The sequence below is a fragment of the Taurulus bubalis genome, assembly GCF_910589615.1.
Source record: "Taurulus bubalis genome assembly, chromosome: 10".
In the NCBI taxonomy this organism is placed as follows: Eukaryota; Metazoa; Chordata; class Actinopteri; order Perciformes; family Cottidae; genus Taurulus; species Taurulus bubalis.
The window spans coordinates 3,511,777-3,655,955 of NC_136598.1; positions in this window are offsets into that span (position 1 = coordinate 3,511,777).

A 144,179-nucleotide genomic window follows, 5' to 3' on the forward strand; every position below is an offset into this window, starting at 1 on the left:
ACACAAAATGTATTCAATTTCATGAAAATACACATTTCACACTGGGAGATAGACTGTAAACGTAGTAAGCTATGTTTACATTCTATCTCCTCTAGTGTGAAATGTGTATTTTCAGTTGAAAAATCAAAGTTTAAAATAGTAGAAGAAAAAAAAAACACACACATATATACATACACATATATACAAGAAACAGATATATTATAGAAGAAAATGGCAGGTGTGGGCTAAGGAGAGGACCCAAAGGCACGAGCAACAGTTCAAAGTAAATTTAATCCACAAAACAAAATTCAGGTCAGGCTTCAAAACAGGACGAGAGACGAAAAACAAACAAAAACAGGAATCCAAAAACAGTGACAACACGGGACTACTCACAGGACATGTAACAGACAGGGGGGGAAAAACAGTAGAATCCGACAAGGGGACAGGAGACAAACAGGGTTTAAATACAAGAGGTAGGTAACGAGGAACAGGTGGAAAACAATGAGGGCAGCACAGGTGAAAGGAATACACAATCAGGGAACAGGGCAGACAGACAATCACGGACAATTACAGGGGAGGAAGTGCAGAAACACAGAGGACACAAGACAAGGGCCGTTTCTCAATCAGCGTTCTTCTCTGTACTTGTGTTCTCGTGGACTCGTGAAACGTCATCAGTCGCGGCCCAAGTACTGTTCCAATTCAAAAGTCCGCTTCTCGCCAAGAACGGTGAAAATGCCCGGATGTGACTTGATCCGCCCATTTTACCGGGGATGCATCAGAGCAGACTTGAGCGTACTTGAGAGAAACAATAATATCCCAGAATGCATTTCAAACCAGCAAACGGGGAACAATGGCGGATGAGAAAACTCATAACTGAAAGTTGACATTCTATGAATACTACCGTTGTTGAGTCACAAAATGTAATTTTAGGATGTTTTCAGGCAAGAAGTTAGTTGTTAAAGCATCAAATCTGTGGTCGCTTTCTCAAGAATCGGCCGACTTAAAAAGATACGCCGACGGGTTGAGGTCCTGCTCGCGGGACCGTGAGCCCCGCAGCACCGGGCCGTCAGCGCTCTGCTGCCCGCCGAGAGCAGCCTGATCTCGGCTGGACTTTTTGAAATGATCCGCTGGCTCCGATGTCTCCGTATCGATTAAACATGAGTTATTAATTCGGTTTCGAGGATCTATCGAGCAATATTTATTATTTTATTATTTATTCACAGTCACATTAAATCAGTTTGACGGAGGGAAAGGTTAAGATTTCTAACTTAAGATTTTTATTTAACTTTTACTTTAACTTTAACTACAGCGGTGTCTTATTACTTTTGACCGAATTCTTTGCAATTATATGTGTATCTATATAAATATATAACTGTATATATATATATATATATATATATATATATATATATAAACACAATATATATATACACACATACAATGATATGTGTATATGTATATATATATAATATATATATTTATAAACACAATATATACACAATGATCTGTATATATATATATATATATATATATATATATAATATATATTTATAAACACAATATATACACAATGATATGTGTATCTGTATATATATATATATATAATATTTATAAACACAATAATATATATATAATATATATTTATAAACAAAATATATACACAATGATATGTGTATCTGTATATATAAAACATATATTTATAAACACAATAATATATATATAGATTTATAAACACAATATATACACAATGATATGTGCATCTGTGTATATACATATAACATATATTTATAAACACAATAATATATATATATATATATATATATATATTTATAAACACAATATATATATATATATATATATATATATATATATATATATATATATATATATATATATATATATATATATACAATGATATGTGTATGTCTGTGAAACCAGTGCAAAAAGCAGGGCTGTCATATTTTGTTTGACTGTACAAATACTTTACAGTGAAGAATCAGAGTGACTCATGACAACAACAGCTGAGGTGGTGACGTCATTAAGTCAGTTGCTGTTCCAATTGCAGAAAGACCGTCCTGCGTCCTCCCGTCCTTGAGAGTCTGGACTCCCAAGTCCAGACTCCGAGTCCAGACTCCAAAAGTTCACAAGTCCGTACTTGTGTACTTGGGTATTGAGAAACGGCCAAGGACTTCACAACAAAACACGACACCAAACAAACCAACATCATGACAGAAAAAGTATAATGAAACAATTAACACATGCTCACATGAAATGTGTACCTCCCTCGACCACGGAAGCCGACGCAGTCGAAAACGTCAAAGGGATTCGGACAAAAAATTAAGTTAATCAACGTTGTGGTTCTGGAGATCCTTTAGGTAACGTCACTTGACTTATTCTTCTCTTTTCTTGTCCGATTATGGGCACCGCGGGGCTTGGGGTGCAGAAGATGTTAAAGAATGTTAACGTGGGAGCACATGTGATGCAGTCTGGTAAAGTATCCCAGCAGAGAAGACCTTGGACCAGCCTTGAGCCAGGTTGTAGTCAACAGTAAATTACTCCAAACACGTCAATACCAAATGTTTGGTCAGTGGACCTATGCTTCTAACTGTGACCCTCTACATAACCCTGTCAGATTTGCTCACAGCCAATCACCACAAGTGTTCCTTGAATTAATGTATTGTGTGATTGGGCCACTAACGCAGAAGCTACAGCCCATACAGCAGCACTTGCCCACTTGAAAACAGCTCTCAACGTGGCGAAGGAACATATTTATATTTTTTCAATGTTTGTATTGGCTGCAGTGTTATTTGAAACATTATTGCTATTTGGGCACAGCTGTCCCCACCAGGCAGAGCCTTTGAGTAAGTAGCAAGATAAACAACACCGCTACAAGTGATACAAACGCCCAGCGTCCGCCGGACACCTGGGCCTGGGACACTCTTGGGCCTTGGAAAATCCTGGACCTGGTACACACTTTGGTCTGAGACACATCTGGGCCTGGGACACAACTGGGCCTGGGACACTCCTACACCTGTGAGACACCTGTGCCTGGGACAAACCTGGGCCTGGGACACACCTGGGCCTGGGACACTCCTACACCTGTGAGACACCTGTGCCTGGGACAAACCTGGGCCTGGGACACTCCTGGGCCTGGGACAAACCTGGGCCTGGGACACTCCTGGACCTGGGACACACCTGGGCCTGGGACACACCTGAGCCTGGGACACTCCTGGACCACAGAGTGAAAGTACGCTATCGAATAGCACAGTTCCGTGTTCCTTCCACACCTGGGCCTGGGATGTATTTTGACACATGCACCGTGCACCGCTGCAGTAGGCGATATGGTCTGGACCTGACTCTCCTGGACCTGGTACACTCCTTGGCCTTAGAAACACCTGGGCTTGGGACATACTCTGGCCTGGGAGACACCTGGGCCTGGGACATACTTTGGTCTGAGAGACATCTGGGCATGGGACACAACTGTTCCCAAACATCAGTTTTTCCTGATCCGATGTGAGGTCTTGGGACAGGGATGTCGTATGCATACAGAATGTAAAGCCCTCCAAGGCTAATTTGTGATTTTTGGCTATACAAAATAAACTGAATTAAACTGGACCTGGGACACACCTGAGCCTTATAAACACCTGGGCCTGGGACACTCCTGGACCTGGGACACACCTGGGCCTTAGAAACACCTGGACCTGGGACACACCTGGGCCTTAGAAACACCTGGGCCTGGGACACACCTGGGCCTGGGAGACACCTGGGCCTGGGACACAGAGCGAAAGAACGCTATTGGATAGCACACTTTTGTGTTCCGTGTTCCGTTATCAGTCTTTCGTTATCGTTAGCATGGGACAGTGTCATCTACTTGAGCCTACGTTTTGATCCAACAATCCTGTAAGAAGAGTGAAAATTGTGGGACTGAAGGCAAAAAAAAATTAAAAAAATCACAAAATGCCCCCTTCACTCTGCAAAGACATCACATGCTCTGAGCTGCGCAATACACACACATTATGAAGTCAAAAACTGTCCCAGAATGTTTCTAAACTTGATCAATGATTATATGAAAACTGTGCTAGCTATCAAATTGCCCATTTGGCCAAATAAAGTCCAGAGTTGCGTTAACCTTTGCAACTTTAAATCATTGTTCCACTTTAAAGTATGGCAAGTCATGATGGGCCCAAAGATACGTTTTTTTATTTCTCTCTTCACACACACGACTGGGTGAAAGGAATGGGCGAACCTCTTCGATGCGAAATAGCACACTATTCCCGATCAGGTCTCACGTTTTGATGTATTTTAACATATTTGCCTGCAATGCTGTGGGAGGGCATACGGTCCAAACTTGTGTACCAGATTATGAATATTAAACAGTGCAGTCAGTGTGCTTGCTGCACAAAGCTTTAGCACCTTGTTGCGCATCGCCACACCGAATAATAGAGGAGCAAAATATGAAAAATTATTGAATACGTAGTTTGGTTTTCCTCCTGTCCACATTCTAAAGTTAGTAAATTAACTAAAGTTATAATACTGAATAATCAAAAAATGTACCAGATGTAATCTGATCGAATCCTTTTTTTAAAGGAATACAGTTACCTTTTTAATATCCTAATTGCTCACCAAGGATGCCTGGACGTGAGGATTTCTAACAGAAGATTCATTTTGAGAACGAATAATTGTGAAATCATACATTTACCAGCAAATGAAGAACAAAATGAAGATGCCGCATCTCAGCTCTTGAAATGTTCTTGAATGTAAGATGTATTGAGATGAAATCAGGAATTGAGTTTCATTTTCACAGTGGTAAAGCATTGAAACCAATGTTTGGAGAGAGAAAGTCATTTTGACGTGTGTGAAACAGTCACAGTTGAAAATTTAAAGAATTAGCAGATGATCTTTTCTGGAGATTTGATTAGTGATGTAATGGCTATTAGGCTGAAATGGTCTTTGTCAAGTCAAGGACTGGTGGCTGTGTGATAGTGAGTCTCAGCAGTAATCCCCACTGGGAGTGACATCCAGAGGAATGGCTACAAAATGCTGGAAGCCCCTGTGACCTTAGCTGACACCTTCTGTTGACCTTGGTTTGACTTTTGAGTGAAGTCCCTGAGCTTCCTAACAGAAGCCCAGCTCCATAACACACATTCATCTCACTCTGCTTTCCCCATTAAATAGCCTCCGCCGCTTCATATTTACAGAGGCTTACGAACAAGGCCAGGGCACATGGCTTCTCCTCCTTGGATATCCAATCTGCCTGCCACTTATCTGAGGGATTACTGCAGTAACGGGGCCAGCTACCGCAGATTAGAGACAAAGGCCAAATTAAAACAGGGCCTATCAACAAACACCGGGACAAGATGACAGGGAGGTGATCCAATTACACTGATAACCCTCCGATCTCTGGCGTGCTGCAAGAGACACTGGAACAAACAGAGGTAAACAGACACACTCACACACAGCAGCACATGTCGATAGAGATACATACACATGCATGTGGACACATCGACAAGTGCCAGTCGGTTGACAAACACGGCAACGTTGCAATGCAGCTTTGGAAGATTACAGATGTCTTGTTATCCATTGAAACAAAGTACTCGTTATTGCCACAGAAACCAGCATCCGTGAACCACTGGTTTCTGAGAGGGGATCTATGGGTTTGGTATGATTCAACCAAAGGGGAAGAGGTGATGGTGGCTGAGACACCTGTCAATCAAACAAATAAAATCTTCTTAGACGGACACTGATACTTAAGACTTCCATTAGCGACACATTGTCACTTGATCTTAGCATTTGTATCACCCTTCCCATCCAATCTTATCTATGCATCTAATTATTTGTGACATTTGGATAAATACTAGAAATGATAGACATATACATATTGGATATGATATGATATATACTTTATTCATCCCCAAGGAGACATTTGGTTATGGCAGCAGCAAGCTAAGTTGCATTTAAGACAATTAAATAATAAAAGTGCAAAAATGCAAAGTAGTTATGGTTATTGATGTTGATGTTGATGATTCAATTGATGGAGGACATTGCTCTCACAAGTAGCTCCAAACAGTTCACTGCAGCCCACTCAAAAACCTTTTATTTGTCTGCAAAAGTTATTGTCTCAGGAATGTTGCTTCATGTAATACAATGCAAACTTTAAAACTTTTTCTTCTGAAATATGAGTTGGACCCTGGAGCCCTTGACATTGAAAAAACCTCAACAAAACAAAACCGAGGTAGGCTTGAGTTCTGCTTTCATGGAACTTCCGCACAATGTCTCTGGAGAATGCTCTTTGCATTAACCCCCGCCTCCTCTGAAACTTTATTTCTAACATGTTTTTATGTTAGAAATGGAGCGTTAGAAATGGAGCGTTAGAAATGGCGCGTTAGAAATGGCGCTTATAGTTAGGGCTGTTTCAGGCTTATAGTTAGGGCTGTTTCAGGCTTATAGTTAGGGCTGGCTCAGGCTTATAGTTAGGGCTGGCTCAGGCTTATAGTTAGGGCTGTTTCAGGCTTATAGTTAGGGCTGGCTCAGGTTTGCCCTGGTCCAGCCCTTAGATATGCTGCTATAGGCCTAGACTGCTGGGGGACATCTTAGGATACACTGAGCTCCTTCTCTCCTTCTCTCCTTCTCTTCCTCTTTTGCTCCTCCTCTCCTCTTCACCTCTTCTTTCTCTCCTTCTGGATAAATGATTGTCTCTTCAATGCACATTACTAACTCTACTTTCTTTTTCCATGGATTCGTGGCTGCCTGGAACCAGGGGGGAGGACTCAGGTCCTGCCCCCTGCCATGGATCGTGGCTGACTGGAACCGGTCCTGCCTGCTGCCATGGCCCTGCTGATGCCCCTCCGCTCTACCTCCTTCTGCTTAATGGATCGTGGCTATCTGGATCATGGACCATGCATACTACTCATTATATGAATCATTTCTGTCACATTCATTGAATGTGCTGTAACTCCGTTACGTTATTCATTCTCGCCACATGACATATATTGCTTCTGTCCATCCGGGGAGAGGGATCCTCCTCTGTTGCTCTCCCTCAGGTTTCTTCCCCTTTTTTCCCTGTGAAAGGGTTTTACTATCTTTATTGGGGGAGTTTTTTCTGATCCGATGTGAGGTCCCGGGACAGGGATGTCATGTGTACAGATTGTAAAGCCCTCCGAGGCAAACTTGTATTTGTCATGTTGGGCTATATAAAATAAACTGAATTGAATTGAATTGAATTAACAAGATAATTAAACTCTGCCACACCTAGTAGCTGCTACAGAGGACACAGAAAGTGTGCACGGGCCTAAAAGGCAAACGTGAGGAGATGAGGGAAAGAGACAAGATCAGCAATGATGACAGATAGAAGGGAAACTAAAAATAGAAAAAAGATGAGATAATAGATAATACTGTGTCAAATAAGCAAATGACAGTAATTTATAACAAGGAGCTTCTTAAAAATGAAATAAATTGTCTTTGCGGTTTTTTCATCACCGCACTGTAATGACGGTGTCATATCTTTGACTCCAGCTCTAATGGAAAAGCCACAATCCAGAAACTAACTATGAAGTGAGTGACAAGGAAGTATGAGCTCACCGTGGCCCCAACACTGCCCTCAGCGCCGACAGCAGACAGCCGCCAACCTCCAACTCTCCTCTCGGCCAATCGTGGGCTAGCTCATTACCGCCGCAGCCCCATTGTGTTAATTGAAGCCACGCTAACTACACCGCTCCTCTCGCTCTATAAAAGCAGAAGACTCGTCACCCTCTCTGGCCGCTTCTCCCTCCAGCTACACAGGTAATTGAATTGTGGCAGGTCTCTCAGTAAGCTGGCTTGTTTTAATAACTTCACCAGATTATGTTTAATAAGTGAGCCTTAAACGGTCTTTTCGCCAGGCCAGGGAGGATGAGGAAGGTCAAATGTGATAATAGAAATGAGGAAAAGGCCCATTCTCCTGTCCCTGCTCTAGGGACAGATGTAATCACCTTGTCTGTACAGTGTGAGGTTCAACTGAGGGCCACAATGCCAGCGACTGTAGAGTTAAGGTAGATCAGCTCCACAAGCTGTCCTTGTCTGAACGTCTGAATCATCATACCAGCTGTCACGCCTGCCGAGTGCTGGGTAAATATTCAGGTCTGACACTCTGAACAGGCTGTTGCAGGAGACATCCAACAGTAAATACCATGAGAATGTTCTGAAATTAAAGTTACAATGAAACGAAACTTCCCTTTCACCTTGTTTTTTTATTTATCTTATTTACCAACACATACCTATGCATTCAGAAAAAAATAAAGGAATATGTCATACAAAAGAAGTCAGGTGTGAAGTCAGTGCATTTTAGGTGCACTGGAGATAGAGCTCTGTAGGAACGCTGTTATCTGTTGGTCAGACCTTGGGTCCGTTTGTCAGTGAAACTAAATGTGACCTGGTGATGATACCAGAGGAAATGTTTTCCAAACCAAAACGGCAAGAGGAGATCAGAGGAGATAGTGAGGAAAAGTCAGATCAAAGTGGTGGTCCGACCAACTCGTTCCAAGAGAGGCTAAAATGAATAATAACCATAGCTCCTTACTCTAATTTAATTCTACAACGTTTAACATACTGCACATGGCAGTTGGTTGGAATATAATAATTTCTTCTTTTCATGTTGCATCAGAGTTCTCATATCGATGTAGAAATATAATTTTGATATTAATGAAAGAATGAAGTTGAGACAATTTTATACTGCACATGCTAAAATGTGGATATCACTACTTGGCTGACAGGTACTTTGGACACAGCTATGCTAAGATATCCTCATGTCATACAGAAGGTAAGAGGCCACATAAATATCTGACACCATAAAGCGGAGTATATAAAATATGGGAATATTGACATATTTCATTTTCATTATGTTTTATTTGCCATCAAAAGCCTTTCTTGTCTCTGTAGTTTCCCAAAACGTTGCTCCAGTTGTGATTGTTTTGACTGGCTCTGTTCGATTGAAGGTCGTCTGAAAGTTTAAAGGTTCAAAGTTCAGACTGGGGTCGAGTCTTATCCGTCTGGGCTGATGGTTTGGTTTCACTGATCGCTTCGGCAGCCTTTCCAGACACAGCTCCACTGGAGGGCGGGACCAGGAGAGGCAGCACCAAAAGGTCAAAGGTCACACTGCTGAACAAATAAGAAATATGGGTGCCCTGTTTCAAGTTGGCTCTCACTTTGATTTTTAGGAAATGAGAGATGCACAGAGAGATTAAAACAATTAATGGATTTTGAAAAAGAAAGCAGTGTGATGTAGAGGGGGAGAAATGAAGAAACTATTCAGACGAGTGGGGGAGACAAATCTGCATTGTGGAGGCCAGATGTTGGGAAAACGGGGGAGAACAGCTGCAGACAGATGCATAGTAAATGTAAGTAAGCTGATCTGCAGTCAGCGGGGCCGGCTGGCCAACAGCACCACTGTCACACATACGTCTATTTGCATAATATTGTGTTCTCAGAGGAGTGACGGCAAGTGCAGGTAGTTATCGGTATGAGCAGGACATACATGTTCCCGTGTGTGTGTGTGTGTGTCTGTGTGTGTGTGTGTCTTTCTTTCAGGCCATCTCTCTCCGTCACCTCGCTGGACAGGTGGCATCCCCTAGCCCTGTGATTAGCGTGTCAACGTCTTAACATGTCGATGGGAGCACCGCTGCAGGCATCTACATTCATATATAAATGTAAATTCAAACCCTCCCACCATCACACACCTGCACCGCGGCACCTGACAGCTCAGGATTGATTTGGCTGCTTCCCATCCATCGAGACAGCTGCAAAACGGGAGCCGGGATCGCCTCGGACACCGACAAACAATCACAGGCGCTTCAAATCATACACAGGGACGGGGAGCAGGGGGAGGAAATGACAGTCACAAATGTCCCAATCAAGAAAACTTTGTGTGAAAGCCATCCAGGAAACTTTTGACCCTTTATTTCTTCTTTCATATTCTAATGGCGCGTCTGTGTGGATGAGTCCTCATCAGGGCTCAGAGGGAAATGACAGGCCTCATCAGATTCTAGGAGTGACCACTTTGTCAATCCACACACACTGATTTGGGAATGGGTTGGGATTGTGGGGATACACACTTCTTGTTGACAAAGCCATCGCTGATTTTCTTTTTGTTTTGTCTGAGGGGTAAAACGGTCTTTTTTTTTTTTTGCATAAGTTCTCAACTCAACCGTTCAGCTTTGAATTTGTATTGCCAAGAAAATGATGTCAGTCGGGTGAACATTTTTCAGTTTCTTTTTAACATAACTTGACAAATATCAGTCCTGTTTTTAAATGTTGCTTAGATTTAAACAAGATTTCCAATGCAAACTATAAAAAAGATACTTTGGTGTCTCTAACCTAGACCTTACTAAATGCTTAACATGCAGAACCCTCTAAGATGAGAATCTGGTCACTGTTGTTGGAGAAGTGTAACAATTGGTCTTCCATAATATAATAATGTCAAAACGATTGTTATCATGTCTTTAGAATGGAAGTGCTAGTAGCTTGGCAGTTATACAATGTGTGTATGTACTGTAGGTTTTACCAGCATAAAGAAATATCTGATGTTTTTTCATCAGTGAGCAGAATGCACAATCAACCAAAACACATGTGTTGGCAGGATTAAGAATAGGATACAGATACCGTGAGTTTACAAAGACACGTCAATAAAAAAATGGCAAAAGGACCAAATATCTGCAGACCAGCATGCACAAGGTGGATGCACCTGTATAGTCTTGAATTACACTTAAAAATACAATGTTTTTCAGCTGGAACCAAAGTGGTGGGCATGCTGGCACGGTAGCACAGTAGCATGTTGAACGGATGGCAGGAGTGAGTTTGTATGTGCACTTCCACTCTTGTTAGCTGAGATAGAAGATGGTCTGAGTGGAGGGAGGCGGTCAGAGGGTCAGTACAGAGTGATTATGGATGACCTCTTGGTGGGGCGGTTGTTAGCAGTTTTGGAGTGGAGGTTGGGGTTGCTTCAAGTGTCAGAGAGGTGCAGACAGGAGATGAACCAAGCTTGGCCTCTACCTGCCACCGACCTGGACGCACATGTTAGTTTAGATGTGATTGCCTCTGGAATTGCAGGCACTTACCGGGTGAACCCTCCACTGCTCGGTAAGCCCAGGGTGTATTACATGCCTCCTGGAGATAAAAATACATCGAAAGTCACTGAATGCTGACCTCTTGGGATCAGTATCTGTCTAACTGCATCCAATCTATCAGCACTGTGGTGGCCTTAAGGAATGCTTCTGGGACAACTCTTTACAGTTTTTACTGTATCACAGTCATATCAGTCAGATTTGCTTTGTCTGGAGCTCGTCTCCCCAAATGGCATATTACATATATGACACTTGCAATAGCAACGTCATTCTTGTTTTTTCTACGCCGTGTTGTCTTTTGTGTTGTTTAAGTTTTACTGTGTACTATAAACTCAATCATGTTGTTTTTTCTAAACCTGAGTGGCTTTGTTGCCTAAACATAACTGCGGACGCTTCTCAGTAGCGGCGAGGCCTAGGAAAGCCTAAAGAGCGTTATCTTGACATGTGGAAGGCCCTTCAAATGTTGGGCTGCATGTTTATAATCCTTCCCATGAAATCAGGTTGAATATTCATAAATTTCCATCTCTGTGGGTCTTTACCAAAGGGAGATCAACCATCATTGCCATCCTGCCCCTTGTTAGCAGTCAGCTGCTCTTGTGAATTACTCTTTAGTTGTGTCCAGATTACAAACTGTGGACAAAACTAAACGTAGGGAATGGAACAACTCAAAATATAACAACTACCATAGTATCAGCATGCCTGGTCTCAGACTTCAAATTATGAATTTTCCTGAAATTAAACTTAGACTATGCTAACCAGTCATTGTCAGATGTCCAGATTGAACAACATGGACATGTATTGTTAGGATGCAGTTAAAGGATCCCTGACATTGGTCTGCAATAAATTCAGAAACTTGTATTTTGGAGATGTGAAACATGATGGGAGCATATTGCTCCTTATAATGTGAAGTCAATTGTTCCTCCTTCCACCCCTTGTTGCATCTCTAAAATATATCTACTTTATTTTAAACAATTGATCATTTAATGTCTAGTGCTAAATAAATAAATAACTAATTCAAATGGTTGTCAGTTTATGGTAAATATACACCCTCCATACACAAACACATTTACCAAGCTGTGTGTGTGTGTGTGTGTGTGTGTGTGTGTGTGTGTGTGTGTGTGTGTGTGTGTGTGTGTGAGAGAGAGAGAGAGAGAGAAAGAGAGAGAGAGAGAGAGAGAGAGAGAGAGAAAAAAAAAAAGCCACTACAGCCACTCCAATTAAAAAACATGGGCAGGGAAGAGGAATGTGCAGGTTTTTCCTTCGAGACCAGAGTCAATACAAACACTGAATGACACGCTGATGCAGGCTAGGAGCTCACTGCACTGATGCACATGCACACACACACAGACACACACACACAAATCAACCAGTCAGCAAAACAAGTTAAAAACACAGACAGTCTTTCAGTCGAGAGAGTACCCAAAAGATGTGTTTTGTTTCGTCTCTTTTTTCTATCTTTTCTTCTGCATCTTGTGACCAGCCTAATTGAGTTGTAAATCATCAAAATAACAAGTTGATTTCATACTGAGACGTCAGATTTTTTTTGACAAAGCTGGGGAAAGGCATAATTACAGAGGAAATTAAAAAGTGTGCCCAAATGCGCTGTTGCAGACAGAAACAACAAACATATTACATTCCCCCTGCAGGCTACATCAACACTCACTGTACAGTACGCTGCATTCAATAATAATGCATTTAATTAGCTATTCCATTCTTCAGTAGCTTCTTTGAATGGCTTATGAAATGGTATAATTAGAGAAGAATATAAAAAAAATACATTTCAATTGTTATTTTTTGTGTGTGCTTTCTAGAGTCAGTATTGATGGGAGCAGATGGTATCGGCAAGCTGCATCAGCGGCAGGCGGGGTGTGTGTGTGTGTGTGTGTGTGTGTGTGTGTGTGTGTGTGCGTGTGACAGGGCTAGTTTCAATTCATACTCTTCCAGCACCTTTGATAGTCAAGTGGATTACACCTTGTGTTCAAACAGAAAGGGAGGAAAGAAAAGCGGCAGAACACAAAATGGAATTAGGAGGCTGCTTATAGGCCCTGATTCATTTATTGTTAACTCCTTCCAGTTCATTAAGTCTAATCCCTGTTAGGATGGTGAGTAACAGAGGACCTGAATGGGCCCAGGCCGGCTGAGGGGGGGACATGTGGGCCTATTGTGGTCCTCTTGGGTTAATCCTAGTCCCTGTGGTGTGTTTGTGTGCTTGTGTGTGTGAGATGGGGGAGAAAGAGGGAGTCAGCTGGACAAGGGGGTGAGCACTTTTCCCTGTTGTGGCGTGGTCTGTGTGGGGGGGTGTTGAATCCCACCCTCCACCCTGAGCTTTTTTTTATACCCCCCTGAGTTCCTGTGACAAGCGTGAAGCAGCCCTTTCCTTTTGTGAATCAATCTGGCGGGGCTCTTCGCGCCTCGGCTGGCCAGACACACACAGACACACACCGCGGAGGGTCACCGATGGCCGTGTTAATACAGATGTACATGCCAATAAGGCCTCTTAATCAGTATACAAGAGGGAGAGATTGACTTTTAAAGAAGACATACGGCCACGCTTTCTTTCAACCCCAGTGGAGCCATTCTCTCTGCGCCGTGCTGACTCCTTTAATTTTCCCTGTATGGCGACTGGAGGGCCACACTCTGAACACACAGGAAGAGCAAACTGAACAGAGGAGATCTGTAAACACACAATGCTATTTATGTTGGTAGTCCATTCACAGTGCCAGCTCCAAATGCTTTAACACGTCCCATTAAAGATTTAGAACAGGATGAGACAAAAAAGTAGATACATTTAAAAAAAACATTGAAAGTAATCCAAAATTTAAAAATAAATATTTGGTAACAAAATTGTAAATTGTTAACCAAAGTGGAAATTGTAGGCAATATTGAATGAGCAGGTTTTATATGTACAGTAGACTTAAATGTGTGGATTTGCTGTAGGAAATGTAACTACAGTATGACCAGTCAGCAAACTTAATATATAATAATAGGTCCCGGCCTTGTAAGTGATGTGTAAACAAAACGCGTTTTAAAACGCAATTGTCTGGTTAAAGGCACTTTTGCATCACAAATGAAAATCCCCCCCAAAAAAAATCAAAAACATTGGAGACTTAGTTGTCATTATAAAAGCAATTTAATCTCCTGTGATGTAGGTGTAATGACGGAAACATTGACTCAGAGCAGACAAGCTTTTCCAGTGCGATGGCTTAAAGAGACAGGCACAAAGTGTTTCAGACGGAGGGGGACAGAGTATATGTAGATAATGGGCTCTTAAAATTAAAATATCTATGTTTTTTTAGAAACCCAAAATACAAGTATGAACCTGAAACTGATTGTTTAGGTTTAGGCAATGAAACAACTTGGTTAGGTTTCGGAAAAAGGTTGTGGTTTGAGTAAAAAAACACTAAGTGGAATTTTTAACTGGTTACAAAACTGTCTCAGTTTAATACTGATGTCTCTAGATCACAGACACAAGTGAAGGAGGCCATCAGCGAGAACATTCTCTATTTCTACATAGTTATTCTCAATGCTTGACATCAGGTCTGGTATCGCGTGAAACAATACAAAATCCTGAAGGTTTACCAGAAACTCCTCCAGCAGGGACCTGCCCGCCATGGCTAGACCAGATCTGGCTCCACTGCAGCCTCGGACCTGCTGTCAGAGCTTCGCTGGCGCCCATTATGGCACGTGTGGTAACTTGTGTCAGTAAACAGGAATGAGAGCCCTCAGGCCGTCTGCAGAAGCTGATTTAGCTTTGGCCTGTTTGGACAACTATTGTGTGCAGTTATGAATTTTTAAATAATCTGACTAGTGTAGTGTTTATAGGCAATATAGGCAATTTTGTTGACTTGTAAACATTTATTTATTTAAACAAGTCCTCATTTGAGTGGATTTTAAGTGGATCTGAAGCTTTGATATGCGATTGTGTTTTTAAGGTCTATGTTAGGCCTTAACTGGTCACAGATACAGATTTGGGAAAACATATAACATGTTCATATATATATATATATATATATATATATATATATATATATATTAGTTTTTTTTGTTGGCTTTGGATGTTGCCTTTTTCTGGCCTCAAGATAAAGAGGGAAGGTGCGTTACCATTTTCTGTCACCGTGGGCACAAAAGACAATCATGTTTTTGTTATTATTTAGGACAAAATAATTCTGGCACATCCAGTCACTAATATGTTTGGTGCATTGATATATCAATGGGACCAGGGTGGAATAGAAATGTGGCCTTGGGTACAATTAGAGCTCATTTTCCTTTTTCAATGCATTTTCTTGACAATCAAATGTTGGATTCATCTTGAATACATCCCTCGTTAGTTGCAATCCTACTCTTTTTAGAAAAACAACAACAAAAATTACAAACACCAACAAAACTGTATTTTAAAAACATATATCTAAAGCCAAACATTGACAGCCAGTGAACCAATAGTACATGTTTTGAATAATTTTGTTCACGACCACCGAGAATGATTACATAGAGCAAGAATCACCACACATAACAGCCGTGTATTTTCTTCTTCAAAATATATAATTATAAATGAGTGTAGAAATCTAAGACATAGAATTTATGAAGACAAAAAGGTTACATTTCTAATTGTGTAGTGATGTGGCCTCTTCTTCAAATGCATTGTTGCTATGTTTTATTGATATTAGCTTTACATCCTGACTGTTCTATGAATCAAATGCTCTGATTAAAAAAAGAAAAACACCTGGTATCTGTGGCTGTCGCAGTCCTATCATTACATTCGGACTGAATGAAATGACCTGTCTGTCTACCTGTCTGTGCTCATTCTGCCCATGCTCTCATTGCTCGTCCCCATGAGTGAGTACTGACAGCAGCCATGTCTGTGCTTTACGTTCATCATGAGTTTTTCAGTTGGCTCATTTTTTTTAAATCCAGTTTACTCTGCTCGTCTTTCTAGATTACCAAACCCTAGTTTTAATCTCTGGTATTAGTAAAGGTCAGTCCAATGGAAGCATGTTCCACAACCGTCACGGTGTAATTGGCTTATTATTATGTCGCCTGCACTGTTCATTTCTACACTTCATAAACAAGGCTGTGTTATTGGAAACGTCATTTGAAGCTCGGATGAGTGAAAGGAGGTTTTCTTTATATTCAGGTTTGTGACCAAAATGATTTGATGATCATTTGATTCATATCCTCAACAGCCACGAATATGCCTCTGAGCAGAACCTGAACCTCGGTGTCCTCTGTTAATGGCCAACAGACAAGTATGTGTGTGTTGCGACAACCCACGGTGAGGAAGTGAGCTGCTGGAAAATGTGGGGATGATCAGTCTGGGGAAATTAATAGAAAGTAAAAAAGATCAGAATTAAAGATAACGGCAGGTGGAAGGAATTAACCTATAGGTGCCGATTTGTCTTTGTAAATGTATTTTATTGAAGGGCAAATGCAAGTTTTCTTTTCTTTACTAAAAATCTCTCCAGATCTCCCCGCCATCATCTCTCTCCCTGGTCTTGGAGGTCCACGAGGAACAAGTTTACCACAAAAGGACATTGATTCCGAAGATGAGAGACGATCATAATAAACTACGTCAGGTCTACACCACCTTCTGTTCATTCTTTTCAAGAATGGATGTACACTTACATGTGACATAACAGTGTTAATAATAGGACTAGGAAATAAGGATAAGGATAATAATAAAGAAAAACTGAAAAAATTATAATATTGAAGATTTAAAAAAAAAATAAACAAAATAAACAAAGACAAGTGCTGTTGTGTCAGGTCAGGTACATCTGGCTGGCCACCACCTGATCAGTCCTAATGTTCAATATTTATTTAGATGCTCTCTTTAAGCTTGGTATGTATTTCTAAAATGACTTATCAGTGATCAAATTGGTCAGATGGCAAGACATTTTAATTGTGCTTCAAGAAACTAACAGGAAATGGTTTGATTTTTGATATTTTTGACAAAGAGGAAGCATAATGTGTTTTTGTGAAAGGCCTCCACACCCAAGCTCCAGCCAGCTGTTTTCTTCTCCTCAAGACTGGGCTTATTCATATCTCGACACCGATATTACTCCGCTCCTGTGTCAGTGTTCACAACCCAATTATTTTAACAGACAAAAGTACAAATTATTGTACAGTAAGAATTATTGTAATGGTGGATTTCCACTCTAAATAAGAATAATTGAAATACTTTATTATAATGTTGTTGTTCTGTACATTCCAGTGGACTGAAAATTGGAAAGAGAAAAACACACCTAATTAAAAAATAACAATACATAGTTTGAGCTGACTAATCTTTTAACAAAAACTGTTTATTTATCTTGAATAAATAAGCAATAAAGTGATGCCTTAAAACACAGTGCATATATACTTTGTGTCAGTCTCGTCATCACTACTCAGAATATCCTCAATTTCTTAAGTATCTGTGTACAAAATCAATAAGACGCATTTTTAGCTGATTGTATCATCAGAAAATCAAACCACAACAGACAGAATGAATAAAAGCAGTGTTTCCCTGATTAATTTCCTTGTTTCTCTTTCTGGGATATTTGGACCCCCGAACCTTTCCAATGGACGAATAAAAGTCTATCATGAAAGTTTTATATATTTATTATAAGACATCACGTTTACTTCAAACACAGTTTAAATAATCTGTAATTCATATCAATTAAGTCAGAAGTCTAACCGGGTTATTACATGTTGTCTTCCTTCCTTTTTTGTGTTGTCTCACCACTGCAATCCACTTCAATGTGTTTCTCTTCTGAGTGAATGATGTATTGTATACAGTTTTTTGTCTGCCTTTGTAATTGTAAGTGAAAACTCTGACACACAGCTGCTAAGGACCAGATCAGTATCATTACTGCCATTGTTAGTAAAACACAGTTTACTAAATCTGATAAATTGGTCACAACTATAAAGGAGAACTCAGAGGTGTATTTGTCTGCAGACATTAAACAGCACAGTGAATGAACCGGTGCATTCAGCAGGTTGATGATGTATCATACGCCGAGTTCTTGAGATATGTACCCTCTTGTGTGCTTCTGCCTCGGGGTGTCCTGATCTTGCAAAGCCACACATTCCTCCGTTTTTAAACCTCTATTGCAAGCTGGTTGACAAAATGTCATCTCATGCAAAAGCATTGCATGGAGTTGCAGGCAAAAGAAACAAACATCTAGGTGACATATAGAAGGCATATCCATGAAAAGTTGAATGCAAAAGACTTCAGAATAATACAACAAGAGCGTTTTAGTTCTTAGCTTCAGACAGACAAAGATCATAAGCTGCAGTGTCCTGGAGCAGTTTGCAGACAGCTCAGGAAAAGGGAACACAAGTTCTGTAATCAAAAGTCTTAATTCACTACTTTGTCAGAGAAAACGCAATTGCTTTAGACACTGAGAAAAAAGTGTCCTGAGGCAAACCAATCAAGAAAAAACTATTGTACCACGTTGACACAAATGCCTCTGAATCACCATGAATCAAGTTGGACAATAGGGCCACAATGGTCCCTAGATTAGCGCCTATTACTTGGATGCATTAGTGCCTCACACCCGTATTAAGAGTCCTCGTTTAATACCGTTCAAGGGGCGGTCCAGAAATCCCCAAGTTTCTAAATTGGAATTTCATTCCCCCAGGTACTTCTGCTCATATGAGAAAAGTTGGAATGCATTTGATCTGTCCTAATTTCAATTAATTAGCAACAATGGTTGCTCGGGGAGTCCCACAGGGCAGAGGGAAAAATGGGCTGAAGGGAAGCGAGCGTCAGAAAAGTGATGGGAGAAGTGGCATCAATAAACTGTTAGAGACTCATTAGCAGGCTAAATGGCTCTCCCAAAGTCACGACACTTTAACACGGGACCTGGTGCCTAATTACTGGCCCCAGTATCCATTACAGGCCCCTCCTTTGCTCCCCTCCCTACATTCCTCCTTTTTATTCCACCCATCTCAGCCACAGTGGAATGGGCCTGTTAATGATTGCTCTACAGAGCGAGATTAAAGGGCCATTGTAGTGGGGGTGTGAGTGTGGGCAGCCATCACCAGGAAGTGAATGTGTAAGTTGGTGTCCATGTTGATTAAACCTTTCAGGGATGGAAAAAGTGCCTGCTTGAGTCAACCTCTCCAACTCTGCCAGAGCCACCTGTGGTCCATCATCACAAACACATGCATTGCTTACCATTGATCAAAATGACAAAAGATACATTGTATGATTTGGATGTTAGCCGAAAATGATGCACAAGACTCATAGTATGTTTCCATTTGCTATAATGGTGGAGCCAAATCTTTAAAATGTAAAGTGAAGTCAAGCTCTCACTGACTGAGTCTGAAAACTGTAGGGATCTGCTCCTGTTTGGTGCTTGTGTTCAATTGGCGTCCTATAATGTAATTGTGAAGGTGATGATGACATCAGCAGTTTGAGAGGTTGACTACAATGGCATGGCCATCCTAATGGGGCAATGGCTATTTTAATTAGAGTTTGTTAGAACTATGTGCACCACTGAAACACACTGTTTTTGTGTGCGTTATCATATTTTGAGGCCATGTCTTGTTGATGGGTAGATAGTTAAGTATAAGGTCTTTATTACTGACATTTATATTGTGCTTACTTGGTGCATTTTACTGAATAAAACTGTCGAAAATTAGATCACAAATAAAAACACTCGACGACTCCAGTTAAAACCCATTGCTATCAACATCAGATGTCAACCATTCTCAATAAAACTCATAGAAATGAAGCGCATACAAGAAAATGCTGACAACAGGAGATAAAAAGAGGAAAATGGAGGTGAGCCGAGGAAGAAGAGGCTTCAATATCAGACCATATCTACAGTAAGGGTGGGGGGCAGGGAGGTGATGGCGGGGGTAACCGATCTCATCTCATGTCCTCTCTCTTGCTCTCTGAATGGGGTCCTAATTGGAAGGACTGTGTGAATAGGCAGCTGGCCGAGGAGTGCCTGTACAAAAGAACACACAGTGAGACGGCGTTGGAGATGAGGCCTTCTGCATTCACCACCCTTAACCCCCCATCTAAAAAAAAAAAGAGCTGAAGAGAGAATGGGAGAAAGAAATGGGGAGGGGGGGGGGGGGGGGGTTTGGAGTCGGGGGGTGCAGGGGGCTAGGTCATGGAACAACAGAGTGGAGTGGAGTGGAAATCAACGAAACAGAGAGAGAGAGAGACAGAGAGAGAGAGAGAGAGAGAGAGAGAGAGAGAGAGAGAGAGTAAAAGAGACAGAGCGAGCAGATGAGAAATAGAAGGTAATCACAGGAGATTATCTTCTTGTGATGGAGGCAGAGCTTCAAGGATAAGTAGGCTATCCTGAGGAGGACGATCCCAAACCAGTCAATAAAGCCCAATGTCTGGAGCTCTAATATGGGCGGGTGGGGTGGTGTTGGCGGCGGTGCTTGAGGGGCAGTTAGGGCAGTAAGGGGCCAAAAGTGCTTCTCATGATGTCGGGGCAGTAACACTTTGGCTGGCCTGTGGGCAAAATATTGCCCTGCATGTGTTCCAGTTCCCACAGAAATACACCAGTTGAATAAAACCTGCAGGATCCAAGCAGTGTGTGTGTGTGTGTGTGTGTGTGTGTGTGTGTGTGTGTGTGTGTGTGTGTGTGTGCGTGTGTGTGTGTGTGTGTGTGTGTGTGTGTCTCTATAGGTTCCAGACTGCCGTCACCAGAACCACGCCGCCGGCCTCGGATGTTTCCTCGAACACTGAGAAGGCTCGGGCAGTAACGGATTACATGAAACGGTGTTACATAATTAGGTTGCAAAAAAGGTAACTGGAATCGGTTATAATATTCTGCTTAAATTCATATTCGTTGTATTTTAGCCTTTTAAAAAACTACATTTAACAAAACACACACCTTTTTTACTGCTGCTGATAGATCTTTATTTGAGTCCTTGGGTGGTGACAGAAGTATATAGCAAATTAGCAACAACACAAATTAGCAAACTTTCAGCATATTTCTCTTCTCTTGTCTTTAATTGCATATTTGGTATTCAAGTAACCCAAAAGTAATAGAAAGTAATCATATTACGTTTCTTCCATATTGTGATATTTGGACTAGGGTTAGTGATTACATTTTTCAACAGGTAGCTTGTAATTGTATGGGATTACATTTTCAAAGTAACCCTCCCAGCCCTGCACTTGGAACAACACTGGTTCACGACCTCAAAGAGACCTGTCTGTGGTTGTCTGTGGTTGTGCAGATAATCACTGTTATCTGTCCATGTAACATGACATTGTCATAAAAAACACGGCACAACAGACTGTCCTCTCTCCTCGTGTAATTTATAACTGAATGCAGCCTCACTTGTAAAAACTGGGAGACTAAAACTCATCACTTACTGTGCACTGCAGGATTTAGCCCAAAAAACACTTCCCAGACACCATATGTTTAGTACATGCTTCCATAAACTGGGCATATGGTGTATGGTTACATTCATCAGTACAAGGAAGTAAAATAAATGGTGATTTCAACAAAAAGTTCTCTGAAATTTAAAATTATAATTTTCACAAACCCCTGTCAGCATAACTCATTCAGTTAACATTGTTAGCTGGCTTATGTTTATCCCAGTACGCTGTTGATAGTCAATCAGCAGTGGCTTCAATGGTTCATCAGAATTATATTATTGTATGTACTGTAAGTGAACTGCAAGCAGTTGTTTTCTATGGTTTGTCTATTCATTGTTCTTTAAACTATGCAAAAGTGGTAACGCTGTATTCCAGCAGGGCTTCTGCTGCTGAAACATCACGCGTGTGTCATTTGAGAGAAAATGGTGCATTTAGGATGAGGCAGGTTGGAGGAAATGGCACCCAAGATGACCTCCATTTTATAGAATGGTCACAGGCATAATGGAAACTCCAGGAGGTAAGGAGATTGACGGATACAACCATGTCAAACAAGTACATTTACACACACACACACACACACACACACACACACACACACACACACACACACACACACACACACACACACACACACACACACACACACACAGGTCTACAGGTGCTTGGAGATGCATACATTCTCTGATGCAGATGTTTAGAAACTGGATCCCAGTGAGCGATATGTAGGGAAATGCAAAATATAAACGCTGAGATCAGACAAGGTTTTATTCATGCTTGAAACAAATGACTCATACAATCTTTATAAATAACATTCTTGAGTGTTTTCTGATCAGAAAAAAACTCAATGTTCCAGTGCTGGTGGTGGGTGCACATACAGTTGGGTATGTGGAATCCCTACCAACCCACACACCGTGTAATAAGACGACCCAGTCAGTTTAGATCAGAAAACATGGGATTCAACAAGCCAGTCAGATTTGTCTCCTCTTCCTACATCCCTGCGGGCTCATTAGAATATATCGTTTTAGACCGAGGATGAATACAGGGATATTCAGACAGACAGTATGAGAACAATAATGTGTTTTTGGAACTATGAAGCATGTAAACATGCTCTACTAGAGACCCAAAAACAATGAGATAGTTGCTATGTTAAAAACAAATATAAGTTGACAACAATAATACTAAATATGATAATCATTAACCATATTTATTCTTTCACCCTGTTTCAATTCAATTCTGTATAGTCCAAAATCACAAATTACAAATTTGCCTCAGAGGGCTTTACACTCTGTACACATACGACATCCGTGTCCAGCACCTCACATCGGATCAGGAAAAAGTGCCCAAAAAAACTGAAAAAACACTTTCATGGAAACTGGAGGCACAGAGGCTCTGGGGAATAAGTAGAGTTAGAAATGTGCATTGAAGAGACATGCATTCCTCCAGAAGGAGAGAGAAAAGAGGAGAGAGGAGCTCAGTGTATCCTAAGATGTCCACCAGCAGTCTAGGCCTATAGCAGCATATCAAAATATGGGCTGGACCAGGGCCCTGTTTCTCGTACAAAGTCAAGCAAATGTCCTAATCTCCAGTTTAAATTAGAGAGATGATTGACATCAGGCTATCTCGGTTTCTTCACGGCTGATCCGCGCTGAAACATCTCGTTAATTCTAGCCAGACGTCAGTCATCTGGATAAATGCGCCGCTCCTCTTCAGAAGGGATAATAATGGAGCACTGACACCACCATGTTCTAACAGTCTACAACTCAAAGAAACCTCTTTTTATTCCTCTGCTGAGAAGCAGGAGATGATCATGAACGCATATGAGGAAGTCAATACCGTAGTCATTCACAGCAAACGCGTTGCGAATATTCCAACGTTTTTGCCGTGAACGCAACTTTAACAGCGCCCGCTGCGAGACATAAGCGTCACAAACATATCAGACAAGTTAAATGCGTCAGTGTTGAGAAAATGTATCGGCAAATTTGAAGTGCTTCATCACCCAAATCAATCAGATTATATTTACGAATAAATATATACATGAGGATTTATGTACTGTATGCACGTATAAATCATGTACTATGTGTATATACATATATGTGTATGTGTAGATTACTATATGACTAGGAGTTTGAATGTGTATGGGCGGATCAGTATGTATATATTATTCATAATCAGAAATTCAATCAATTGAAGCAGTGAAAATACATTGTGTGTGATTCTCTGTATTCTTATCATGAGTCCACCTTAATCATGTTCTACAATAATGATATGTATGGTGTACTATTAACACCGTCATATAATTATGATGCTTTCAACACATCCATAAGTTTCTGAAGCGCTAAATAAACTTAAGAACAGCGGCATGCAGCGGCTGATAGTCTGTGTCTGAGACGGCGATCAGCTGCGCCTGTAGTGTTCAATGTCCGCGGCTCGAGAAGCTCTCTAAATAAAATATTTCTTGTCGGCAAAATCTATATCGCCGCGTACAGGAAGTCATGATGATGTAAAGGATGGATCCTGGAGATCTGAAAGAACTCTCTCCCTATAAAACTAATATAACTAATATCGCTCCTTCATCAATGAGGAAGGGAGCTGCCTTCTTTGTCCGGTGGGAGTGTCCAGCTTATCCAGTGAATGTCAGTAAGCCTGCCCGGGAGCAGGTTTACATTTTTGGATGTGTTGCTATGGTGATTTATCTAAGCTTGCTTCGAGAAACCGAGAAAGCCAGACCTACGTCATCTTATCCTGACAATTAGCCCGCTAACTCAGTAAGCCAGGTACGAGAAAAGTCAGCGCTAACTATAAACCTGAGCCACTTCAGTGAGGGTAACATGGCACTATAAGCTCCTTAACCCTAGAACACTAACGTCGGGTGATTTTCATCCGAGCCATTGTGGTTTTGTTATTTTCATTGTGTTGTTTGTCTGAGTTGTGTGGGTCCTTGTGTAGCTTCATGCTGCTAACAGACGTTTCTGAAAGGAGGCGTGTCTTCCTGCTCATATCCCTGTTTTTTTCAACAGGCACGTGTTTGGGTGATTTTCACATGACGTTAGTGATAGAGGGTGAAAACATTCCGGATGTGTTTTAACATTGAAGGGAGACTTTTCCTTCAATGAAGAAAAGTTCATATTTCCATTATATATATTTGTAATCGTGTTTTATTGACGATTCCCTAATTTTTCCCCCGATTTTAAGGTCCCCCAATGATACCTGTTTTTCATTTTATGAGAAGTTCTATAGGGTAAAATGAAAGAAGAGTACTTCAACTTGCCTTGTATTGTTGTATTTTAATATATTTTGATGAGAAGTATATTTGATCAGGTACATTATATTGGGTGAAATTAGTGATGGTGTTACTATTTGTAACGTTAGTGTTCTAGGGTGCATCGCCGATTAAGGCTTTGTAGGTTTCAATTGATCACATAGGCTTTTGTCTTTCACTGTCCAAGGAAATAGATTGTAAACCCTCATCTGGATCTGTGCAGTGTACACTATGAAACGTGTCTCTCCTCCTCTGTGACGCTATCTTCTGTTGGTCATAAAGACGTGATGAATGCCAGCAAATAAACCATCTGTTTCCCCACAAACTGTCAATTAGAAGAATCCCACCTTATCCATCACAGCGGTGCGATACCCTCACTGGGATCCGTGGAGCAGCTGTAGGGCTCATCTGTGCACTTGCTGCTGCTATGGGCCGCATGGCGGGATACCTTTGCGTACCACACAACAGATGTTTATGGCTGTGTGCGTCTGAACTGCTGTGCGTGCGTCAGAGGGTGTGATTTCTGCTTTTGAATTTATATCTGTGTGTGTCTCTCTAAATGTGTAAATATGTGTGTGCATGTTTGTGTGCGCGACGCCAGCCGCCCCTCCACATCTCTTGCCATCTGGATAATTGATCATTTGCTATCGTAAAAAAATAAAAGGAGAGGGAATGTGTCATAATGGGCCACTTCTTAAACGCCCCTGTTTTTATCTGTTTTCCACGTCTGTTTTATTTGTGTGGGGAGCTGCCAGTTGTCATGATGATTATGAAGAGGATATTATGGGGAGGGATTATGCATCATCGTGCAATGTTTGAAGATGATCAATGACCTGAGGCTTTCAGTTGCCGTTTAAGGGCTCAGCACACAACTACCTACTGCTCTACAATATGTCACCGTGTCACACCTCATGTGTTAAACAGCAAAACACCTGGAACTTCTTCCACCGTCAGACCACCGTCCTACATATTCTCTCTGGGGAAGAAGCCACACATTCTTTGTAAAATCTTTGTGTTTGATGCAGGGCTCCATAATTACGAATCATCCCGTTTCTTTGTGTGGTAAATGCAACCCACACTCAGATTTTTCATTACATTTGGGTCTCAGGAGAAAAAAACGTTTGTTTACTTCCCTAAAGTCGTCTATTGTCACCAACCAATGAGCGGTCGTGGTGATTATTATTATTGCAGCAGTCACACGTTGTGTCCGACTGGCCGCAAAGCCATTCCTTCTTAGTTTAACACCACTATAGGAAACACAATCCACGGTCCACATTCTGGGACAAACTGCACTCTGGAGCTGCTCGGTCACTAGACCATACGTTAATGATGTTTTTGCATTACAGGTTTTCTGAACTGTTATCTCTTAACACGTTTAGCACCATAGACCCCCATGGGGGTCGTTTTTCCTTCTGTACCTCTTGTTCCGCGTGTTCAAGTAGTCGTATGAACCCCAAATGAGTTCTAATACTTGTGTTATTTTTTTTTTTTTTCAGATTTTGTTTGCAAAAAAATATATATTTAAAAAAGAAAAACTTGTATAATATATGTTGATCATAACTATGAACATCCAGCATGATATGAGCAAGATTTGCCAGAAATCCCTCCTCAAGCGGTCCCCGAGTTTTTCCAACTCCATGGTTCAGGGCCTTAACCACATCCCACATACTATTAAAGCACCTTTTTGGAAAGCGTAGGAGCTAAAGAATCAGAATCTGCAACACAAATCGAAGCAATCCCGGCATGCTGGGAACTCAAATGCTCAGGAGCTTCCGCTTGTGCTGTGTGACGCGGTTAAAGAAACAAGAAGAAAAAAAAAACTCCGGCCGTTTTGTGACTTTTCAGGTACAAATAGGGGGTTCATTAGGATTTTTTAAGAAACGTTACGGTCGCCGCAGCAAGATCACGGAGTTACGTAAGGACTTAAACTTAACAGTTGCTTTGTTTTTTTTTAAACCATAGGTATCTTCTCACAATGGTTACAGTATTGTAGCAATTTAAATGAAGTTAATAAACGTTGTGGTTGGAGTTTAAGTTTTTTTTAAAGAGCCTTTTTTTTTCTTCGAAAATGAGGCGAAACTGGGGGCTGAACTTAAAAACTATGCAAACTAGGCATTATCTTATTAAAGCTGTGCTTATTTGCAGACATTTCAAGAAAATAAATCTGAATAATGGAATTCTGTGAACATATTAAAGTCCAAGTTTTTACAGAGGGAAGTTTAGATATCTCTTTATATCAAGACATCAATCATAAAATACTTTGTTTCCATGTATTAAGAGTAATGTGTATCAATGAAATAATATATAACAAACCCTTATGTAAATAATTCAGAATTATAGAATGGAACTAGTGTCAGATGGTTCATCCACTCGCACTAGTTACATCAAAATAATGTTTTTTTATGTCATTGTAATGATTAGGTGCAGTAATATGTTGTACTAATGTAACACTGCGACAGGGACCAGTGCACTTCATCCATCATCACCAATCATATGAAATGAATCAATTATGTAGATATTAAGGAAAGTATTCCGCTGATTGAAGTCAGACATACTATATTATGAATGTAGGTCATCATCAGGCTCTCTGCCAAACACAAGGTGTGTCGCCTGAGTGGAGGCAGAGTTTCCCTCTGCAGTTCATTCCCACACCAGCAGCAGACTCAAAGTTTGGATAGAAATGAACTCATTCTGGCGTTGCTCTGGCGTGACTGCATGTGCTTCCCCATGGGGAGCGTTTATTGTGTGCAGGCTGTCAGTGGCAGACCGACTCATTCAAACAGCCTGCACCCACTGCTGAGAAAAGTCCCCTCACTGTGTGTGTGTGTGTGTGTGTGTGTGTGTGTGTGTGTGTGTGTGTGTGTGTGTGTGTTTATTATGTGAAATATAGACTTATGGGCCTGCATTTACAAGTTACATAAATACATGTATTATATGATACCATGATTAGGCTGATGCATGACTAAATTATCATACAATTATTGTTAATACAAGCTACATAATATGATACTAATAATAATCATATTTTAAACAGCATATTATAGTGTCACAGTATACTTCAAGATTTTTGCATGTTACATTATTACACAGAACCAGGTTTGTCTTTCAGGGGCTCTTTGATCTTAATTGTATAAACATTCTGATCAAAATATGATGAATTAACAATTAAAACAAACACAAACAATATTTGACTTATTATTTTCTTTTACTAAAGAGAGTATTATACTTTGCCCTTGTTATTCCTTGCGCTGGCAGAGCTATAGCATAGAGTGTAATTACAGTGTATACGACAACACTCATGCACAATGCACACACACTAAAGAGATGTGTTCATGCAATTGCCAATATAGTCTAGATGTAACAACAATTTCTGTCTTTAAAACTCTATAACACACACACACACACACACACACACACACACACACACACACACACACACACACACACACACCTCTTCCAATAAACAGCAACATTTGCCCCGTCATTTAGCCAACATTATTGTCTTTCTAATCCGACTCTGTTCTCAGCAATATCTTTTCATCCAGCCTTCTCTCCCTCGCTGACCTCTCCTCGCCCTCCTCTCTTGTTCTCAGATAGCTTCCTCCACCTCTCTCCCTGTGCATTATGTAGATAACCCGAGGACGCCATATATCCCCAGCAGGTCAAACGGAGGTTGCAATCACACACTGTGACAGTGGGAGCCAATCCCAGTCCATCATGAAGAAGGGGAGGAGACATGTGGCTCTGACTAAATGTGAGCGTTTGTGTGTGTGTGTGTGTGTGTGTGTGTGTGTGTGTGTGTGTGTGTGTGTGTGTGTGTGTGTGTGTGTGTGTGTGTGTGTGTGTGTGTGTGTGTGCAGCTGGGTTTAGCTGAGGTCTCTGTGGTGAGCCTGCAAGACAGTAAGGGGCCGTTCACACCAGACACGACTTTTAAAAGCGCAGCCGCTTCAAAAACGCCTTGGCAAAAACGCGCCGGCCAAAAAACAAAAAACAGCCCGGTGCGCCTGTGGAGCCAGTCTGCGTGCGCAACTGGGCGAAAATCAACTACCGGGCGGTAGCCGGGCGATTTTGGGTTGAGAACATTTCAACTTTTAAGCGCGCCGAAAAAACGCTAGAAAAACGCGACGCGCAGCATTTAAAAAGCGCAAATGAAAGACGCGCCGTACCATAGGAAAACAATGATTTTTCTAGCGACGCCTTTTTGAGAGTCGCGTCTGGTGTGAACGGCCCCTAAGTTGAGTGGGGGTGTCGGACATGGGAGGAGGACGGGGGGACAGAGAAAGGGAAGGGAAACTTTGATCACTGGTGGAGGGAATGAAGGAGAAAAAGAGGATGGACAGAGTGTGAGCTGGAGGAGTGACGGGAAAATAGAAGTAATACGGAGTCGGAATAAGGCGGGAGAGGAGATGCCATCAAACGCAGTCGCTGCAACGTCTTATCAAAGTTATTCAACAAATGTTTGCGGTTGAAAAAAGATTGCCTGGATGTTGAACGGAAATCAAGTCAGAGTGAGACGAAAGAGAAAACTCTGTTATAATGTATTTAAGTAGAGAGAAAAAACGCAGAATCTGAATTGTCTTTTACTTTTTAAATAACTAACCATACAACATTGATCTCCCCGTTGAAATTGCCTAGAAGTGCTCAGAAAAATGTAATGTTTGAATTCCACAACAACTCCAGTGCGCTGTTGAAGTCAGTGCAGCTTGAGATCTATTGGTTTCGAGGTGGTTGCTGGTTAATAACTTCATTAACTTAATAAACTTAGTACATCTAAACAGATAAGAAGTTTCAATGATAATCGAAACAATTCATCCAGTCGATCACCTTCATATGAACATTGGAACAGTTTTTACGAGATGTCATCATTCCTCCTGTCCATACAGACAACTAAGAGATCCCTTTCAGTGTTAGTGATGGGAACCACTCTCACTGTGTAGACTTTACATGAAGGTAGCGTGAGTGGATCGACTACAGCTCAGCAAGGAAATGATGTGACAACAAACTCCTGGAGCTTCAAAATCAGAAAAATCAAAATCAAAATCATTTAAAATCAGAAAAAGTTTGGATTCTCTTTTTTTGCGAGGGCTGTGGATTTGGTTCTCAACACTTTGGAAGCACATTAGCAATGTCTCTCTTCACAGGCAGTAACAACAGTCATGGAAAATTGTCAACCATTCTTTAGATGCAAAATAATGAATGAAACATAAAGTGATGTTGTGATGTTTTTTAATCTAAACATGTGCATTGCTTTCCTTGTTATTGGTCCAGCAGCTGCAGTCAGCTCAACTCAAGATAGCTACATGATGATACATGACCAAAGTATTAGCTCTAATAATCAGATCAATTAATGAACGCTTATGGATTCATTAGAGTTAGGTAAATATAAGACTTGACCGTATGCTACGATGCCTGCAGTTTGCCTCCGTGATTCATAGTCGTCATCGCGCCCGTACTATTAGCTATTAGTCATGACGACAGAAGCTGTAACATTTGCCATCACTCTCCAACACTGCAGCTCCCTGTCTGTTTTTTTAACTCCTCACAGGGAGTATTTCTGGCTAACGTTTACATTAGCTCAGCACAGTATAATTGCTAACTTCGTTATTTGACAAACAAAGTCAGAACGACCTTCTTTCCTGGATGGTTTCATGGTTCCTGGTGCAGGTCATGAGCACTTCTGGTGTAAATCCTAAGGCAGATATTTCTGTGAAATGAACAGATAGAGATACAGATATATATAGCACCTGAGGTAGATAGTAATGGTGAGTGTAAAACATGGCTCATAAACTTTCTATCAAGCCATTCTCTTGAGAACGCCAGCAACGACCTGAAGGCCATTCAGAAGTCACTGTGGATGCTGTTTGGATAACCACTGCCCTTCATTTGCTAATCCTACCTTTCATTCAGGGGCTTCAGAGGCTGAGATCAAGGCTGTGTAATCATACTGTTCGTCATAACGCAGGGACGGAACCAATAACGGATTAGTCTCTGTGTGACTTCTGTCACTTGTCTGTCTATCGCATAAAGGATCTCCAACGCATCCTGTTTGGCCAGTGAGCGCTCGGCCTTTCATGTCTGGCACTTTAGAGATGGACAGGACTCGAGAGACTGGACCGAGTGCGTGGAGACATTGTGAACCTGGAAGTGAGTCAACATTAATTAAATCATACATCCTTCATATTCATTGACAACAAAGAGCAAGACAAGCTTGGAAATGTAACGGAGAAAAACCATATAAAATACTATCAGATGACCAGATATTATGTTACATATTACAAACAGGAGGCATATGGCTTCAGAGGTTTTATTTTAGATTACTGTAACATACGCATAAAAAACAAATATAGTTCACAGCCAAGACCGGCCTCCATAGCAGCAGATAACCATACATTTATCAGCATAATACAGTATTTTCTGTGAAGTGGTGGAAATATGCTTCGCTAACTTCAGAGAGTCACTTTTCATTAACATCGTACTGTTGATTATAGGCTTATGCTTATGTATTAATCAAACTGCTCACAGCACACAAATCATTTTTGAGTGACAAGACGTGATCATCTGTTTCTGAACGTGACTTTGGTCCACAGCCAATCCTCCTGAGCGCAGCCATGTGTCCGGTTTCGTTACGTGTTCATGATTATTGAACTGTTAACATCTCAGATGATGTTTCATTTGGTCTGTTTCATCACATCCGGGTGGTAAAAGAGCTCCGTAAAATTAGCATTTACATGTATAAAATGTGTATTTTTGTATTTTACTTCTAAGCATGCAGTACCTCTTCAGTTTTGGAAAACCAATGTTCCTAATATCATTTGTCTTACAAAGTCAGCATTTAAATGATTGAGGAAAAGTAATAAACTTCAGCAGTATTGTACTGTATGTGAATTATTGTGTTTTAAATGTTTTCTTTAGTTGTGGGGAATTACATAGCATATTGTATTACCCTTTGTAAATAAACGGTAACATGCTGATAAATTCACTATAATAAAAACAACAGTTATTACAAAATCACATACTCCGATATACCGTATATATCATATACGATAAGATACCGTTAAAATAAATTACAGCCGTTGCACCGTTGTATTTTTGTCTTACTTCCAATAAATCCAATGTGCAGACCCAACAAGTATTGTGAGTATCAAAAGCCTGTCACATCACCGTCCTCCGGCCATAGAGCTCCATTGATGTCCAGAAACTTCATTACAATACACACACACACACACACACACACACACACACACACACACACACACACACACACACACACTGTGTTTATTTGACGTAATTCCACGTTAAGCGCGTTTTAAGATGTGCTTCCTCCGTAGGATCCAGTGGTCAACAACAACAACAACAACAACAACAACAACAACACAGCAGGGCCCTGTTCCTCGTACCTGGCTTACTGAGTTAGCGGGCTAATTGTCAGGATAAGATGACGTACGTCAGGCTTTCTCGGTTTCTCGATATTAGTTATATTAGTTTTATAGGGAGAGAGTTCTTCCAGATCGCCAGGATCCATCCTTTACATCATCATGACTTCCTGTACGCGGCGATATAGATTTTGCCGGCAAGAAATAATTTATTTCCGAGAGCTTCTCGAGCCGCGGACATTGATCACCACAGGCGCAGCTGATCGCCGTCTCAGACACAGACTGTCAGCCGCTGCATGCCGCTGTTCTTAAGTTTATTTAGCTCTTAAGAAACTTATGGATGTGTTGAAAACACTCATAATTATATGACAGTGTTATTAATACACCATACATATCGTTACTGTAGAACATGATTAAGGTGGACTCATGATAAGAATACAGAGAATCACACACAATTTATTTTCACTGCTTCAATTGATTGGATTTCTGATTATGAATAAAACATACATACTGATCCGCCCATACACATATTCAAACTCTTAGTTATATGGTAATCTACACATACATGTATATACATATAGTACATGATTCATACGTGCATACAGTACATATATCCTCATAAGTATATATTTATTCGTAAATATAATCTGATTGATTTGGGTGATGAAGCACTTCAAATTAGCCGATACATTTTCTCAACACTGACGCATTTAACTTGTCTGATATGTTTGTGACGCTCATGTCTCGCAGCGGGGGCGGAGTTAAAGTTACGTTCACGGCAACAACGTTGCAAAAACTTTGGAATATTTGCAACGCGTTTGCTGTGAATGACTACGGTACTGACTTCCTCATATGCGTTCATGATCATCTCCTGCTTCTCAGCAGAGGAATAAAAAGAGGTTCCTCTGAGTTTATTGTCCATTGTACTGTTAGAACATGGTGGTGTCAGTGCTCCATTATTATCCCTTCTGAAGAGGAGCGGGCGCATTTATCCAGATGACTGACGTCTGGCTAGAATTAACGAGACGTTTCAGCGCAGATCAGCCGTGAAGAAACCCAGATAGCCTGATGTCAAGCATCTCGCTAATTTAAGATGGAGATTAGGACATTTGCTTGACTTTGTTTAGCCAGGTACGAGAAACAGGGACCAGGTCCAACCCTGTCTCCTATAAATGACGTTCCTATACAACTAAACTGCATTAGGTTTCGAGGGAAGTGTATTTTCTGACGGATTATGCTGTGTGTGTGTGTGTGTGTGTGTGTGTGTGTGTGTGTGTGTGTGTGTGTGTGTGTGTGTGTGTGTGTGTATGTGTGTGTGTGTGTGTGTGTGTGTGTGTGTGTGTGTGTGTCTGAGCAGGTTTTAAACATGTATAACGTGCGTGTGTGTACATTTCATGTGCTGATTTATTCTGCTTTCGTTCCATGGAGAAAAACAACAACTTTCTTGCAAATCTATCTTAAAAAATAAAAATAAATCCATATTTTTCTTTTCTTTGCATTTTGTTGTCCTTTTGTTTGTCTTTCTTCAATTTATTTTTTCTTACGGTCTATTCCATGCTTTGCCTTTCTTTTAATTCATTTTTTTCAGATTTGTTTGCTTTTTGTCCCTTTGTGCATGTATTTCTATTTGTTCTTTTTTTTGTTGGTTTGTTGTTTTGTAGTTAGGCCTTTTGTTTGTTTATTTATGTCCTATTTCACTTGAGTGTTGCTGTCATGCTTTGTCTTTTCTCTCTTCATCTTGTATCTTTCGTGATGCTTGTTTGCGTGTTTACTTGCAGATCTTTCTTTCTTCTGATATTTAAGACAAAGAAAAGTGGCGCTGCAGGTATCTAGCGTGTTCCTCTGCTGCCCCTTGTGGCATCACCGCAGCATGGCGCCTCACACACTGCTGTGTTGAGCAGAGGAGGAGCAGAGGGAGGAAGAGGAGCAGGGGATGGAGGAGGTGCTCTTACTGGACGGGATTCGCTCCATCAGCAGGTGCAGTGAGGTGTGTGTGTCTGTTATATCACCAGCTGATATGGAACTGACCTGCATCATATCAGTTGTTCTTGGTGAATGATCTGCAGTTATGAAGCAGTTATGAAGCACCGTTCTGTCTTTATAACTTGCTTCTCATTCACCCATCAACACATACATGTGTGAAGTTCTGAGGTTATTCATAAGATGGAGTTTAGAACAACGATTTAGCCTGAAATGTTGCACTTTCTTGACAATTAATGGCTATAGTTAGAAATTTATCAAATATATTTTGCAGCAGATATTATTATTATTATATTATTCGGAAGAGCCACAGATGAGATCCAACAATGGAAGCAACGGCTCCGCAGACATCCAAGCTCAGTTTGACTGCAGAAGACTGAATGAGAGAGTGAGGGATATAGTTTAGAACGACCCTGAGCGGTTATGCATTATGCTTTCGCTGTTATTAAGTCGCTGTTATTCAGATACATTTAGTTTTGTTAAGAGTTGGAGCTTTTTACGTTTTCATTGTGGAAAATAGTAACTGAACAGTTTGTGTGCCTGCTTTCAGTATTTGAAAGTACAACAGCATGTTAAAGCATTTACTAGATGAACAATAAAACGCCAAATGAGACTTTTCATTCTTTGTTTATTTAAAAACATCTAAAAAAAGAAATATAGACTGCCAAGAACTTTCAGTTTTGACTCACCATCATATAAAACCTGGACATTCACAACCTTTAAATAATTAGAATATGCATGGCTTTGCTTCTACTTCCTGTTTTAAGATGTGTATATTTCTACATATGTAATAATTAAATTAATTTGTAAAAATAAAAAAGACAGTATCAGTAGGGTTACTTATTCTTATGATGCTTTTTGAGCATATTCTGCATGAACAGGTTTTATTTTCTGTTTTGTGGTGCATGTTTGAAATTGGGAGGTAAAGGAGAGATGGAGGCAGTGTCCAGGCAGATGAATTGGGAGGTAACAATCTCCTTACTGTTTACCGAGAGAGGGGCAGCCACCGTCTCCCTGTATGTCGACTCTCCTCTGATTGGAGTCATCCCTGCCACGTACAGATTAATATTTAATGTGGGCAGAGAGAGAGAGAGAGGGAGAGAGGGAGAGAGGGAGGAGGTGGATGTGCAAAGCTGCTGCTGCTGTTTATTTAGGATATTGTGAAAATATGATGGGTAATTTGCAATTTTATTGGTTTTCCACAATTGTAAGAGCTGTGTGAGAGCTCTGTATATATTGTGTTTGTGTGTGTGTGTGTGTGTGTGTTTGAGCGAACAGTGTGTGTGTGTGTGTGTGTGTGTGTGTGTGTGTGTGTGTGTGTGTGTGTGTGTGTGTGTGTGTGTGTGTGTGTGTGTGTGTTTTGTGCCATGTGTGAATGTGTGCTCAGCAACTCTGGTGACCTTCAACCCTCAGTCCCTGGAAGAAAAGTCTCCCTGCTGCCCATCCTACCTCACCCCTTCACCCCTTCACTCACTCACTCACTCACTCACTTTCATGGAGACTTAGCCTAACCACTACTTGCTTAAATCTAACTTTAAAGCGAGTCCTCACACTTTGCTGTAACATTTTGTCCCCAAAGGGAAGCAGAGTCCTCACAACGTGACTGTGAAAGCAGATTTATGTCATGAGAAACACAAATTAATATCCAATCCAAAATCCTTTCTAATTATGTTTTATAAAGTACAGTCATCCCTGTTTAAAGGATCTGTGTCAAAAGCATATATATATATATAACAACAACAACTACCAGCCATAGTCCTTACAACCTGAACTAATGTATTCTCACCAGTCAGATTGTCAAATTATTCTAGTATTGCAAATTTTTTTACGAGTTTTTACTCACTTTTAGGGTCTTGCTCAGGGACTCTTCAACATGTGAACTATGGGGATCGAACCGGCCACCTTGTGGTTGCAAGACGACCACTCAATCCCCAGGAGCTACAGCCGCGCACAGGGCTGCACCCAGTTACCTAACGTTATCTATCCCTCAAATATCGCAAAGATGCACCTCAGAGCCGATTTAGAAGTGTGTATAAGCCAGAGCCTAGACCTGTGTTGCACCTGTTCTCAGTGTGCGGCATACGTATTAGACATACTTGTCTTTTAAATATATATTTTGTCCAGCAGTATTCATTCTTGAAACTGCACAACATGTATTCACAAATACAAAGACAGAAAACTACTGTTGTGGTGTTTCCTCATACGCTACCAAGTGGCTTTTGGTAACACCCTCTTCCATGGTTGGCGCTGTTTTGTGTAGTTTAGACAACATAATTTTGCCCTGGAAAAGCTAGAAAGCAGTGGATGTATTTGTCTTTACTGATTTGGTTGCACTAAAAATACAAACTCAGTAGCATCAAGTCTGGGAAATAAGTCAGAAGTATAAGTGCAATACTTACACTATAGGATCATTTTTCAACCTCTAGCCTGTTTGCTGTGTGTGTATGTGTGTGTGTGTGTGTGTGTGTGTGTGTGTGTGTGTGTGTGTGTGTGTGTGTGTGTGTGTGTGTCAGAGAATAGAAAGAAAGCTGAGTGTGTGTGGATTCTGTTGCAGGACAGTTATTGCGTGGTTGTGTGGTTGTGTGGTTGTGTGTGAGACCTTATTGTTAACGATACTAGCGTTGGTGGTGTGCGTGCAATAAACTAGTTGATCGTCTTCCATGAAATCTTGGAGGTCTGTATTGCGTATTGAGTCTGTAAGACTTCAGCTCAACACTGAACCGGCATATTCAAGCATATAATATGGCGATTGTGTCGACTGGAAACCACTTGTGAAGTGAATGCAATGGAAGGGAGGACGGATAGAGTGACATGTAGGGGCTGAATGTTATCCATGTTAACATTAGCACCTTTGAGCTTTCCAAAATACCTCAGCTGATTATTAGCTATCTTAGTCAGTCAATAATCATGTCAGTCAGCTGAAGCAGGAGGCGAAACATCAATTTTGTGCCTCACCACAGACGGGACTCAGGACTTGAAGGCAGGAATCAAGTCCTCCCTGAACACCTCCCTCTGACTGTGTGGAAGAACATGAAGCACTTCTTTCACTCAAAAAAAAACAACCTAAAAAACATAATCGAAACATAACCCAGACGGCAATTACGTTTGTCATCATAACATCATTTGGAAAATAATTTCTAGGATATAAATGTAATTTCTAGGAGACAGGGTTGTATAAGAAGATGCTAAGGAGACGTGTGAGCAGTGTGAGCAGTGTGTGAGCATGTTTCACACACGGCTGTCGGCTGTCAGAATGCTACTCATGTGAAAAGGATTTAGTTGACGATCTAAAACAACAGCATTCTCCCTGGTATGTGCACAGAATGTGGGCGCCCAATAGTGCAATCATAAAACACAACTTGTACATTTATTTGCTTTTACTTACTGATTATTTACCTTAGAGACAATGGGACGGATGCAGTTTACAGAGCAGATCTGTACGCAGAAAGAAATATGCAACTTAATAAGAAAGAAATATGCAACTTAATTTCCATAAGACTTTGAAGAGGGATGAAGGATTCATGATACAATAATCTACTGACGGTCAGCCAGGCATACAAAGCAGGTTTTGGCTGCATTACTTCCCCATGGTGTCCATTTCACTGTGGGATAACTTGACCTGTGACCCCTGAGCTTGTAGCCTCCACAGCTTGAGACAAAATCGCCCACTGAACCGAAGGCGTGTACAGGTCACTGGCGTTTTCTATCCACTCACCGGGATGAAAACACCCCCCACGTGCCTCAGAAGCTGACTGAGAGACACGGAGACAGCCTGTGACACAAGGAGTCAGGCACAGGGAGGGCAGAGGGAGGCAATTTCAACAACTCTAACTTCCTCCGCAGAATCATGGCTAAATGGAAAAATAATGGAAGCGAGATCATTGGCCTCCTAGCACGGCGCTATTAGTATGCCGGTGACATGGAGCGGGGAGACCGACAGCAGTTATGTATTTTTGCAAGTATGCATATAATTTATTGTGGGGAACACAATTTACATGGGTAGTCAATGCCTGTTTTATGGGCTCACAAATAGATGTATGAATTGAAGCATATAATGGTGGGGAGCAGCAGGCACAAATACATTCTAAATCTTCCAAATGTGTTCCCCGAACAATGTAACCAAGGAATATAAAACAGATTAATTATTGCATGTTATATGTATTGGTTTTTGATTTACAAATCTAATCGGGGGAAATTTTCCCTGCCGTACTATGTGGCCAGTTTGGTGCTACTTTTAAATGCACATGCAGTGACAAAGATCTACTCTTATTTATATATATATATATATATATATATATATATATATATATATATATATATATATATATATATATATGTAGCCCCCTCTCTAATTTCTGTTCTAAGCAGGGGCCTCATACTTCTCGTCGTAGGTGCTACTCCATGCTCGAACGAACCATAACACAGCTCTCCTTCTCTGGCCACCTGCACTCTAGCTCAACCTCCCTCTTTATCTTCCCCCGCCTCCCCCCTTGTTCTGATTGGCTCCCCACCCTGTGGACACCTGAGTAACGAATAGGTCCGAAGAGGTTCAAAACCCACTTAAAAGACTGGGACACTTAAATACTTTTCTAACTATACTGTTTAACAGAACTGATAAAAGAAATGACCCAAAACACACATATATATATATATATATATATATATATATATATATATATATATATATATATATATATATATATGTAGACACATATATTTATACACGCACCTTAAATATTTACTACTAAACTGAAGTTAATAGACTTTGAATGACAGAGGGAGATACGTGTATTCTGTTATATTAAGTCTACAGTGATGATGAAACCTTTAACTTTCCAAACATACCTCAGGCAGGTAAAGCTGCATTAATTCCTGGCAATATAATATATATATATGACTGTGATAAGTCAGATCCACAGAGAACTACACTTCCCCTCAGCTCCATGGAGCATTTCTCTCATTGTCTGACCTGCATAGCTACTCTTCTCTTGTCAATAATATGCAATAGGTAGAATCTTTGAAATAATAAATAATGTATCTTTCTCTGTTGTCAAATATTTCTCATGAATCTGAACTGAATATAACTGTATTTACAACTTCTCTACTTCAAGGTGCTACATTTCAAATTAAGAGCTTGAGAGATTGCCTCCACTACTACATTTTTGTTTGAGAAGACAAATCTTTTGCCACGTTCATACCTAGCGTTCACACTACGCTGTTTTAGAGCCCCTAAAATGAAGATGTATGACAACAGTGCCTAAGCTGTGTTAGTTTGAAAACTCCTTGGGTAACACTTAACCCCAAATTGCTCCTGTAGCTGTGTCTATAGTGTGTGAATGTTAGCTACTCCTGGTGGTGGCACCTTAGTCCCTCCCATCAGTGTATGAATCGGTGAATGATGACAAGTAGTGTGAAGGCGCTTAGAGTGGTCGGAAGACCAGAAAAGTGCTGTACAGGTCCATTAAACATGTATTGATTGGGTCTTAGCATTCACAACGTGTCCTAAACATGTGTGAACATGGGTGTCTGCGTACTTTTGGCCATATAGTGTACATCTCCACACACAGGCCTATGAAGGGGGTTCCATATGGACAGTGTTTCTGACCAAAGTGACACCCAGCTGCTTTCTGATACCCTCATATCTACCTTCCACAATGGAAGCCTCCTCTGGGGGTTATAGCTGCCTTTCAGTGACCCAAGAGCAGTTGAAGCCATGATGAATTTGAGATAAGACACCTCTAAGCCCTTACCCTTAACTACCAAAGGGGTGGGGCCATCATAAGCACGACACGAGAGGAAGGCCGGGGTATTGGGGCGACAGCGATGGAGGGTTGCAATTACCTTGACAAAATGATGTCAAGGGAAAGAGGCGACAGGGGGAGGAGTGAGGGGATCGGTTGTGGTTTTTAAGAGATGATCTTGTTAATGCATTAGCCTGGTAAGGGTTTACATTACTCACGTAAAATAACAGGCCACCAAACGAGCCTGCAACAATAATCCAGCTCAGCAACAATGTTGAGGGGAAAGAGGAGATGAAGGGATTTGTCCTTGGGAAATGGGCATGTATGAATGCACAATTTTAAGAATAGCTTAAACGGCCCCTATTTCAAGATCAAGATAATGTATTGGCAGCAGCGATAGTCCTGCCCCTGAAGCCATTTCATGTCACGATGCCAGACGGATCAGTCAAATCAAGCTCAACATGTCTGGACCAAGGCAAAGACTTCACCCCTTTCCCCAAAAGAAAATAATGGCTCAGCAAGTTTTACCACCGACTATGTTCAGATACATTAGTGGAATATGCACTCATCAATAGTTTTATATTCACAATGAAATTATTATGTTTAATGTTAAGGGGTCTTTCATAGTGAAGGACCCATAGAGACCTCTGTGATTCGGCAGTTCCTCTCAGCACGACAGAGCTTTTTAGCATCTTTTAGGTCATTAGATGGGTGTCCAGCCACTCTAAAAGAGCCATCCTCATACAGGAGTTCGTATCAGATCTTATCTTTTATTTATTTTTTCAGGTGTATTTCTATAAGTGTGCAGCAACACAAGCGATAGGTGTATCTGCACAAGCTTGCGCTGTATAGACTACAAAGTTACTTGGTTGGGTTTAGGAAAGATCGTGGTTTGAGTTAAAACAACTCCAGGAGTGATGTTATTTAAGTAGAGAAGTTCCATGACAAATAAGAAAAAATGACTAACGGCGGTGTAATGGTTGAAAGTGTTTTTAGACCCAGCTGTCCACCCTGACCTTCTCCCTTCGTGGACTTTGTTGCTTTTGATACAACCTCACCTGTACTATTATGTGGATTTCATACAATTCATACAAAATTCTTTATAATGCATTACTTCTAATCCCTATTGCTACCAACAGTGTATGAGAACAGCCTGAACTATGCCCAGAACAAGCAAGAGTACAGAAGCGTGATCAGCCAAATTAGCTTAGCTCCTCGTCACTACAAAAAATAACACAAAATGATGAACTGCAGATGAGCAGTGGACTATATTGACATATTGGATGTGTAAAGACTTATACAATTACTAAAGTGTGTCGACCGCAAAAAAGAAAGATGTGGCACTTAAATGCTACATTTACTTTTGGAAAAGGAAAGTCTTTCCCACAATGCACAGCTTTACTAGTGAATAGATATATTTCTGGAGTTAAGGGATTCCCCTACCCATCCATTCATTTACTGACGCTCATCTGGAATCACAGTGGCAACAGGCTGAGCTGTATGTTTGTTTTACCTTTATTTCCATAGACATTCTTCTCCACAAACATATCCTCCATCTAGATGGGATCTGTATGTTCTACAGCTTCTGGGTGCCGCTCAGTGGCGGTGCGTCAATAGGGGCGCTAGGGCGCCGCCCCTCTTAAAATTTTGCGATGAAAAAAAAAAAAATAATAATATATATTGTCAAAAAACATTATATACCAAATAATTTAAATAAGAAATATACCGTGTTGACGCGCTAAATGTGTGTGGGAGACTGTTAGCCCCTGTCAACACCCAGTTAAATGTGACCAAATATAATATATCGCCGTTCATCATCACTAAGGAAAGCCCCTCCCCTCTCGGGGCGCCGGACCAATGGAAGTCTATGGAAGCGAGCAAACATTTCAGGGGCGTTACGGCAAGGACAGCAACGAGAATCTTCGGGTGCACAAAAGTGCGCCCTAGCCAATGACATTGTTTGTTATTGCGACGTGGTTGGACTATTCGTCGAATCAGAGACCTTTATCATTCCCTCACAGCTCCCACGTAGCTACGCAAACAACACTAGCAGAGACTTTGATTGTGTTAGTATGGCGACTGAAAACTCTGTGGTATTTCTACGCGAAACACCTTTCAACCGACGGTCAGATGTTGACAAGAAGAGGCTGAAAGAGTTGGGACCCGAACGTCCGGATTTAAAAATTCAGCAGCAAAGCACTGACTGTCCTCAAGCTATATGCTAACCGCAGCTGGTTAGCTGGATGCTCAGTGAGTAATGCATTTTTTTTCTTCCCCTGTCTGTTGTTCCAAAGTCCTGGGACTGAAACACTCTGGACTACAACGGGGATGAGGCATCTAAAGCACTTCACCGAGAAGTGTAAGAAGCACGAATCTTGCCGCAGCATCTAGCTAACAGCATGAAGCTAAGCCTGTTTGGGATAATGGACTGTGTGAAGTTCTGTGATGCATTTGAGTTGGCCCTGCGTGGTCCTGATGGGAGCGAGAGCTCGGATAACCCAGAGATATTCCGTGGCTTGGTGGACGTCGTTGCCTCACTTGACAGTGCACTGAAAGAGCATCTCCAGAGCGCGACTGTGTTTAAGGGAACATCCAAAACAGTCCAGAATGAGCTTCTTGACTGTATGCTGTCTGTTGTGAGGGAACAGATCACAAGTGAAGTTCAAAGCAGCGATTTTCTATCGATCCAAGCGGATGAGACCATGGACATTAGCACACAAACCCAACTTGTGCTTGCGCTTCGCTACATCAATGGTGCTAATGTGGAGGAAAGATTCTTTGAGTCATCCCTCTGCAGTCAGCTACAGCAGAGACCATTGCCGTGGCATTAAAAGAACGCCTTGCTGCCATCCTCCTAGGTGAGCAGAACAGTAAACTCATCTGCCAGGCATATGACTGCCAGTGTAATGAGTGGTGCCACTTCAGGTGTTATTGAGTGCTATTTAAACCGCGCCGCCCAACTGCGCCCCCCCCCAAAAAAAAAAATCACCAGCCGCCACTGGTCCCGCTTACAGTTGGACATGCCGGGTAAACCTCTAGTTGGACTCAAGACTGTTTGGAACCCTCGTATCTGTGGTTGCCTTTTTGTGTTCACCTTCTAAAGCTCATGGCGACAGGTGACGGTTGGAACCATAGACTGTATATAAGAAGTGGACGGATTAATCATGAAGCCTTGAGTTCGACGATAACTTTACATCTTTACTTTTTGCAACCGGCGAACGGAAGTTTCCGTGTTTAGAATGCAAAGGAGTGACGTAAAGACGCCGCATATAACTTTATAGTGAACGACTCTACCATCATTTACTAAATGAACATCAGGCTGTATTGAAGAAGACTTGACACTAGAGATTGAGAGAATAAATAGTCATTTTCTCATAGACTTCCATACAATCTGACTTATTTTTGTATTTCGGGAGTTGCCTCCCGAGGCCCCCTCTATTTCACTGCTGTCCTCTAAGATGCCAGCATTGGGGCTGCAGATGTCTCCACACACCCTCCTCCTCTATTAGGGTCAACCCAGCCGGCCACATACTCCCTCTCCTCCTCTCGCTTGTCCCTTTCTGTCTGCATGGCTGATCTTGTTCTTTCTTTTCCTCTCTGCGGGCTGACACCTGGCCAGGCTCAGGCGATCAATACCAGGCACAGCCCTGCAGGAGAACCCCGTCAGCGGCTACTCCGGATCCACGGCGCTCCGGCCACCGCTGCACCATCAGTCAAACTCATACCACACACACAAGATGGATGGAGCCGCATACACGCACTTGTTCACTGACATCCTGGAAATCTCAGCAGCAACTCTAAACCCAGTGATACTGGTAGCACAACGGTTAAACACTAACATGTCATCCAGGCTGTTACATATATTTTATAAACTGAATTAAAGGTTTAAAACCACTTGGGGTTTTGGGATCAACTATCTCAGATGGTAAGGAAGTCAGAAAGTACTGAATATAAGATATGCAAACACAAGCAATGGATGTTTTCATATGACCTGAGGTAAGCACATATACAAACGCACATAAGACGTATGAATGTGCACGCACACACACACACACACACACACACACACACACACACACACACACACACATACACACATACACACTGAACACTGCTCGCACAAAGGCCCAGCTCTTATCAATCTTTAACCAGGCAAATTCTCTTAATGCTATAGTGTGCCCAGCAAAACAAACAGGGGCAAACAATTAATAAAGCTCTTCGAGATTATTTCAGTAGGAGTTGAGGGAAAGCATTGTTTTTATTTTTAGTTATTGCTCTCGTCCACTTGGCTGGAGGGTTTTCCTCACAGAGGCAGAAATCTGTTTATTGGCCCTTTCATATCAGGTCTTTTCCGTTCCTTCTCCACAGCTCCTAATTTGATTAGAGTTCAATGCATTTAATTGAATGCTCCCTGTTTCAGGTGTCATCCCATATTACAGTTATTTGAAGAAAAATGTTACAGCATCAGTTGGCAGTGAGGAGGGCGATGGGTCGTGGACCACAGTCAGTCGTGTATTATTCAAACGGATGTTTTTTCCATAAATACCTTCACACAAAACACAGATTTAACGCAGCAAAAAAACTTTGACCAGGTAGTTGTTTGACACTGATCTTTCTCTAGTTTCTGTGTTTTTTTAAATCTGGGCCAACCTCTGTAGTACTTAGAATACATCAATTCTGGAGTGAAAATTGATTTATGAACCAATGATAGAAACAGGCTGTCCATGTTAGTTTCAGCACTCTATGCAACTTTGATATCTATATAATAATACACATTGTGTGTCAGGTGCACCTTTTGCCCACAGGCTCACGTTCCGTGAGTAAAACCTCTTTCTGTCCACAGTCCAGAGGAACCATCGCAGGTAGGGTCTGGCTCATAGTGTCCAGCAATGAGCTTCCATGAACTGGTACACAGATAAATCAAACATGAATTCACCGTCTGATCCTTAGTAGGTCACTGCTTTACCCACCACCACCCCTCCGCTCCTGCTATTAAGGCTTAATAGGAAGTGCAGGGTGGTGGTGATGGGGGCAAGGTGGATGAGACGTGCAGCCGGAGGGAGAGGGAGGTGGAGTGTGTGATCTGAAGGTGGGGTGGGGTGTGGTGCAATGACCATCTGCCAAATGAAAACAAATGGCTTGTCATCCCCCAGGACCAAATCCATCTCCATCTATTTATAGTCATGACGTCTATGAACTGGTTGGCCATGTGGACATTTCACTCATATTGCTTTTTGAAGATTGAAATTGATCGTTTCCAGAATAAAGCGGCCATGATCTGCATTTTCTGCAGTCTGTTTGGTGGGAACTTCATTCTTGATCTGGGGATCAGTGTTTGTGACAAACCCTTGCTAGTTGTTTTCAGAGCATTCATTTGTTCTTCGTTCTCCAGGTCGTTGTACTGCATACGAGACAAGGGGATCTCCCCTGTGCCTGTTTAAAGATGTCTGTGCTATTGGATGTCCTTCTTGATATTCCTCCTGCTGTCCACTGATTCCTGCTCCGTGACCTTTGACCCCTTTGCAGTGGATTCAGCAAGAGGTTTTGCTCTGGTCTTTACAGACAGCTCTTTTCCACTGGGTTCTTTTCTGTTTCACAGATGTACGGCTACACAACTGTCATGTGAAGTCATGATGTGGTCATGCATGTGTTACTTGAAGGATAGTTTGAGTGTTTTGAAGTGGTACTTATCCATCGTCAGTGTGTAACTACAGTAGATGCCCATCGGCACCAGCAGTACCAGCATGGTCATATTTAAGCAAATTCCTGCTTTGGACGGAGACGTTGGCTAAACATATTTCAGACACCTAAAATATTTATATCAGTTTATCTGTATGCTATATTTAGAATTTGTTTACTGCTTCATACTGAGACGGGACAGAGAAGGGGAGCGGACTCCAGCATGATGGCTGCAGTTCTACAGTAGGCCATGAAGTATCCAACAACCGCTCCTTCAAAATGATGCCAAACAATGGGGAATGACACATCTCCACATTATTTATTTATTTTAGTGGGTTTGTGTGTGTTTGTGCGTGTGCGTGCGTGCTTGCATCAGAGGGTATACGCATCAGAGAAAGCTCATCAAGTGAACGAGGTAATTAATGAATATTTTAAATGTCATGATGATGGGAACCACTTGACAAGAGGACCAAAAGAGTGACTTGGGGATGATTAAGAACTCTCCCCATCACATGTCCATCTAACCCATCCCACACGCACACACACACACACACACACACACACACACGCACACACACACACACACACACACACACACACACACACACACACACACACACACACACACACACTTTCTCCACAGAGGCCAGACAACCCAGGGCTTAAACGCGTCTGCTCCCATCTGCAGCCACTGCGGGGAACAACACAGCCCCTGCCCCCTGTGATGAAAATGCACACCCCTCGTATTTTAGTTAGGACCTGTGTGAGTGCATATAATTAGGTGCATTCCACACTGGGAGGACTGGGAGAGATGTAGGACCTATGAGGAGGAGATGGGATGCAGGTGACAGCAAGCGGAGAGGATTGAAATGAAGCTGCGGATCAGTGGACGGTAACTGTGAGCAGAGAAGATTCCAGAAGAGCACTGTGGTTTGTTGTAATGTAAAGCCATGTGTTCATCATACCCTTTGATGACATCACATTCATTACTTTTTTAACTTTTGTAACTGTGTTTTAATTTTAATTTTAAATTATGTTTTTTTAATTTTATTAAAACGTGGCTGCACGTGAGAGGTCAGTAAATTAAATGTAATTAGTTAACATGTCTCAAGAACATGATCACATACACAGATTGGCAAAAAAGAGGTCCCATGTGAAGAGATGCATAAACACAGACTTGGGATCTATATTTTGCTATCCAAAGATGAATTAAAATGAGACACTGCAGACACAACAACTACTAATTGTAAGCATCACAACATGGTACAATTATTGTTCATCCTGGCACTGTTGGCTTTACTGATCGTAAAGAGGGCAACATGTGTCAAAAAGGTGTGCACTTACTGAATCTGGTGGATTTACACCATCACACTGAAGTTCATATTTGTTAGTTTATTTTTTTATGTGAAGGGCCACATGAGCTGTGAATCCTCTGTCATGGATGTTTTTTAGTGTCTGTCAATGCAGCATAATCTTGTCTTCAGTCCATTCTATTTTAACATAGCTAACCCTCATTGTATTTGTGAGCCTGTGTTGCATGTCTTGATAGTAATTGACAATGTCTACTGAATGATGATACTATGTATTTTAACATTCTCACTCTATTCATTGTTTGTGTACCTTGTATATTTAATCTTATTTCAGTTTTTAGGTTTGTTTTGTAACATCTGCCTCTTGGGACTACAGATGAAAAATAGCCTCGTAGCTAACTCTGGCGCATTTACAGAAATGTTTTTATTAATGTGCACTGTCCTCTTATCAAATAAACCATTAAACAAATTCCACTGGGATTGTTTAGCTTTGTGTTCTCAGCAGCCAACATGTGGGCAGGATGGAGAAAAACTACTGCCTCAAGATGTATGTTTTTTTTTTGATTTGTCAGTCTTTTGTTCAGGAAATTTGTAGATACACACTGACACATGAAGAACGTGAGATGAGGCATACAGGGTTAAACAACCTATAAACTATACCCCCATCAGCCACTACCTGTACTACCACACACACACACACATCTGTGGAAATGTCACAGAACACACTGTGGCCATGTAGTGACACGACAGCAGCGCTTACGACAGAGCTGGCCCTTTAAATACCCCCCACCTCTTTATTCAAAGCAGGGGCCTGATTTCTCGGGCCGTGGCCGATAAGAGGTTTGAAAAACAGGAACCCAATTCCCATTATCTGCCTCCCTTATTGTCTGTATTAACCTTCCCCCCATGGTAACTTGTTCCCCCGTAATGCTACACTTGTCTGGCCACAACACACCGCCGCCGAGAGCCAATCGCACCATGCAAATGAAGGCGCAGACTCTATTGTGAAGGGGGAGGCGAGAGAGCAAGGAGGAGAAAGGGAGAGGGGGTTATCGGGGAGACGTGGGCTCTGCCGGCTGATGATTGTCTCGTCCACACGCACGCTGTAACAGTGCACCGTCTGTCAGTGTGTCGGTATATGTTCAGCCTGTTTGCACATGCTGGCGTGTCAGCAGGTCAGGTGATGGAGGGGTCTGGAAAGAGAGGAAGAGAGCATTGCTTTTTGACTTTTCTCAAGGCTGCGTTCCCCCTCATCTTCAGCGTGTCCCTGAACCACCAGAGAGAACGAGACCCAGGGACCGAGTGAGCGAGGACACAAACCGTCGCTATTAAGTGCTGCAGTGGTATCAATATGCAGACAGGCGAGCTGCAGCCCCACAGCACAGCACTTCACCAGATTGAACTCTTAGCCCCTGACTTGACAACTATCTTAGAGATTACCTGCTTGATATGTAAACCTCGGTGAACACAGACTGGGCCCGCAGCCAGTCACTGTGGATTCAGATGGACATTATGATGATGAAGGAGGATGGAGAGTTTTGTTTTAAGCACCTGAAAACAATATTTCCTCCTCTGTGTTACACCAGCAAATCTTTATCAACTGAATGGTTCATTAAAATTGTCATTCGAGGCCAATGGGAGCTTTACAATCAACACTGAAAGCAAAATGCTGAAAGCATGCCAAAGAGTTGAGGCCAGGCTTCTGGGTTCTGTTCCAGATGTAAGAAAACCTCATTCAAAGGACAAGTATAATTAATAATCATGCAAGTAATTAGAGAATAGAATAGCTAAAGATCCAGCCATGGAACTAGGGGCGTTGCAATGTATTGACGATAACCATAATATTTAAAAATGAAACAATGATGTCACAATAATAATACACACATGATAAAACCATGTTATAATCCAGTGCCTCTTCAATCATTTATTTATTTATATATATATATATATATATATATATATATATATATATATATATATATATATATATATATATATATATATATATACATAGTTACAGACGCTCCAACTTCATACACGTGTAACTAATTTGCCCCCAAAAAAGAGAAAAACCCACAATAAACAAAGTTTAAATCAAAGTTTAAATCAAAGTTTAACAAAGGTTAAATCTATTCAAGAACAAAATACAAAACTTTGCAGAACAATCACAGAAGTCCAGGTTCTTACCAGAACATGTGTTTAGAGGTTGTACATCGGGATTATATATTATTGTAGCCCTGATTTTTATGTTTAGGGTTAGGGTTAGGGGTAATAGGGTTAGGGCTATGGCTAGGGTTAGGTTTTGGGATACGGTTGAAATGTTTGTTTTTTTAAAATGCATTAAATGCAAGTTATTTCTTTTAGTACTTTTTCATTTTAAAATATATAAATATATGTCCTGTGTTCCCATGTCCTACGTTTGGATTTAAAAAAGTAGTAAAAATTAATAAAATTAAGTAAAATAAAATAAACAGAGCAAGAGATAAAAAGGCACATCAAGTCCCCATCAAATTTAAGAGTACAACCCATAAAGAAGAAACTGTGTGGTCCAGACAGGCTGACGATCGGCTGGAGAGTAGGTCGGTTTGGAGGAAGCCCCGGTAACGGCCGGTTCCCTTAAAAGAACGGAGACAGACCATTTGGAGACCAGTGTAAAAGATTGAAGGTGCAGGTTGGAGTAGGGTTCAGGTTAGAGGTGAAGGGAAGTGGAGGGTAATCAGAAATTCAATCAACTGTGAAAAGAAATTGTGTGTGATTCTCTGTATTCTTATCATGAGTCCACCTTAATAATTTTCTACAATAATTATATGTATGGTCTACTAATAACACTGCCATATAATTATGAGTGCTTTCAACACATCCATAAGTTTCTTAAGCGCTAAATAAACATTACGAACAGCACGGCCTGCAGCGGCTTTCCCAAAGTTCTCCACATCGCCGACACTGTACAAACATGTACCAGTCGCAAAAAAGCTCAAGACTGTGATCAGTCTGCATACACTCTGTGATCCAGGCTATGCATACAGTTTGTGAGACGACCAATGCTCGGCTGGGCGTGTGGTGATCAATGTACGGCTCGAGAAGCTCTCGTAAATAAATGACTCATTGTCGGCAGATTCGATTGCGCTCGTACAGGAAGTCATGATGATGTGAGAACGGGTCTTGGCGATCTGGAAGAACTCTCTCCCTATAAAACTAATATAACTAATATCGCTCCTTCATCAATGAGGAAGGAGCTGCCTTTTTTGTCCGGTGGGAGTGTCCAGTTTATCCAGTGAATTTCAGTAAGCCTGCGCTGGAGCAGGTTAAGGGATTTGGATGTGTTGCTATGGTGATTTATCTCAACTTGCTTCGTGGAACCGAAAAGCCTGACCTGCGTCATCTTTTCCTGATAATGATCAGGATAAGTCTAACTCAGTAAGCCAGGTACGAGGAATGGGGCCCAGGTGGGAGGTGCATGACATTTAACAATAACAATACACATTTAACGATAAACAAGGTGCAATAATAGGAGGAATATTTACAATTAAATTTACAGTAGAATATAAAATTAAAATAAAGGTCACAGACAACTGATGACAGTACTTAAGGTGAAATGTAAGTGTAGTGTGAAGGTGAAATGTGACATGTCCAGCTGCTGCTTCCTGGTCTGATGCTTCTCAGGTAGCTATGAGATTTCACTGTTATGTGACAATGGAATACTGGTGAAAAACTACATTTTCACTGCAGAAAACTGCTCACTTCCTCAATTTGCCAGATTTTCCATTTAAAAAGCAATGCAACAGGTGCAGGTGCACCTGGCTTTTAAAGAGAATGAGAGATGTCACTGATTGGTTTAATTCGTTTCACGCCCAAAACACAACCATGATTAATTTAGAAATGATATTCAACCCCTTTGCTCTGTGCACCTCACTTATATTATGCACCATTGAACTAGCAGAAGTTGGACACAAATGCACTTGTGCCATGCACCTTCATCCATGTGCTATAGATATGTTATATAGGGCTTAGTCTTGCTCACATTCCTCTCTTTGAGCCTTAACATCATCTAGATGACAGAATGATTCTAAAAACTGGATGCACATGAGTACAAGGAGAAATAAGTATTTGAAAGTGCACTAATAAATATGCCTATATTTATTTTGGGTCAATGTGAAACTGACAAATGTAAACAGTCATCTGTGGATGTGTAAATAGACAACTGCTAACATGTCAGCGATACCAACTTTAGGCCAAAACATGTGGCCCCCAAGTGTCAGACTGAAGCCAGACTGAGAGGCTTCACTGTCATTTACAAAACTCCTCCTCTTCCTCAGTCCTTCTACCTCCACCCCCTCCACTTCCTTGCTGTGGGTGCATTTTAATTTATGCCCAGCATAGGAACCACTCAATAGAGCCCAGTGTCTGCAGTGCAGTAGATAGCTGTTAATGAGAAGAGCCCCCACTCTCCCCCTCCTCTTTATCTCTTTTCTTCTGCCCCCCATTATCTGGGTGCAGTCTATAAGCGTGCAGTTACCTTACTAGGTCCGATAACGCCCCAATAGGCAACCAGCACTGATGAGCTTTCTATACAGTGTGCCGTGCACAATGCCACTATCAGGAGAGCAGACCTCTGGTTTAAAAAAAAAGAGAGAGATGGATGCAGTCACACAAGCAGGGCTCGATCGCTCTGAATATCCTGCAAATTTACAACGGCGGCCCCCAACGAAACACGACTTCTCACGCCTAATTTTCTCTCACACTCTCTCTCTCTCTCTCTCCCCCTCTCTCTCTCTCTCTATCCCTTTCTCTCTCTCTCTCTCTCTCTGTCTCTCTCTCTCTCTCTGTCGGCTGCAGCAGTTTCTTATCTCCCCCCTCTCCCCTCTTCTTCCTGGGAGATAACAGTAATTCTTCTCCATGCTGTATCCCCCACATACACACTCACACACGGACACACACATCCCATAGTCCGTCAGTCTCTCATCAGGTTTTCCAATCCCGGCACATACTAACACGTAGCCTACACGCACATTACTTGCACGTGGTTGCACACACATACACACACACACACACATACACACTCGAAAGCTCTTTTTATCACATGCACACACACACGCACACACACACACACACACACACACACACACACACACACACTCGTTCTCTCACTCCCCCCCAAGCCCAACACAGACAGAGATGCTGGCAATGTCTTTCTGCTCAGTCAAGATAAAGGGTTAAGACTGTACTCGGACGGCTCTTCTTTGTGAGATTGGGGGATGACAAGAATGTTGGGGGATGGGGGATGAAATCAAGCATTCAAGTACAGCTTTTTTTATCAGTTGCACAGTGTTAAAAACTGTCGTTTTCCCCCCATTCACTTCTTTTCTTTCCTCCTCCCCCACCCTCAACCCATCCCTCTTCTTCTCCTTCTTCTTGGTCTTCCTCTTCATATATATTTTCTTTTCTTTTTCTTTTTTTTAATGTGGCTGAAGCCCGGAGTGTTGCAGCCAGATAAAAGAATTAGTGGTTGCACACAGGGACCCGGGCGCTAAGTACAGCCGCGAATTAGAATGTCTATCTCTGTCGCTCTTGGCTCATCCGCTCGAGCTAGCCGCGCTTCGCACTCGTAAACAATTTAATCTTTTCACTACAGTTTGGAAAAGAGAGAAGAAGGAATGAATGTGAGAGGAGAGAGAGAGAGCGAGAGAAGGGTAGAAAACCAGGAGGAGTCATGGACATTACCCCCCCACCCCCCTCGCCTGCCACACTTTCTCTTCCTCCACATCCTCTCACCGACCTCTTCTTTTAAACAAGAAACCTGACGCAAACGCTTGTAAGGTGCTTGAAGATTGAATCAGCTCGCTTTCATTTTCCTCCCCTCGCCGCCGTTCTTTTGGGCCTTTCTCTCCCTCTCCTTTTTTTCATGGCATCCTATTCATTTTTTTTCTCTCCCCACCACCCCCCTCACTCTTCCTCTTCTCTCCGCCGTTTTGAAATTGAAGATGTGTAGAGGCTTGGGCTTTGGGGCCAGAGTCTATTTTGGAGCTGTAATAAAATTCATAGCCTGACACACACACACACACACACACACACACACACACACACACACACACACACACAGAGGCACACACACACACCTGGTCAAGGGAATCACACTACAGTATATAGTGGTCTCTTGCTGTATTACCTTTAAACCATCCTTCATATGTGCGGCGCTTCAGCAGCCACACTATATTTTGCAACACTCCAACAGTGTACTGTCTTTATTCATAGTAAACTATCCATCCACTGTGACTATATACTTCAGTCAGCTGTGGGGACCTATAGCTAAGAGGGGCGGGGGGTGGGGGGGGTTGAGAGTTCTTTATTTGTTTTTTGTTTCCAGGGGACACTAAAAAGTGATGCGCACAGCTGGGACATGCTTTTTGCTGCCATGGTTTGTAGCTCATGAGTAATTGAAGTCGGCTATCTGTCAGTGGTTTTGTAAAATGAGCTAGAATTAAGTTATATATATTTCTTTATCTCCACACTGTGGTCTCATGATTCAGATACTGTCACGGGTCTGGGTTGAACTAGTAGCTCAATAGCAGATTGAAGGACGCGAGGTAATTTCAAAAAGGGCTTGGTCTTTACTGGAAAAAGTAGGTGGTCATACATTGGTACTCCGTCAAAGAAGAGAAAACCAATCCAGACAGGATGTAGGCAAAATCCGAAAAACCATGGAAAACGTATGCTGCCAATGCTGGAAAGCGATGTGCAGACATGGTACAACTAATCTAACAGGGACACATAGGAAACGAGGGAGTATATGAACATGGTAGACTAGAGGTGTGTGAGGCATCTCTCACTGGTGTGTCTGTTTGACTGGTGCATGTATGTGTATGTATGCATCTTATGTCTGACACATGGCAGGTCCCATCACAGGGTCAGCAAAGTCATCAGAAATGTTATTGGCAGTCCATCTACCTTGATCTCAACTTGCGACATAATTGCTGTTAACATATTTCACCAAATGCTAAAAGGTCAAATTCCTGGTGGAGCTGGATGAATAGTCACGGCATGAAAGTCAGTAGATTCATCCTGTGGAGACCATGGAAGGCAATCCATCCAACGGCGGATGAGATATTTCAGTCTGGATCAAAGTGGTGGACCGAATGATCGACGTTGACATCTATAGAGCCATGTCGTAAATAGATGGAGCACATCACAGTGAGTGGTCAACCAATCACGCCGGCACTTCTGTCATTCAGATATTGTTAGGAAGAGCCTGTCAAATGGAATAATTCAAATGAGTGGGATGTGCAGAAATGGGTGTATGTGCTGGGAGGGAGGAGAACGTGTTGGGATCAAGAATTTGAATGAGAGAAAAGGGAGGGACGGACGGGATGACTGGGAGGAAGATAGGGATCAGAGGGTTGCAAGGCAAGGCCCTGAGCACCGCGGGTAAGGAGATAACACCCTCATCTGAATGCACAGACAGACACACACACACACACACAATGAATAACTTTTGTCAACAAGAGTGGGAAACTTGCATGAAACTGTCTCGGCAGTGCTCTATACATACACATACTGAAACATTTGATGAATACTCACACAGTGAGACACAATAGCACAGGTAAGAAACAAACAGTTTGAAAGCATTGGAAAGTTATTAATTATTGCTGAGTGAGAAGCTGAATATGGTCCATGTGTTAAAGTAGCCTTCAGAACAGGAGTCAGCATAGCTGAGCATAAAGACTGAAGGCAGCCGTCCTGGCTCTGTTCAGAATTCAACAATACAAACACATCTAAAGCTCACTGATTAAAATGTTATCTAGTTAATTTAATCACCCAGTGCTTCTCAGCCTCTGTTTGACAGATACTATTGGTGAGCACAGGTATTGGTGTTGACCAATCTAAAGACAATTTTGTAAAACCTGGCATCCTCACTGTGATTCCAGGCGTCTTTCGCCAACAAATAGATCTGTTACATAACTTCTCCTAAAACCACAAATGAACTTTTTACATTTCTGTTTGTGCACAGATTCAACAGGCAAGATGTAATGGGCTTGTGAGCGTTTTACACTGACCAACCAACACACTGTTAAACCAGTTATAACAAGAAAAACTAATCATAAACTCATTTCTAGTTTTGTGTCTGCGCAAATATTGATGTACGGTACATGAAAGCATCCAAGTCAAACTGAACCTTAAAGGGCCAGTGTGTAGGATCTGGTGTCTGGCGGTGAGGTTGCAGATTGCAACAGATTGAAACTTCTCCCATGTGCCAAGAGTCGAGAACTACTGAGAACTACTGACAAAAACCTTAAAATGTGGCCACATGTAGAACCACTTGTTGTCGGAGTAAAGAATAGCAGAGCCAGCATGTGTTCCTGGTGGGAAGTGAGTGGTGACAAGAGTGAGAGAGCAGGGGTGCACTTGTGTGGCCGGATAACTTTTCAGCGTGGCTGAAAAAGGTTAGTTTACAACAGTGGAAGTTGCAGTTTGAGTCAAAATAAATGTTAATGTTCCTCCAGATCAACGGAGGTTTCCCTGGTTTGGTTTTCCACCACTGGACGCCAAAACAACGTTGTCCCCTATTGTGTTTCTTGACCACGGTCAAGGGGAGGGTATGTAGAAATAAATCGCTCATTCGAAGTTAGCCAAAACACAACAATTTACACTAAACATACACTAAATAAAACATAGATAATAAGATTGTATTTGATGGCTTAGCCCGTTAAGCTCTATGGCATTTTTTTTAGGATTTAGCTCGAAATAGCATACCCAAACTAAAAAGGGTGTATCTCTGCAACCACAAGGGCTATTTGAATCATTTTGGTGTTATAATAAAGGCAACCCTTGTGAGCTTTTGGTCAGATGTGTAAATATTAGTATATATGTTGCTGGCTAAGAGTAAATAAAGATTGAAACACAGAAAAAATAGAAACTAAAAAGCACTTTCAGGATGATTATCTCCTTGAAATGATGCTTCACTAAGCCCTGAAGCTCTCCCAAATCATAGCTCAATATGTGAACAGTCTCTCTGCAATGCTTCCACTTGAAAAAGTGAAGCAGAACAAAGTCAGAGAGGTAAAGTACAAAGAGAATTCAGGCGAGGTTTCCAAAATTTGCGCATATTTTCGCGCATCTGTGACATTTGAATGTTTTCATGTAGCAAACCTTATATGTCACTTGTATATGACGTATGGTGTTCAATAAACTTGTATTAGTGGGGATTTACTGAGTGAAATGCATGTTTTCTTTTATTTGCTATTTTCTCAAAAAAAAAAGAATTTGCTGACTCAGTGATTTATGTTGCTGTGTTCTTTGGATCGTATCTCGGTGGTGCTTTGCAGCAGAGGGATTTGGTGAATAGATTTGGTATCTGTGTGGAATTGTCTTGCTTTTTGCTTCTTGGTTTCTTCTGATAGCACCAAGCTACGGGATGCTAGTTCCGGAAACATGCAGAGTGGGCTGACTCATGACAAAATTATAACTTTTATTTTAATAATTATTTTAGTTAGTGTTTGAGTTGTGTTGAAATGGCTGACTAACTATTGTAGCCCAGGTTCTCTTGTTTAATTTGATGTGTAGTATCAATATATTTGTTCATGATTATTGTAATGTTTTACACAGTTTAACTAAAATTTCTAAAAAAGGACCTATATAGGTTCATTCGGGGCTTAAAGTGTTTTACACACTCTTCCTTTAACATATCCTTTAATATACAAGTTCAGTATAGACAATTTGACATAAGGTCATGACCCTAAATGAGCAGAACTGGGTCAAATAGGATTAAATTAACTTTATTTGGAGGTTAACATAAAGTGACCACCTGAAAAGTCCCTCACCTGTTAACCATATTCATGTTACCACATTGCTCCCTGGACAGATCAATAACATCATAACTCATAGAAACTATGGCCAAAAGTAGGACAATAATATTACTATTACTAATATAACTGGAAAAATCTTTCAAAAAATGTAAGCGAATGATTCACTTGGTTTCTGCTTCATTTCTATAGCCACAGTTGGTGTTTTACTTGGTCACAACAATCTTTGTGACCAAGTAAAGCTTTTGAACGTTTGTGTGTGTGTGTGTGTGTGTGTGTGTGTGTGTGTGTGTGTGTGTGTGTGTGTGTGTGTGTGTGTGTGTGTGTGTGTGTGTGTGTGTGTCTGAGCAGGATTTAAACACAAGTAGTGAGAGACACCTCATGGACGTCTCTCTCTCTCTCTTTCTCAGGTCCTCAATGAGAAAATAAGTAATCAGGGAACCTGCAGGACAAGATGTGACCAAAATTGAGGGCAAGAGAGCAGAGGACGGAATAGAGGAGAGAGAGAGAGAGAAAGAGAGAGAGAGAGAGAGAGAGAGAGAGAGAGAGAGAGAGAGAGAATGCAGAAGCAACAAGAGCTAAAATAAGGTTTTCATCAAAAATATTCGGCTGTCCTGCAGAGAAATATATTTTACGATAATGAATTGAAATACTAAATTATGTAAATGAAATCTTACTGTGCATACTGTATACAAATCATGCACACAATTGCTTAAAATATACATGTAGGTAAATATAAAGAACCCCTGTGCAGTGACTTGAGGTAGTTAGAGCAGAAATACTTGAATTGATTATTAGAGTGGAGAACGTGAAATAACTGCATTCATGAATCAACTTAAATATGAAGCAAGTAATGAACTAGTAAACATGTCTGACCTAATGATGGTGCCAGATGGAAAGTCTTGTAAATGTATGTGAATTACTAACAAAGACTACAATGTGATCCTCATGGTGGCGCTGGTTGAATAGTGTCAGTAGATGCATCCTGTAGAGATCCATCCAACAGCTGAGGAGATATGATATGAAACACGTTGTGCAATTGTAAACTGTAAATTGTAAAAGTGTGTGGTGGAATGTAAGTGCATTTCTAAAGTATATAATATGTTCATTAACTACTTTGCCATTCTTAATACAACATATGATTCAATCTATGTAGTATACCTAGGCGTAGACGATAAGATGGACAGGCATTCTCTGTACAAGCGTGCTGCAGATGTTTCATCACTCGGTGGTGGCCAGCGTCATCTTCTGCTCCTTCGTGTAGTGGGAGCAGGGGGAAGGCAGCTGATGCCAATAGACTCAATAAGCTCATCAGGAAAGTGTCTGTCCTGGGACTGGAACTGGAGTCTGGTGGAGGTTTCAGAGAGAATCAAAATCAGAACTGTTTTTTGCCCAAACGCGTTCCACGTACAAGGAATGTGATAGGTGATTGTTGAGTAACAGGAAACCATAGTATAATGATTTAGTATAAGACGTAATTTAACATTTTTAAATTAATAAAATAGGTTAAATAAATCAACAAATAAACCAGTATTATTAAGTGCCATGTGTATATTAATAGAGAAAATATGTGCAAGGGTGTGTAACTGTATGACAATGTCTAGTGGGTGGGGTCCTGGGCTTTATTCATAAACCCAACTGCAGAGGAGGATGCTGAAAACAATACTGAAGACATTACTCCCACTGTTCTAAAACTATTTCCTTCAGGATGAATAAAGTTCAATCGTATCTTAGCTTCTCTCTTCTCCAGTGTCCAAGGTAACGGTTGGAGATATGTTGACATCATGATATTTGACATCAAGTGATCAATTGATCTTTGGTCAAGTGCGCTCTGGTACCGAATACGCTCACGGAGAGGTGACCTCACACATCCATGAAGCCACGCCTTTGCCCGCCGCTCGGCTCACAACGCAACCAACTGTAATGCCCATCCGTGCAAGTGACGGGTCCACTCTGGGAAATTTAAACAGCCTCCATATCATTCCTTGACTCCATTGTATTTCACATGGAAGAAACCACACACAGAGAAGCCTTCATATTCTTATATTGAGGATACATTTTTTTGCGTTGTTTTGTTTTTCAGTTGGAAAGAATGGCCCTGTATCATTTGTCTCCCCATCATCAACTACAACAAAAGACAGACAGTTCAAACTGATTTAGTTTGAGTATATTTGAGAAACTTGATCGTCTTCACAGTTGTATAACTTGGTACTGGTGGAGGAGTGCATCATGGGTAGCAGACAACATGTTTATGTTTGGACTTAATAATTATGTTTCCTTCTATTTTCCCAATCTCCTCTCCAACTTCTCTCAGTGCTCCAGCTCTGCCCAACCTCCCGTCTCTCTCCATCCATGTCTCACTTGATCCCTTCCCTATCAGCCTCCCTCTTTGCTCCTCTCAACTCTTTTTGTATACCGCTTCTTCCTCGTCTCCCTCTCCCTCTCTGAGCTGTTACTGTGGGTCCCAGTGAGATTCAGGTCAGAGACGGGGAGGCGAAGCGAATTTGATTCCAGCCCCCCCGCTGTCCATACATGTAGTGGGTGAAAGATTTAAAGGGAAAGAAGTGATGGGGGGAGGAGGAATGGCAACAACGGAAAAAAAACATCACTTCAGCGGCAGCCACCACCTCTTATCCACGCTGCCTTGTCATTCTGCATCTGGTTCAGACACAATCATGGGAAATGCTGCCAGTTGAGGAGTCATAAATACATATAGTATATTAATGAAAATAAAGTAAATTGAGGTGTCATCAATAAATGAATAGTAATACACATGACAAAATATATGGGAATTGAAATGTGCAGATACAGTGGGTGGCATCCCAGCTAGTGTCAGATGGAAGTGTTCTTCTTAATGAGGTCACACACCAAACCTGAGGTTATAGCTAAAAGGACAAGCAGTTTGTAAAAAGGACGAATCTGAATCCGAATAAGTTAACAACCGTCAACCTGTTCTCGGTTGGCCCACGTATCAAACTACGACATACTCCACAATGTTGCAGGTGCAGGGTTGCCTCTAGTGGCCATAGTGATTATGGTGGAAGTGAAGGTGGAAGTCAGATGACTATGTCAAGGTGCGAGGTCAAGGTTTCAACATTATTCAGCATTCGGCCACTTTTAAAATATGGAATTTAGTTTAAATGACTCAGTACGGTCCAGAAGTGTTATTGCTTGTAGCAGATTTAATAACAAATAATTAATTAATATCAACATATTTAACAATAATGCATCACTCAATTATTAAGCATAAACCCATACATTAGCACAGGGGTACCCACACTTTTTTGGCTTGCGAGCTACTTTTAAAATGACTGAGTCAAAAAGATCTACCTACATTAATAATGCTAAACATATATTTATAGCATTATTAATGTATAAATATACTGAGTTTACTTTACATTTACAATATTGGCGTACCTTGCATAACTGCATAAACCCTTATGACACAATACATTTCTGTACATTTTTGGTCAATACATTTTGCTCTGATGACTTCACTGCATGGAACCAGCAGGGCTGCATAGTCCGGACAGTAGCTGCTGGCAGCCAGCCTCAGGCAGACAAATGGTCATCAGTCATGGTGGAACGGAGTTTGGACTTAATATTTGTCATGTGGGAAAAGGCTGACTCACGTAAATAAACTCTGACAGACACGTGTCAAGCTGCTCTGTCAAGTTGCGCACACACCTTCCGTTGCGTCTCCAGCTCTGATGCCCGGTTTTGGAAGTTCCCCAAACCATGGCGCTGCAGCTTTGAGGACAGATGATCACCACTGATCGTCATTTAGTTGGTTGTATTCTGCATGTTTAACAACATGCTTAAACTCTTTTATCTCCGGACAGAGCTCTCGACATCTCAGCAGGAATTTCCCCCTACTAGGCCATCTCACATCAGTGTGTAGCAAGAGGTCAGAGTGGACACAGTCCTTCTCCAGATGCGCACGGAACAGCCATCTTTGAAGAGCGCTCGCTCGAATAGGCGATCTCCGTTGCCACATTCATGATCTCTTTCATGTTTAGCATTTTAGCGCATAATGCTTGTTGGGGTGACTGTGGCTAAGTGCTTAGCATGCCTGTCTTTCAATCAGAGGGTTGGTGGCTCGCGCCCCGGCTCTGGTAGTCCATGTTGATGCTCCCTGTTGCTGTGTCTACAGTGTATAAAGAGCAAAAAAGTAAGACGCTTTGGATAAAAGCATCAGCTAAATGAAATGCAATGGTGTATTATGAAGAGGTGATGAAGGAAGTCGGGGAAAACATCGTCCTCCGTGCACTTGGCAATAAATCCATTCAAGCGACCGACCATTGTGTGCGTGGTGATTGACATTAATTTGCACACCTGGCTGGGTTTTGTCGATAAAGTTTTTGAAAGACTGATTATTTAATTTTTTTGTAAAACGTAATTCTTTTTTTTATGGCGTGCGATCTACCTGCACTACCTTGATCGACTGGTCTTGGGCACCCCTGCATTAGCATAACAATAATGCATTTTTATAGGGAAATCTTCAAAGTTTGATGTTAATGAATTAAATCTCAATCTCAGGGTTGTTACATAATTATTGTCATGGTGTACAGGGACCTATTATTATTGAAAAAAAATAAAGAATATGATTATATATAATATTATTATTATTGTTAAAACATGTATATGAACATGTATGTTCAGCAGTTGAGAATTTGAGAAGTGCCAATATTGTCAAGCAATTTGATATTCTAATTTAAATGTTATTTAGATCTTTAGGTCTAACACTTATTGATCTGTTTTATTAATATTTCTATTTCATCTTCATTCATCTTCATTCAGTCTCACTGGGAGTGTCTCTGTGTCACTGCATGACTCTGGTTTATGTTTGAGTTCTCTTCCTTTATACACACATCCATACATACACTTCACTACTGATAAGTAATACCTCCACGTTACATTGTTTTATTTGTGTTGAAAATAAATTGCTTATTCTTACCAGCCAGCTCATTTGTCTCCCTGTTCTGTTGCAGTCTCTGAACCGGGATGTGACGGAGGTGATAGTTTGTTGGAATCACATTATTCCATCGCTCTCTCTCTCTTTCTCTCTCTCTCTCTCTCTCTCTCTCTCCTATCTCTCTCAGCGGGATCCTGAGTCATCTTTTTACCCCTGCTTGTAGCTACAGGGCTCATTATGGCCACTTTCAAAATGTCTGTCATCTAAAGAATCTTTTCTCTTTCTCTCAACAGTTGCTGAAATAGCTCTTCAGCACGTTGTACTGCAGGGCACAAGATGGCCCAGAATGGCCACGTTCAGGATCACGAGTCCGGAGGAGAGGCAGAAGCGGCAGATCTGCGAGGGAAGGATCTGGTGTGCAAGATCCAAAGTTATAAATCATATTTGTCTTCTTTTGCGAAACCGGAGGAAGGAAGGCTCTTGTTCAGGTTCTTGCTTCTCAGGTCGGCTAGCAGTGGGCCTTCGAGCCTGCAGAACTGCCCGCTTCCCACACCTGAAGAGGTCAGTAAAATCAGAAAAGTTGGCTCATAAAACCCTGTAGGGTCGGCCTTAACAAAGCTCTTATAGTTCATGCATCTGTTTGTCTGAGTGTGAATAAATGAACTCACAGCAGCTTGCTGCTCAGTCGGTCCAGAAGTGAGTCCACCCACTCCGTTTTTAATAAGTTTATTAGTTTTGTCATTGATGTATTTAAAGATGTTAAAGATGTAAAAAAAAAAAAAAAAAGTAAGGCAATGTGATCAGGAATGTATGAAGCTGTGGGTGGGGGAGATCAAAATGAAGCAATGAATAGACCAATCACGTTTGAGCGGATATGGTTGAATGCAGGTAAGCAGTCGGTTTTTAGAGCTGAAGCGATGGAACGCATTAGCCGATATGCAATCTGGGAACCCCCACTGATGAGTATTTAGGTTTTTATTGGTTTAAAATTAAAAAGCTTTTATACTAACTGCTTGTGAATCAATATGGTCATACACCTCGTCAGACCGATAGCCGATGGGTTTGGTTTGGAGATTGCTCTACATATGAATCCCAGATATCACCATGAATTGGTTTCAATGTAAGTTATGGGAATAGTCTTTTCCTTGTTATGTATGAAGCTGATTACCCTTGCTTTTGAAAAATTGAAAAATACCACCAATTATCATATTTCTATCATATTTCTTTAATTAATACACTGGAGTATATATATATGAAGCAGAAATTAAAATGTGTTTTTCTGACATTGTATGCGGAATATGATGTTGATGTCCATAGTTTTTGATGACCTGTTTATCCACCTGGCAGCACTTCTATGTAGCATCTCTGACTAGCACACAGATATAATATTGATCCATCTAAACATTTCAAACTTTCAAAGGGAATTAGTCCCAAAGAAACATCCCAAAATGATACATTTCCTTTATAGACTGTGATCTAGACTTTGCATTTACACAGAAGCACGAAGCACATACAGCAGGTGAACATACACCATTCCTCCAGGACACACACACACACACACACACACACACACACACACACACACACACACACACACACACACACACACACACTAAAGAGACAATGTATCAGCTCCATCTTACTGTTTTGTTTTCAGTTGTCTGTCAGCTTGCTTCTTCACCCAGTGACACGTAGGTGCTGAAGGTTGCACATATGCTCCACAACTCACAGACCGGTCCAGCATGTGGCCTAACTCCTCACATCAAAGAAAACAAACAAACTCAAATCCAGGATTGTCTGGCTGGTCTCGGTCACCGTAAAATGAGCCTCACCTTCACATTTATTATGATCTCGTGGCTGACATCCCTCGTCTAACTCTTCTTAGGAGCTAAGGTTAAGGACTTGCCATCATCGCCCCCCGTCCGGCCTGCTAATGGCCAACCCCACAGGGCAGGTGCCATCAGCTCATTCCATCTTGCAGGTCAGCCCCTCCTCCTCCTCCAACTAATCCAGCTCAAACGCTGAGGACAGCACAGTTTAAGGAAAAGGAGAGTGAAAGTAAGGAAGCTGGTGGATGGTGTGGATGGAAAGGTGGCGACTCAGAGAGGAGAAAGAGAGAAAGAGGGACGGACAACCGTGATGGTGGATAAGACTCAATTTGAAAAACTGTGTAGTAGGAAATAACTGCTTTTTGCCCCATCATGTCATACAGCAAGGGCACCTACGTGCCAGCCCTCTGGCTATAGACTGGAAGGGAGAAGTGTGTGTGTGTGTGTGTGTGTGTGTGTGTGTGTGTGTGTGTGTGTGTGTGTGTGTGTGTGTGTGTGTGTGTGTGTGTGTGTGTGTGCGAATGGCCAACCCCCTACTTTTTTTCCCATGTTGGATTTACTTGGTCTGCAGTTAATAGGTGATAAAGTTCAAGGGGGAGGGAAGGGTGGTGGGATTAACGCTGGAGTGTCGTTAGAGGGGGAGCTTGAGGAGAGACTGTTTATCCAACCACAGACAGACACACAGACAGGCAGACAGACAGACAGGCAGACAGACAGGCAGGCAGACAGGCAGGAGTGCAATGGTGATGCTGATAGTAGGCCCTCTGCTGGCCACTGTTCAGCCATGGTAGGTTGAGATAATGACATAAAGAAGTTGATTGTGTTTTTGTTTTTTTATGTCTCTGTTTCTTTGACTCACTTTCTCATAGTCACATATCATATTGGTCTAATGGTGTCCCTTTTTAAAATGGAATTTAACCACGTAGTTTAGTGATGGGCTGTTGACATCATTGACGTACAGTTTGGATTTTGAGAAAGCTTAGCAGATGTCATGTTGAATATATAATGCATGCCAAGTGTGAAATAATGTCTGCATCCTCTTTGGACATAGTCATTGTTTGAAGTTTCAAAATCCTAAATACAGTATATAATTGAAAAATGCATCAGTCCATTCAGGAAATTAGCAAAGACAACATCTGCTTGCGGTCAAATGACAAAGGCCTCTCCTGTTAACCTGACGTGCCAGATGTTTGTGACACAGAATCATCTGAGAAGCCATCATTGGAAACTGTCACAGGGAAGGCGCTTCAGATGATTGGATGGAGCATCTGTCTGTTAGACTCTTATCAAGCCAGTCAGGAGAAGGGCCAAAACATTTTCCATCGAGAAGAGCCTTCAGGGCCATTCGTTGTTTTTTTATTTTTTTTTTACAAAGAAATACTCTCAGCTCCGACATAAGTGATGCTATTGCAACATGTATGCTTCCCTCTTTAGCAACCACTCTCATACACACCTAAACCACGAGTGGTCCTCACAGGATGCAGATTGGTCAGCCACACTCAGTAAAATATGTTGCAGCTATAGAGGAATTGTGAAGATACAGTGTGACTTTCTTGTAAAAGTCCAGATTGGAGGTCAGGTAGATTGATTGGAGCCAGGATCTATTTTGTAACACGGAATGCAAAACATTGCACGCCTCATCAAGCTCTTGAAGTGAGGCGTCTTTGTCATTTAGACATATATGACTGTGATGTCAATGTTGCTCACAGCGTCTTTTAGAGTTGCGTTCCCACGCGGTGTTGATCGCCTGGTGTGTGCATGAGGGAGAACAGCGGCTAAAATAAATCATAAGCATGTGTCAGATGGACCAAACAGCACCAACTATGTTGAACAAATGAAAGCAAAACTGATGAAAAAGTAAATCTTTCTAAAATGTAATGATATAGCAAAATCTGTGTCATTAAACAAACTGATATTGTCTCACAGTATATAGTTGTACCCTATTTAAAGGCAGCATGTGTTCCACCACCTGAAAATCACAATTATGGCCCAAGCAAAACAGAGCTTTGTCACCGGATTTGAAGACAAACTGGAAGTTGGGGATGAAATGTGTATTGCTTATCTGATCCAGTGCCAACCTGACATACTGCGGATTTCCAATTCTGCAGTCCCTCTGATAATCATTGACTGTTTATCATTCATTCTGTCCTTTTTCTCACCTCTTTCATTCCTGACTCCTTCATTGTGTCAACCCACCACGCCCAAGTCCCAACCACCTCCCCTCTCACCCTGGTGTCTCTCAGTCCACCCCCTCTCCCTCACGGGTCACGTCTCCGGGTGTCACAGCGGACTGCTGGGTGCTGTGATGGGTGGACGTGCACTGCTGCTACTACGGATCCTCTCTGCTGGTGATGATATGTGTGTCATCAGTCCTGGCACCCTCTGCAAACTTCACAGGGAGGCTGGAAATTAAACAGGGCCTCCCTTCCCGGCTTGTGGCCTAAGGAAACATGTATGTGGTGTGTTAAAGGAGAAGTGTTTTTACTCTGGGAGTGGAAGGTAGATGTGGCATCATCCAATATATATAGTTGCATGTATTCGAAGGCCTTGTTGTACGGTGTGACCTGATAAACTAACAGAAACCTCCAACGTTGATCACTTTCTTCACAGCAAAGACACCACTAAGTTGTCAAGAAACACTGGCGCTGAAAACGCAAATACACACACAATTCAGTGAGTACACACACACACACTCACAGCAGGCTTTAGTTAACCAGCGCAACAAGCCAAAGCCACACTTCACACCTGGGCTGCCTGGCATTTATTGGGTAAGCACCTACCCGGTGGGAGGGGAGGGAAGAACAACACCTCGCCAGTGCTAAAACAACCTCACAGCTCCGTGAGCGGGGAAACAAAGGCAGCAGTGCAATAAGTCAGGAGGCGGCAGCCATTTGCCAAATTGTGACTGGTTAGTAGAATATTGGGCTGAAATTTTAAACCTCATACATGTTAGTGTGTTTCTTCCATCAAGTGTCAGAAGGGCAACCTGGTTGTTCTTTATGAACATTGAGTATACACCTACAATAATGCCTGTACTGCTACATATTTCATACATGAACAATATGCAAAACTTGTTCTTACACTTAAATCATCAAATATTGGGCCCCCATCGTCTTTAGAGGTCCTATACATAGAGCTAATATGCTCCAGGTTCCCCTCTATCATCGGTTTTAGACGTGTCGGGGACGGCATTAATATTTTTCTTGTTACTTCTACAAAATAAACATGCAACATAGTTATGTTTTCTTTAGGTTTTATTATATAGCAAAAGTACTTTGTTAGGTTTTGATAAAACAAAAGTACTTGTTTAGGCTGAAGAAAAGATTGTGGTTTGGGTAAAGGATTTTCCATGCCAGGTTGGTGTCAAAAATGAAAGGGTTAGGGTTAAAAAACTATTCAATCAATGCAAACCATGCTCATGAAAAGAAGGCAACCTAAACATTAATTATAATTGTGTTTATAAATATTGTCCAACAAACAGCGATCTTGTAGCCAGGAGACAGCTCAATGTGGCTCATGTGAAAGTCAATGTTGATTTATTCGTCACGTAACTAACTTACTTTATGTATTTAGGGCTCTTCTGTGGTTATTTAAACCCAAACGACAATATTTTCCTCCACCTTACTAGTTAGTTGTGTTGCCTAAACCCAACTGAGTAGTTTATTTTGAAGATGGAAGTTTATTTAGAAAAGACCGTCTGCATGTAACAAGGGGAAATTGACACGTGCCGTTGGGTTTCATAGGAAAATGCAGTCAAGATATTCAAACCTTTTTATGAGTATATGTTGCACACATTGTTTAATGTTAAACACATTATCTAAATCTCACTGCATATGACTACTGTGAGTTCACATTTACAAGAAGTTGGTATGTAAACTGTGATGTTTGTTTAAAGGAGACATTTTGGATATTCATTTTACATTTCACCTTTGGTTTTTCCTGATTTTGACCACTAAATATATCCGATGACTGTCTGATCAGATGGGTCGCAATGAACTGTCACGCGCGGACAAAAATATGCAGACACAGCTGAGTCTATCACCTTTCACAAGTCACATTGAAAAGGAAAATGTAACCATGGCCCAAGTTCAGCATGAAAGTTCACACCTTAACTTTACAACCATTTGTTATCACATTAGTGAATACTTAGGTCCAGTGGCGGGCCGTGGATTCTGTACCTGTGTATAATGTTTTACAGCTGATCACGGCTAATTCTAATACATGTAGTGTATTTGTGAATTATTTTTTAATTATAAAATAGCTATAACTTTTAATTATAAAAAAACAACTTTGTGATTCTGTTTAGGCCAGCAGAGAAGGCTTAGCAGGCCCTGACGGCCCGCCACTGTTTAGGTCGTATAACTTCAACTGAGCCAACAAGTCATTCACTTCTGCATACTGCTAGATTTATTTGGAGGCTCTAGAAAAAGCTAGTAAGTGGACATTGAGTCAAAATAGTTTTGTCAATGTTCTAAGTTGTAACAAACTGGACAGATTTCAGGGCGCTAGTCAAAGTCAAACCAGCTTTCCTGCAGCCACGGCCATGAGTAAAAATGTGCACATTAGCTCCAAGTGCCAAGACATCTCCATAGGCCTGGTCCTCAAAATGGATCCAATTTACACCTCCTGCTCAGCACTTTATTTTTATGTCCAGCCCTTGAGAAGACAACGACAGAGCTTTTATGCAATGGTTTGAGGTGACTTAGTAGTCAGAAATCCTAATAAAACACTTGCTCTGATGGCAAATTCACCATAACCACGGCAAGTACTTTGAAGGTGACCTGTGTTTTATCTGCGCTCATTCTTTTTTTTTTTCTGCTGGTGTATGGAACATGAGTTATGGCAGAGATGGGAGTGAGGGGCGTGTGAAGGGCAGGGTTTTAAAGGGCTGGCAGAGCGAGGACAGGAGGTCTAAACAAATGAAAGGTTGAAGGGCAAAAGGCAAACAGAGGGAAACACAGAGAAGAGGCCCACAAACTAAGGGAGAAAGGTAGGAGAGTACAGAAGAGCTTTGGACTACGTGGTATCTGGACTTTAAAATGTATACCGCAAATTAAATTGACTCGAAGACCTACAGTTTTAAATCACAGCGCAATCCAATACAGTTAAATCGGACTGCGTTCAAATAGAAAAGAAAAAAATAATCACAAATACCATAAAAGAAGAAGTTCATTTTGGATGTATTGCAGGTATTGCTTAAAATCTTAGGTTAAGAGATACATACACACATAAAGGGACATAATACAAAACAACTCAAAACAGCAACACATTAGAGGAGAGAAACTAAAACTAAAAAAAATCAAAAGCAATGGAAAACAATGCTTCCCATTGTTTGTTTAATAGTATTATTGTCAGCAATGACATCACAATGTGCAATATGGAACAAACACATTTCACATATACATGCGTACATGTGCATAAACATATCCATATATACAAGTTCCATACATCATTATTTGCTTGTTTTATACAGTCAAATGTATGTACATCTCCTCCAATGAATCGCCACCTTAACGTGGTGGAGGAGTTTGAGTGGCTCAGTGATCCTGGGAGCTATGTTGTCCGGGGCGTCAGCCCCTGGTAGGGTCTCCCAAGGCAAACAGGTCTCGGGGGAGAGCCCAGACTAAGAGCGATTCAAAAAACCCTGATGAATTGCAGCCCACGGACTAAAGTTACCTCGCCCGGACAAGGGAAACCGGGGCACCCTCCCGGAGCCAGACCCAGGAGGGGAGCTCGTCGGCGAGCGTCTGGTGGCCGGGCTTTCGCCCATGGGGCCCGGTCGGGCTCAGCCCGAAGAAACAAAATGGAGCAGCAGTCACCCCGTGGACCCACCACCCGCGGGGAGAATTATCGGGGTCGGGTGCTATGCAGACCGGGCGGCAGGCCAGGCAGGAGACCTGGGCGAGCCGATCGCCGGCAGCATAGACTAGCTCTAGGGACGTGGAACGTCACCTCGCTAGCGGGGAAAGAGCCGGAGCTGGTGCGGGAGGTGGAGCGGTACCAGCTAGATTTAGTTGGGCTCACCTCCACGCACAGCATGGGCTCTGGAACCAAGCTCCTGGAGAAGGGTTGGACTTTGTCCTTTTCTGGAGTTGCCCAGGGTGAGAGGCGCCGGGCGGGAGTGGGGATACTCACGAGCCCCCGGCTGAGCGCCGCTATGTTGGAGTTTTCCCCGGAGAACGAGAGGGTCGCCTCCCTGCGCCTACAAGTTGCAGGGAGTAAAGCTCTGACTGTTGTTTGTGCTTATGCACCAAACAGCAGTTCGGAGTATCCGGCCTTCTTGGAGTCGGTGGGAGGGGTCCTGGAAAGGGCGCCGCCTGCCGACTCCATAGTTCTCCTGGGAGACTTCAACGCTCACGTGGGCAATGACAGAGAAACCTGGCGGGGCGTGATTGGGAGGAACGGCTTGCCCGATCTGAACCCGAATGGTGTTTTGTTGTTGGACTTCTGTGCTAGCCACAGTTTGTCCATAACGAACACCATGTTCGAGCATAAGGTGGCTCATAAGTGTACCTGGTACCAGAACACCTTAGGCCGGAGATCAATGATCGACTTTGTAGTCGTATCATCTGATCTGCGGCCGTATGTCTTGGACACTCGGGTGAAGAGAGGAGCAGAGCTGTCAACTGATCACCACCTGGTGGTGAGTTGGATCAGATGGCGGGGGAGTCGGCTAGAAAGACCTGGCAAGCCCAAACGTGTAGTGAGGGTGAACTGGGAACGTCTGGCGGAGGACCCTGTCCGGGAGGTCTTCAACTCCCACCTCCGGAAGAACTTCTCACAAATCCCGAGGGAGGCTGGGGACATGGAACCCGAGTGGACCATGTTCAGAGCCTCTATTGTGGACGCGGCTGCTCGGAGCTGTGGCCAGAAGGTCATCGGTGCCTGTCGTGGCGGCAACCCGAGAACCCGGTGGTGGACACCGGGGGTGAGGGAAGCCGTCAAACTGAAGAAGGAGGCCTTTCGGGCCTGGCTGGCCCAGGGGTCTCCTGAAGCAGCTGACGGGTACCGGCAGGCCAGAAGGGCTGCAGCTGCGATGGTCGCGGATGCTAAAACTCGGGCATGGGAGGAGTTCGGGGAGGCCATGGAGAAGGACTTTCGGTTGGCCTCAAGGAAGTTCTGGCAAACCATCCGACGGCTCAGGAAGGGAAAGCAGGGCCTACCCCAGGCTGTTCTCAGCAGGGGGGGGGAACTGCTGACCCGGACTGGGGACATCGTCGGGCGGTGGAAAGAGCACTTTGAGGAACTCCTAAACCCGGCTAACATGTCCCCCGGAGAGGGGGCAGCGCCGGAAGACTTTGGGGTGGTTTCTCCCATATCCCTGGCAGAGGTCGCTAAGGTAGTCAAAAAGCTCCTTGGTGGCAAGGCGCCAGGGGTGGATGAGATCCGCCCTGAGATGCTGAAAGCGCTGGACATTGTTGGGCTGTCTTGGTTGACACGCCTTTTCAGTGTCGCATGGGGGTCGGGAACAGTGCCCATGGACTGGCAGACCGGGGTGGTGGTTCCCATCTACAAGAAGGGGGACCGGAGAGTGTGCTCAAACTATCGTGGCATCACACTGCTCAGCCTCCCGGGAAAAGCTTATGCCAGGGTGCTGGAAGGGAGGCTCCGACCGCTTGTCGAACCTCAGATTCAAGACGAGCAGTGCGGATTCCGTCCCGGTCGTGGAACAGTGGACCAGCTCTTTACCCTTGCAAGACTACTGGAGGGGTCCTGGGAGTTTGCCCAACCAGTCTACATGTGCTTTGTGGACTTGGAGAAGGCTTTCGACCGGGTCCCTCGGGGGTTTTTGTGGGGGGTGCTGCGGGAGTATGGGGTGCCGGACCCGTTGGCACGGGCTATCCGGTCTTTGTACGCCTGCAGTAGGAGCTGTGTTCGTATCCTCGGTAGTAAGTCAGACACGTTCCCGGTGGGTGTTGGCCTCCGCCAGGGCTGCCCTTTATCATCGGTCCTGTTCGTGACTTTCATGGACAGGATATCTAGGCGCAGCCAGGGGGCGGAGAGGATCCGGTTCGGGAGTCTCGGGATCGCTTCTCTGCTGTTCGCGGATGATGTGGTCCTGTTTGCCTCCTCGGATTGTGACCTCCAGCATTCACTGGGGCGTTTTGCAGCCGAGTGTGAAGCGGCAGGGATGAGAGTTAGCGCCTCCAAATCTGAGGCCATGGTGCTCTGCCGGAAACCGGTGGATTGCTCCCTCCAGGTGGGGACAAACTGCCTACCCCAAGCGAAGGAGTTCAAGTATCTCGGGGTCTTGTTCACGAGTGAGGGTAAGGTGGAGCGGGAGATCGACAGACGGATCGGTGCGGCTGCAGCAATAAAACAGGCGCTGTACTGGTCCGTCCTGGTGAAGAGGGAGCTGAGCCGGAAGGCGAAGCTCTCCATTTACTGGTCGGTCTATGTTCCAACCCTCACCTATGGTCACGAACTCTGGGTCGTGACCGAAAGAACGAGATCTCGAATACAAGTGGCCGAAATGAGCTTCCTCCGCAGGGTGGCCAGGCTCACCCTTAGAGATAGGGTAAGGAGCTCGGACATCAGGAGGGAGCTTGGAGTCGAGTCGCTGCTCCTTCGTGTCGAAAGGAGTCAGCTGAGGTGGTTCGGGCATCTAGTCAGGATGCCTCCTGGACGCCTCCCATTAGAGGTTTTCCAGGCACGTCCAACTGGTAGGAGACCCCGGGGAAGACCGGGGACACGCTGGAGGGATTATATCTCCCGGCTGGCCTTGGAACGCCTCGGGATCCCCCAGAATGAGCTGGAAAGTGTTGCGGGTGAGAGGGAAGCCTGGGTCGGCCTGCTGAACCTGCTGCCACCGCGACCCGACCCCGGATAAGCGGCTGATAATGGATGGATGGATGGATGTATGTACATCTCTTTAGAGGACCCTTATATATGACGACTTCCAATGTTATTTGAATAATTTTAAAAGCTTGGAAAATGTAATTGTGTATTACTTTAGTCAACATAAATCTACCTAGCTGCTAGCAGCTCAGTAGGAGTAAGAAGAGTTCAGGCAAGAGAAGTTATGACATTTTTTGTGTTTTTCTTGGTGTAGTTTTGTTAACACTCAATGGCTGAAGGAGGAGGAGAAATGGACTTGGTGGCGGATTTACTGACAACGCCTTTCTCAAGGAGGGTTGAGGACCTATTACTGGAACTGAAGCACACCGATAAACTGTACAACGTCATTGAACTGTTTGTTAACAAAGAGAGGCGGTGGACTTCATCTTTAAGTGAACAGCATCTGGTGAGTGAACTGGTTTTGTGTTTTTACATCTGCAGTAGCATTGTGTTAATGTGTCTATGTTGTTGTTTTTAATATATCATTAATATCGTTCCTTCTGATCGTGGCTTGTGCTCTTGAGTGTGCTGCGGTTTAGTGCCGCGTTTTAGTTGGATTGTTTTGTCATGTTTTGTTATAACTAAATGTGACTGGTTCTTGTGAATTTGTTCTTGTTGATGTGAACAGCATGCATTGTCCGTTAATGATGCAGCGTCCCGTCATGCTCGTATTTATGTAAACGATATCAGACGGCACAGAAGGCCCAGGTAGAAAATGCACGGCCCGCCACTGGTCAAAGGACAGCTATACAATATTGAATTGTATACTGAGGTCTATTTTTCAATTTAAATCCAGTGTAATGCTACTTACGTAGAAAACTCTGAATCCTCTTCCTTCTCACAAAATCTACATACGCCACAGTGTTGAATGCCTCATCGATCGGCATTCTCCTCAGAGGCAAGTATCTGCAACACATTTTAAGTTGCTAAATTCTAAAGGAGGCATCAAAGGTAATTGTATGAATGCATTGGATGCTTTTTGACTGAATTGCTAGCAGATATGTTATTGTGTTACGGATATATTTCCTTTATCATTTTCAAAATATTAATATATTAAAAAAAATCATGTCTTGCCTGTTTTGCTTTTAGCATTCTCTTTATGTGTAGACTAATGAGCGTTTTAATATGGTCAGTCTTAGTTTGTTTAACTTTTTGATCCAAATCTGCATCCAGTACCTTATTGTAGTCTTCTGTCATCATCACATTATTATAAAGCAGTGTTTTATTCTTGTAACATATCAAAAAGGCCTTCATAAAAGAGTGGATCATGAAAGTTAGAATAATTTAGTTTTATTAATATTCAAAGTTATCCACTAGGATATCTTGTATAACAAATTGGCCAAGTATTATGTTGAATAAAATATGTATATATATATATATATATATATATATATATATATATATATATATATATATATATATATATATATATATATATATATATATATACACAACACAAGAGCAATGAAAATGGAGTGACAGAGAAACAAACACATACAAAAATAGCTCAATCTCCTGAGAATTTAAATTCTTGCCATTGTACATTTCTGCAAACCATATAAGGCTGATATGAAACATATTTTGAGATGATTTCCGATGTAGTCTTCTGTGAAAGGTTGTGCTTCTTCCACAATAAAGTTTTAACCCGCTCTTCCACGGCTTTATACGACCTCAGGTATGCCATGTGATCTGGACTGAAGATCACATGACATGTAGAAATTCGTAACAGACAATGATTTCACTCATCCATAGCCCGAACTGTCACTCTGACAATTTTTTCAAGAAGACAAAAAGGGAACAATTATGAAGAGCAAGCAAATATCAAACATCAGTGAAAGTCTAAAAATGATGATCGAAGAGTTCCGTATTCCCAGTCTGTAATGTGAGTTAGCCCAGCACCACGACAGTCACAGGAAACATGTGATCAACCTTGGTCTTTATACATCCAGAGCACAACCAAACAGCTGAGTTCTCTTCCTTTTTCTAATGAATCAATCACTATTTTTTAAAGCGGTATTTTCTCTCAATATTAACCGTATAAAGATAAAGAAACCGCCATTCAGGGGGAAGGAGTAAATTAACAGCCACAGGGAGACAAATGTCTACAAATGTGCCTCAAAAGCGACCTTGACTTCAAATCTGTCGTCGCAATTAGAAACAAAATGAGGTGTGCTGTCGCTGGAAAACACTGAGATTGACCCACTTGGGCGCAGTCAACAATAAAGTAGCTTTTCTTTATCTTTTGTTGTCGCCTCCTTCCCTGTCTTCTCAGCGGCTGGGAGGGGGCGGTGGTTGGGGATCAAGGTCTCTGAGTGCTAAAATGACTGTTGTTGTGTGATGTTTACAGTGGCCTCAGAAGCAGAGCCACAAATTACACTGTCAGGGACACATCCATGCGGGATGAAGAGGAGCAGAAGCCTCAAATGCTCACCATTGAACACTTTCAATGGCTGGTAATATAAGAGGCGTGGCTGCTCTTATTAAAATGTGTGCCTGAATCAATAAGAGGCATAATTAGAGTTGTTAGAGCAAATTAAAACATGGCTATTATGTGGCTGTACAATGTTGCTTCGTAAACTGTTATTTAAGGGGGAAGCTTTGTGTGCGTGTGTGTGATAGAGTGTGGATTTGGGCAGTCAGCTAGAGATGGAGGATTAGATGTGATAGTTACCTCTTCCTCCTGTAATTACCACTCCTTTTATTGACAGACTGCTCACTTTTCTCTGGCTTTTGTCTAAACTACCATTTCCTCCATTGTACGGTACTCATTTTGAAGTCTATTTTTGAAGCAGTGGTGCCTCTTTTTCACTTTTTAAAATTGTTTGCTATCCTCACCTCAAATGAACAGGAAGCTGCTACAATCCTGAATTGTCCCTCTTCTTCCTAGCCTGGTACAGACAGCAGAGGGAAACTAGCCTCTCTGGCTAACTCGGCCCACTTACAGTTTTACTGTTGATTGGTGTGCATTGTCCCTGCAAAAAAAGTATGTAATGTGCATTAAAGCAATGGGCTGTTATAGCCTTCTGGCCTCTCAAAGTGCTTTAACACTACATGTCATCATTCACCCATTCATACACTGATGCCTGCCCATCAGGAATAACTAACACATTCATACGGGAGACAATTGGGGTTAAGTGTCTTGCCTATGGACACATCAACATGGACTAGCAGAGATGGGGATCGAACCACCGAACCTCTGATTGAAGGACGACCCTGCTCACCATCCTGCACACAGGATGAACAGCTGGTGGACTGTGAGGGAACAGAATTTGACTGAATGTGTATTGTCTGAGAATCCCAGACTTCAACTTAAAAAACACCTTGTATGAATTATATACATATGCATTATATCTTATATAAAAAAATGACGCCTAATGATAGATTAATACAATGTTGACATTTTTACAACCATATCGGTCAAAATACACTTAACCAGAAAATCTACCCCAACCACTGATAAAATGGCTATTATATTAATTGATGGAGCTTTAGTCGAACAAAACCAGCACCGTAATGCTCTCTGTGATTATGTAATCTCTGATTCATCTGAAGATCAGACTCTGGGGGCTAAACGCTGTATTTCTGGGGTGCTGGTGGAGCCAGCGATCCGGGCCAAGACTTTCTTTTCAGTGTGCTGTCTGTTGTTTACAATCCAAACTAGCAACTTCAGATTTAAGACTGGAGTTTGAGGTGAGAGATCAACCAGGATTTGCTCTTTCAGTATCCAGGAGTGTATAATCAGGACTAAAAGTTGACTTGGTTACAACATTGTCAAAATACAGTTATTATTCTTATAAAGCCAACAATTGATGTATTACCACATTGTTCTGCATCCTGTTTAACCATGAATACATATTGTTAAAAAGCAAAACTTACTTCAAAAACGAATGCTTGTGCTAGCCAGATCAAGATCTTCACAAAATCACCACAAAGTACAGTTGCAGAGCAACATATGAAAGCAGTTTCCCACACTGTAAAACATCACAGCCCTGTTTAGTTATGTCCACTTACTTCTTCTCTTTAACTCAAAGAGCTCTGACAAGTTTTAGATTTGAACTTAACTGTTCAAGTTAAAAGTTAGTTCAACTTACAATAATGCCTTGTGTTGACTTGTTGAGATTTGTTAGTGTTAATTGAACTTGACTCTTTAAGTTATCAGTAAAAAAAAAAAAAGAAAAGACTGGAAAATGCGGGAGTGGGGTTTAAAAAAAACAAATGCTGTCATGTATGTGTTTTAGGTAAACTGTCTTTTTTAAACCATGGCCAAGTTGAAGCCTGGCCATAATCTACTGGTTAAACACTGCAGATAAATCATATACTTAAATTCAATGAAAATATAGGCATTTTGTGGTAAACAAGAAAGGACTATTTCCACCGGCGGAGGGATTCTATTAACCTGACAACCTCCAGTGAATGAGGCGGAGCAATTCACCGTTACTTTCCACCTGCAACAAGTAGAGCCAACGGACCAGAGCGCTGAGGAGCCTTTTTGCTTTGCTTGGGCACATGAAGGTGAGTTTAAATGATCACTTTAAGTATTTTTCTTAATTAATAGCACGTGTAACATTAGTAATGTAACACAGTTATGTAGCTTGTGCTTGTCAATGGTCTGGAAAGGCTTAGATACTTTATGGCTTTAGTGTTTGGCTAGAACTTCTAAGACAAATGGTTGACCTATTTTATCTGTCCTGCAGTTGATGAAACACAATTAATGTATAAACTATTGGTTCATTTTTTAAAGTGACAATTTTCCTTCATTATTTCATGCTTCACTTAAGTTACGTTTTTCACTCAACACCCCTCCCCCTCCAACTAGCTTGTTCGGTTAGCTAGCTAGCTAGCGCATGCTAGCTAGCTAGCTAACACGAACTTTAAGCAGTCTGAATGTATTGTCATACGGCTGAGGGATTCACATTGACCGGCAGAGTCACTGCCCGTGTCTCCTTCACCTTTTTTGTTTTGGGGATTTTTAATGAGGACTCTCAAAACATTGAACTAGTACTATTTTGGAGATGTCAGTTAAGATGTGAATGTCTTTATGTCTTCAGGTTCATGGAGAAACCCTGGATGAATGCAGGTTGGACTGTTGATGGGACACAAAGGCGTTCTGCATGATTCACTTCCTTTGGAAGTCTTCGATGTGGCCGAGGAGAAGATCACCCAACATGAGCTCAGAGACGTGCCCACAGGCTTCATGCTGATGGCACAATCTACTGCCTTGACCTGGAGTACCCCGTAATATGAACGACACCTTTGAGTTGTTTTTTCTATATATATGTTTCTATTTGTGTTGAGATGTACTTGTAGTGAATGTTTCAGTCTGTGTATATTTTCTTCCATTAAATGTTATATCTTTTGAACAGAAGTAAGATTTATTGGTCATTTCCTTTTTATAAAGCAAGCAAACTTTCAATTGTCAGTCAAAATACCGTTTATATGCAAATTGAAACTAATTTGGAATGTAAGTCCCCTTAGCTTGAAATGGCAAGTTGTTTACACATGGTAAAGTTATTCTAACTTGTAACTGTGAGGTACATAAAAGCACACATGTGTGTTTGTTTGACTAGCTAAGGAAAGGTCCTGTTACATCAACCTTATGAACTTTAATTTATCAGTTGAATCTGACTTGAAATGTCTTGCACTGCAGAAGGAGTCATTCTCACATATGATCCTTAACACAGGATAAAACTGAATATATATTTTTTTAATTAGTGTTCCTCTGTCTATGCAACCCTACATGCGTTGGCCATGGCGGTTAAAACGCAACAATATCTCTCAAAACACGTCACAAAAGACGACATTTCACAAAACTCAATAACATTTAATAAAACAAAGCCACATTTCATGAAACATATTACATTTAACAAAACATAACATTTCTCAAAACAGAAGCAACATCTCACAAAAGACTTAACCATTTTACAAAATACACAACATGAATCACGACATTTCTCAAAACATGACATTTGTAAAAGCACATTTCTCAAAACACAAAAAAACACTATGGTGAGCACAAACCTGAACGGGTCAGTTAGACAGTGTTGTTCAACCTTTTTTGAGCCGTGGCACATTTTCTACAATGAAAAAATCCCACGGCACACCAACAACCCAAAAAGTTACAACATGTCATATTGTAACATAATACAGCATATATGGTAGGTAATTATTGCGCTACCTACTGGCATGGAAGAGTAATCAGTGTTTCAAGTAAACCAGATTGCTCCATCATAAAAACAAATTAAAAAGTGTAGAAAAATGAAAATCAAGTTATGCAAAAAATAACTAATATTTAGTTGCTACAAAATAGCTTATTATGGAAAACAATAAGTTATTTTTTTACAAAACAAAACAGAATGAGTGCAGATGTGTGAGCCATCAAGTTGTATCAGTATTAGTGGCTGCAGTGAGCTGCTTTCCTCTACACATCTTTTAAAAACAGTTGTAGATTTGATACGGCCCTCAATTCATGCTCAATAATGAGAGACACAACAGCAGAAATACGACCTCACAGAGGGAAATCTCATAAAGATCGGCTTATGGCGAAATGACAAGAATTGACGAGTCGCGCATGCGCAAGCGTAACGGCGGACGGTGAACCTGTTATAAATACCGCCCCAGTTTAATAAATACTGACTTGAAGGAAACATGTGTTCATTTATTTTAATGACAACCACACAGTGTGCAGGCTTCGTCACTGCAGTGTGTTTTTAGGGCTTTTGGAAGAATATTTCCAGAGCCTCTCGATATGCGAAGTCAGAAACGTCATTGATGGAGCTCCAGGCTGCAGGCTGTTGGATGTTTGTCTTGACCTGCAAATGCATGAACTGTTGGGCTTTAAAAGTGAGAGCTCATAGCTTAAAATAGTGATAGCTTCAGCAGCAAATCCCATTGTGAAAAGCATGCAACATATTTTCTCTCTCTCTCTGTCCGCTGTGTCTCACCTGTGTGCATCGCATCGGGGCGGAACGCCGCCGTGCGCGATAGAGAGCAGAGAAGAGTTGTAGACGCGGCCCAGACATGACATGCTGTCTTGTAGATAAGATCAATAACATACGGCCGTTTAGTTTGTTTAATAGCAAAACAAGGTGTAGACCTGTTCTATATTATTGCAGGCTCAGACGCTCAACAATGTAAAATCATTTGCGACAACTGAATAATATTTGTTTGGACCAATTAAGTGAAATTGGACATTTTCCCACAGCACAGTGGTTGACAATCACTGAGTTAGACTATGACTCAATTTATATTACTTTATTATCTATTGTATCAAACCCAGGCAGTGGCTTTTGAAAATGTGTGCTCCATAAGTGATGAATTTAAAATTTGAGTGTGAACTTCTCAATTTAAAAATATTTATTCTATTTCTCACAATTATCCAACTGTCTTTGACAAGTTATCAACGACAACAAAGCCAAGCAACAGCCATTCCTCACCAACATATGATGCAGGACAAGGTGCAGCATAATTGTAGAGTGCTCACAGACAGAAATCAATTTGAAGCGTGCTAATGGCTGGAGTCCTCCGCTGGAGAGGCCTCTCATTGACTGGCATGGTGTTGTATCTACAGAGCAAAGTTGGAACAATTACAGTAATCAGCTTGTGGAGTGATGGTCCTCCTGTGGAGTGGAGCTCAGGCGAGTGGTGCTCAGCGCTGATCAGCCTTCCATGACAAAGAGAGGCAGTAAAGCAAGGCACTGTTTGGAAAAATGTATGATGGGATGTCCATGTTTGACAGGGACTGGAGGTATTGATTGAGAAGACTGGCAATGACTGGAATGTTTGCTCTTCCCAAACATTTTGTGTACAGTGAAACTCTGGAAAGAAGAAGGTTTGAATGGCAGAACGCTGATGCAACTAAAACTCATTCCTTCTAGACAGAGTGGAGTTAAGCTAGAGCTTGTTTGACCAATGGTGGGATCCTGATTCAACCTTAACTGGTATTGCTCGTTCACATCAACAGGCTATTACCGAGCATAATCAAATTATTATCAATACAATTAGTTTGATGGTTAGTTAGTGGAACAGCAGAAAAACACGGCCCGCTGTTTCTCCTCAAACATCAAAGATACAGTGGTGTGTCTTCTTTAATGAAACACACACATGTGTACATAGTGCACACTTGTTCCTAAACAGCTCTGAATTAATGCTAATTCATGACATCTCGCATTTGATATTTTTTACCATTGAAGTCAATGACTAAACCGTCCACACCTTAACCTTCTGGGCCCCAAGTCCCCCATAGGGGGGGAGAAGCCCTTCTAGAGGCCTTATGCCGTGTTCACACCGGACGCGACAACATTTTTCGCCGGGCGACACGACTGACGCGTTTGAGGCGGTGCGAACAGAACGTTTGACGGGGTCGAACTGAGCGAAGGACGCGGGGCGAAGTCGCGCCATTGAGTGTTAAAACAAGTAAAACACTAAACATCAGGGCTCTCAAGTGTCACGCATTGAGCGTGACTGTCACGCATTTCGGTCTTAAGTCACGCCCTCCCGCCACACATCGTATTTCTCACGCTGAAAAAAAACTCTAGGCTATTTAATGTGCCGCAGCGCACAGACATGACCTGGTCGCGCTGCCCTCACCATGGAGGAATCAAGCACGTCTCCCCCGAATCCCCTGGAGTTCTGCCGTGAGGTGCCACTCATCAGCCAATCAAAAAAAAGAAATGGGCTACACGAATAGCCAATCAGAAAAACAAATCTGTTGTATCTGGGTGAAATGTAATCCAGCAACCAATGAAAATAAAGCTAATAATAATTTGGGGGGGAGGATATGTCACTCTTACCTGTCTTAAAAACTTGAGAGCCCTGAAACATGTAATAACTTCTCTTGTTTCAGCCTGAACTCTTCTGTTGCAGCAAGGTAGCTTTCTGTTGTGTTGACAGAATCACAGCGCATGCTAAAGGTCCCGCGGGCCCTGTAGCGAATCACACGTCCAGAACGCTAGCAGGCCATCCCCATGTAGTTTAACCCGCTATTCTACCATAGAGAAAAAGAGGTGAAACCTGATTGGATAAGAGCTATTGGATACCAGCTGCCAAGCAAGCCACACCGTGGCCGGAAGCTGAGGAACAGACGAAAACAGGAGCTGTGCAATGGGAAAATAAGCTAATAGGGAAACATAATTATAATACATTTGGTGTATTTGTAAAAAACATTTAAATTATAAAATCGCTATAACTTTGTGATTCTGTTTAGGCCAGCAGAGAAGGCTTAGCAGGCCCTGACGGCCCGCCACTGTGGTAACGTCACTTGACTTATTCTTCTCTTTTCTTGTCCGATTATGGGTGCCGCGGGGCTTGGGGCTAAAAAGTGAATGTGATGCAGTGAAAGTGTTTTCTTAAACACTAAAAGTGAATGCTTAGAAAGAAGCATCAAAACCTTAACTTTTGATCCCATTCCTTAAACAAAGGCTCTAAAAGTGCAAACATGTTCTGCTCGGTCCTGTTTGCATCTTTGCAACACAATATACACTTGTTTTGTACATCAGACACACATTAAAGAATGACATCTTTTGCAATATTTGTGAAGACATCTCTATTCAAAATGCAAAACATACCTGTAATTGACAACACACACACAAACACACACACTTGAACAGCAGTCCTTCTGAGCAAAAACAATTTTTTGTTTACAAGTGCACTGTAATTTGACTATAATTATGTTTGTTTCAGTGAGTTTACAGGAATGGTGTATTGATGACTTTACTGTAATTATACTCTCCTTTGTGATTGTTGTAGGTAAAACTTGCAACGGCGGGAAAAAAAGCTACATGTTGTTGTTTTTTTTCTTTTTCTGAAGCCTTTGTGTTTGTATTTATTGAAATGTGAGTAGATGTACTGAAGTGGAACAAACTTTCACAGAAGCCGGGATGATCAAATTAAAAAGGTATACAAAGTACTAAAGACTGCAGTGTTTTGTATGAAGTACATCAGTGTGTTGTTGATGCTTCGAACGAATATTTCCAATGGAGCATCATGTTGTTGCAAAAATGCCATTTGAAAAAAAGATTGTTCGGCTTTGATTGCAGAGTTTCATTTTTCAAGTGAGATGTTTATCTTCAAGTGTTGTGTTTGTTTTGACTTGTGTGTAGAATTTTGACACAATGAGCCAAATGATAGCAAAAAATGTGATAGCAAAAAATAATGATGGAAGTTTTAAATAAAATTGGGGATCTTGTGATTTTTATATTTCTCTTTCAAATGTTGCTTTTGATTTTCTTTTTTTAAGTAGTACTAGCCTTAATTTATACCACAAACGTACTGTATGGTAGTACCAACAAATGCATTCTCCAAGTTCAGCACTTTTCTTTTTCACTAAAACATACACAACATGCATCTATATGTTGTGGGTTAGAAAAGAAATGTAGTTAATGCATGGGTATATATTGATCACCCACCATAACATTTGGGTCGTAATAATTACAATACATAATAATGTTTGTTTAGCTGCTGCCATTCAGAACTCTCACTTTGATTCAAACATATGAAATCATTCTGAATTTGAGCTGAAATTGTAATTGAATTTCTGTTGCATCAAATCACATTGAACCAGGTTTTACAAAACATTTTGTTTCAAATGTTGTTCTACAATCTGTTATGAAAAGTGTAGACAGACACTAAACACACATTCACACTACGACCGCCGGCATTTTGGCTTTCTTACTGTATGTGCACTCTCCCTTCATGCTCTACTATCACTGGTCCTCAAACAGAGAGCTATATCATACTCAGCACATCAAGGCTCAGCACATATAGGATAAACAATGCCACTGTCAAACCCATCACTTGGCTCCGTCCCGAAATCAATTCCCCACACTCTTCCTGGATTAGCCATGGATGACTTAATTGATTCAGCACAGTCAAGTGATCTTCAAACAAACAGGCTTTTCCAACTTGAAAAGGGAGTGACAGCCACAAAACCTGAACTCTCTGTAGATGACAAATCATTCCTGCAGGCGACAGACGTTATTCTTAACAATGGTGGCTGGCTGCTGCTGAAAAGATAGTTCCTGTCTCTCCAACATTCCTAAGGGCTACGCAAAATGGGTGAAGAGTGAAGCAAAAGCGGCGATGGGTCATTGCTGCCGTTTACTAATCGAGAAGTCTTGAAGATAAATTTCTGCGATAACGGATACGCCTTGTGGTTGGCACGTGCCTCCGAGGTGTCGGGGAGAGTGAGACGGAGAGTCTTTTTAGGGGTTTTCCTGACTTTGCTTTTACACCACAGTTTAATCTTGCCTCGGAGCGGCGGAATGACAGACAGAGCGATTAACACTTCTATCAGAGTCCAGTTAAGCGGCGGCTGCTCTCAGTGGACTTCTTTCTGTGCCCGAGCCCTAAAGAAGAGACGTTTCCATTGTGGGTTTCAGTAACTGCACCTTATTCCCAGGAATATTTTTCAAGCTCATTGCGACTCATGTTCAAAATTCAGCATGTGGGAAATGGTAAGTTGATATGTTATATTGATAGCAACACATTGCTGGGAACCACTGTGTTGCCAAATCAGGCTACATTTCCAATTTCCCCACAAAATGTTAAAAAAAAAAAAACGGAGTCCTCAGCAGAGTCACGGGGAGTGAGTGATATGTATCCACAGCTCTGCTGAACATCATCATACAGGAAACAGGGAAGTGTTTACTGCTCCGCCAGGAGGATGTGCTCGGACAGGTTTCTCCCTCAGCGGGCAGACTGAGTGGGGAGATTGCAGAGGGAGGAGGGAGCAGGATGGAAATCATGTGTGGCTTAAAGTCAGCAGCGATGGAAATAGTGTCAAAATAGCCTCAGACACAAGTACTCCTATTGTGTTCAAGCTTTGCACAAGCAGAGGTAAAGTAGGTGGCAGGCAGTCATTTAAAGATATGTTATAAAATGAACTCAAACCCATGACATTTTGCTAACGACAGATCAATATCAATAAGTATATAAATATCAAAAGTGTATAAAATAATTCCCAATCATATGAATTACATCTCTCGTCTATACAGACATCAGCATCACCACACAGGCCATTCCATCTGTGATTCACCTGACAAACTAAATAGTAAAAGCACCGAACAGTATAATATTTCTAGGTATATTCAAAGCTATTAATGTTAAGTATTGCATTTAGTCATGTGCAGAATAATCGCCTACTGTGGTTAAAAATCAGACTGTCCCAGTCACCTGATCTCCACACCAAGCAGCACACCTGCCTGTCATTTCCCCCTTTGTCTCACACCAGACCTATATCCACAGCGCTGGAGAAAGATCCGGTTGCACTTATTATAAGGTATAAGGGTATAAGGGTACGAGGGTATAAGGGTATAACAGGGAAAAAGGCTCCGGCTCGTTGGTATTTCTTTCAAACCAATTGCAATCGTCTTGGGCAGCACTACAGGATGCAGCGACGGTGCCCTTGCAAAATAGATAGCAGAAGGGGTGTGTGAGATAAACAGCCAATGTCAGACTTACACCCACACTCCTCATCCAGTAAGTCGCACTATTTCCCCCTAATCAGACACCAAGTATCTGCCTGGACCTGGACCTGGACAATAAGTGAAAACTGAACCCTTTTGTTGAGGCCCACTTCCGCTCAAATCAATCATGATTAGGCTCTAGATGAATATAGGCATATGTATGATACTCTGTCACCTCCTCGTTCAGACAGGAATGCAATTAAACATGTTTGGAGTGAAATTCAAAATGTTCTAAACTTGGACGAAGAAATAGTCCAGAGAGACTGTAAATAGCTCCTTGACAGATTTTTGGTTGTGAAATACCATTCTTAAAATACTAACGTGGCTCTCTAAATGTATCAAGCACCAACAGCGACTGAGTCCAGCGACTGAGTCCAGTGTTGAGGATGATTTCTTTACACTAAACCTTGTTGTAGGTCCTTCCTTCCTTCTGTCCTTCCTTCTTGAGCGATTCAACAGTCGCAAAACCATCTTGTGTTTCATTTTTTCTGTCTTCCCAATGCATTAATCTCACTTAAGAATCAATAAGTGACAATAAGTCTCAGCCAGTAAATTCCTTGAACTCGTCATTGAGTCGGAGAGAGCGCATACAATTGGGAGAACAAAAGAAGCGCTAGGAGCCTGGGCACAGAGGCCAACTTGCAAAGTAAAATCCCCCACCCTCACGACAGGAGAAAAATACTGTTCTGGTGTTCTGAAACCTCTGAAAGATCCCTGTGCAACTATGACCTCACAATGCCTGCAGAACGAGATGGACACCTTCTACGACACACTCTTTCACTTTCTTTAGCACTTTTTCTCTCTGTTGCCAAACAAGGATGCTGCGAGAAAACTGCACCGAACAAACCAACGGACTAAAAACGCCATTGCTATGTCGAGCGATCTCGGGTCTCTGAGTCATAAAGGGACAGCTGTTGTGTCTTTCTGTGGAAGTCAGGATGCTCTTTGCCGAGTTTCAAACACATTAACCCAAACACACAACGCCTACACCCTTTCAAACACACACAGAGTGGCTCATGGACACACATAGTGATGTAGTGTAACGCCATCCTGTATCACAGACGTGGAAACCACATCCTCCATTGACCCTCGGCCTTTTTTTCAATTTTCGCAGTCTTGTCCGCCGATGTGACCGAGTGCTTCTTCTGGCTCCTCCTCCTTCCCACCTACACATCGACAACCCAACATCTTTGCTTGTGTGCCTCTATGCTTGTTATTGTAGCTGTAGATTAGATGTATATTGATTATGGTAATATGGATTATTGATTGATATTTGGTTAAGTTAAATAAACTCTATTGTGCCATTTTAAAGAGCAGCTGTCTGTGATTATTTGTGCATACGTGTTATGGTAACAGCTGGTTTTGATGGTCATTGCTGGGATTCAACCCTTCACTGTTCACCTCATGAATGTAAAGTAGTCTTGAACACTCATCCTTTTGAGTATGTATTAATACTTCTATGAATATAAATAATGATATACAAACGTATAATTATCCCTAATAATTGCTCATAACCAAACCTGCCTCTACTAGATTCCAACATAATACCACTGACATGTTTGCTATGCTTTCATTCTAACTTTACAGACATATAATTACACATATGCAACAGTCTCCTGAATTGAAATGGAGACAAAGCTCCAAAATGACTGAACGTCGTTCTCCTTTTGGACTGATTCAGTGTAAGGAGAATACTAATATGTGATATCCCCTTGCATTGGCTTTTAAGTGTTTTGCATGAATAGTACATGATATGTGTTCACGTCAGTTTGTGTAGTACACATTTTCAGAGAACTTCATATAGTTTCAAGTTATACAAGTATTCAAACTTCTCCACTTGTATCATCTCAGTTTGTCTTGAATATAAATCTAGGGATGACAATGACATTGTTGTTTAATCACACAGAGAAAGTCTCAGAATTAAGAGGCAACAATGTGTGGACATGGTTGACAGTGAGAAGAAAGATTTTACAGAAAAATGCGAGTAAAAAGAAAAATCTGTTGAAAGATTGAGGTAGAGAGGAGAGAGCATAAACATGGGAAGAGAAATAGAGTGAGCTACGGTGTAGAAAGAGGGGGGTGGTGGTGGGGTTTAGTGTGAAAGGGGTTAATAGCAAAGTGGAGGCACAGAGCTGATCGAAATGCAGAGCGCGTCCCCCCAGCCCTGTGCTCAGTGATGAGTTGGAGCTGAGATCTGGCGCCCGCTATAAAGGAGCTCATTGAAAATAATTCAGAGTGACGGCTGTGCAGGAAGGGAGACAGGGGAGGGAAGGGATGGGGGGTGGCTGGGGGGAGACGTGTGTGGTGTGGTGTGGGGGAGGTGAGGGGAGGAGAGGGGAGGGAGTCGGGGGTGGCAAGGAGGTAGGGATGGAGAAGGTGGTGGAGCTACAAAGGGAGCTAGATGGAGAGTGAAAAGAGTAGAGTGGGAAGAAAGAGAGGTGGAGATTGAAATACGAGGGGAGACGGGCTTGGACGATAGTTGATAAGGTGAGAGGGGGAGGTAAAAAATAACAGCCTGTCGAGGTGTATGGTCCTGTATAAAGAAATCATACAGGACGCATCACTGCAGCTGCAATCAAGTCAAACATGTACAAATACCAACACTCAAAGTTCTAAACCCACACCTTTTACACCACACTAGACCGAATGGATAATAAGGAGTCGCACACAGGGCTCATATAATGTAGGGTGGAAGATGCTTACAATGCCATCAGACAACTCTAGATGGAAGCTCCCAGCTTTTCACTTAATTGATGGAGATATCAACCGCATTAGAAATATCAAGATACTTTTTTTAAGGACATTCATAATTAACAAGTAAATCAGATTGAGATGCAGTTTGCAAGGCAAGGTTAAAAATCTGAAACACAGATAAAGAACAAAGGGCAGCAGCAGAGATGAGTGGTGATGGAGCAGCATGTCTAGGAAAAAGTGTTGCCATATTTGCCATCTGAGTTTTTGACTTTTCCTGGGCACCAAACAAATCTGCAAGCTCGCGTATAATTTGCTCTGACAGATGCAATGGGATTTGGTGACGTCAGGCTATATGCGCTGGCAGCTTCAACAGAAAGTTCCACAATAGCTGCAGTCATCTTTGAAAATGCCTCAACAGTTCTCCTCAGTACAGTCATCATCTCGAACACGCCCCCCACATTAGATAAACAGTTGTGATTGGCCTATCGAATCTCAGGCTGCTCGAAATCTGTCCAAAGCAGAGGGGGCCCAGACGCATCTGCCAGAGCAAATGAATCAAGCTCGCAGATTTGTCTGGTCCCCAGGCAAATCAAGAGGGAGTCTATTCCACTGTAACGTGGTCTGTTACTTCCCAGAGTTCCCCCCCCCAGCACAAAGGACACAAGCAGACCGTAATATCGCTTTGCAACGTTTTTATTCGGAACTGCACTGTCCAGCTACGACGCTCGGTCAGACTGCGTTTCTGGCTAATCACTCCTGCCCCTCCGTCCATCCTATGACTTATATAGGGAAGACACACAAAACACGCAATACACTCCAGCTGAGGACAATAAGGCCTCATCCCCGGCACCTGTTCCCTGAGCCGCTCCTCTCCTCCCCCTCTGCAGCTGAGCCTAACCACGCCCCCAGCCACCACATCCACAACCTAGAGGCCACAGCAGAAAAGGAGTGATCCCCTTGATGCTTCACTTAAGACTGTGGAAACACCAACAACAGAAGAACTACGAGACATACATGAAGGTTTAAAGATGTAAGCAGGTGCCACTGAATGCTTTTAAAGGAAACAGTAAGATTTTTAAATAAATGTAATACCACACTAGAAAACCATTGAAAACCCAGGAGAAGAAGGACCGAACAATAAAACAAATAGATAATGAAAGTAGTCTTTGCTTGTTTAACTTCCTCCAGATCACAGAGTAAGACAAAAGAAGTGTTTGCAGTTGAAGAAAAATGCAATACACTGAACGGATTTCCCTCTTAAAGTTTAGAGTTTCAGTCATTTTAACATACTCAATTAACTCAATCCATCCATTATCTTTAACCGCTTATCCACGGAGGCGGGAGGCTGGAGCCGATCCCAGCTGACGTTGGGTTCATCTGGACGCATCACCAGACTATCACAGGGCTGTCACATAGAGACAGACCACCATTCACGCTCACGTTCACACCTACGGGCCATTTAGACTCACCAATTAACCTGAGCTGCATGTCTTTGGACTGCGGGAGGAAACCGGAGAACCCGGAGGGAACCCACGCTGCCACGGGGAAAACATACAACCTCCACAAAAAAGGTGAAAATGTATGTTTTTCTCTCCCAAAATCCACCTCAATCCCGACATTTCAACCAGGTTTCAGGGGTTATAGCCGAATTCCGGTCACAGTAAACAATGGTGACCAAGTTGGAGCGGCTGCATTAAAGTTGGACCTCATCAATATTGAAGAGCAAATGCTTATATTGCAAATGTTGAAACGCAGGCGACAGAGCAGACGTTTGCGGAGGTGGTCTCTACGAGGTGGTCTTCACTCATTCATAAACTGATGGCAGGGGCTACCATGCAAGGTGCCACCAGGACTATCTAACATTCAGACCCATTCCTAAAAGCCCAACGCATCAGCAGAGTGCTTCAGGCGGCACAAGTCGCCACCTTACCGTGGCTGTCTGACCACTGCTGTCAACACACAGAGATGAGAGGAGGAGGTTAAAACCCAGCCGCAGGGTGAAAGTTAACATTGTACTGCCAGCACGGGGAAGGAGATGTCACCACACGGCCAAATGACTCGTCTCAGAAGAAAAATAAATAAAGGAGAAAGATTTGAAAAAATGTGAGGAGACAGAATGTATGGCGGGGGGAGTGAGAGGTGTACGGCAGGGCCTCCTCTCGGCGGCCTTACTATATTAATGTGGACCCCTCCGAGACCTTTATTAAACTGTGCAAAGCTCATCTGGAGGAGCAGGCACATCTTTTTACGCTAACGCCACTGTGTTAAGCACACAGGGAGCCTGCAGAGAGGCAGGCGGGAGGTTAATGGGGCTTGACGCACGGCAGGGGGGCGAGATGGGGATGGGATGGGATGGGTGAGGCCGGGAGATGGGGGCTACTGACGATGCATCAAACCACAGCAACACCCAGCTGGGACTTCAACACCCTGCTCCAGCGCTGTTACCCTCTCTGGTCCTAAGTGCTGTGTGTATGCTGAAGTGGAAAGAGTCATTTACACATCCAACAGACACAGAGCAACACAAGCATTTATTTCAAATTGCATTTTTTCTTTTTGTCCACTTGATGAGTGTAAGTGCAATGCTCCATCTCTTTTCGCTCTGTTTTTGGTCTCAGTGCAAGCCGGATAGCCGGTGAATCAGGCGAGGCTAACCCAGTAGCTCAAAGCCAGCCACTTAGCCTGAGAACAATAGCCGATTCAAACTGAAATCACAAATCTTTTGTGACAGCTATTTTGCTTGCATTTATATGATTGTGCCATGTCGCAGAGTTGCTTATTAACTTTAATATTACTAAAACAGCTACAAACAGCAAACTTGCCGCTTGCCTTTTTCCTAGCTGGTGCTAGTCAAAAAAGTCAAAAATAAATAAATGCAATTGGCATTTGGAAAATTTTTTTATGCAATACTTTGACAACCTTCAATCTAAATTCTCTTTTTTTATATTATATGAGAAAGTAAAATACTTAAATCACAATAAAGTACTTCAAAAACATCCAAATGTACAAGTCTGCTTTGTCCCAATAAAGGCATTTGGCTTTTATTCAATTTTTATTTTTTATCTAGCTTTTTGACTGTTTTAATGTTTTCTTAACTGTTTTACATCCTGTTTTCTATGCATTATGTTTTGATGCTTTTAACGGTTTTATGTGAAGCACTTTGAATTGCCTTGTTGTTGAATTGTGCTATACAAATAAACGTGCCTTGCCTTTGGTGTGATGAATAAAACAAATACTGCAAATATGATATTACAGGCCAGAGCTTTTATTATGTGGACATGTGTAAAGTATTCATGACAAAAACAACAGTTGGGAAAAATATATTGATGTGAGAATTTATCGCACAAAAGATAAAACATCACTGGTGTATAAAGGCCTGAAGGTGAATGAATGAAAGGAGTCACATCATCCTCTGACAGACAGGCCGCTGTAATACACACCAACAGGGAGTTCACAGGTATATCTGTGTTCACTCAGCTGCATGCACTTTAGTGCCTCTGACAAATGAACCATGTTTTCTCTCTACACTGTGAGTGCATAAAAGCATGCAGGACTCATGAAAGCACATATTCATAAATCAGTGTACAATGGTGCATTCACTGGTCAATAGAAACACCATACACACGCTCTCACAAAGCACGTACACCTCCCAATAGATAGTTGAGCCTTGGCTCATTGCTTGGGCCACTTTCTGAACACTACCACGTCTATGATGAGATATCGAGCTGGGGCTTTTACCGCACTCTGATTTATAAAAGACCATCTCGGAGCATGCTGCCGTCCTCGCTCTGTATTTCACCACTGCAGCTTTTCAGCTTTGAGAGGTGAGGGGAATTCACAAGGGCTGGTGAGGGAAAGTGAGCAGTTGTCCAGGGAGGAGAATAAAGTTTACAGACAAATTTGAACTTGGAAGAAAATGTGGTAATTCCACAATAAGTGTAACAAATCAAATACAACATCTTTAAATAAGCCAAACAACTGGCAAGCAACTTTTGGCCAGAGAGGAAGAAGAGAGATGAGGGAGACGGGGGTGGACAAGAGGATGAACCTCCTCACTATCTGCAAGTGGAATCAAATCAAGGCCGCTCGCTTTTTTTCTTTCTTTTTCCAATAGGCTATCAATTTAGCGCAGCTTGGAACATTGCGGTAAACATCGACGGAGTCATTTTCTGGCATATTAATGTTTACATCCAATCAGCAAGATGTGGGGGCTGCCTAATTAACTTAATCAGCTGGAGGAATGCACCAGCAAATGAGAGCCCCACCTAGGGACCGCGCACAATTGATCACTTCAACCTACTCTCCACTCAATTGTTTCTTGACAGCACTTCAGAGCACCTGAATTAGTGAGGGTGCATATGGTGATTAAAAAAAGCAATTTTTCCCTTCTTTTTCCTTTCTCATAACCATGTTTGAAAGAGATACTGCCAGCATCATAATCTAAGTTTGTAGAGGGAAGAAATAGTTGGCGTAAAGAAGCAGCAGCACAATAATCTTTTCAGTTATTCCACCCAGCAGTTTAATTACTACTGGAAGAGCACAAATGATCAAACTGAATATGTTCTCCGTTTTGGAGAAATGATTTCTTTCTCTGGCATGAAATTGATCAAGAATTGATTTGGGATGGGATGTGAAGGTGGGATATGGATGATTGCAGACAATCAGTGAGTTGCACCCAAGTTATGCCTTTTTAGTGCAGGCTCACCTATCAGTTGCTTTCATGTAGCAGAGCCAGGAGCTACTGTGTGCGAGGGTGTGTCTGGGACTGTGTGCGTGTTTTGAGGGGGGAGGGAAGGGAGGCGAGGCTGCAATATCAGACCAAGACAGGAAAAAAAGTCTGAACCCAAACACAATAATAAAAACCCTGGCGTTATCTTCTCTGCTCCCAACACACACCACCCCTCTGCCTCTGTCCCTGCCCATCTCTCTCTGTCTTCCTCTCTCACTTCTTCTCCTTTTTTTTCTAAACTAGCCTTGCTTCCTTTCCTCACCGCCCTCCCTGCGTATGAAAAATCAGCAAATAAAAAGTTACATTAACCCCACAATGACCTTTCCCACGTAATACACTGTGGCCTGATGGGCCAACCCGGGAGCTTCATCGAAAAGCTGTCATTCTCTGCTATCCCAAGCACTGCCTGGGGAACATTTACCGGATAATTAATATATTAAATGCATGAAAAATAGTTACACAGGGGCCCCTTTGTCAGCTCTTCCGCTGTATGGGGGAAGAGGGATACAGCCTGTGAACCATCAATATACAAGCATCCTACTTCAATGGGCCATCATAAAAACTGCTCATAATTTTATGGCTTCATTCGCAGCCCCCGCTGTAAAGGAAGGCCATATTTCCTCGTAATTCACTGGAGCTCGCCGTTGCTTTTTTATGATTTGGCGGTTTTAAGCTGCCGCTGCCGCCGCAATTATGAAGGCGCTCCTGGCCCCGGCGTGAAGGACGAGCAGGGGTCAGTGACGAGCGGAGGCGTGACGAAGTGTGCCTGAGGTCCACCAAACACACACACCACCTTTGGCTTCCTGCACCTCGGTGCTGGTGGCGTGCAGATCAGTCAGTCAGCCGGCTGTTGTCCTCTCAGTCATTAAGATCACATGAGCTGCTGTGGATCAGCAGGTTTAAGTTCTCCCTGTGACTGCTAAGATGTGGCCATTGGTTCACCCATATTACAACAAACACAACCTGGGCACAGGGGCAATGTTGGTGAATGGAATTTTGATTGTCGTTTAAAAAAATATTTCTCTTTTAATTAAATAATTATTTTGAATGAAAACACCATAATTAAGGTATATTTTCTAGAAACTCCAGATGATCCACAGACATTAACATCTTTGGTTGAGAGTAGTTTCAGTGCAGCTCAGAGGTGAAAAATAGCTCCTGAAAGGTGCACTGTGGAGTGTTTACATTTCACCAAATGGTTTGCATACATTGTTGCTAGCTGTCCTCTTCCTCTGTGCATTTTACATTATTTTGATGCGTGGCTATAATCCATGGCATGTCACTCCCAGCTGTATTAGTGGAATAGTTTGAAACCATCGGCAGTACATGTTTGCAGAACCAAACAGGGGCCCACTCATCAAAACACCAGTCTATTGGGCTACTGGCGGTCAAAACGGTCCACAGGGTAGACGCCTTTAACTACTGCTACAATTAAGTACATTGCAAAAATACGTAGCTCAATTTAGCAATCTTGACCTATATGTATCATAAACATTTTGGACTGTCTGAGAGAGTTGAGAACATTGTGGTAAAATAGTTGGTCCAAAACGGTGGTCAAACAAAGCACTGTCAGACATTTCTATGGCACACAACAACAAACCAAGCAATGAAGGTGACACACATAAGCAGGCGCATTCTCAAATCTGAACGACAAAATAATTGGCTGAGATACATGTGACTACCGTCTAGGTATTTTTTAACAATAATGTACTGAGTACAGAAAAAGAATGTCTTCACGGTTTCTCAACTTGTTTTGTTGTTGTAAATAGAACCTTTGGCCCTTATTCAATTCCCCCACATTGTAGTAGTATACAGTAATTCTTGGTTATGAATAACTTCTCGATGGATTCCATTCCTATGTTAATGTTGATTAGCCTTTGAACTCTTGAAACAACTGTTCTTGGTACTATAAAGAATGTCAGTCAGATGTTCCACTGAAATGTAAATTATAAGAATCTTTAAAAAAAGAAGTTACGAGTGTGTGCTTCCTCCTCTTTCATTGAGCGCCCACCTCACTACAAGGTGTGTGTTATTGAGACAGTGCTCCAACTAAGGTGGCACAATTCTGCCAATATTCAGGGTTGAAACCTTCCATGCAAATTAACAAATGTATGGGTAATTAAAAGGAAAAACATTAAAAGATTTAATAAATATATCTGTGAAGGTTTAAAGAAGCATTTTTATACATGCTTATGACATATACGCATGTATAAAAATAAGCAGACACTATCTATTAATTTGATAAATAAATCCATTCATTTGTCAAATATATACAGTGTGAAAAGTGCCATGTGGTGAGTTAGCTAGCATGTTTACTAATCGGAAAAGGTACTTTGACCATTCGTGCCGACAATGTAGGCTATGTGTAAATTGGGTTTAAATTGAACAACTAATTTATCAAAATAAATCTTTTAAAATAAAGAATGAATGTAAATAGATTAAAACTCAATCAGGCTAGCTTCCAGATGGTACCAAAAACTGGTAAGTATAAACAAGTTATAGACTTTGTAATTGTGTTTTAGACCACTATTGTCAGTTAACAGAATTATCATTCAATATATAAAATATATTCACTCCGGTAATATAATCAAAAGTCATATGAAAGTATAAAGTGCTTTGAACGGAAGAGGATTGACGCAAATTTATCGCCCCAACTCGGGCGAATGAGGCGAATTGTTCGCGTTGCACTATTCGTATATTCACGCAGATGAATTTTGCAGTAAAAAACAGACATGCTCCATTTTCAGTCTGTTTTCTGTGTGATTAAACAGCAGATTGCTATTTACATGGGAAATTAACTTGAGAGCGTGTGATGGCTATTATCCTCCTACAGACACATGAACAAATACCCAGAAACTGTACGTGCACAGACCAGCAGGCGAGCGTGCATGTAGACAAATACAGGAGCATATGTTTGCTGTGTGGAATACAAACACACACAGTATGCTTGTGCACGGAGCACATATTTGCACATTTTTATTGAGAAATGACAGACATATTCACACACATATAAACACTATATATGCATATTTCCTGGCATGAGATGTTTTCCCACATATACATCTCATCATCATAATTAACTGCAGCCTTGCATGTACAGTAAAAAAAACAAGACTTTTAAGACAGTGTGTTTAATCATGTGACATTATAGTGAAGTGAACACAAACGCCAAAGTCAATATTGAAATATGTTCCAGTTATACTAACTGATGTGTGATTATTCAAATAACACAGTGAGACATGACCTGGTTAATTTCTCTCTCTGAATTCCACACAATAAACTGCCATATATGTAATCACGTCTGCACTCCTATGCGTTACCAAGAAATATACCCTAAGACCTAGACGTTGATAATAGTCCTATTCATTAAATATTGCTCTTGTCAAAGGGGTGCTGCGGGTAGAAGGACATTTCATTTCTGATGAAATACAAGCCTGAAGAAAGAGGCAGAGATCCTGGAGGAAGCCACATTAATTTTCTGGAGCAAATGCCCCCGATTCCACAAAATGACATTCTGTACCGCTAGCATTTTATAATGTGACACAAATGGCATTGAGGTACAATTTAATACCAAAATACTGAGTCAGGAGAGCTTTCCTCGGATTCAGTGAGGGAAAATCACCAGACTGGAAGGTCAAGCTAAGACTCAAGTACTACTTTGTTATTTAAACACGGTAGCGCAGAAGTAACTTATAACCCTAATATGAAAGGGAAGGTGCAATTTAGCTCTTTGACTGGAACACAGGGGCATATATATATATATATATATATATATATATATATATATATATATATATATATATATATATATATATATATATTCACCGGGAACCATGGGGGTGGGGATGCAGACCAAGTGATTAAGATCTCTTTTTCAGAAGCATGCCTGCAAATCGCCAGTAGCAATGAAAACATGCTGTGCTTATTCTACATAAACTATAAAAACTATGAATACAACTATTCAATTTAATAAATAATGTCTTATTTCCTTCGGTATTTTTGTCATGTACAGATATGCTATGACGATTGAGGGTTATATGTATGTAGATTTTGTGTGTTGTCAAGTCTCTATTTGATCATGTGACGAGACGATGCAATGGATTGTGTGTGTGTGTGTGTGTGTGTGTGTGTGTTTCATAACTCACGTAGGCTTGTCGTACCTACCTTAGGCCACTGCGGACACAAGTCTTTATTGGATTATGTAATCCACTGTGATCCATAGAGACTGATGGCTGAATCAGAGTCATATCATTTACAGATAGATCTCTAAACACAGAAACTGTACTTAAGTCTTTCTTCTCTTCAATAGAGGTGCTGTCTGAGGGTGGAACGAGCACAATGTTCCCAAAAAATATCATATTGTACAGACGTCCATGGCAAGGTTTTTAGAAATACTGACATCATGAAAGATATTTCATCTAAAAGCGTTCTCCACACGCCTAGTGAGGAAATGCAAACCATTTATTTGTTTATTCGGTTTTCTTTTTTTCTTCTTATTGGCCTGAAAGTAATCACATTTAAATGTAGTGAGTAAAAAGAAGCCTGCATGGCCTCATTGTGGCACTCATTTCCCCAGTTGGAAAAACACAGGCAGGATTAGGAACTTTGAACCTGGCTAGCTAACCCAGGTACGTCCATAGAACCAGGAAGTGGCCACAGAAATTGCCACGAGCCGAGACAAGGCTCTTCATCGTTCCAGTTAGGAGCTTGTTCACTCAACCTCATTTCCGGAACAACAAAACATTATATTGCAAAAGTGTGCTGGTGTACCTGTTCCACACTGACAATTTATTAAAGCACTTTGATTCATGCAATGACACAAAACATATAAAAACAAATGTCGTTGCTAATGAGAATATTTAGTGACACCAAATAAACAATGTTACTGGCTTTGATTTGTTTTGGGGGGCTTAACTGGGCTTTTTATTATACCTCACTGGTCCCTCTGTGAAACATCAGTAAGAATCTGACACCAATGTTTTAGTCTTTTCAAATTAATCCCAATTTATAAATCGCATGGCAAATTAACTCAGATCTCCCATTTAGGCCTGGATATGATTGGCCTCTGCCTCCTCTCAATCCTCTTCCCTCTACTCGAGGGAACCACATTCATATGCTCCCAATTCAAAGAGGAAGAGGAGGGGAGGGGAAAAAACAGGCTGTTGTAGCCAAACTGGTGAGCCAGCATTGTGAGTGTACAATATGGAGTATAGGTGATCCCGGAGAGCTCACACTAAGCAAGCTTAATCCTGTTGACTAAGAATGGGCACAGGGAGCCATGCCAGCTAGCATTGAGCTGTGGGTGTATGGAGCGATGACAGGGGAATTACTCACCATGGCAAGGGTGGTCCTCTAAAGCATGAGCTGCGACTGCCGGTGGCTGCCAGTGGGCAACAGCGCTGGGACAAGCTTACCAGTTGGCTGGTTCCCTGCTACAAATCCCCACTCTCACTGACCGGAAGTGCTGCAGGCCAATACTTCCATGGCTTTAACTTGGGAGCTGTTGCTTTTGAACAGTGAGTTCTGAAATGCATGACATCCTGGTTACAGTGGTGGAGGTAGCACGTATAACTAATGGAAACACAGGCGTTGATTCCGTCTCCTAAATGAGTGCAGTTATGATGGTTTGACAAGTAATGGATCAAACTTATTGCTAGCAAAAAGCTTTTGAAAAAATCCACGTTTAACAACGTTTGCAAAATACAACCATGGCAGCCACGATATAGTGTAGAAGAGCGGAAGATTGTGCTAATAACAAATGCACCATGATGTATTACTGGCCTAGGGTTCTTTATAGTGATGATATGTTCCAATAGTGTGTCCTTTAAGTAATGAGGTGGACATTCTGTGGTGGCTACCATGTAGTGCATCCCAGTTGCAATCAGAAGACCCACGTCACCTTAACCATACCATAGTAACCATACACAAATACTGCCGAGGACAGAGCAAGAGAATATTGGCATTGTAAGTGTGTCAGGAATCGAATATTAACTCCCAAATGAATTCCAAACTTTGGAAAATGACATGTAGTCCTGCATTATTAAAGCTGGGGTTGAGAAACGCAATGAGTCCACGGCAAAGTGCAGGTAGACGGGTAGACAGGTAGACGGGTAGACAGGTAGACGGGTAGACGGGTAGACGGGTAGACGGTTAGACAGGTAGACAGGTAGACGGGTAGACGGGTAGACGGGGAGACGGGGAGACGGGGAGACGGGGAGACGGGTAGACAGGTAGACGGTTAGACGGTTAGACGGGTAGACGGGGAGACGGGTAGACGGGGAGACGGGTAGACGGTTAGACGGGTAGACGGGTAGACGGGTAGACGGGTAGACGGGGAGACGGGTAGACGGGTAGACGGGTAGACGGGTAGACGGGGAGACGGGGAGACGGGTAGACGGGGAGACGGGGAGACGGGTAGACAGGTAGACGGTTAGACAGGTAGACGGGTAGACGGTTAGACAGGTAGACGGGTAGACGGGTAGACGGGTAGACGGGGAGACGGGGAGACGGGTAGACAGGTAGACAGGTAGACGGGGAGACGGGGAGACGGGTAGACGGGGAGACGGGGAGACGGGCCTACAGCTCTGCGACAAGATTTGGTTCTTTTTAGCATTTGATAAATACATACACAAATATAAATAATAAAAAAAACAGTTTACATTTCCAACCCTCGCTTTAAGTCATCATGAGGTAAAAATCGACTTTACAATATGTAGATATTGTGTTTACATGGTGCGATTGATCTGCACTTCAAACTAAAAATAAGTTGCTGCATCACTTTAGCAGCAACATTGTGTCTCTTTACACAACCTCAACACGTTTATTATTACGTTATTTAGTTGTAATGTGGAATAAAACTAACAACCACTGACTGCCTACATTATCTACATAAAATAGTGAGACAACCTGTCGTAATTGATGCTGTTCTTTAAATTTAACTGAACTGGTTAAACAGGAGTTTTAGATTGCACACAAGGAGAAGCCTGATTGACCAACGTGTTGCTGTAGTAAAGGTGTTGTTCATTTCACAAAAAGCAGTAGGAGTACAGCAAAGAGAGAAGACCAGTCTTGGGAATCAGTTCCATCAGCAGCACAGACCTGGCGTCACTGGGGCCCAATGAATAGCTCACAATATGAACGGCTTTTAGGACATTGCTCCCTATTTTAAAATACCACATTCCTAAAGAACAATTGATTGTGAACAGTAGCTTGATTGACAGAATACATGCACTAATTCAGCAGCAGCCCTGCTCTGAAGGTCAGGCTTTCACAGCTTTCACAGAGGAAAATCCTATGGAAATGAGCCGACCTGTTGAAATCTCTCACTTCAGATTAGCGCTGTCTAACCGATTAGCACATTCTCATACACGTAGAGCCAGAAGGAGCGAAGACGACGGCACTTAAAAGCTACATTGTTCTGCAGAGTGAACATGTCAATCCTAATTCCTTTAGCCGCAGTTAACAACCCATCAGCCAACTGCCAGTCGCAGATTGAACACTAGTTGAGTTTTAGTCCTGAGCCGAGATCCTCCCGAAGCATTACACCAGGGTGTCATTCTATAATACCATGATCTAGATGGAGGGACAATACACAAAGGCAGAATACGACACATTGTCAGCTCTGTGCTCTTCTCCACCCCCCACCCCGGCTCTCTTCTTCACCCTTAAATGACTGAATATGAGCTGGTTAATCAGCTCCACTTGAGGTTACTGAGGTGACACAGACCAACATCTTGCACCATGTCTACCACAAAGGGGCTTCCGCTCGCCCCTCCAGTGAGAGCAACGAGATGGGAGGGACTCCTCGGGGGCCCGTAAGACGAGATCACCTCCACCCCTCCATTAAATTATCCCTCCCTCCTCACTCCCGTCAGGAAAGGCTCTTCTTTATGAGCTCTGTCCTGATGGGCCAGCAGACGGCCGGCTAAAGGCCAGCCGTGCCACTTGGGTGCCTCCAGAAGGAGAGCAAGCAAGCGTAAGGGGCAGTTAGTGGGGCAAGCAGAACCCCTACACACACACACACACACACACACACACACACACACACACACACACACACACAATTAGGTACACACACATCTGAGCCAAAACTATCATAGGGCATCCGGGCATTCCCTGAGACTGCTACATACATATACTGTAAGCGTGTGTGTGTGTGTGTGTGTGTGTGTGTGTGTGAATAGGGAGTGTAGAGCTTGGTTTCACATCACAGGCTCAGTCACAGCCAACATGTGAATGTATTTTGGGGTTAGCATCCATTGGTCCAGATGTATTTGGTCTTTGGTGAAATGCCTTCATGTTTTTGTTGAAAATTGTGAAAAATTGCAAATAAAGTTCATGAGATGTAGTTGTGATGAAAAAAAATGTTCATACATTCTTGGATTGTTAAATGGTTTAATTAATAACAAACTGTATTTACGAGTGAAAATGCAAAATGTACAAATACAAATCTTAATTTCTAAAATATCACAAAATATCCACCCAGGTTAGGGGCATACATTTGCATATCGAAAAGAGAACGGATGATTTGTCATCCTTCACATTGCTAGTTGTCGTGCTTCCGCTCAACATTGCCAGCTTTAGCCCGAAGTAAAGAGAACATGAAGCAGAGTAGTTTGAGTTGTGAGTGACCTCACCGTCCCATTTCCAACCCAGACGGCTCTCTGTTGCATTTGATCTCCCTCTCCATTACCAACGTGCCTAATCCCTGTTGTGTTTTTATTAGAGACAGATTCATGCATAAAAAGACTTAAACAAATGACATGAAGCTGCAATTCAATAATTATATTTACTGAAATATAATTGAACAGGCAGACAGATAGATTGTTTGTTTGTTTTTTCAATACTCAGAAAAGTTGAGCTATTTTTTATTTGGAAGTTTGGAGGCTTTAGCAACCTGCACTGTAAAAAAGACATTCAGTTCACCAGAATGTAATTCCTGGCATTGTGAAGATGTACCAACCACCCTTAAAGGGCCAGTGTGTAGGATTTATCAGAGAACATGCGGTGGCCTTCAGGAAACATAAAAACACGTGTTTGGTTTGTCCGTTCTGGGCTGCCGTAGCAACATGGTGGTGCAACATGGCCAACTCAGTGAAGAGGACCTGCTCCCTATGTAGATATGAAGGACTCATTCTGAGCTAACAAACACACAACCGTTATTGGTTTCAAGTGATTATACACTAATACGGTATGTAATCTATTTCTGCCAATAGATCCTCAAAATCCTACTCTCTTTAAATATTGGCTGCTAATAATAAATCAAACATGAAAAGTCTTAATCATAAGCAAGATTTTCTACTTTTGTACTATTTGTAATATTTTTACTGGCCAACATTTTATTTGGCGGGGGTTACTGAGGGGACTCAGACTTATGACCTCAGTATTTTGTTGTTTGGCCCATTAAAAATGATTAATGCGGATTTAAAATGTGCACAAACATTTAAAAGAAACATAACTACTGACAATGCTCAAGGTGGAATACTTAACATGCCTGCAAAGCAGTGTCCCCAATGGAGCCATAACACGACAAACCCACTGTACATGTAATACTGGGCTTTGCATGGTGTAATTAAGAAGAGGTCACTGTTGAAACCATTCTGCACGATCAAAAAAGATGAAAAAAACAATCGGTGGAGAAAAAAAACCCACAAGGGGCCAGAAAGTCACTGTCACCAACTTAAGGTTAGAAAGAGCACAAGTGTGCCTGTAACATTTGTATGTGAACGCGTGCGTGTGCGTGTGCGTGTGTGTGTGTGTGTGTGTGTTTGTGTGTGCACGTGCGGGAGGGACAGCCCCGGGCCGAGCAGCTGTGAGCAGATGTCAGTGTAAGTGAGCGAGGGACTTGGGAGAGAGAGAGGAACGTGGCTGGGCCAACCCTCTAATTTACGCATGAGTGGCGCTGCACCACCGATATTTACATTTAAATTGATGTTTCAGATACTTAATTAAAGACGAGGACTGGGCTCTTCTGGTCGACGGCGGCCTCTTCCTCATCTTCCTCCTCCTCACCAGAGTGCACAGACTGTTCACTGGAACCCGCAGCACTTCCCTGAGCCCTGTCAACAATGTTTCACTGGAGGCCAGTTAGTGACAATGCACCCCATTTTGCTTCTATGGTAATTTTCTGAGGGCATTATTGAATACACAATGCCCCCTGGTGGTTTGTGACGCCTGCCCACATACACACACACACACACACACACACACACACACACACACACACACACACACACACTTAATGCAACTCCTTCTGTCCTGTGCTGGTTGGTAAAGAATGACAGCGGTAAGACAGATAATGAATGTATAAAATATTTCAATTGGTCATTAGTTGCAGAGGTTCATGTGGTAAAAGGGGGAATGGATTCTACTGTCAAATCAGATGTCTATGTGCAACACAGGGGGACAGAAATCAGTAAAGTCAGGGGTGAGAGGACACAGATAAAACCTCAGTATGACTGTTTTGACATACAGTTTAATAATTTAAAAAATACTACTAAGTGCTTATTGCATGCATGTATACTCTATAAGTATGTTAAAGTTAGACTGGAGGTGTCGATATAAGATGTAATAGACTTAATGTATTAAGTTTGTCATTCTTTTTGTTTCAGAATCAAGACAAAAGTATGTGTTTACATAGAATCCTGTTCTCATGAAAGCTAAAAAGTCCCACAAACTACATTTAGACCGTCAGACCACAGAAAAAGGGAGAAGAATAGCATATCACCACCTTCACCATCATGGCAGTGTGTTTGCACGTTTAGCTCCCGTAGTTGTGGTTGGTCTGTGGCCATTAGCTCCTTTAGCTCCTGTAGAGTAGATCCTATAGGATATTAGCTTATTAGACTAAATCTGGGCTATGATGGATCAAACAATTCAAGCAGAATGTTTTTGTAATGTCATTTTTTAATGTAATTTTGAAAACTAAGGAATGTCTGGAACAGTAGAACCCTATACACCCTCATAGGGCACATGCATGGTGTGCAAGTTAGCTGTTAGGTACAGTTTAAGGGAATTGTAGTAAATTAATGTAGTCACTAAAAGGTGCTCATTTATGTGTTGGCCTCTTGGCTGCAATGCAATGTAATACCAATTGGCATATTATAACCCAATAAAGATGTCTACATATTCAGCAGACACAAAGCCACATTAGCATTCATTTGAAGAGGTGTTTATGTGCCCTGATGAATGTCAGTCCTTTTAGCTCTGTGTTTGGTCTCCACCAACTGCTGAGGTAAATATCTGTCTGCTTATGCTTCACTATGCTCACCAGCTACACCCTGTCTGTCTGCTGTTTGTTGCTGTACGCTAGTTACGTTGCTATAATTGTTACCTGTGTTACATTGCATTATCACATTGCGTTGTTAAGTGACGTTGTTAGGTTGCATTGCAAAATATATATTGGCAAAACATGTTTTTGCCTGTATACTCTTCAGTAGGGTGGGTTTATCGGAGCTGCTGAACTGTGAACAGCTGCTGCTGTAAACCAATATGATGAGCTTAAAGACACTAACACACTCTATAGATCATTCTTCGTGGGTTTGACACTATGTCACTTTCACATTAGCCTGTACATAGTTATCATTTGTTAATATCAAAATATTGATGAGTGCAGCTTTCACTCCTAATTTTGTTCAAACAAAAGCTAATTCTGCCAGCTGAACGATGGAAGTCCACGTGTTCCCCGTGCAGTTTCTCTTCTTTGTCGGCAAGACTTTCTCCGTTGATTTGTGATAGAAATAAATAAACATGTGAGTTGTTCCATAATTTGGCAGAGCCAAGTCCATACTATGATGGTGCTTGTACATGTGTGGGCTGTAATGTCTCCTAATGTCTGCAGAGTGACACTCCTCTGTATTAACAGGGTCTCCAATGAGGCCAAAGTCCTAATGCAGTGCCACTCCAGTCCTGATGAACCATGCTCCCAGCATGCTCGGCTGTCCTCGCCAGGGCCCTCTGAGGGGTCGCCTGGCCGCCCACAGGCCAACTCCTCTCCACCACTTGTACCCAAACAGCCTTTTAATAGGTTTTAAAAGAGGGTTATTAACATCACCTGCTAATTATGTTAAGGACCTAATTAGGGATTGAGAAAAAAAGGCCTTTTTGTCTAATTAGGTTTTCTTTCTAAGTACACTGATAACCAAGGGAATGCAGAGATCTCCGTAGAAATGAGAGTGCAATGAGCCAGCGAGAGGATGCTTCAGAAAAAGAGTTAACCCTTTCATCAGGGCCTCGACTCTATTAACAGGCCACTGGCGGAGTGCAATTACCACCCAAATCGTTTATTTGGGACGTGTTTATCTGGAGTGGGAGTCTGCATCATTTAGCGCATTATAAACTCAATAGTAGCTTCATTAGCGATTACAGTCGGTGGGTGGTATTACCTGCCTGATAGCCGACCGCAGCCTGATGATATCAGCTCCCGCCACTGAATTACAAGGCAGGGACCTAATTTTTCAGCCTACGCTGCTCGATCCTCGCTGTTTCCTCCACTCAAGCGCTACCCGGCCGGTGTACTGCCAGCAGCACTTCACTGGGCCTTCAGCTGCAACATGGGAATGGGAAGAGACAACACACAAACGGCTTAATCACAAAGCAGGAACCAGACATGCCGGAGCAAGGAGGGAAGTGTGTAGGAGAGGAATGATCTGATATTCAAGCCTGGTCTCATCAAAGGTGTTGTCATGGCTGCAGTGTCTCACTATGCAAGTACCACGTCGTTGTGTGGCAGTGAATGTGCTGCAGCACAGTGTGTGTGTGTGTGTGTGTGTGTGTGTGTGTGTGTGGCCACATATCAGGCCTCTTTACATCTTTTTACTTTGTTTTGCAATTCAACCAAAACCTTTTAGGAAAACTTCCAGTTGCACTTTTTGTTGTTTTGTTGTGTTTCTTTTTTCCATCCATAAACATTCACTTACAGATTTTCACATTATAGTGAAAAAATACGTATTTGCACGGAATGAAATCAAATGAATCCCAATGGAAAGTAATGTGCAGACTCATCGAGGTTATGTTACAGCTTATGAATTCAACGTACGCTACTGCACAGTTTTTAGTTTCTTTGCTCCGTATACATGAGTTATTGATTATTAATTGGTTTTGTTAACAAATCATTTCTGTATCAATTGTAAAATGTTTTTCAGCTCTTGAAAAGAAGCTGAAAAGGAGATCTGACAATAATTTCACTGCTTGGCTCAATGGAAGGTAGAATATAATTATATTTAGACAGTTTGAGAAAAATAAAGTGTTTTTTGAACATTAAAGCATGCAAACATGTTCTAGTAGAAACCCCAAATACAAGGAGGAACTTTAACATTATAGCAGTATACAGTATATCTCCTTGAAGGAAACTTTAGTTGCTGTACTTCAGTTCAGGTGGGGGTAAAGGTAAAGAGTTACAGCTTTGCTGAAATTAGTTATCATTCCAGCTTGGACTTTTTGCTGATGGCAAAAAAATATCTTTAAATTTAAATGTTTAGCGCGTTATGTATTTTAGTGTCTTTGAAGATCACAGTTAAAATGTCAGCGTTGCCTGTTTGTGTGTTAACTGTCCCAATTATGTCTTTAGAACAAGGTAGACATATACAATTAGTCCTGATGCATATGTGAGCATACAAAGCATGTTCATTATTTCACTACTCACTCTAAAGCCTGGTTTATTCAACCGGATATAGCAGATGCACATGCACCAGCTGATCAGAGCCCCATTACAGAAAACTAAATGGCAACAGTTTGTGTCCTCACCAACTCTATTAAACAGATGACAGAGATGGAAAGATCCACGTTGAACGGCAGAGCATTGAGTCAAAGGTTTCACACTGTTAAACCTCACAAGAGTTTGTATCCGCTGCCGAGGCCCGGCATCATTAAAGGTCAGCACGTCATTCTTTCCAGGTGCCAAGAAAGCAAATAGTACAGTGTAATTTAACAATGAGGAGATGGAGGTAAAGATAGGAGGGTAATGAGGAATGAAAACGAGCTGGAGAAACGCCTCCGGCCGCTCGGCTACGGGAGTCAAGTGTTGGAAACCTGCACAGCGCTTCCTGTGTGATTACATGTTTAATTTACTTCACATCTCAAAAAGTGTCTGCTATGACAGAGCCAATTTACAGTGATCCCTGTGTGAGTGTCAGGCAAACGAAAGAAGGGCTGCAATGAAACCGCTCCCCGCAGCCTATAATGGAATCTCAATGAACCCCCGAGCCGGCGGGTCCGGGAGAGCAGACAGCTCCACCATTAGAGCCGAGGACCCGCTTTACCCGAACACCCTTCGCATCGGCCCGTCTATTATTATCGCTTCACTCTCCCAGGGTGAAACGCCGGCAGCCTGAAAGGGGAGAAAAAAAGCAGCGGACAAAAGGGGAGGTTACTTCAACTTAGACCTGTGTACCTTGACATTTGCTAGATCCAGTTCAGTCAGTGGTAGGAGGTGTGGGGGCGCAACATAGCAGCTCTCTAAATTGACAGAGCTGGACACTGTGTTTAAACTGATAGCTGATCACCAGGCTGGCCCTGATGTCCAATCTTGATTCCAAATGGACAAGCAAAGCCAGGCTATTGCTCGTACTAAGTGTCTATCTGGCTGTCATTTTAAAGCAAGGTAAAGAAGAAAAATCCATCTGTGAAACAACATTATTCAAATGACTTGAATGTTCTGCGTCTTGGGAAATTTCAGGTCAAATTGCAGAGCTGCGATTAAAGGTTTGCTCTCTTGTCTGAAAGTCATACACATGTTGTCTAAGAGCAGTCCGCCTTCCAGCAAATCAAATCCTGGATGATGCAAATTAAAGAGTGCCATCAGAACAGCAGCAATACATATGTTAATCCAACGTTGTTTGAACAAACATTTTCCACATTCCAAGTGAGCACAGTCTTTCGCTTTTGGAGATACGTCATGACTTGCATTGAAAAGGTCATTTCTAAACGATAAATTTGTTTGAATACAATAATCTTTTGCTTTTATATGTAATGTAACAATTTACATATAAGATGTGTTTTAATGCTGCTTGTCTGCAGTCATTCATTTCAATGTCATCTAATCCGAGGGAACTAATGCTCACAAAACTTCAGTACAACAATCACAGCTCCCACATACAGTCTTGACTTTGATTTGAAGTACAGTAGTTTTACATCTTTAGAAATAAATGTAATGAAATAAAAAGTGAGTGAAGGCTAAAGCAGGTTTTCAGTCCTATAAAAGTAACTTCAAAGATCAGTTTGCATGATACATCTCTGAATCCTTCTAAATATCACTACGAATTCCCAAGGTCATTTTACATTTTTGGAGATTTAAACATGCCAACTAGGCATTAACATAAATCTGAACATTGGTTTGAAGTTTTCCATTTTGTTGACATCTATTTGTATCACTCAATAAATAATAAAATAAAAAAACAGACATAACATAATACAGCTTTGCCATGTTTCTTTTTATCATAAAATTAAACTATACAGACACAAATAGACAGAGTAGTCAAATAAATGTTTCTTTCCTCTAGTCTAAAAGAAAAAGGAAAATAGCACAAAAACTCGGTGACATTTTTTTTCTAAATTCTCAATATGCATCATTGACGTTTGGAATCTAAAACGTACACAATTAACTGTGGCAATAATAACAGTAAATTTAAAGAAGTCAACCACCACTCTCAAACCAACAAGCTTGAATCGGCATCTTTCACAGTAGTTTTTGACTAAAAGGTTGCAAGACTCTAACAGTGACCGTCTATTCCACAAACTCCTCTTCATCCCTGAATCTGGTTTGACAGTGAGACACGCATGAAGTGTGTCTGATGCTGCTGTCCCTCTGACGGCTCCACGCGGAGGCTCTCCTTCCCGAAATATGCTGAGAAACCAGCCTGAACGTGTTGCTCTCCGTTGCGTGGTCCTGTTCTTCACACAAAACGAAGCCCGTGGGGTGCTGGGTGTTTACTGTTTGCCTAGACCGACCCCAGCCATGGAGAGACAAGATGAATTTGACAGCTAATGTAAAAATAACAGACAATCATAAATCAAGGAAGCAGGCGTTGTGAGTCGATGATGAGAGTTAATCAATACAGGCCTGACTTTGCCATTGTGTGAAATGGCACTCCATTTATTACAGGGGGGACTTGGAGGAGAAACATTATTCATATTAGAGTATGCACACGTTGGTGGGAGAGAGGTGGGGAGTGTTGGAGGAAGGAGCTGCTTAGTCATTGCACTGCTGGTACAAAGGGCCTGCACTTAAAGGAATACTTGATCCCAAAAATGAGAAATTACTCCCCATTTACTCAACTGATGATTAAATGTACAGCAAGGCTGACATGAAGCAGCTAAAGCCTTCTTCTAAACAACTACAGTGGAGCGTTTCAGATTTGGCATTAAATCACTTAAAAATGTCTTCAAACAATGAATTCAAGTGTTCTGCAGCCTCATGATTGCACTGTGTATCTAAACATACAATATAACCTAACATTGTGTGGATGTTCATGGATGTAGCTAGCTAGCAAAGTAGGACAATTACATTGTCATTATTCCTCTGGGTTGCACCAAAAAGGATTCATTTTTATGCTGATGAGACCTGCCCCCTTCAGTTCAGTTGTTTGGTCCACACCAGGGTTTGATTGACAGTTTTCACGCCAGCCCAAATGACCCGTACTAACCAGGCAATCAGACGTGCATCATGTGTAACCCTTGGTTCGCTCTGAAAGCACTGGAGGTGTCCCCTCAAATAATTGACTTAGTCGAATGGGATTGGTGAAGTGATCGTCAAATCATGTTGTGTAGTGTTTTTATGCTCATTGACCCGACCATGTTTTTATCTTTGTGTTTATAGAAAAATAGTAAAATCAACAAAAGGATTCGCCGAGACACACGTGACTATCGTTAAGCTGTTGTTTCCGAATAATGAACAGCGCTGTGTGTTTGTGTGTGTGTGTGTGTGTGTGTGTGTGTGGGTGGGTGCGTGCGGATACTGGGTGTCTTAGCCTGCTTGCTTTTCATGGCTGTAAATATAATTCTCTGTCCTCATTCCATTTTCCTTTCCTTGCATGGAAGCTGGATTCTCGTCACGTGACGGGTTCCAGTAAAAATTGCGGGATCACATAATACATGAAAATCCATCTTGTTAGGCCTTAAGAAATGCATTTGTGTCCGGTAAGCCAGAGCACGGACCAATCAGCATCCAGTGAGGAGCTCCAGGTACCAAAAAGTTTTTTCAAAACAACGATGAAGGGCTTAACGTGGTATGCTGTAATAGTCCATTATATCAGAACTAGTATTTCCTCATTAAAATAAGGTTTTTCTCCATAACAAATATGTTTTCTCTCTTCTCCCGACCGGGTCAGAGTTTGATTGAGAGATGAGTCATCCACCTGAGTTGAGTCATCCACCTGAGTTGAGTCATCCACCTGAGATGAGTCATCCACCTGAGTTGAGTCATCCACCTGCCACAAATATTTTGAAAGTGGCTGTCTTTTTCTAAACAGTTTGAGCTGCCTAATGATGGCAGCTCAGATGTTTCTGAGTAACAAACCCTCTGACAGGTCAGGTTACCAAACAGCTTTATATGCCCCTCCCTCTGCTGATGTAAGAGAATTGTTTATACATTCAAAAGGCTTCTCGTACTCTGATGTTTTACTGTCCCGCTGTGAGTGTTCTCCAACAGGCTTATGGTTGTGAAATGGTCGATTATTCTGGGTCAACCTAAGAAAGCGGGTTGTGGTAAAAAGCTACAACACTGTTTGGATCCGACCTTAAAGCTAGGATTGGTTATGTATTTTACAAAAAGAGAATGTTGTATTTGTTAAACTGTTTTTTACATCCCCACAGAAATCATCAGTAAATGCTCTGACAAAAATTATTTCAGAAATCCAAAAGACTGATGTAGATAATCACATACATTGAAACTAATATCAAATTAATATACATGCAGGACTGCACATGCTTGGCTCATTCAGTGGGGCTAACCTCTAAAACCTCAGTCACGCATTTAACTCACAGAAGGAAACCACATATGCTAGGCTTCATGTTGTTGCTGCGTTGTCCACATCATCATCTGTAGCTCCAGGAGTGGGAACAAGCTGACAGACTACACACAATACTGTCAGGCAGAGTACTGGAGGGGACTGGGCTCGACCATCACATGGGTCCTGGATGTAAAGGAGTTTTTAACACTTTAATAATGACTCAATAGTTGACAGGAGGACGCTTCACCTACAGGATACCTTGGTTATGAAGTCACATCTTGCATTCTGCAGTACGGTGATGGTCAACTGGCGGTTCACGGGCCACATGCAGCCGCCAACGCTTCCCACCATGACGTCACTGTGCCCGCTGCAGCCTGTTGAGCTCTCAGGATTATTTAAGTATGCCGACGTTGTTCAACTGAAGTCAGGTAAAACTGTGAACACACTTCAAACATTTCATTTAGGATGGCATCGCACATATTAATTGAATGTGCTGTAACTCTGTTACATTGTTCATTCTGGTCACATGACATCTATTGCTTCTGTCCAACCGGGGAGAGGGATCCTCCTCTGTTGCTCTCTTGAAGGTTTCTTCCATTTTTTCCCTGTGAAAGTTTTTTTTTCTGTTTTTTGGAGAGTTTTTCCTGATCCGATGTGAGGTCCCGGGACAAGGATGTCGTATGTGTACAGATTGTAAAGCCTTCTGAGCCAAATTTATAATTTGTGATTCTGACCTGTACAAAATAAACTGAATTGAATTGAATTAAATGTGATGATTAGCGTAAAGAGACAAACTCAGTATCACTGCGTATAAGCAACCACACTTGATCGTACACAAAACTGAATGAATATGGTCACAGTGCAGAAGCACTGCTACAATGTGCATTTCAGTCACACAGCAGTTCAGGAAGTAAAGGACTGCCTTTTGCAATAATGTTTCTGTAGCTACAGATTTCAACCACCACTCCTCAGTGAGCAGCCTCCTTGGTGGAGGTCTGAGGGAATCTTAAGTATGAATTTATCGTTATGGATTTCCCTTGTTTGTAGGAGTCTGCTTACACTGATGTATACTAATGCATATATCATTATTTTTAGCAAGAAAGTTAAAATGTTAAACAATATACAACAAATGTTGCCATTTGCCCCAGATGTGGTCTCAACATCTCCTGACGATTGTCCACTTAATTCAACAGAATTACACAATACTCTGTCATGGATTGTTTTATCTACTATCCGGACACAATCACAATGTTCTGAGAAAATATATATATATATATATATATATATATATATATATATATATATATATATATATATATATATATATATATATATATATTATATTATAAGACATACTGTACACATATTGATGGATGAATGCATTTTGGCATTTAACAGCAAACCCAATGTTGCTTTAAGTTGTCATCTGTCATTAGCATCTGCCATTTGCCCACACGTGTCCCACGCATCGTAAACAACATGTTTCGGATATTTGGAGCAGAATCGCTCTTTTGGGGAGTTGAGGCAGATGTAGAGGAACAGGACATTACAGACAGCTCTCTGGCACACAACTGATTTGAGTGGCTGTGGCTGGCCTCCTCTGGGGAAATTGGGCCTTAGGAGAGGGGCTTCTGATTTACTCCAGGCCCTGGCATGTCTTGCTGATGAGCTCCAGGCAGCGACGGGCCCCATGTGGGGATTGGCTCCAACCAATATGTTCCCTTCTACTCAAAAGGACAGGGCTAATGTGCTAGAATCCAGGCCCCTCAGCAAACCCCCTTCCACCTTCATTTAAGACTCTCTCTATCTCGCCTTACTCTCCTGCTCTCCCACTGCTTCTTCTTCTTCTTCTTCTTCATATCAGAGCCTCTCTATCTGTCGCCCCCTCTCTCAGCCTCTCTCATATCAGGACCTCTTTTCCCACCTTCCCCTCCTCTTGCCGCTCTCTCATCCCTCTCTGCTGCTGCTTCCTGGTGCTGCAGTCATTTTTCCTCCACCTGAGGCTCATTCCTAGGTCTGGGGGAATGTATGGCTTTATTTGTAAGGCGCCAGCATTTTATTGGATTCCTATTGCTTTGGAACAGAGGTACCACATTCCAAATTCATCAAGGGCCAATTTAATTCAAAATTCATGAAGTGGGCATCCGTCAAGGTGCTGGCTCGAATGCGCTTTGTGTGTTCTCAGGGTGCCTCCCGTATGCACAGGAAACCATCAGTAACTCCAGTCCCATTTCCCACTCTGATTAGAAACTACTGGTTGGTTTCCGTTGGTTCAATACTGGATTTCATAAAAAAAAGGCCTCATTGCTTCGTTCTGTTGGCCAAGGTACAACATCACACAGCCTGATGGGCCCGTGTCTTCCAAGGCCTGACTCTTATCTAACACAGTCAGCAGTCAAGAGATGGAACCGTTGACTTGACCTGTCACATTTTCATCACGCCATCAGTAAAGCTGTCTGTCTTACTCTAACTATGTTAATATATAATGTACGGTTCTCCCTGATTCCAAGCACACTCACAATGATCCATTTTTGTGTTAATGACCTGCCACGGTTTTGAGGTACAGTTCTCCATTCCCCTGGTGGAACTTTTTCCGTGTCTGTATCTCCAGACTTCCATCAGAAACTGCCCGCCTTGCAAGGTGAGAGTGCTCGTTTGGGCAATTTATTGGCCCCTGATGGCTTCCTTTAGCAGATTTAGCAAGCTAATATTTGGAGTTTTAATATGCATTGAGAGTTCCTGGAGGCTGCCTGGACGGTTCTGCTGCAAGGTTGCAGCCCAAATGTGATGTCCCCAGTATGATACACAGCCTGGGAATTTGGCAACAAGCTTTGCATCGGAAATGTGTAGAATTACAGAAAACACCTGAATCATATCAATAGGTTTACATGCCTGTATACCAGTGACGGGCCGTGCGTTATCGACCAGGGCCTTCAGTGACGTGTAGTCCACATCAGGTGCGGACTGGAAAAAAAAGTGTCCCGGGAGTTACTGTCAGACCGACCCGCGCGTGTATTGAATTGTGTATTGTATTTTTTAACCTCTTAAACTCTTCTCACAAGGGTTACAGTGTTGTAGTAATTTAAATGAAGTTAAAAGGTTGCGCAGATAATTAAGGTGCCGTTTTTAAAAACGTTCTTCTTTTTTTTCTCAGAAAATGAGGCTCTGGGGGGCGCAAACAGCGGACACTCCATGGAGAAAGCCTCCAACCTCCCGTTGCTGCGTCATTAAGTCCAAATCAACAACCAGTCACATTTAGTTATAACAAAACAATCCAACAAAACCGCGACACTAAGACACTGCACACACACACACACACAACATATTCAGCAGCTGCTGGCACCTTGGCGCGGGGAGAGGCGTGGCCCCAGTACCGGCTCCGGCTCGACCAGCAGCAGCAACAGCGCAGTGGCTTGTTTATGATTAAATACGACACAACAGGTTGTGTCACAACAGTAACACAACCAGCATTTCACTCACCACATGCACATAACCCTCCGTAACCCTCTGTGGGAAAGGGGTCATCAGTAAATCCACCATGCAAGTCCATTTCTCAGGCTTCAGCCTGAGATTCTAGATTCTAGGTTGTAGGTTGTAGGTAGACGCTAGAAGCTAGAAGTTTCTAGAAGCTTCTTTCGTTGACAGAAGTCACGCTGCCCCACTGACCAATCACGGCGCACATTAATGGTCACGCGGGCCCTGTGGCCAAACACACGTTCTTATAATGCTGGCAGCCCTCTCCATATAGTTTAACCAGCTCTCGATTGCATAGAGAAACAGAGGTAAAATGTGATTGGATGAGCAGTCTTAACAAACAACCGGGCCTCGCCACACAGCAGGCTGAAGGCAGAGCAACATTTGGAGCTATGCAATGAGAAAATACGCTAAAAGGGAACAATAATTATAATACATTTAGTGTATTTGTGAAAAACAATTAAATTATAAAAAAGCTATGACTGTGTGATTCTGTTTAGGCCAGCAGTGAAGGCTTAGCAGGCCCTGGCGGCCCACCACTGCTATGTACTGTGTATCACACCTGGGGACGTTCCACAAAGCTACTTTTGCAAGGAGACTAGTCGCGTCCAGGGCAGGCTAATTATCAGGCTAATGCTGAGTTGTTGCTTAACCAGAGATCCCGGAACATGGACCTAAAGGGAAAGCAATGATCCAGTCAGAAAATTAAATCTTATAGAAAATGAAGTTACATAAATAACCCATTATATGATATACTACTTACATATATTCATGTGATATCATATGTTTAGACAAGTGCTAAGTCATAATCTTAGTTACCCTTATTGACTGTAAATAGCTACATACATGGGTAAGAGTACAATTGCAAAAATATTTAATAGCCAGAAATATAGTCTAAATCCTCGATAAGAAACGACATTTGTAAATGAATTGGTTCAAATGTATTGATTAACATATATGTTTATGTTAAGGCTTTACTCAATCTTTTGGTTTTCACTTACCCCTCAAATTAATTTATGTATACAAGAACTACACAAGTCAATATGTATGTGTTACTGCATGTTGACGCTGCCAGTTGGGAGAGAAATGAAATGATGTCAATTACGTGGCAGCTGTTTCTTTTCACAATAACAGAGTTTACTCAAGCAATTTTTGGTTTTATTCTAGCAGGTTTTCCTCAGAATGTCCCTTGAGAACAGAGGTTTCAATTCAAATTCAACGAGGTCCATTTAGAGAGAATGTCCTCATGAAACAGTCTGGAACATCACAATAATGTTTAACTTGCCCTATGATTTAGTGCCATATGTATTGAAGTAGCTTAACAATTGTATTAACGTCTGTATGTAGTCAACAACTAACTGTCATTTCAAATATAGAAAGTTCAATTGAATAACATCTCAACAATAAAAAAATTCAGATTTCACATTCAACTTGATAAATTATAAATAATACATACTCTAATACTAAATAAATAATCTTCTTTCATTTTAAGTAAAATAAGGGCTGGATTATTAAACAAAATACATAACAGAAATGTTGAAAATTTTACTGAACTGAACTTTACATTCAGTACATTCAGGTGTTGTCACATTCAGTGATGTCACCCACAAACAACTATATATTATATTCTGATCATCTAAATGTGTGTGCAGGGACTTTATCTGTGGTTATTAAAACTCTTGTTTCAGCTAATTTCTCCTCTCCGTCAACATCATTATTGGATTGTGAATTAATGAGTTAGGATTCTGATCATTTTGGGCTCTTAGGTTTATTTTTCTGTGACTTCATTTTGGAGGTGATTTGGTACGTTTGCTCAAAAGATCTGAGCTTTGTCTCGCTGTCCACTTTTCTCTTTTTGAAGAACACCATGTTTTTCCTGACTCACATTCTTCTCCTGTTGGCTCTCCCCCGTCTCTACACATATTTAATTGGCCGAGTAGCATCACGTGAGATGACTTACAACGCATGTACTTGGTCGGTGTGTTTCCTGCACCGCACCGACCATTCCTGGACCGACTATTGATGTTTATTTTATCTCATTCCAGCTCTTTTGTTTATTTCACTCTCTATAATCTTTTTTTAAATTGTATTTTATTTTGTCTTATTTTATAAAATTGCCAGCTTTTCTGTAACTAAGTCCTGAAATATTTCTGTTTGTAACTTTCTTTGTTATTTATTATTGTATATCATAAAATATATTAAAAAAAATGTTCAGAAATATCTCATCTATCATAGGTTTGAGAATTTTTTATCACAGAACTTTCACATAGTGTATTTTGGTTTGGGCTTTTTATTGGTGGTCTAAATAAATGTGTATTCATTCCTTACAGTATGAAACCCCATGCAACGCTGTATGGAGCTGACAGGCCTCAGGAGGAGAGTCTGCTGTATTCTCAGTCTAAAACCCAGTGAATCGCCCTCTGTCCCCTCCGCCTCTCACCCAACCTTTTCTCCCCTCATTCTGACCTCCGAAGACTACGCGGAAAATTTCACACAATCTCCCTGCACAGCAGTGGTTGCACCAGCGCTGGGAGCCAATATGTTGCCATAATTGGGCCTGTAGTGGGGGCAGAGTCCAAGGCAATTAATCCTTTCCTCCTGTTGTTTGCACCCTGGTTGGCAGTGACAGGGTGCAGCGTAATTGGACAGGAGCACACTTGTCCCCTCCATTTTACATTAATATCCCCTCAACTCCAGACTCTAATCCCGGCCAGGTTGAGAATCCCACTTCTGCCACCAATATCCACTCAGTCTCTCTTTCTTGCTCTCCCACTCCCACCTGTCAACTCTCCTCCATCGCCACACTGGGCTAATCTACGGCCCAGATGAAGCTCAGAGCTGAGATTGAAGTGGGTAAAATGGGAAGGGGATTGCTGGTGTGCGGTGTGTGTGTAGGGCCAATTAAGGTGTGGGTGTGTAAAAGTGCACCAGCTGAAATTCAGATTTTGAATTGAGGTTTGCTTTCTCACTTTTTCTCCAGTGAAGTGATGGAATGCCAGCAGCGCAGCACCTGAAGACTGAACCCATTTTAAGACTTTGGTGTCAACCACTAACATATTTTGCTAAGGAGCTAAGAAGCTCTCTAGACAGTTATGTGATGGCTGTTAAAGGCCCTACAAGTAAAATATGAACTTATAAAGACAGTGTGGAGGACAGGAATGCAGGATGCCTGCACAATGCTCTTCTTCCATGGATCTAACATCGAAATAACAGCATAGCGTGTGCAGGTGTAAATACATGCGTACACCATTTCGATAGCAGCTGGTAGCTCCCATGAACTTTGCTACATTTGTTTTAGTCAAAACACTGACAACAGACACCATTGTTTTAATTGTTTTATTCATCTTAATTGCAGGAGCATCAATGACATATGACAGCGATGTTTCATGGATTTATCATTTAAAATGTTCACCAGTGTGAATTCATTCTGATGCATTTTTTTTTCAATCTTTTTTGTGTAGCATAAATGGACTGGGCTTCATCTGCATACAGGGGCCTCGGACCCTGATTGACACTTCAGACCCCCTTACGTCCTCAACAGTCTGTCTTTAAATGTTCTTGAAAAGGTTTATGAAAGGCTGACTATGTCCAGCATTACTTATTATTCAAACTGAAAAACATTTTTTCACAAATATGAAGACAAAAAACTAAAGTTGTGGTGTTTCCTCTAATATTACGCGGCTGTTTTCTTGTACCATCTTCTTCCATGGGTGCCGCTGTTGGTTCTGTTCATCATGGTTGCACTTGACAGTAGTGTATCATAGTATGAAGCCGTGTCAAAGGTCAGGCAACATAACTTACATGTAGTTAGGTGTAGAAAAAGATCATCGTTAAGGTTAATTAAACCAATAATAAAAGTCCCGTTACTGAAGGAAGCAAGTGACTTGAAAAATAAAATCAACGTTACATATTGTTTCATATGAACAGCTGTCCTGGCTAAAAGATGACTGTGTGTTACATTCAAAACTTCACTGATATTGGCTTCTCCATCCTCATTATTGAAATAATTGTATCATCTGTACTATCAGTGTCACTTGCTCTTTAAGCATTTACGCCATGTTTACATTGTTTACCATCATATGAATCACTTTAATGGCCAACTACAACTTTCTGTAGCCGAGAATGCACCTGTGACCATGGCAGAGAAAGAGCAGGAACATAGTCATATAGTCATATAGCTCCTGGTATCCAGCAAAAGTCACACAAAGAAAAAACACTGACGACATCAGTAGTGTTTCCGCTCTGAGTTAAATATTTTTCCGGCTGCTCAAACATGCTCTGTCTGATTTGGGCCTTAGCGCTGTTAGCTCGTTTAGCTGTTAGCTTGTCTAGCTGCTAGCTGAATTCTTTATTGAGCACCTTTAAGCAGGTTTCTAAAACCAGGGTGTGATGTTTACAAAACCAGGACACACACTCCATCAGGTATAACCACCCATTATTTCACAAAAGACCATAGATGAGAGAAAAATAAAATAACAGTTTACCACACTGAGAGGTCCTATTCCCAGGAGAGAGAAAAAAGTTAACAGAACAATAATTTATTTAAAACTACCAAGTGTATCAGCTATCCACATCAAGAGGATTTTATGTTGTAATTTATCTTATACATACTTCTTTTAACCTCAGAACTTTTGAACTGCATGGCATCATCTCCTTCCTCAACTCTCTCTAAGGCCCAAAATGATCACACTATTTTTCCCCTCTTTAAACATCGCCTCTACCGCCCCCCACCCCGCTCTCCCTTTCCTTCTGTTTTTCTGGGCCATTTCTAATCTCTTCAAGCGATTCTTCTCAGCATAGGTGTGCTTCAAAAACAAATCAATAGAAGTATAATAGCACTGTGCACGCTTTGTAATTTTTATATAATTTTTTTTTCTTCCCTTTTTCCCTCTCTGCCATGCTTACTTCTCGTGCATCAAGAGGTGTGTGTGTGTGTGTGTGTGTGTGTGTGTGTGTGTGTGTGTGTGTGTGTGTGTGTGTGTGTGTGTGTGAGGGGGTTGCATACAGCAGAGAGCCCTCGTAAACTTTATTTAATATTCTATGAATTTCAGATCAGTTATGTTTCATAATGACACAGCAATGCGGTCAGCCGGTGGTGGGGGGGGGGGGGGGGTTGCAGGTGGAGAGGAGACAGGGAAGGCAAAGGGAGAAAAAGGGAAAATCAATACAACTAGCACACTTTTTCCCCGGCATGGCAAAGAGAGGGGATCTATTGTGGGGGAATGATGATTTATGTCAGGGGTGGAAGGGCCGTCAGGGTGCGTCGGGGACGAAGGTGTGCGCCAATAATGATTAATGCCCCCCCTCCATCCTGGAGACAACCCAGCCAGCACACTTTCAGTCTACCCCCACACACACACCCCACTCCTCCTTCCCTCTGTGACACAGGACCTTTACCTCTTTCTCCCTACTGCAGTGCTAACCTTCTCACCACATGCAGACATTTTCACTTGGAATTCAAACTACAAGAGAAAGCATCAGCCATCACTTGCTTTTGTTCAACGTTTGGTTATAATCTGTGTCTTGTGTATCTGAGCCACTTTGATTTGCTTTTAGCATACAGTGATATTGTTTAAATACAGGGTTGAGCCGTGGTCAAGGAAAACACACCCACACACTGTTGTAAATCAACGATCAGTCCACTATAGGCTAGACTTGACCAATCAGATTGGACAATGTCAGTTCTTAGATGCGGACACCCCTTATAAAAGGCAGTTATACATAATTTAATAGAATAAAACTACAATAGAGAAATAAAATGAAATGTATGGTTGAGATGAATAAAATAAAACTAACAGATTAAAAAGCAGTAAGAGGACGTTAGAAATAAGCAGCCTGAGGACCACGTTCTGTAAACAGCACATTATTGTACATGTATTGTACACATTATTGTACACATATTCAAAGTTTAATTATTTTAAATTACGTAGGTTACATAAGTTGCATTATTTTAACCCAAACTAACAAAGGTAATTGTGTTACCTAAAGCTACATTGTTTCTGTGGTGGTGACATGTAACTATATCACATTAACTGCCACCATCAGGTATGGTTTCCACGTCCTGACGAGATCAAAACAAATCAAACGCTTTAACTTGTCTAAGATCCTAAATTGATGTCCAAGAAGACCTCTGGACATGAGGGAATACAACTGCAAGCGTCCCGCAGATTGCTCTTCAGCCTCTGGCTCTGGTTCTCCTGCTCTTGGACCTCTCGTCCAGAGAAGCCATCCTGATACAGAAGCCTCATTCTATACCTCTCGTTTATTGATGCCAGGATGTCTATATACTGCTTATACTTCTAGGATTCTAGGATTCCCGTGGGATTGATGTTGATGTGTATTGTTCTTTATAAAACAGTTTGCTACCTTACTTGAGTATTTCCTTTGTTGAAGATGCTTTTGAATTGTTGGTATTACATTATAGGGTTTTTCTTGTTTTAGTCTTCGAGACAGAAGCTTTGCCAATTTCCTCTCTCCCTGATTAGAAAGTTGTCCCAAGCAAACTCCACTTTTATAATATACATTTCCTTCAACTGAAACTAAAGCTTAAACATATCTTGATATCACGTATCTGAAAAATATTTTGATAGTTGATAGCATTTCCTGATTTTCCAAATATTTCATACCCTTCATGATTTGCAGAATGTGTTGTTAGTCTTCCAATTACTCTCCTTCCACCTGCCCTCTTGCTCTCACACCCCCGCCGCCTCCCGTCCGACCTCCTCTCTCTCCGTGCTGCTCTGGGTATGCCATGGGGTGATGGATCTCTGGCTCTCCAGCTGTGTTGCTGCAGGACAGGGGCGGTCACTTTTAAGCCCAGCATCAGCACTTTGTCTCTGCCAGAGCTGTCAGCTCTCACCACTCGGTACAAAGAAAAAGAACAGAGTAGCAAAGAAAGAGGGCGGTAGGAACGACAGAGCGGGCCGAGGGTGAGATGGACAGAGTGAGAGACGGCCGCCTGACGAAGGAAATGAATAGATGGAGGAGACCGGGCAGACAGGAGATGGAAAGAGAGATGAAGGAGAGGAGACAAAGTGCTTGTCTGCTCTGCCATTCCACAGTTAAGAAAGGCCCTGCAGACATTAATGTATATGTGGGTGTTTATGAATTTTAGGACATTGTATAGGCCCACGGTCCATCTGATGTGATCTCACATCATTCAGCGAGACGTCCTAAAGTTGTTTGAATGTGAGCTAGGCTACATATACAGGAAATATAATGCAGCTGTTTGCTGCTTTTTGTTTTCACCAGGCAAACAACATAGAGAAATTAATCAAATTTAGGTTATGTGATTATATATGGAAAACATATGGTGGTAACAGCATTAGAATAGAACATTTGTTCTGTTTTTATTTAGGTATAGAGATCTCCTTACAATAATTATCTGTAAAGTCCGGTTTCAAATTCTATATTAGTCTTAGTTGACTGCTGACTGTACCTTTTCATACGATTGACACATACTTGCTATGGTCTTCTGAGGAAGGTTCACCAACTGCTCTTTAATATGTCTATACAGTCTTTGTTAAGACCAGACTTTAGAATGGACTTTTAGTTGGTTGCATCAACCCAACTTAAGCCTAGTCTTACGCTTGGTCTTAGCAATGCATGCACGTGTGAATGCCCACTATAGCTTTTGGCTGGCAGTGCCATTTGGGGCAATGTTTTTATGTAGTATCAGGAGATTTCAAGAACATCAAGTTAAGAAAATGAATAGGGCTGTAAAGGCGGCACAAGAAGCAGTCAACTTGGAGAGATAACGGAGGCCATATGTGATTGTTCTGGCTTGATAGTCTACATTCGGAAAATGATGCTGTCAACAGTGGAGAAACCTCTTGAGCAAGACAATGAAGAGTTCCTCTGAATTATTTGAGGATTCCTCCTTTCACAGGTTTGAGCGGTGTGGAAAGTGTTCCCGCTGGAAGAGAGAGACGTCTCTAAAAATGGATGTGATTCACATCAACATGAAAGGCAATGAGAGACGATGTATGCCCGATTTATCTCTGATTCATCCCTCGACACGTGGAGGAGAAACCTGGTCTGGGACCTTGGTCGTTACTGATGTTCGGCACAGATCATCTGGTAATGTGAGAGGTTAGTACTGATTTTGTCAATATTTGCGGGCCCACAATAGCCAAGACAAGCCCAAGCACACTACTGCTGACAGACATGCTGGCTGAGGATTAGACAATCCATGTTGACCGCATGTCCCCAACCATTTGTCATCCAGACTGGTTTAGCCTTCTGCTTTGTCTCTCTGCAACACATTACTACATCACATCGTTAAACCTCGTCAGTCTTCCCTTTTTGTTTTCATCTGCTTCCCCATGAGATCAAGTGAGGTGGTGCAGTGCTTCCTTTGGCAGAATAATCTTAATCATCCTGTGGTGTGTGATGTGCCATTAATTTCCTATCTTGCAGTCAGTAAAAATCCCCTGTAGTCTGAGTCTGGTGTGAGTCTTAGAACTTGTCATGTGACGGCAAAGGCCAGATTAAATGAATTTTCTCTTCGATTTCAGACTACTGATGACATTCCGTCACAAATTTGTCTCGGCAGCTGCAGAGCACCATCAAGGAAACCGAAGAGACAGGCTGATCTTCAGCAGATGCTCCTTGAGAAGGAAATCTTCACAACATGTAAATAGGCCTCCCTCTTGTGTTTTTTAACAAGAGGAGCGGTACTAGGAGTGTTTATATTAATTAAATTAACATGAACACAACAATAAGAATAAGAATCAACCACAATCTAATGGAAACAATATATTTATTTTTAAAATGCTGTCAATTCTTTACATTTGCATGTCCTTTATAATTGGTCTACAATAAGTCGACATTTAGCTGGGAATTTGTTTTGACTGAAGCATTACATTAGAAATATTGAAATGACAAGGAGCTTCATTTTGAAAATTGTATTCCCAAACTAAAAAGTGTGTATCTCTGCAACCACTCTCTGCAATAATTGTTGTTATAATAAAAGGTACACATGTGAGATTTGTTCAGATGTGTACATATCAGTCTATATGTTACTGGTTAAGAGTAAATGAAGATGACACACAGCAAAAATGAAAAGGTTTCAGGTCCGCCCAAAAAAAAAGCACTTTCAGGATGATTATTTCTTTGAAATGATGCAGCTGTAAGGTCCAACTAAAACCCAAATCATAGCACAATATGTGAACATTCTCTAACCCAAATCATAGATTAATATGTGAACATTCTCTAACCCAGATCATAGCACAATATGTGAACATTCTCTAACCCAAATCATAGCACAATATGTGAACATTCTCTAACCCAAATCATAGCACAAAATGTGAACATTCTCTAACCCAAATCATAGCTCAATATGTGAACATTCTCTAACCCAAATCATAGCTCAATATGTGAACATTCTCTCTACAAAGATTGACTTTGATGAAGTGAAGCAGAACAAAGTTAGAGAGGGTTTAGAACAGAGAAAATTCAGGCGAGGTCTCCAAAATTTACATTGGGGCACATTTGTGCGAATCTGTGACATTTTCATTTTCTCATGTACCAAACCATATATTTCACTTGTATATTACTTATGCTGTTCAATACATCCAAATACAGCAGTTTGGGTCTTTTTTTCATAACACAAGCTATGATTTACAGTTTTATGTAACAATCGCTCAGTCTGGTTTTGATTTGGTTAATCTGGCATTTTCTATGTATCTTCATGTTGACATATTTTTATGTTTTTTAGCATAGATTTGCAGACAACTTGCGTCATGAAATTAACAAATCCGAATAAAGACAGCTGAAAGGAAATTATTTAAGATTAAGTGTAATGGGAGAAATAAGATAATGTTTTTGTAAGTAATGCACATCGCTTACTCCAATGCTTCACTCAACAACTGAGCTACTGGCAGCATGGCTAATGTTACATCGCTGTTACCAGTGTCATCAACCAGCATTTAGGTGGGTGGCCACTGTCGCAGAGGAACAGCAAGTTCATTTGCCAGCCTTGATGTCCGGGTATAACACACTCTGCCAGAGGATGAGGCCTGGTGGATCCAGGCCATCTTGCCACCAAATTAAAGATGTTATATTGGCGTTGTAAGCATTCTGGTTATTGATTGAATGGTATACCTTGCAGTTTGCATAAACATACTTAATTTCAGATGGTGCCTGAATCCAGATATGATTCCCATCATTGCAGCTCATGATGCCAGGAATGCTGAACGTCTGGCGGAAGCGTCTTTCATTACCGTGGACTCTGCTTCAGTGGAGAGGTGAGCATATGCGCATAGATCTCTCCTACAAAATCGAAACCTCTCAATTTGCTCATCATCGCTGTATATGTCCAATGGATTGCTTCTGTCCCTAATGACTCTCCCCTGTCTAAAAGCCAGCTCATTGTAAAGTATATATATATATGTATATATATATATAAGATGCCCCATTGTGATACAATGCTGTAGCTACTAAGTCGTTACAATTTAAAGGGCCTAGATTTTACCTTTACAGCTGCTCCTGACTAGGCCTAAGATTTACACCTTAGGACCAGGGCCCTATTCTTCATACCTGGTTTACTGAGTTAGCCGGCTAATTTTCAGGATGAGATGACGTAGGTCAGGCTTTTCGGTTCCTCGAAGCAAGTTTAGAAAAATCACAATAGCAACACAGCCAAAAATGTAAACCTGCTCCCGGGCAGGCTTACTGAAATTCACTGGATAAACTGGCCACTCCCTCCGGACAAAAAAGGCGGCTCCCTTCCTAATTGATGAAGAAGCGATATTAGTTATATTAGTTTTATAGGGAGAGAGTTCTTCCAGATCGGCAAGATTTGTTCCCACATCAGGATGACTTCCTGTACGCAGCGCTATCGATTCTGCCGACAAGGAATCATTTATTTACGAGAGCTTCTAGAGCCACGGACATTGATCAGCCCAGGCGCAGCCGATTGCCCGTCTCACAGACATAGACTCTCACCCGCTGCATGCGGTTGTTAAGTTTATTTAGCGCTTAAGAAACATATGGATGTGTTGAAAGCATTCATAATTATATGACAGTGTTATTAGTACACCAAACATACCATTATTGTAGAAATGATTAAGGTGATCGTGATTAGAATACAGAGAATCACACACAATTTCTTTTCACTGCTTCAATTGATTGAATTTCAGATTATGAATAATACATACATACTGATCCGGCCATACAAATATTCAAACTCCTAGTTATATGGTAATCTATAATGACATGAACATACACATATATTGTACATGTATTGCGCATACAGTACATGTATTCTCATAAGTATATATGTATTCCTATACTACTGTCAGCAGGCACATTTAAATAAATATAATCTGATTGATTTGGGTGATGAAGCATTTCAAATTTGCCGATACATTTTCCCAACACTGACGCATTGAACTTGTCTGATATATTTGCGACGCTTATGTCTCGCAGCGGGGGCGGTGTTAAGCTGCGTTCACAGCAACAACGTTGCAAAAAACGTTGAGAATATTCGCAACGCGTTTGCTGTGAATGACTACGGTCTTGATTTCCTCATATGTGTTCATGATCATCTCCTGCTTCTCAGCGGAGAAAAAAAAAGGTTCCTCTGAGTTTATTTGGCATTGTACTGTTAGAACTGTGTCAGTGTGATTATTATCCCAACTGAAGAGTAGCGGGCATGCGCGTTTATCCAGATAACTGATGTCTGGTTAGAATTAACGTGACCGTTTCAGCACGGATCTGCCGTGGAGAAACCGAGTTAGCCTGATGTCAATCATCTCGCTAATTTAAGCTGGATAATAGGACATTTACTCGACTTTGTTGAACCATGAAGAATACCCACCAGGTGAAAGCCTTGTTGGTGAAACTGGCCCCTGATGAGTTGTTATGAATCTGAATATGAATGAAAGACACGTCCTGCATAGTATCAAGTGGAAGGATTGGCAACGTGGTCATGCTTGCACAACGTACCAGTAGCAGAATTTATTCAGATCCTATGCCCTGACCAATGGGCTATCCTGACATTACCTCTCAAGGTCAATGCCTGACCTCAACCGCTTCTTTGACTTTAATTTCTAGTAATTACCTTCCGCAAGACTCCCATCTGGAAGTCTACTTTTAGATACTGCTTCTGCCTTTGTACAGAGGCATATACTGAATCTCAAATCATAATACAAAAGAATAAAAGTCGAACATGAAGGGTAGCTCTAACTGTTGAGTAAAAAAAGGCATATATGTAAGCTGATATGAGACATACAGACATTTGAATTGTAAGTATAGCAGGAAATACCTCCCTGCCCCTAACCAATATGTTTGAACTGAAAAAAAACACACTCTTTGCCCAGGTTCATGTCGATATAGAATTTCCATATGTCCTTGATACTATGTTCATCAACATTCACAAACTACAAACACATAGAGATATGACAATGTAAGGAGGAAAAACTGATACATTGACAATCCTTTTCGATATCACCTTTGGTCCACTTAAAGAATGAGCGAGGAGATTGGATTTCCGCAAATGATACCACGCACCCAGGAGGCCATTCATACCCGGTACATGTTCTCACTTTGAGCTGGCTATTCAAGAGGAACCTCCATGTGGAAGGCAGCCTTTGGAACGGGCCTTATTATTACCTGTGAAGCAGGGAGCGCCCCTGTGAACTATTCTAATGCATGAATGGGGCATGGAGTTGGTGGGGAGGAGAGGGGAAGGGAACGGGGAGGGATGGAGGCAGAGAGAATGGAGGTGAGAGGGGGAGGAGGGAAACTATTGTGTTCTGTGTGTTGCTAGTGTGTACATCTCTGCAAACACTGGAGGATGGCTGTTAATACTCACCTTTGCAATGGCCCGTTTCAACCTCTACGGGGTATCCCGGGATCCCCACTGTCCCTAAAACATAACATCAAAGACAACAACAGAGGGGGTGCTCAAACATGTAAACAAGTGATGCTGACTACCTAATTTGGTATGTGTATGCAGGTTTAGAATTCTGAATAAAGAAGGGGGCACTGAGCACAAAGGCTGAGGGGGGAACAGAGTTGGGAGGAGGGCTGAAAACCTAATTTCCACCCTCTACTGCCTCCCTCTGCCTCTGTGTAAGAGATAACCCCAGCAGCACACCAACTTAGAGGTCCATGTAAGCGTTACCCATATGCCGTGTTCACACCAAAAGAGTTGTGAAATATTCGCGCGAGTGTTAAGTCAATGCACAGACGCGAATGGTTGCGAAAAAGCAAATTTTTCGCCGGCCGTTTTGAATATTCGCTTTTTCGCCCGACGCTGAGTTGTGAAAGCCAATCAGCATTGAGAAGCTCCGCCCGGCATCACCGCCGTCCTGCCGTTACTGAATCAAACTGCTGGTCCACTGAAGGAGCGCTGGAAGCGGCTTCATTCAGACACTAGTCCTGGAGGAGTTGGAGCTGTGTGCGACTACGGATAATATTATGAACCCAGCTCGGAGCTGCGTTGGGGTCCTCCTCCGCGGGCCGCAATCGCTGGCCCAGCCGATCCATGACGGCTTTTACGTCTGCGTAGTGTCGCTGGTCCGCCGGTGGCAGCCCCATGGCCGCCGTCTGCGCCTCTCCGGTAAGAAGCGGCAGGAGCCGGACCGCCTACTCCTCCGCCAGCCAGCCACACGCCTCCGCCGTCACCTCGAATGTCTCCAAGAAGGACTGAGCGTCGGCCGCCACCATCTGGTGCAGTGCCACCCCCGCCAAGGTGGAGGGGTTCGGCGCCGACGGGGCTTCAGCTGCCCAGGCGGCAGGCTGCTCGAGGGCATGAGTCTGCCTCTGCCTGGGCACAGAGCGCCTCCAGGAACTGCCGGTTTGCCTCCGCCTGGTCCCGCTGCATCCCACCCAGCATCTGCCCCAGCATGATCATCGGCTGGGTCGGCAGATCTGGGTGATGCTTGTTGCTGGTCATTTGTGCTCTTTTAAGGGGGCCCCACGTTGTGCGCCAGTGTAACAGGATTCGTTACCTCCCCGAGTCTCCCCCAGACCAAATGACACACGCAGACCTTGGTGCTGTTTTGCAATGTCTTTATTGGGACCTGCGTTCCTCGCCCCCTCTCCTCCGTCCAGCCTATGTCTTATATAGCCAAGACACACAACACATACAATCTGCTCCAGCTGAGGCCAATTAGGTCTCATTCCAACACCTGTTCCCTGAGTCGCTTCTCCCCTCCCCCCTCTCCAGTTGAGCAAACCACGCCCCTGCCACCACAATCCAAGTCCAAATTTGACAAACTAAACTATTACAACTCTACAGTATGTACATGGAGGTAAGCAGCCTCTCCTCTCCAGCACGTCTGCTGCGAGTAACGCAAATGAAAACCAATCATGCCACGGGGAAAGTTCCCCTTTTGTTCGGTTTGAACACATCGTAGCAGTTTACATCTGGAATGACACAGGTACAGAGCCAGCCTGCTAATCAATAGCAAATCAGCCCACTGGGGAGAGGAGAGTAGAATAATAGAAAAGGACAACAAAGGTAGATACGCATGCAGCTGCACGAGGAGCTGTTTAAAACAATAATGTTGAATCCAACAGTACAATAACTTCTACTACTGCTGTGTGGAAGTGACAATGGTAGCATATGGCCAACCGGCTCAGCAAGGATATCATTTGATTTGAATGAATGTTCCTCTTCATAGGCGCTACAATGCACACCTGCTCCATTCACTACACTCAGGGGTTGTGCTGCTAATGTTGGAAAGTAACTAAATACATTTACTCAAGTACTGTACAATTCTGAGGTACTTTATTTCAGTGTTTCCATATTCTGCTGCTTTATATACTTCTACAGCACTCCAATTCAGACTTACTTTTTACTTCACTACATTATCTAGTTACATTCATAATACAACATAAATGAAGTATTATAAAGTATGATGCATCATTTTGGATGAAAATAAGACTCATTGAAATTCACAAAGGTATATATTGAAAACGTATACATACACTGCAAAGTTGCTATTGTTGTGTATTTTGAGTGTACTACAATATTGTGTAAAACTACTAAGACACTTTATAAGAAGTACATGACTATTGATACATGTTTCACAATAACAAGCAAGGTAATATTGCTGCCAACCTGCTATGAAGCACTATTGTTAACAAGCTATCATAACTAAAAGCTAACATAGCTACATTGTGCGATGTATGGTTCAGTACATTAATATCCTTTAGAAATTGTATCTAATGTTCAAATTTCTGTTCTGGAAATGTATTGTAATTGACACTATGTAATAATAGAACGCACCAATTGCATATTTAAATATCCATTTTCAGAAAACGTTCAGATTTGTATGCACTGGTACGACTGTTACACTGTGTCCTTGTACCATGTTCCCATAATTCTTGGTTATGACCAAAAGTTACATTTTAAGTCACAACATATATGGATCACCACTCTATAACAAGCCTGAAATGAAAGGAATGAGTTCGAACCAAAAAACTAAAATAAATAAATTAGTTGAATATGCAGGATGTATATGAGGAAAATTCAGACTTTATTTCAAAATGTATTCTTGCTTCATGTTCCAGTTCGAATGTATTTGTCATTTGGGGTGGCTTTGGATCAGAAGGAGCGGGACGTCCCTCAATCAGAAGATCAATGCTCACGTCGCGGTGTCCTTGGGCAAGGACCTTAACCCCAAATTGCTCCCAAAGGCTGTGCCATTGATGTGAGAATGGGTAAGAATGTTAGCTAGTCCTCCCATCAGTGTATGAATGGGTGAATGATGACATGTAGTGTTAAAGAGCTTTGAGTGGTCGGAAGACTAGAAAAGCGCTATACAAGTACAGTCTATTTACCATTTAAACCGGAAAAAATACTGAATGAATGATTGATCGTCAATACCAGGGAATAAAACAATGAAACATTAGACATGTAAACATCAAGACAAAACATAAAACCTTGTTGGGATAGACAGGTTCTGCTATTAGCAAATATCAGAGAGAATTATTCATATTAATATAATTATAATACAATAATAACATTGAACCACCCTTGGATAAGGAACCAGAATCTAAACCTACTACCTATTTAAAGACTAACTACCTACCTATGTAAAGACTAATTACAATCATGAGGTGAACAGTGGAGGGTTGAATCCCAATGACCATCAAAACCAGCTGTTACCACAACACGTATGCACAAATAATCACAGACAGCTACTCTTTAAAATTGTACAATAGAGTTTATTTAACTTATAATATATCAATTAATAATCAATATTACTATTACAATATCACTATAATCAATATAACTATAATTAATAAAGATATATTGTGTAAAAGCACACAAGCAATCATGGGTGTGTTATTTGTGTGAGGGAGGATGAGAGTAAGCAAGATGGCTGACATGACCATAGGAGAAGCTATGTCACACAAGAGGTCCTACTGGCAGACGACAATGATGATGATGATGATGAGGGCTTAAGGGCAAAGCTGAATTACACTCACACACTATCTGTGTGAATGAGATGTGTGTGGAGGCACGAGGAAGGGTGCAGGTGTTGTGTGTCTGGGTTAATAAGAGAAGGAGAGGGACGTGTTCATAGGCAATGGGAATCCTGACAGCTGAGGAGAAACACAATAGCTGTCCTTTCCTCACTCAGAAACCCTGACAGCCATCCAGGCACTGGTCCTTTAAGGGATGCAATGCAGTAGAATGGCTTCAGACAAGCCGGGGCCCACGGCGTGGATCGCCACAACAATTAACAGTGTTAAACACAGACATAATTGTATGGCAGTGCAGGAAAAGCAGAGAGCGTCAACTAAAGTGAAAGTGAAGTGCGTGGTCTGTGTCTTCCTCCTGCAGTGACATCACTGGTTGCAAAGTGATCTTTCAGTGGATGCAAAATGTTCAGTGAAAACAAAAAGAAACACAAACATTTTACCTCCTGTAGAAACTGAACTCAGTGAGGAGGAGGGGGGGAAATTATGTAGTTCATTGTCATAAAAAGTCGCTAATATCCACCTTTCGTCTGCATTTGCCATTGTCAGTTCCTACCACTTTTTACAACATCAAAACAGAAAGGCAGTGGTCAAGGAGTAAAGCCCGCCTCCTGCTTGATTTGATTGGGCCAAGCATGACATTGAAGAGCGGTACAATTTGACTCAAGTAAACACTGTGAGCTCTGTCTGACTGTTGCCATTGTTTACACTGATAGCGCTCGTAGAGAGCCATGTGCAGGCAATCCATTAATCATAGATATGATCAGAATTGTGTATTCAGGTCCTATCATCAATAACAAAAAGGTCAAATAAATCATGCTTGTGAGGAAAAGAACAATGAAAAGAAGAAAAAAAAAACGTATCCGCTGGTTTTTAATGCAATTGGAAACTGAATTATACTACTATTCATTAGGGCTGTTCAAAAATGTCGATATAGCTTATTATTGCAATATTTTTAAGCGATAATGTATCGATATGTCTGTGACTACTATAAAAAAAAATCTGTTTTTATGCAATGCAAATACCTTTTCAAGTAGTTTTAATGCAAATTGTCGGCTGCTATCAATATATCATGTATGTATAAGACTATACAGGTGGTACACCACAAATTGTATTTGTTTTAGGATTGATTTCAAGATTTTACTGATAATTTACTGATTTCACTTTTAAAGCACGTATGGGTCTGGCACTAAAATATATGAAATATTGACCCTTAGCTCACAGCCTTAGATCCTCAGGTGGGACTGGTCCAAAGTCAAGGCTGAAAACTAAAGATGACCGTGCTTTTCCCATCAGGGCCCCTCGGTCTGGGATGACCTGCCTGAGGAGATAAGGAGATATTTTTTAAATCACTGTCTTGCTTTGTTAGCCTCGCTGTGGAGCTTTCTGTTGTTATTATTGCCTTGCTTTTGCTGCTTTGTCTGTCAAAGCCCTTTGTAAACTTTTTAAAGGTGCTATATAATTAAAGTTATATTATTATTATTATTATTATTATTGGGGGGGTCTTCACTAACTGTTTTCTACAGCTGTCATTAATCATTTCCATTTGATCAACACATTTAGTCGTAATCAGAAATCAGCAGACGACAACTTTGGATGGATGGGAACAAAAACATAGTCCATCCCTGAGGAGCTGAGACATCCCCGCTGGACAGCATTCTCCATCAATGCAGCTACAGTACAAGTCCCTCTTTTCTTCACACATCATAAGAATGAACTTCTCAGCAGCTAAATTTAGAGGTGAGCTTAAGAGTCTGAGTCTCAGGGGCAATGGACGAGTCTTATTTGATCATTTAACCTCATTGTATGGATCCTATATTAACCGGCCTTAGTGGAATTACAAGCAGAGACACCTAGTGAAGGGGCTGGATGGGCTAGTGTGTGTGTGTGTGTGTGTGTGTGTGTGTGTGTGTGTGTGTGTGTGTGTGTGTGTGTGTGTGTGTGTGTGTGTGTGTGTGTGTGTGTGTGTGTGTGTGTGTGTGTGGGTGCAAAAGTCCTCACTGCTGTGGCAGCTTCAACCGAGCAAGAAAAACTGGAGCGGATCCCAGTGGTGAGACTATTAGAGCCTGCGAATTATAAAACTATTAACCAGAATGTAGCTCCCAATTAAAAGATGATTCAATATCAAGATCTGATGGCTGAATTTTGATTAAGCAGAGACCCCATTAGGAGCGAAGGGAGATGGACGGCGGTTGGCGACAGGGCCTCTGCTTAAGAGCCAGTGGTCTAAAGCAGATTCCTCTTTTTTGGGCAAATTGAGGTTAATAACTTTAAATAACATGTCTGGGAGAGATGTATTTTAATTCTCTGGGCAGTTGCAGAAGGTGCACCTGATTGTCTGCTGGAGGATATTGACGGACAAGAGTGAATGAGCATACACAAACTACAGTTTCCACTGTTAACCCAATCCCTTCCTGATCGTCATTTTCAATTCAGTCTCCAATGCTGGAGTAGGATTTAATTTTATGTCGAACAAGTTTAGGTCTAAGACCAAAATGTTTTGTCCTGAGGACTAAAAACAAAAGGGTTTCTTACCTGGGAAGCATGAATGTGCGCAGCAAAGTTTTAAAATCTGATATCAGATGAGATATAAAGTTGATTGTTTGTCCTATGTGAGGCACTATGGAAATGCTAGGGTTCACCATCTGGGGATCTGTTCATTTTTGTTTGTATATAAATGGTCAAAATGCATTTATCTGGCTGAGCCAGCCAACTCCCTGCAGAAAATTAGATTATAAAAAATAAAAATTTACCTAATGACTATCCATTTTATCAGAATTTTTCAGCTGTTTCCCAATGGATGTGTAAGGAAAAAGGTTGTCTTTGGCCTTTGGCCTCTATGCCAATGGCCATGCAGCCCAGCACCATGCAAAGGGTCTTGGGTGGAACAGGTAAGAAAAGCCTGAACTGGTTTAACCGCACAAACCCCCATCAGGTGTCAAAATCTCACCTGTTTGTGAGATTTGGTTTAATCCAATCATTGGATGAGGCGGTTTTGGGGTAAAAACGGATAACTTGTCCACTTTAACCTGCAGAAGGAAGATCGCGGAGTCCCCGGATTCTTCAAGACGACATTCATTGTTTTCTCCGCTGCCAGATGAGAACTAGCGTTAGAGCGCTAAAGTTCCTGGTTCTCGGCTTAGAGAAATTCTGCCTACAAATCCAAAGAATGAATCCCCGCTGGCGTACGTAAGATGTGTTCACCGCGTAGCTCGCTGAACCAGGGTAGCTCCAGCTGCGAAGCAATCTCAAGTCAGAGGATTTTGCCTGGGCAGAGATAGGCCAAAGTGTGTTTGTAAGCTTGTTTTGTTCAAGTTTAACTGTACTGCTGCTATAGTGTATTTTACGGACCGCCAAGTCCCGTTCAGTGTTGGGTAAAATAACAGTTTGTTGCTTCTGTGATAGTGTTGTTCCACGCTGTTGTGCTTTGTTGTGTTTAAATCTGCCAGCGCGGGTAAAGGCAGTTTGCTGTACTTCATTAGTTAAAGGGCCACGACTGCCAAACCCGAGTTCACCAGTCAGGCTTCTGCGTGATGAAGTTACGGTTACTGCACTTTACTGCTGCGGTGAGGATCTGCCTTGTATTATGCGTCTCCTACTTCTTTTTCTTCTTTCCTTTCTTTTCAAACTAACCCAAACACATATACGCCGTTATGCTTATTTCATACACACATCTAAGCATGGCCTTACGTCCGCCATCTTGTTCCCTCTCTCTTTCCTCTGTTTCCCCCCTCTTTGATTATTTAGTGCATATGTATTGCAATAATAGCTGAATGTAATAGCCTGTGCTCAAATTCAAATTGCACAGTTTGCTCTGGATGTGGAATATTACACGATTGACATTGTGACTGAACTCCAATGTTGATACTTTAATCCAGTTTGGTTATTGGCCCCTGACCCCAGAGGGGTGCTCCGTTATTGTTAATGTAAGTTAAAAATCCTATTGATATTAATACCTGCTGCATCTCCGAGTGGCGGTAGATGATGTCTGTCATTGATTGGTCAAACACAGTGAGAGGCCAGAGAGGCACACACAGCAACACACACTACACAGATGAAAGCAGTCATGTTAATACTTTGTGGATTGACTCGTACTTTTTACACACATTATATTGCACTACAAAATGCTGTATATAATACGTATACAGTTTCCTTCACCAGACAAAAAGCTGCTCAAGCAAATGCCACGTTAGTGGAATAATCTTAAAGAAGATTAATAATACAATATGCCCAAGGAGTCTTCTATAAAGAAGAAATCTCATTCGTATTATTTGGAGACAAATTTTACTAATCCTGATATGGCTTCACTGGTGGAAAGTTCATTTGAGTTATGTATGGAGATTATTATTCAACACGATATTGGTTGACCACGATATGGTCCTTATGCGTTCATAACAGAGATATTCAGCAATGCAATGGATTTTGTGCCACATTGAGTTTCTCTCTTTCCTGTTTTCATAACATGCTTCATCTGATTCTGTGTTACTGCTGCTAACCCTCGTTGAAACTAAGTTTAAAAAATATATTTGTTTTTTTACAAAACTTGTATGTACATAGAGGAAGATCTTAAGAATCAAGCACAACCTTTTATTATTGATAGTGAATAGTCATGTGATATTCGTTTTCAGGCTTGCTAGTATAGACGGAAATCATTTTAGAAAAACCACATTGAAACACCCATTTTATTTTATTAGTGTTGAATAATCTTTCGATCATTTTTCTACCCACCGGATTAATTTGAAGTTTGCAAAATGTGAGAAGCTCATGCTTTGTCTTAGCCAGTGAGTTAAAACCTGCGGTTACATGGAACCAACACGCACACGTGCCTCCTCATCTCCACCCAGCGTCTGCTGGAGTGTCGCTATCCCATCATTCTTGTGTTACTTTTCAATTTATAGCAGAGAAGAAAAGTCTGGTCCCTGCCAACCCTTTGTAAGGGAGATGTAGAGCGGGAGTGAGAGGACGATGGGATGGGAGGGTGGGCTGTATAATTGACGCTGACAGAGAGCAGTCAGCCTTGATTAGTTCAGCCTTGGTAAGCAGTTCATTAGCAGCCTTGGCTGAAGGGGAACGGCAGAAGAGAAGAAAAGGTAGAAGAAAGTACACGATGGGCAGGGACTTTGTGGAGGACACTTCACTGTAGAATCAAAGCTCATAATTAATACGGGATGAGGCAATTGTGCACCTTGGTTGGAAAGTGATGATCACATTTTGTGTTGTGAGTTTGGAGTTGTCTCAAGAAACCAAAGATTGCATTTCAATATTTTGTTTTGTCAATATGATATGAAACAAATCTTCAATAAACAGTTGATTATGTCATATTTCCATCCTATATAACTACTTTGCGATGTAGGAAGGCAATTGTAGCCACACTATGAGACTTTAGGCTGTTGGTTGTTGGAACACTTTGGGCCAAACCAGAAATTTTAAATAACCATTGGATAGAATACATTGACTATTTGTTCATGGACCCCAGCGAAAGAATCATAATGACAATGGTGGAGTCTCCTCTTATGAATACATTATATCAAAAGCTATTTTATTATATTAGCACAAACCTTGGTATAGACATTCATGGTTCCCAGAAAATGCCCCATGTCTCTAAGCTACCAGCTGAACATCCACATGTTTGTCATTGTGAGCAGGGTGATGTTAGCATTTAGCTCAAAGCACTGCAGAGCCGCGGGCCCGAACTAACACCTGGTGGGCTTTACCAGTAGTTGGACATTCAAAATCAACATTTCAATGCTCGCATTCTTTTCATTGTGTTTCAACCTGGTATTTCTGCACAGTTGCAAATAAAGTTCAGACAAAACTAATAACATTAGTATTTTACTATTTGTTATATTCCAGTGGTGGTAGTGCAAAATAACAAATATATTCCACTAATTGAAATATAGTGCTTTACTGGACTACATGTCATCATCTCATCATATCATATCAACTGAGAGCTTTGTTCCAACAAGCCGAGGACGGTTGGCAAAAGCTCTTGCACTGATGTACACCCCAGCGATCACTCTGTGAGTGAGTGCTGCCTGCTGCGCGCTGGCAGCCCCGCCTCCTTGAGCCCCGCCTCCTTGAGCCCCGCCTCCTTGAGCCCCGCCTCCTTGAGCCCTGTCTCTGCATGGAGGCAGCGGAGCAGTGAGTGCGCTCTGATCCGCGCTATTTTAATAAAGTATCGATACTAAAAATATGCAAAATCGTATAATTTTTAACATACGGGTTCCGCGCTACCTTTTTAGTATCGTGCAACATTACAGAGTAGTGTAAAAAATATATTTAAATCGGCTCAGACACCGAAAGGAAGCACTGAAATCTGCGTTGCTTTTCGGTCCGGTAGGTACCGGGTGAACCTACCGGTCGTACCACCGGTCTGGTTGATCTGGGACCAGATGTTTTACCTGTAGTTTCTCTGCCAAAGGTCAGGTGTTGGAGGAGAGATTATACTGTAGTGTTTTTAAAGCTTGGTTGGTCAAATTTAGACTTGCACAGGGTAAAATAAAGAAATGTTTATGTGTACATTACAATGCATGAAATATGATAATTAATAAGGGATATTTGTATGAAGGATATGTAATTGTATGCATATACGGGTCACTGTTTGTATTACTGTATAATGATTAATGTATGAATGGATGCTAGACAAAGTTGCATATTGCATGGAGCCAGTGAACTGTCACTTTAAGGAATTGTAGTTCTCTTGTTCGCCTGAGGCGGCAGGGCTGAACACAGACTTTTTGAAGTACAGGAAGAAGAAGAAGACGAAGACGAATAGCTGTGCCCCTGAAGCTGTGGGTCCAATGAGCAAAGAGAGTGTTAGCCAAGGTGTAATAATAGGAGTTATTAACCAATGGAAGGGCTTAAGTTCCGTGAGTGAGAGTATAACACACGCGCGGTAGCAGGGTGTCTCTCTCTCTCTCTCTCTCTCTCTCTCTCTCTGAGCGAAACGGCCGTGTGGTCGGTAGAGTTCGCTGAGGAAGGAGGGATCGGGATTGCATAAGCTGTTCTGTCATCATTCTTTTATTACATAATTATTAGTATAACTAATTTTGGACTCTGGACATTATTCCCCACACCACCTCCCAGGATTTTGACCACATTTCTTCAACACCAAGTTAGCGTTTGGTCTCATTTGAAGAGCAGTGCTGGCACTCACCGATGTTGTTTTAATGGGTGGCGAGCGCCTCGTCTGCCTTGACTAGAGGGAGAGACGGGAACGCGCAGCCTGGGGCGAGATAAGAATAGCCCCTCCAGAAGTCTTTTTTAGGGCGCCGATTGGATAAATTGTACGTCACTCATTTATTTCTTTATTCAGTGATTGGCTAAACTGCTTATTGGCTCTTCCTTGGGCAAAATCGATCTAGCCCCACCACGTGCACGGCGCAGCAGAGACGTGCACTAGCAGAGAGGGCAAGCAGGAAAAGCATATATTTACAAATACAATTTGTAAAGTTTATTAATATTATTATATTTTTTATAATTAATAATATTATAAATATTTTTTGGGTGGGGCCCTCTATTTGCCGGCCGCCACTGCCTTTGCCTGTTGCTCCATACTTTGCGCCCGGATTATACACTGTTTAACTGGAACAGGTTAAGTTGGACATGTCCTAAATACACTGGCACAGGGCCTTAAGTCTTGGTGAACACGTTTGGCAACCTGAACTAATTATAATTAGAACGGGCCTCTTTGGATCCACTGTGTATATTTGCTCCATTTACTCCGGCCCTACCTCCCACTTCTCACTCAAGCACGCTGTATTCAGGCCTTCTATTGCACCTCTTCCAATTCATAAAGTAGCTTTTCCCTTATTTAGTTTCACTCATCTCGCAGATCCCTATCACCACTCCACCTCAACCCCACAGACTCAGGACTAGCCGACTCCAACAGTGCTATGCCAGTAAAACATGCATCGGATATTTAAGTGTGATGAAGTGTCTCCAAGTTGAATGCCGGCAGATTTGAAAAAGTAATAAATACATCAGTTTTTCAGAGGCACATACGTGAGCTTTACTCACTGTACTTACTGTAACTACTGCAGTGGCGGGCCGCCAGGGCCTTCTAAGCCTGCTCTTGTGGCCGAAACAGAATCACAAAGTTATAGCTATTTTATTATAGTTTTTCACAAATACACTACATGTATGATAATTATTTTTCCCTATTAGCTTATTTTCTCATTGCACAGCTCCTGTCTTCATCTGTTCCTCTGCTTCAGGTCTCTGGTATGCCTTTGTTTGGGAGCTGCTTAACAGCATCTTATCCATCAACATGCGCTGTGATTGGTCAGTGTGTCAACAGGGCACAGTGCGGCACTGGCGCCAGGCACTGATTTGCAGGGGGCTTATATTGCTTTGTGGGGGCACGTTTTTCACGTCATACCTGGGGTGCATAGCCTCAACGACAAACACTTTGGGGAAAAAGCAATATTTAATTTTCACAGAACACAGCTGATGGCGCAGCGGGCACTACTTACATGACAGGGTAAGAACTTCAGTCAGGGTCGCATATTTATGAAATTACACTGCTAACCGCATGCTGGGTAAAGCTCACCCACTTATCCTGTGCGACAGAGTTCGACAGGACGACCCAGCATGCAGTTCGGTGGTGTAATTTTATAAATGTGAAACCCTGACTGAAGACACCTAAATAGCTCCGCCCGCTTCACCTTGAGTTAGAGCTGTGAAAGTTAAATGTTACCTCCTGCTGAAGAGTGACAACAGTTGTACAATGCGCCACCTGTATGACAGTATGTGAAAAATTCAAACTGCATGGAAGTTTGAAGCCGCTATACCACACAGCACAGCATGTGGTAAGTGACTGACAGACTAGTCCGTCCAGGGCGGGCCCAACTAAATCCCAGGGTGGGCCCGGCACCCCAAAGCACGCCCATAGCACCTGGCCTGGCCAGTGGGCCGGTTAGACAGTAGGCGTACGTACAAAACCACGGCCCGCCACTGGTTTGCGGTGATGACCCCGGTGTCGACTGCTGCTGTTGAGCGGATGTTTTCTGCCCTAGAACGTGCAGAGGTGTTCCGGCGGCGCGACGGGGAGGCTCGGCTCTCCTCACCGGCGTGCATGGCCACATGTGCTGGAACTGCAGCGCACCATAAACTGTACAACCGCGGGTGTGCTGTTAAACAGCTGATGAAGGTGTAGGAAGGAATACCACAGCCCGCCACTGAACTACTGTGTTAAAATTTTTAAAGGGGAGGTGTGTAAATGATAAAGATAATGTAGTATAATATAACTTTTATATTTTAACTGAAGCTGCGCCGTCTGTCCCCTCCAATATAGCTTTGCTCAGGACTCTTTGCTTGGCATCTTCTGACTCACATTGAAGATTTGCACACGTCGTAAGACACGTCCATGTTTAGATGCTCAGACGCGGAAGTGGGAACCATATCCGCCAGATTTGAAACCATATCTCTGTGATGTATTATTGCTAAGATCTAATTTTATTAAAAACTTAAACACCTGGTTTTACGCATCGCCGCGGGCCCCGCCCCCAAAGGGTTAATAAAATAAAACTTATTACTTACTTCTTAATATGTGGCCAAATTAAGAATTTATTATTTAGAATATTGTATTTGTTATCATTATTGCTTCAATATATGAGGAGGACTGAAAAGTGTCTTCATTTTCTTATTTTAATATGTGGTTATATATAGTATTTATTATTTAGAATGTTTTATTTGTTATCATTATTGCTTCAATATATGGACAAGACACATTAAAGAAGCACTGGACTTAATGCCACAAAAAAAGATTTGTTTTACAATTTGCAATTCTTTGTTAAAGTTCAATAAACAGATGTTCATATAGTCATTTGTGACATTTGTATGCATTCACATATATTCATATGCGGCATGCTATACACTAATTAAATGGTAGACACATAATTAAATGTCTAAAACCAAATGTATTATTATATGGTGGGGATGATGAGCTGTGGCTGGCTTTGAGGCCTGCTAGGTGATGTGTTGGCAGGCAGACGGACAGGGAGACTGCTGCAGCGATGCTGCATGTTGTCCTCTGGACCCTCGCAGCTCTGAATCCACTCTGTAAAATACATTAACACTAGTCAGTATGAGTTCACTGAAATAAAGTTAACTATGATAGAGACAACAGTTGATTACCCGTAGTCAGCTATCTCCGTTAGCTCTCGTTAGCTCGCGCCGTGTTAGCAGCACCTAACGTGACATAAACACTACTGTAGTAACGATTAACGGAGATCCAACGCTACTAGGCTTACTAAGTTCACTGTAAGAAAGTTAACGGTGATAGGGACAACAGTTGATTATGCACCGTTCAGTCGTAGACACGGAAGGAAACATCCAACACGGCACTATGTAGTGATGTGCTAACGCTACGAAGCTATCGTCAACAAACACACGTTAGTTAGGGTCTTACAAACACATAATGGAGGTCCAACACGTCGTACTAAGTTCACTGTAAGAAAGTTAATGGTGATAGGGACAACAATTGATTACTCACCGTTCAGTCTCACAGAAACGCTGTAGCCAGCTATCTGGCCCGTTAGCTCCAGCTAGCTCCTTGTTAGCAAATCCTTCAGGTACTGGAGCTGCGCCGTCCGTCCCCTCCAATATAGCTTTGCTCAGGACTCTTTGCTTGGCATCTTCTGACTCACACTGAAGCTTTGCACGCGTCATAAGACACGTCCATGTTTAGATGCTCAGACGCGGAAGTGGAAACCATATCCGCCAGATTTGAAACCATATCTCTGTGACGTATTATTGCGAAGATATCATTTTATTAAAAACTTAAACATCTGCCCCCGCTTCGAAGCGGGCCCCGCCCCCAAGGGGTTAATTACTAAGGATGGTGAAATGCAGAGAATAATTTCCCCACTGTGGGATTAATAAAGGATTATAAAAAAAAAGAGAAGACCAGCAGATGTAGAACTATTCTTAGATTTTCCTAAAAGTATCAACGTCGTCTGTGCCCCCATAGATACAATTTGCGTGGAATGGCTCCGAGCGATACGTTTATAGTCTCAGTGATGTCATGGCTGTATCACAGGAATCCCCCGTAGTGCCTATGCCCTCATCCAGTGACACCACAGAGTTGGGTTTGGACCCAAATCTTACATGTCTGTTGGGGTTTGGTGTGGTTAAACTCGGATCAGGATGTTGAACTGCTTGCTATGCCCCACTACATGGCGATGTCGCAACACATGTCAGTGAAAAAGAAGTGAAAAATTATGCTGCTGATGACTATCGTCATGGTTTCATATGCAGTGCGGAACATCTTCATTATCTTTTCTTTTCCCAAAGAAACGAAGGAGGGAAACCAAATGGAAAACGGGAGGACTCTGCCTGCTGTGAATAGAAGACACTAAAAGACAATAGAGGAGAGAATACATTTCTCCCCAGTCTGTTCATAGACGAAGCAGTCGAGAGACTGCACAAAAGGAGAAACACATCATAATGTTCCCTCAATGGTGGCTGACGTCAACACCTTTATCCTATTATGGTTTATTGAACAGGATGTGGTTGAAGAGGAGAGAGAGGGCGATAAGGCGTACATTACCGTGTGTGTGTGTGTGTGTGTGTGTGTGTGTGTGTGTGTGTGTGCGCAAGAAAGGATATTGCGTCTCACTAAAACAAAGAAAGATACAGCGAAGTGGACAGAAACAGCAGGAACAGCAGTGTGTGTGTGCAAGAGAGCAAAACATTGTGTGTCATCAGGGGGAGGGAGCATAGTGAAGAATTACACAGGATTGTTTTGGTCGGCCAATACAATATCTTATATTTAGATATTTTCAAACATAAAGGTTTGAGAATGAACTTTTGTAGCATATTTCCTCTGTGACTGTCTAACTTATTTTTTTTGCAGAATAGTAACTAAAACTGACATTAAACTGAAAAGCAATGACTCAAATTGAAGCTTCAGCTGGATTCCATCGTAACTAACCCAACAAAGACAGATTGTGCTAATTGGAAATAATGATCCAACAGTTGCTCCAGGGATTCCAGGCCAGAACAACAACAACTCAAGAGGATTTGTAGACTATCACACTTACATTATAAATGATACGATCATAATATAAGATGACACTATAATTGCAAACCAAATGGAGAACCGGAGAGTCCAAAATAGCTGTGCGTCACCATCCATCTCATGTAAGAGGCTCCCGACTCATCAAAGCAAAGTTCACAAGTCCACAGTGATTAAAAGACAAGGAGACATTTATTCCAATGTTTCCAAAAACAAGAGGAACATCTTGTGTTTCTATGTGTTGGCCATTATGAATACCTTTTTTATTAAATCAATCAACATTTATATTTGGACATAAAATCAATACAAACTCAACTCACTCACAAGCGTTTTCATTTTTGCTTTACTATAACTGTACAGTAAGCTCTAAAGAGAGCTGTTTTAACAACCATACATGTTTATTTGCAATGCAAGCTTGTGCATGAAGTTTGCAACACTGGTGCTGCACATCCTCATCAGATAAAAATTGCATATATATATATATAAGCATAAAACCAAATGGATTGTCAGTGGTTATGATCTCGAAGGCTGTCCAAGAGAATGTGTTCTCATGCTTTCTATGCTAGCCAGCGCAATTGGTTTTTAATTTTCATTGCCGGATATTTTACCAGTGTTATCTTTGACTACTGCCACTAATAAAACAGACACAATCGAGTCAAGTTGTACACTATACATGATCAATCCAGAAAAACACAAAGCAAGTAGCACTGGAATTCTATGGCACATAGACACAAGGACACATGGTTTGTTTGCTGCCAATGCCTCAATGGCATTGCACACTTCAGCAGGGCTAAAAACCACACCATCATTATTAGAAATGCCACCATCACTCTTAACACATTTAAAAATACCCCTCTAAAATCTTTAGATCCGGGAACCACTTCAATACTGTGAATAGGGTAGGGTATCTTACTGTTAAACATTAATTGATATGCTGCTGAAGCTGTTTGCCCATGGAGTTTGCCCTCATGGCCTGATAATTTCTTGTGATAAAGCACACTAACATTTGCGTGTTTCTTGTGTTCACACTCTGGGTCATGTCTAGCTTCTCCTGATGAAACCAGACATCAGTCTGCGGTTCTGACAGGTGCCTTCAACTTGCAACTGGCCCTGGCCATCAGGGGGCGACTCTGGTTGCAAAAGGATTTATTACCTCAGTTAAAATTGTAAACATGAGTTTATGGTCTCAATCACTAGATTCTTATTCAGTACAGCATGATGTTCATTTAGTAAATGATGGTCCATTTAGAGCCAAATAGACCATAAAGGTCTATGCTTTAGCTACCTTGTGTTTGACAGGTTGCTACCACTACTAGAGACATGAACAGCATCTCTATGTCACTCCTTTGCAATTCAAATATGGTAACTTCCATTCACTTCTTGGACAACATGGCGATGGCCAAAAATGTAACTCGAGTCTTAAAAATGGCAGTCTACAAACCAATAGGTGACATCACAACGACTATGTTCACTTCTTATATTAAAAGCTTCTTTGGCTTCTATATGGAGTTTAGACACATATCCATTCCATCTTGGACTTAAAATATGTTGTTGCGCACTTGACTGAACCGTTCAATGCCATTATTTAGACAATGGAAATGTTTTGTCATACAGTATATTACTGTTGTGGTTTCGGTACTTACAGTTACTATTGCCGACACATAATTGCATCTGTCAATAAATCAATATTACTTTGCCCCTAACAGGTAGTCTGCCACACACTTTCCCCGTGTTTAGATCTCCCCACAGTGGCCCCAGGCGTGTGCGTCTCAGAAAAACGTCATAAAGAAAAAGAAATCTTGGCCAAAGCTTTTTAGCTCAACTGACTTTGAGCACTGTTTACCTCTCGACAAGTTACATCTTAACAATGGAGAAAAACTGTGATGGGACTTTTTCACTGACGTCATTTGGACACATCATAGCAGGAGAAGAATTAATAATAGCTGGATTATTTAAATGTCTACTTCCAGGACTGAGACACTATTGATTGTTCATTGGCAGGACCTACAAAGACTTGCAAACAAACACGGCCGTCCACCACTAATGTTGGTGTGATAGGTGAAGGGAGAGGAATCTACATTTGGGTTTTTAATGGGAATGTGGCTCATTCAGATCAAGTGTGTCATGCAGTATGGGACTCACACTGGACGGCCTCGGTCTTGACCTGGTCTCAGTCCTTCAAAATCTTGGTACACTCTGGTCTTGGTCTTAACTTGGGTCTCGGTGTAGGAGGTTGGTCTAATTGTTCTGGTATGTTTTGAGCGGGTACAATTAAAACCCTCTTTCATGTTGTGCACCGT